Source organism: Falco rusticolus, chromosome Z (assembly GCF_015220075.1).
Source record: "Falco rusticolus isolate bFalRus1 chromosome Z, bFalRus1.pri, whole genome shotgun sequence".
NCBI classification, from domain to species: domain Eukaryota; kingdom Metazoa; phylum Chordata; class Aves; order Falconiformes; family Falconidae; genus Falco; species Falco rusticolus.
In genome coordinates this window covers 68,972,207-69,116,385 of record NC_051210.1, presented here as the reverse complement: position 1 = coordinate 69,116,385, position 144,179 = coordinate 68,972,207, and the positions used below count along the sequence as shown (strand labels likewise).

General features: G+C 40.8%; 3 protein-coding genes across 4 annotated transcripts; 2 read left to right on the top strand and 1 right to left on the bottom strand.

The window, feature by feature from the left end:
- Positions 1-23,740: 23,740 nt before the first annotated feature.
- OXCT1 (3-oxoacid CoA-transferase 1) lies at positions 23,741-109,666 on the bottom strand. The gene is made up of 17 exons (XM_037373736.1): positions 109,456-109,666; positions 106,498-106,606; positions 105,019-105,109; positions 92,753-92,888; positions 90,083-90,232; positions 88,044-88,150; positions 83,634-83,694; positions 64,168-64,275; positions 61,405-61,516; positions 60,828-60,922; positions 60,103-60,151; positions 58,486-58,558; positions 57,638-57,713; positions 40,247-40,336; positions 36,228-36,308; positions 34,198-34,299; positions 23,741-27,441 (listed from the first exon to the last, which is right to left on the bottom strand). The coding sequence occupies exons 1-17, from the start codon at positions 109,537-109,539 to the stop codon at positions 27,406-27,408; spliced, it is 1,560 nt and encodes a 519-aa protein (XP_037229633.1). The 5' UTR covers positions 109,540-109,666; the 3' UTR covers positions 23,741-27,405.
- A 13,608-nt stretch (positions 109,667-123,274) lies between these two features.
- On the top strand, positions 123,275-127,131 carry CZH5orf51 (chromosome Z C5orf51 homolog). The gene is made up of 6 exons (XM_037374214.1): positions 123,275-123,398; positions 123,930-124,030; positions 124,432-124,578; positions 124,964-125,095; positions 125,290-125,404; positions 126,702-127,131. The coding sequence occupies exons 1-6, from the start codon at positions 123,290-123,292 to the stop codon at positions 126,989-126,991; spliced, it is 894 nt and encodes a 297-aa protein (XP_037230111.1). The 5' UTR covers positions 123,275-123,289; the 3' UTR covers positions 126,992-127,131.
- FBXO4 (F-box protein 4) lies at positions 126,784-135,190 on the top strand. 2 transcript variants are annotated; one of them, XM_037374213.1, is made up of 7 exons: positions 126,784-126,894; positions 127,559-127,794; positions 129,437-129,657; positions 130,604-130,676; positions 131,180-131,358; positions 132,259-132,434; positions 133,493-135,190. In XM_037374213.1, exons 2-7 carry the CDS (start codon positions 127,580-127,582, stop codon positions 133,580-133,582), a joined length of 954 nt encoding a protein of 317 aa, XP_037230110.1. In that variant the 5' UTR covers positions 126,784-126,894; positions 127,559-127,579; the 3' UTR covers positions 133,583-135,190. The 2 variants fall into 2 exon arrangements, with proteins under 2 accessions (XP_037230110.1, XP_037230109.1); XM_037374212.1 differs by lacking the exon at positions 126,784-126,894 and adding an exon at positions 127,258-127,434.
- The last annotated feature ends 8,989 nt before the right edge of the window (positions 135,191-144,179 follow it).

The window sequence follows — 144,179 nt, the reverse complement described above, 5'->3', positions numbered from 1 at the left end:
GTTCACTAGAGTTTAATGCTCCTGCTGTAACCTGCTCCAACAGAGGAGGAAAGAGCTAGACAGTGAGGAACTGAAGAGCTATTGACTGACCAATACTTTTGATCACAGCCAAGCTTTTTCTCATCCTCCTACCATGCACAAGAAAAAAAAAAAAAAAAAAAAAGATTGATTGGGAGTGTGGAGGGGCTAGGTGGAGTTGCATGCTGGTCGTGCCATGTGGGAAGCTTCACAGCTTTCCTGCATGCAGAGAAGTCTTCCACGCAGAGTGGGCAAAACATATGCTGCAGCAGCACAAGCAGTAGCAAAATGGACATACTGCCTGATTTACATTTCTCTATCCTAGGCTGCATCCTAGGCCAGATTTGGCTCTCTGTCTATGGTGGTTTATATGTGAAATTTTCGGAAGAGAAATTCAAACAGTGAGTGCAGGATACAAAAAGAAAGAACCTGCTTCTTTAGGACTGGCCACCCTCTCAGATAATGTCACATCGCATTCTCACAGAAAACCTAAGTTCTCTGAAAATTCAATATTGTTTCAGTCCGTATACCATACTGTCAGAATGAGAGAATTTTTTTCTCAAAACTGCCGGATTTGTCCATTCAATGGCATTTGCCTCCATTTTAAGAATGTAACAGAAAAAGATAGCCAAAACCTGGCTTTTTCTGTCCTCAAGAACCGAGCTTCAGCAGTTAGTGCTACAAGTGCTGCTCCCAGCACTTCCTATGACTTGCCCTGGGAGAAGGCTCAACTCCACAGTCATGTCTCAGGCAAAGCCAATGCACCGCTAATGGTTAGACCAGAGGTCCTCAAACTACGGCCCGCGGGCTGGATACGGCCCCCCAGGGTCCTCAATCTCGCCCCAGTATTTACAGACCCCCCCTGCCCCCCTCCCGTCGGGGGTTCGGGGGAACCAAGCAGCCGCAGATGGCTGCCTGCCACTGCATCCGCACGCCGGCCCCCTGGTTAAACAGTTTGAGGACCCCTGGGTTAGACATGCTGCACAGTTAAACAGCTCTTTTGCAAACAATTCCCACTCTGTGAATGTTATATTTTGAGCTGCCATAGGCCCAGCTGATATAAGTTAATATTTTTAAAGAGAAAGTTAATTCTATGCAAAAAAAAATATCTTCATTTAAATAGAACTTCACGACTTCATGTATGAACACTGGAAAAAAGTGCACAGCAGATAGATAGATACTGGAGGGTAATTTTAGTCACAAAAATACATGTTTTGTGAAAACTCACCCTGGACTAAAAACCTTACAAAGCAGCATCTCTTGCTTTTCAGAACTATTTGCAGGGCAGTGGACAGTGCCGCTCATTACATAAAGGAATGCCAAGCTAGGGGGATTGTCATGATCACAAGATGCCAGGCAGTAAGTGTCAAGTGTAGAGAGACCCCAGGACATCCACCCATCTGCCAGGACATGCTGCAGGTCACAGTGCATCCCCCTCTGCAACAACTCCAAATCTACGATAACAAACTGAGATCCACCCAGAGAAAGAGGAGAAATCAGGGATATTACTCACACTCTACTGGCTCTCTAGTAATTGCAAATTGATGTGCTATTCCAAAAAACTTAAACCAAAAAAATCGTAGATGGACCAACAAAGCAAACCAGGATCAAGCTACCAGAGCAGACATGAGAAGCCCTCAGTTGTCCCTTCTGTCTAGACCAAGATTTGGTGATGGTTTTAAGCAGAGGAGGAACAAGCACGTGCACTGAGACTCCTTTAAAGTGAAACTCCAGCAGCAATGGGGTATGTGGCAGGGTGTGTGAACCAGGCTGGTGGCAACATGCATCTGGCTCACCAGTCACCACTACGGGGGGGAGGCCAAGGAGACATGTCCTTCACAGCACGTCAGAGAGCTGAAACACAAGGTGATGACAGTAAAAGCACGGTGTGAACAGAGGAGTCCAGTATCTCTTCAAAAACCTTTTGGATTAAGTTGTTGCACCCAAGGTCTCACAGCAGAAAACTCATCCCTTTTCTCCAGTAAGTCCTCCTTTCATTTGTTCTGCTCCTCGCATGGGGCCGTGAGGCTCCATCTTAAAAAAAAGCCCATGTCCCCCATTTCCCTGACCAAATGAGCTCTTCAGAACTTGCCTTTTCAGATACCCAGAAATTGTCTTCTAATTTACAGCATAAATTTATTCATGAAAAATATGTAGCTATTTGATCCTGAGCTAATATTATCCTTCAACTCAGAGAGCTCTTTCCTTAGCATTTATCACCCAACATATTTACTAAGAGATATTATATCCCCCCTAACCTTTGTTTGACCTGGCTAAATGAGCTAAGCTCATCAGAAGAAATGTTATAATTATTTTAAAACACCATTACCAGTTCTGCTAACAAAAGACAACAGGGAAACTACAAAGCAAGGGAGACTTCAGTAGTAACAAAACATGAAGGTACCTGCCTTAGAGACTTTAGCTGGAGACAGTCATTGATTTCCCAAAAAAATATTTCTGCATGAGGCACAGCAACACACAAGTTTCCTCCTACAGATCAGGATAACTCACTTTACAATGCCAAACCCACTCAGCAGCCAGCCAGCCTCCAGCTGGAGCAGCTCTTTAAACATCTTCTGGTCTTCACCAGTGCAGGTCTCAGGAGGACCCTCCAGGCACAGCACAGCTGGCAGGTGCATTAGCTGCTGTGGGAGCCAGAAGACTGGCTGTGCTGAGGAGTGGTCATTCCACAGGTTATTTACTGAATTTGTTTTCTACTGACATAGACTGTCAGACCTACTTGGTTCCATTTCCACTCAAGTCTTTTTTCAATCTTTTGTAAAGAAAAAACCCCTTCTCTTCTTTAACCAAGTTGTGAATTTAAGACATTTATGGTTTTACTTTGACATGTCAGAGGGTGAATGCCAGGTAAATTTGGCCCCATGTTGGGGAAGAGCCCTGTCACTAAACCAGAAGTGTTTAAGATGCCAAACACTCAGTCTCCAAGAAGCAATAGCAGAAAAAAGGTCTCTGATTTCAATGACAGTCTTCTCCCAGGAAGTCAGTGGCTGAACAGACACAAAGCTGTGACTGGGACATGGCACCACTCAGCCATGCCTGGAGAGGCCCTGGGAGGCCCCTTGAGAAGCTTGTCTCCTTGTCTGAATTAGAGTTTGCAGGGGTGAGGGGCACTTCATTAATACAAACCTACTCCAGCAAGAAGAATTAAGCAGCTGTTGAACCCTTTACCCACTCTGGCTCACTGTGCTTAAATCATGATGACTCTTACAGCATCTCTAAATGTCCAGGAATAGACTTGGAGATAGATATATGTTTATATATAAAAGATGATTCCATAAATGCTAGAGGAAACTGCTTCCATTTGTATAGAGGAAGAAAAGTGTTCTTCCCTTGCAGTGTAATAAAACTTCTAAAAGCTGTAGGAGATGATTTATCTTCATCTGAGGTTCATTTTCCCCAAATCATTACATTTTCATCCATGAGCAAAAACTTCCAAATAAGATACTACAGCTGATGGTTGTAAACCATATGGTTTACATCCTGCATGTGGCCTTATAGGTATTTGGTCCAGTCCTGGTGCATCTCAGGGAAGTTAGACAAGAGGACACAACTTGCAGCATCTGGCAGAAGCTGGAGCTGAGCAAATGGCACCAGATGACACCTGGGCTGTTGTGCAGGAGGTGCTGAGACACTTGAAACATGCAAGAGCCTGGGACATCTCTAGAGCTGCCTCATTTATTACCTGCCCCAGTGCCCACCCAAGCTGCATACCAGGAAAGGCAGATGGGGGGCAAGGAAAAAAAGTCTTGTGCACCGATGGATACGGGCTGCACTCATCTGCATGGCAAGTACTTTTCCCCATTGATCAGGCTGATTTAAGCCTGGTCTCTTCTAGCTTTCCAGAAAGTTGGCATTCCAAAATACCATATAAACACAATTCTTCTGGGTTTTAGTAACTGTAAAAGAGATGCAGAGGTGCTTAGGAATAACGCCCCTTCCAATGCTGCTGCAGCTGCTGGACACATCCTTGGTGCCAGCCACAGCTGAGGACACACAGCTGCTCTGAACACACAATGGAGAGCTTTACTGCATGGCATGGCACTGAGCAGTGTTCAAGGCAGGCTGTGGGGATGTGGCACCTGTCATCCTGGCATCAACTGCCTCCTTTGTTACAACTTCAAGGGACTCAGAAATTAAAACCACCTCATAGTTACTTTGTTACATGGCTGAAGCAGGTAGGGACAGCCTTAATGAGGGTAGATAATGCCACAAGAACAAAATCCTGACATAACATAATGTCTTCTGGTGGTACATAAATGTCAAGACACTCATGGAAGACAAGTGTTTCAGCGAAACAAATGCCTGTATTTTCATCATACTAAGTGATAGATGAAGATGCAAATGTCACCATATGGCTGAAGGGTGCTGTGCAGATGAGTGGAGGTGGCTCGCTTGCAGCATGCTGCCCGAGTTGCTGCGCACTGCCACTCCTGGGGAGCGGCCACCCCAGGCCTTTTGTGCTAGAGCTGCCCAGGAAGGCATGCCAGGAGCAGGCTTTGGTCACAGGTGTCATAAATCCTTATAAATAAATGGCAGTTCATTCCTCACTGGATTAATCCTGGCTCCATTTGATGTGGTGTCTGCCTTGCACAGAAAGCATCCTTAAGCAAGAGAATAACACAGCTCCTGGGAGAAAGAGATGGAGAAAAAGAGGCAGAAAGGACCCTTTTTCATAAGCCCTTCTCACACTGAGGATGTGGGCTGCAGGACACATTGACAGTACAAGCAATATGTAATAACAGCGTGTAAGCTGGACATAGGACTTCAGTTTGAAGATAGTATGACTTTAGATAAAATTAGCCTTTATGCTCCATTCAAATCAAATACTCTAATTTTACAGCCATTCTCAGAGGTCTCCAATACTACACACCACAGATGTAATACATTAAAAATGCAAACGGCAGGTGAACAATGTGCTAATACGTGCAGAACATAAATCGCTTTCTAAAATGGAATAACTCCTTTATTCTTTTGCCTAATTTTTACTGTGGGCTTTGATACTTTGCATTTCAGAGTTTTTAAACGCGGACTCAGGTTTCATCAGAATGCAAAGCTCCAACCACCGAACACTGCCAGCCCCCCAGTGCCCAGCATGGCCCCACGCAGCCTCCCAGCACCCTGCCACAAGGAAAGCAGCACAGAGCCCAGGCCTGAGCCCGCAGGACAGAGCACATGAATGCCACTGTGTGTGAAGTGGTTCACACACAACATTTACCATCTAGCTGCGGCTCGTTTTGCCTCCCCTTCCCCTCCTGCTAAACAGCAGCCCAACAGGAGTATGAAGGGCCAACCAAGATCTTGCAGTTGGAAGGTGTTGCAATTTTATACAGCTGCTGAATCTCTGAGGAAATATTTCCTACCCAGAGTGGGAAAAAAGGTATCTGCCTTTTCTTCAGCCGCCAAGGGATTTATCTGAGAGGTGCTGCAACAGAGGAATACCTTCCTGATGATGCCAAGAAAAATGTTGAGATAAAACCTGAAAACAGACTACGACCCCACATTATTCAAAAACAGTTCCTATGAAAAGCAGAGTTTTCATGAGCAGCCAGCTTAGGCAATAAATGAATGATTACAAACATCAGTTGATGGTTTTCATCTAAGAAATGTCAGATTAGACTGGAAAACACAGACTCTAGAAGAAATAAATCAAACCTTTCCTTACACATTAACGACATCCCTTCCTTCAGCAAAGGATTTTTCCCGCAGTGCCCCACACTGTGGAGAAACTGCAATATTTGAGTCTATTTTCAAAGTAGGTGATTTAAAAGCAGTATTACAGCAAGACAGAGCCAAATAGTTACATTTTTCTCCTCTAAAGGACCAGAGGTCAATCTTCCTTACTGTCAGCATTTTAGTCTTTAATGCCTTACTTTCTGAAGATTTTTTTTCTTTTTAAAGCAGACCTTTTAGACAGGATAGTCTGATTTTCCCTGTCTCAGTAGGTCTTCTGCAGCAAGCTCCCTCCTGCAGCACCTGCACATGAGCATGCCTGTGAGACGCAGAGAGAGAAGTGGTTATGAAAAGTTTCAAGCAGTCTGTGTGCAAAGGCACACACCCAGCTGGACAGGAATACCGCTCCAGTTTTGCCCACTTCCAAGAACCTGAGCTTATCTGCAGACAAACCCATCCCATCCGCAGCAGAAATGGGTTTGCCAGGCTGATCGTGTCCCAAAAAGAAGGGCAGGCCACATTCTGGGGATATGGCCATCACTCACTCAAGAGCACAGGAGGTTGTGGGAAACCAGTAAAGTCACTACAGAGTAAGCAAAGCCTGAAAGAACTGACCAACATGCTGGGTACAGAAGGGAGCAAAGGGGTTTGGTGGGGGTTTTGTTGGCTTGTTTTTGGTTGTGTTTTTTTTTTTAACTCTTATTTCTATTCTGTCTCACTTTGAGATTTTCTTCAGTTTTCAGAGTTTTTTACTTGAAATCTGGTGTCCAAAGCCTTTTGGTGCCCTTGGCAGCCGCGGCAAGGGAGAGGTGTTGCAGCTGCCCTCAGAGCTGCTGCTGGCTGGAAGCCCATCACAGCCACTCACCAGAGGGCAAGTGGGACCGGTCCATAGACCATTTCATTTTCACTCAAAGGAATATGAAGGAACTTAAGAAATGGGAAGAGTGCCAAAGCTCATAAAACCTCATAATTTGTAATATCACCGGCTGGGTGAGGTGGGAAGGCACCTCTGGACAATGTCTTGTCCAGCCTTTCTGCTCTAGCATGCCACCCAGAGCAGGTTGCTCAGAGTCAGGTTTTGAACCTCCCCAGGGATGGAGACTACACACCCTCTCTGAGCTGCCCAAGGCGTCAGGCATGTCATCACTATCACAAGTGTTTCAGTTTCACCTTTTCTAATACGTGGCAACATAAAAAGTAGTTTCTCTTTCTATGCTTATGCTTAGCACCGTATATATGTAATATATAGATTTTGCATACAAAATATAGCATATAAAAGTCAATTTCCACCAACCTTAGATGTGTCAAATCAAATATATTTCCCACTAAAGGAAGGCAAGAGTCATAAAAACATTTAGTTTGGAAAAGACCTTTAAGATCTTAGTGTCCAACTGTAAAAGATATGGATGAAAGAATACAGAGAACTGGAAAGTGCCTGCTGCAGTGTGCAATCCATGATTATTCCTCTTGCATGAAAGTACCTCCAGCAGCAGTCAGCCTCTGCGCCAGGCCCTGTGGCAAGCAGGACAGGCTCTGCAGTGCCCAAGCACATCACCGTTACCTGTTGAGATCCTACATGTAGATCTATCAGCACAAGCAGACTACACACAGCACATCTTGTCTTCTTAGGCTTGTCTCTTCCAAATATGAACCCCTCTGTTACTCAGTGAATTAGCTTACAATGAGACCTGAATGCCAGCAGACACTCCACATGGTACCAGCCAGTGAGGATCAGCTATTCCCTGCTGCATAGTGCCCTTCCACGCTGGGGATGAGCAGGACCAACCAAGCACTGTCCCACCCTGTTGCTCTTGCTGGCAGCATGCCTAGCGGCTGCAGCCTTGCTGGCATCCCCAGTAAAACTGCACCTGCAGTGGACCAAAGCCTGTCAGTCTCCCTGCAGCACCCAGCCATCCCTACCACACAGATCACCCGTAGGGAGAGCAACCAGCTGAGATTTCACAAGTTGTTGCAGCAGGGCTCCCCCAAACACTGGGAAAGGCATTTAACACTGCTCCTGGCAGGTGCCTGCTGCTGCGCAGCATCCTCACCAGTTCAGCCCAGTCCTCAGGAGCAGCTGCTCCCACAGAGCCATCTGGGAAGCCTGCAACTTACATGTCAAGTGCGGAGCCTGGGTATGGCCCTCACAGTGGGCTAACACCTGGGAAAGGCAAGGTCCTTGCTCCATGAGTTTAGGACAATCTTTGCTTCTCTTTTCCTTGACTGTTTCACCTGCAGAAGAAGGCGTGCTTGGAGGAAGAACTGCAGGGACCAGCTACTTTCTGCTGCCCTCCCTGGGGCCATTCCAACCCCACAGCCCTGCAGCACCCCATCAGTGTCATCACTACCCTTATATTATCTAATGCAGCTCATCTGCTTAGAATCCCCTTTGGTATTCAATTAACTCACTAATAGCACTGCCTAAACACCTGGAGCCCTCCTGTGAGCACTTTTAGGGTAATATCAGGGGAGAGCACAACCTTCCCAGTGTTTCACTGCTCACCAGCACATCCGTGCCACACCTGAGGTGTGTACAGGAGTGTGTGACTCCTGATGTAGAGAATTAAAGTTGCTGAGTTTTAGGTCTAAGTTAAAAGAAGGCTCTTTCATGTCTGACGTGGAGGACAGATGTCTTCTGCAAGGTCTGTGTATTAATAAATATCAGCTTCCCTGGGGCAGCTCCTGCTGTTTTGGCTTGCAAAACAGCCCCTTCCAGGGACTGAGGTGCAGAAGTTGGTGGGAAGCAGTAACATTTGGAATGGTTTGCTTCCGTCTTCACAGGACACTGAGGCTGGAGAGGCACAGGGCCTCCACACCAGATCCCAGCACACTTCAACCTCCAGGTGATGCCTTAACCCCTGCTGTGGTTTTATTTGCCGCCCCCCCCCCCCCCCCCCCCCCCCCCCCCCCCCGATCTTTCAGAGATCTTTTGATTTATTATTTTTACAAGGCAGGGAGGGACACAAAGAAGCAAAGTACATAGAAAGGAGTTATGCCCTGCCTTCAAATTCAGACAAGGCACAACCTAAACCTCAAATTATTCATGTACCTGCCCTGACGCCTGCTTCCCCGAGACACTCTATAGCATTCCTTTGCAGAAGGCTATTTGGATTTATTAAAGTAGCAGGAGCACCGGCCCAGTCTCTCCCACTCTAACACATCCAGCAACTACTGGCTGGCATCCAGAGCAGAGGTTGAGCTCCCCTAGGAACCAAAAATCACAGTTTCAGTTTCCACATTTGTACACTCAGTGCCACAACATTCTCTCTTTGTACAGACCTTGTGGATGAAATAGCCCATATTTCTGTGAAGAAAAACAGTATTTTTGTTCATACTGTATGCAGATATGCAACACACAGCCTTAGCTTGCTTCTCCTAGAAACATTTTTGAGTACACGAAGGGAGTGAAATTACAGGTAACCCTTCTGACTGCTGGCTTTTGTAAGCCAAAAACCAAGTAGCAGGAATCACTGATTACCCCAAAGGGAAACTAAATGGCAGGATGTAAAGAAGAGGGACTATAAATACATTACTTGGCCTTGTTGTTCACTGCATAGTGCATGGCTGGAGTAAATAAAGGGAAACTTTTTCTTGGAGCAAAAGGCAGTGAGAGGCAGCAGGTAAGTGCATCAGGGCTGTGCAGTAGGGGTGAAGTCTCCCTTAGCAAATATTCTGCAAGTAGTCAGTTACCTTTACTAGGTGTCTGAGAGGTTGTATCCCTGGGGGCAGGATTAGTGCCTAGCTCATCCTGTGCCTCAGAGCATCCTTACAACATCTCAGAGTCAAGCCTGGCATCTGGCATAATTTTCAGAAGTCCAGGGCTCCCGTAGCTATTAATGTGTTATATTTTAAAACAGTTCTGAGCATTCATTAGTGTTATGTTAACCTTTGTAGGCCAGGCAATAACATATATATGAAAGCTCCACCTATAATTGAGTTTCAGTAAGGTTTTTTATCCTTTTTTATCACACCACTTTTTTTCTTATTATATTGTGGCCACAGTAACACTGTTCAGAGGAGATTTATATTCCATAAAGCCTGTCATTAATTTCTCTACAGATTTGCGTGGTTTCTGGGAAGATTCTTGACACAGCCTTTTTTTTTAAAAAAAAAAAAACCAAAAAAAAACCAAAAAAAAAAACCAAATCACAAAACAAAAGGCAAACACTTGGTCAGCCAGGCAAAACCAGCAAATCTTAGTAACCCGGCAAAATTTTTTGTCATGCTGTTTCTCACTGCTATTTCCTATATTCTCTTAAACTACCTAAATCTGGATCACTGTACATTTGGATATCACCAGCTTTGGATACACAGAAAATACACCTTAAAGTCTAACAGAAAACAACTCTCCCAATTACTCAGACTAAATGGATCTCCCTCAGAAAATGAGAAAGAGCTGTTGTGGAGCCAGAAGGAAGAACAGGTGAAATTCAATGGCAAAAACTGGAAAGGAGTGAAGCCGACACAGCAAAATTAGCCCAGTATGTCAGGGGATCACTTTGTAGTAGGAAGGGACTAGTTAAAAAAAGTTATGAATATTACTTAGAAATTCAATTTGCTTCCATCAGTCATTGTTACAGCAGATACCATCCCACACATTACTGGTACCTGAGCTGAGATGGCAATTCTTTTGCTCGGGCTGTAGCATGTACCACTGCAGGACAGTGCCTGCCACTACAAGGTGCTGATAAGTGGTGCTGTACCCTGTTTACCTTCACATGAGAAACCAGGAGAGCAGGCACCCACTGTGTTTTGCAGAGCTTTACCCCAGGCACTACAGCCCTCTCCATGCTGCCCATCAGTGGGCACATCCCTCCCAAATTTCAGGTCTCTGTGAGTCCTAAGTCATGCTAACCTGATCTTCTGAAATTGCACCAAGCTTCCCCAGGCAATCATGGCTCTGCTCAAGGTAGTCACTGGTCCTGTGATAAAAAATTTCACTTTTCTCCAAACATCACCCACAAATGAGGTATTGACAGGCACCAGTGTCTGCTTGGCTGTGGACACGTCTACCCTCCATCCTGGTGAGGGTTTCCAACAAAACAAATCAGTCTGTTGCTGTAAGCAGGGAGGTTGGCTCATGCCAACCTTATCACTGATTAATGCGTGAAGAGATGGACAAACATGAGTTCAGTGATGAAATGGCTTATCTGGTGGATTCCAATAGTTTCCTCATGCCAGCCAGCAAAACGGTTGGCAGCATATCCCCTAGTCCTTTTCCATCAGTGTCAGGTGATGAGATTGCTCCCAGGAAGGAAAAACTTAAGAGGGAAAGTCAGGTGTGGAAGAAAAAGGGAAAAAAGCTGCCTGTGGGGTGTTTCCTGGTGAGTGGGGAGCTGATGCTTAGTGCAGTTAAGAAAAGCCCTGAGAAAGAGTTGAACAGGGAAGTGACATTTGCAGTAATGCCTGACAGCCACGTCCGAGGAGGTCATGGGTCCTGAGGCCACCAAGGGGCCAGCGGAGCTCTGCAGGCCATGGGGACACTGAGCCCAGGGCCCAGCCCTGCAGCGGCGGTGGGGGAGGGAGGTGTTCTGGGCTGCCGGGAGGTGCGCTGCAAAACCTTCATGGTGTGCGCAGGAGAGAAAACATCTCCTTAAACAAAGTTTGTGTAGGAACTGTCCTGCTCTAGGGGGTACATCAGGCAGTGACTGCGGGAGGGTTAGGGAGTCTCTGGGCGGGCTATCACACATTTCTAGCCATGGAAGTTCTGTGTGTGTGTGAGCTGGCATTCTTTTAACAAGGATTGGTTTCAAAAAGCCAAACCCCAGCCGAGGTGCTGTGAGAGCACATTAATCCGGGTATATCAAATTAGCTGAAATGGACTCCTCATCAAACTAAGCAAGGGGTGTTGTGGGTTTGGTGCAGAAGTTACAGAAGAAACTGGAGTTTGGGCAATGGGATGATGTTGACTCCTTCAAGTCTCCAAAAACTATCCTTGGTGTTTAAACCTGATTTTAGAGCGCTCAGCCAGGACCTCAACACTCTGAACACATCACTTTTGAAAACATTATGCTGATTGGGATGCACATTTGTAGGGAGGCCAGGCAAAGCACCGGTACCTCAGGACACGAGGGGCCAGGAACAGCGGGAAGCCTGAGCCGTGTGTCTGTGCCCTGCCTCAGCACACGGTCCAGAAAGCCCCTCTGCCCAAAACTAAGCTGTGCTTTTCAGCTTCAAAGCCTCAGCTAATGAATCATTATTTTAAAAAAGCATTTGTTCCCCTGCCTTTTGGGAGTTGATCAAAATCTCTCCAGCGCTGGGGAGGAAGAACTTCAGCATTTTCTGCTCCAGTGTCTGCAACTCTTTGTTACCCATCTTTACCCTCTGGTTTGCCCATGGAGAAAGCCTGCAAAAAGGTGACAGGAATTTGGCTGGGGAGAGGGCAGCTCAAAAACTGCTACCCAGCAGCACGGATCAAGTCATGGACTTCGTTCACTGGAAAGAAGCAACAACATACTTATTGCTATGAAACAGTGATTTAGCAAAATTCAGTGGTAAATGCAACCGTGCTTTAACAAGATTCAAAGACAGGGTAGACTTGATTATTTACTACACAGAGGACAAGGTCAGACAAAACTCTCAGGGAGACCCTCCTGTTGAGTCACAAGGTTCAAGAAAGGACCCCTTTGCATCCTGAACTCCTCCTCAGAGAGGAGTTTTGATGTGACTGGATCCAGCCGTAACCCCAGACTTGGTCAATGGTTTATGGCTAAAGGTTTATACGTGCACGATCAATCCTTTTTATCACTTAGCTTTCAAAGTTTAGTATCCTATTAATCACTTACTGAGAATCTGTTGTGATGAGGAATCTCTCAACTGTAGGAAGTACCTTGAGAGGCGTCCCTGCTCGAGGGGAGATCTCAGCATACAGCCCAGGACACTGGGGCTGTCCCCTTGGGGGACTAGGGGGCAATGGGCCCTGGGCTGTCCACCATCTATAAAGTAAGGTGTCTTATTTGCATACCAACAAGACATCTGGGTCACCATTCCAGACAGCCCGTGGGCACCATGTTGCCATCCGTCCCTCCCAAAGTCCAGAGCAAGCTGGACACAGCCATCACAGCCCCACTGGTGCTTATGGCTTGGGGGGTGGGGGGGTGGGAGGGGTGGCACCACCACATCCTGTCAGCCTGTGAAAACAAAAATTTCCAGAGAATACCTAGAAACTGCTTATTTTATTTCACAAATACATTGATAATAAATGTTTCGGTTTCAATGAAGAGGAACATTTTGATACTTTTTATTCTTAAGCAGCTTTTCATTTTGAAGTGTTTTAATTTTTATTGCACCTTATCAAAAATAGAAAATCTATTTCATTGAAACAAAAAAATGTTCTGAATGGTTGATTGGAAATTAATTGCTTTTTATCTCATTTTGTAAAGGAAACTTTGATGCTTTGGGCTTTCTTTTCATTTTACTGTGAAAACAAATAGCAACATATTGGACCTTTCCCAGGAAAAGGAATATTAAATTTTAACCAGATCTCGTTAAAAATCTCAATTGTTATATTCACAAGTAGATGAATTGCAGAGTTTTGTCTGTATCTGTATCTTTACAAACAATGATATTTTTACTCATTTTTTCTGGAGTTAACAAAGATTTGTGAGCCAAGGGAAGAGGCTGGGGAAGAGTCTAATTTGTTGCTTTTTAATGGTACAGATGTAAAACATTATCTACATCCCTATTTACAGCTAATAGCAAGATAACATACCCGAGAGACAAATCATAGGCTCTTTGAAGTGCTTGTTAGCTCAGAAACACAGCACCCCACAGCATTCAGCAAATAACAAAGGCTTGCAAGCTTGCAAAGGCATTGTTAAGTTTATTGCTAAAGAGTAAAGATGATGTGAATGGACACAGGACTATAAATAATATAATCTCATGAAAGGCCAGTGAGAGGAAAAATTGAAACTGGCACCCTTGTGGCACAGCCACAAAAGCAGACTGGGGTGAAGCCCCTGGGGAGGGTGATGGAGGAGGGTCCTGGACCAGCTGCTCTGAAAGGTGGTGGAAAGGTGCTCAGCCGCTCCAGTGACCCTCACGAAAAGGAAAAAAACCCAGCCTGAAGCCACAAAAGCAGACTGGGGTGAAGCCCCTGGGGAGGGTGATGGAGGAGGGTCCTGGACCAGCTGCTCTGAAAGGTGGTGGAAAGGTGCTCAGCCGCTCCAGTGACCCTCACGAAAAGGAAAAAAACCCAGCCTGAAATCCCATTTGTTTGCCTTCAGTACCCGTTCTCAGCCTTTTACCAGGGCTGCCGTTTCCCTAGTGAGTATGTCTTTGCTGCTGAAGCATGTGCTGGAGAGGCAGGAGATTCCAGGGTAGAGGAGTTCCAGGCATGGCTGGGGTGGGTCACTGCCCAAAATTAGGTGGTACAGCTTCAGCAGAGCTGAAGGCTTTTGGCTTTGATAAGGGGGGGGGGGGGGGGGGGGGGGGGGGGGGGGGCGGGGCGCGGGGGGGCAGAGGGGAAATCAGGAATTTTTTACATTTCCTGTTAAGAGGTGTCTCGGTCTGCCAGACCAGAGCACTTCCCTCTTGTGTTATCTTGTGGTGGAGGAGGTCCCTTCTCTGCATGAAATCCCCCTTTTCATGCTGGTCTTCCCTCTGGCCCTGCAATGGTCTATTGCAGCGTGGTAAGACCCAAGAATTAGTCACGTAATATCCTCATCCTCTTCCAGGGTTACTTGAGGACTTCCATCAGGAGCAGCCTGGGAAATTGTCTTGAACAACACTATCCTCTAAGTCCCTTTTGCCATAAGCATCAGATAAATGAGCCTGTTGTAGGGACATGGGTGAAAGCTGCACCATCCCTCATGGCTGCTCTCTTGGAGCAAGTTTACTCTTATCAAAAGAATGGCTGCATTGGAATAAACTGTTACTATGTCAGATTTACTGTCCCTGGGAGAGTTATTGTATAATTTATTATGAAAAGAGCATTTAATAGGGAGAATATACAGATGGTCAAACCTACTTTACACTCATTAACAGCTGAAGCTGCTCCAGAGAAGGGCAATGAAGCTGGTGAAGGATCCAGAGCACAAGTCTTCTGAGGGCTGGTGGAGGGAACTGGGGGTGTTTAGCCTGGAGGCTGAAGGGAGACCTTATGTCTTGGTTTCAGCTGGGATAGTCAGTTTTCTTCTTGGTGCAGTGCTGTATTTTGGATTTGGTGGGAGAACGATAACACACTGATGTCTTTAGCTGTTGCTGGGTGATGTTTGCACTAAATCAAGGACTTTTCAGTTCCCTGGGTCCTGCCAGCCAGAGGGCTGGAGGGGCACGGGAAATTGGGAGGGGATGCAGCCAGGACAGGTGACCCGAAGTAGCCAAAGAGGTATTCCATACCATATGACGTCAAGCTTGGTATATTAACCGGGGGAAGGAGGAAGGTGGGAACATCTGGCATTATGGCATTTGTCTTCCCAAGTAACTGTTACATGTGACATAAAACTGTTACGGCTTCTCTGGGGATGGCCAAACACCTGCCTGCCCATGGAAGCTGTGAATGAATTCCTTGTTTTGCTTTGCTTGTGGGCGCAGCTTTTGCTTTACCTATTAAATTGTTCTTATCCCAACCCTCAAATTTTACACTCCTTTCCAATTTTCCTCCCCGTCCCTCTGGGTGAGGGGCAGTGAGCGAGCGGCTGCATGGTGCCGGGTTGCCGGCTGGGGTTAAACCATGACACCTAATCACTCTCTATAACTACCTGACAGGAGGTTGTAGCGAGGTGGGGATCGGTCTCTTCTCCCAAGTAACAAGAGACAGGACAAGAAGAAATGGCCTCAAGCTGCACCAGGGGAGGTTTAGACTGGGTATTAGGAAAAATTTCTTCAAAGGGTTGTCAAGCACTGGAACTGGCTGCCCAGGGAAATGGCTGAGTCACCATCCCTGGTGGTATTTTAAAAACATGCAGATGTAGGGCTTAGGGACATGGCTTAGTGGTGGACTTGGTAGCATTAGGTTAACAGTCGGGCTCGATGATCTTAAGTGTCTTTTCCAGCCCAAATGATTTATGATTCTAGGATTGTATGAAGCAAAGGTCAAGTGACAGGATGAACTTTCAATGATGCTGTCAGATGGGAGGTAAAAAAATTAGGTTTTCTGGTAACAGGAGAACTATTACTACCGGCCAAAATTTCCTTTAAAACAAGTTTCACAAGACTTTTTCCAGCCACAAGTCTGGGCAATGAACAAACTGTTCTCCTGGCCTTGCACATATGTGAACCACTCCTCTCCAAAACTTTACCTGAATTTTAAAATGAGCTGGTTCTCCTGGATATTCTCACACATTCATTTGTTTTTTAATGTATCAAGATTCTCTGGGGACAATTCCAGAGTCTGATTAAAAGCCAGAGCCCCGACCAAGTGTATACAGAGCATCTTCAGCACAAGCCTGGGGCCCCAGCAGGTCCCTGCCTGAAGGCTCAGCTACCCTAAGGGCAGCAGTGGCCTCAGGCTCACATCAGTGCCTCTGGCCCTGGCATCACACACATTCCCCATTTTGTAATCAGAAATAACTACTTCCACCTGTCCAAAAATAATCCGTGGGAAGTAATCCGCATCTCCACTACTGAAACCAGATCTTGCCCTGCCAGCACTTCACATGCTCCACTAGTGCTAGAATTGGCCAAAATCCTAATTGGCATTCTTTATACTCTTTGGTTATCTAAAAAGCTCTGAGACTCTGAAAGTTGAGCATTTGCCTGCTGCCTCACTGTTCCATCATTTTAAGTGGCTTCAGCAGCAAACTACAGCATTTTCAGGAACTATGGCTCATAATATGATGTGCAGTCCCTTTTCCAGGACTGGTAACAAGACATTGACCTGGCCAAAGAGATTTAAAATTATCTTTAAACTGCATCATTTCTAGCCCCATGCCACTTAATATCACTGTAACATGTTTGACCATCATCTTCTCCCTCTTTATCTTGCACTTACACAGATGCATGCATGCCAAGGATCCCGAGACTGTCTTGTTAGCATCTGTGAAAGAAAAGGTAAAAATATAATATCTCTCATTCCAACAAAAAAAAATTGAATTTCTCTTTTTTCCCCACACAGGAAAACGGTGAAAAACAAATACTGTGTTTTTACATGACTGAGAGGGAAGGAAAACTGGGGGAGGGGGGGAAATGGCATGGGAGAGCAACTCTGCCTGTGCTTTCTGGAGATGGTTCTCAGCTGCAGGGAGTTTTTTTATTTTTTTTTTTTTTATGTACCAGGGTTAGCAAATAACTCTGCAATCTTACTTTGAACCACTCAAATAGAAGTAAAAGCCCTCTGCTTTGAATAACACTTCTGCCACAGCTCCGTTTCATGCTCAAAGACATCCATTATTTTGTGATGCCATAAAAATAGCAATGGCAGCAAAAAGGCTGGTTCCCTGCCACCAAGACCCAGCCAGCGGCAGCGACAAAAACCCTGGGGCCCACACCACCCCAGCAAACCAGGCTTTGGAGAGGAATTAATGCTCATTTTAGACCACCAATTTAATTCATCTAAGAGGACATAGCAGATTTCGTTCTCTGTGGTCCTGGGCTTTTGTGGCAGAAACCAGCTAAGAACTGATTTTTTCTTATGTCATTTCAGCCCATTTGGATATTACCCCTCTGTGGGTGAGGATATGCTGAGTGCACCATTTCCAGCCGTCTTTGCAGCCCCCCCATTGCTCACCGGGGTGATTGCACAGTGCCTGGGCACAGGGCACCAACCTCCTATTGCTGCCATAATACAGGTAACCACATTCCCCAGCAGAGATGATGATGCTGACCTATTCAGCAAACCCAGTTACCTTTTTTCATTTTCAACATTAAAGGTTCAATATAACTAGCGAGACTGAAGCTGTATCCAGTTTTATTGTTGAAAGCTTCACTGCAAATAGGGGTGGTGCAATTAGAGCTTGTTTCCTTCATCTGGCCCCCAGTTATTATGCAGATGAATGGCTGTTGCTGGCTTTGATTTGCCCAAGTCCTCTTAAACTGCAAAGCACTGTGTGAATATGTATGAAGTTTTGAATGCTAAGTGGCAAGAAAGTTATGGGAAAGCCCTTCTTCTGCACTCTTTCTTTACTAGATTTTTACAGAACTTCTCAAATTAAATATAGTTGTTAGATTGCATTATTATTAGATTATTTCTAGCTTTTAGTACAACCTGTCCCAGTACTTGAAAGCCACAGGCTTAAAACATTTACTGTGACTCAATGGTGAGATACAACACCTGGGAGCAGCAGTACTGGGATCCTTAGGCCACAATCTCACTGAATTGATACATATTTAGTAGTTAATGCTCAACTAGCTAAAACTGCACTGTGTAGTTTGTGGTAGTGGTAGTAAAACCACTGCCGCACATGACTGCCCCAGCTGGAGCATCACGCTGTGCATAGGGTTCTCTTGTACTAAGAACTGGTCTCCCTTTGGGGTAAAACTGTCAACTACTGCCAAAACTTGTCATGCTATAAGAACTGTACTGCATATGACAGCTTTCAGATGTGCCCCATCCAAGCCAGGGTTCAGTACTCAGCATCTCATGGAAAAGACGAAAAATCTCTGCAAAATAGGCTGAAGCACCTTTTCACACAGCTTCTGTGTGCTTTTCGCACAGCACTGATCAGACTTTGAGATGGGTGTTAACAGCATGGGGCAACTGTGACACCAGTAGTGGCATTGCACGGCATGTCCCAGCTCTCCCATCCCACTGTCAATTGCTCCGCCTTAAGGACCACTGTATGTCCTGCACACACTGCAAACAAATGCCCCTGCTGCTGGCAGGTCCTGTCTGGCCACACTCTGCTGGAGCCAAAAAGCCCTCTCAGGTCAGGACATCTGTCGCCTGCCTTCCTCTGGCCTTTGCCTCGACACCCATGCTCCCAGAGGTCCACAAGCATGCACTTAAAACTGATCGGATTTGAAGGTATGCTTGAAGTAAACATGTGCTTGCAGACATCACCCAAAAGAGGATCCCACCCAAACCGACAGCCAGGAGCAGTGACCTGTGGTGGGTGGGTCACTGCCCCAGGGCCAGCAGTGCCGCGGTGCAACATCTGGGCCTGTTTGCCCGCGTGCTCCCCATCTGCTGCACCCAGCTTATGTTTGCTGCTCCCTGGTCTCTCTGCCCCTTTCAGCTCCACCATGAAAATAACCTGCCACACAATTAAAATCCCCATAGAAACCAGCTCTCAGGCTGATGCATTCTCAGCGGGATTGTTTTGCAAAGGGTCAGAGCTGGTTTGGTAGAGACATACAGCAGCGGTGATTTGGATAATTACCAACTATGGCCTCTCCCACTTCTGAAGTGAAGCTATCAGTGACTGTTACACTTTCTTGGTTTACTCTGTGATGAGATATATATATATATAGATATAGATATATATATATAAAAAATACCTCTAGGTTTTTGTCCTTGCTAACATGCAGAGGTTTTTTTTCACATTGGATGAGTTTTGCAGCTCCACACCCAAACTCATCTGTGATGTTTTCTTTTTAACTATTGCCCCGGACAATGACTTTCCTGCATGACTGAAGGAAAGTACTTTGGAAATTAAAAATGGGACTTTGCGAGGTGCTAGTTTATTTTATATTGGTCTGCAGCCTCTTCTCACTGCAGCAGTTAACGTGTCCTAAAAATGCTGAATTGCTCTTAATGAGAACATAGATATGCTGTTGCAGACTAATTTCACCATCCTTCAGTTTTATAGCTAGCAGATTTATGTCATTGACGTTTTTTTTTCTTATCTTGCCTTTTTTTTCCCCAGACAGTAGGTTGCCTGAAGAAAAGAAGAACCTGAAAATGTCAGTATTAATTGATACAGAGGAGAGAATCAGCAAATACCAGCCTGTAAGCCTGAAGAAGAAAGAATTATCAGTAACAGGATGAGAAGCATATCTTCGTGGAACCAAGAGCTTCAGTAGCGGTTCTGCCACACAGGACAGTGACGTGTTTTTGTGCCGAGCCCTGCCATTTGGTCCGAAGAACTCCTGAGCTATCCTCAGCCAGGGCAGACAGGTGTGTTGGTACAGACCTGCCCCGCACTGCTCTGCAAGCACTGCCCATATGACAAGCATCTAACACCTGAGAAGAGCCACATAGCCACATCCAAGCTTGATGTCTTCCTCCTTGCCCCAGAAGCATGCTCAGGGCTTAGGCTAGCCACCCCCTGGACCTTCAGTAAGGTGTGGCCACTCCACAGGAGGCCATAAATTTCATTTATCAAACACAGGCATCCACATGATCTCCAAGTTGAGATGAAATGAAAAACAAAGAGAAGAACACACCACACCAAGTCTCTTTTTTTTTTTTTTTTTTTCTGGCGGGAGGTGCACGAGTAGCGGTGCATTAGAAACAGGCCGGCACACCCAATGTGCTGATGCTCAGCGGTAGCTCTCTTAACGCCGCTCCCCAGCACCATCTCTGCCTGTGCCCTCAGTCACAGCCACATTTTGGCTGAGAGCAGCCAGAGCAAGCAATGCCCTCCAGCAGCCATCCAGCCGAGCACAGAACACCAGCTCTGCTCTTCTGGTCTCAGTTCTCCCACTGTCACGGCTTGGCAGACATACGGGGACACACTGCTACACTTCTGCCTGCTTCCCTTCACCCCAGAATGTGCCCAGACAAGCAGGAAAACTGAAATTTGAGCAGTCTTCCTTGGGCAAAGGGAGCTGCTCTTGGGTGCTAGAAGGAGGAAAGCACAAGTGATGGGTTTTATTGGAGCAAATGCAAGATGGAACTAGACAGAAATGAATGGCAAGCCAGAGTGCCTGATTATAGCTTTAAAGATTGTATTTTTAGGGATATGCATTGGACAAGACAGCTTTGCCTATTTAGCCATACACAGCTCTCTTTATTCTCAAACAGATCTAAGATAAAAATGTTAATTGCTCATAGAGCCAGATTTTCCAAAGGGGAAGCACTGTTTCGCAGGATATAGGCATCAGATCCAGTTTATAGTCTTTACTCACTCACTGCCTAAACAGATGAGACTGAATTTGTCCTAGAATTAATGTATACTTTCTGTAGGTGATACCAATGTGCTTCTTCTGTGGCTTGGCTTTTTTTTTTTTTTTTTTTTTTTTTTGGTAGGGTGACATGTAAGTTTGCTTTTCACATTGCTTTTGGTCAGTTTATGCAGACTAATTCTTCTCTTGGCTGCAGGTTTTGTGCTTCTTGTAACACGTTTCCCTGCATTTACAAAACATTGCAATTCCCTTTTCTACCTACGTATTACGTACTTTCCAGCTGAGAGAACAAAAAGCTATATTCAGGAACTTACCCAAAAAATAAAAGCAATTCACATAGTGCCGTAAAATCAATGGTTTAGGTTAGGTCGCTTTAGAGGTCTCCTGGACCACAGCAGGATGCACTTCCAAGAGAACTTGATTAATTTGGGCAATCTAATCTTAAAAGGGAAAATCCCCCTCTGTACCCTTCTAAGGTGGCAGAGCACCACACTGCTTGACCTACCAGTTCCACAGGTGCCTTCACGTTTTTGTTCTGCACTTGCCCTGAAAAACACTGGGCTTAATGCAGGTAAGTGCCTACATGCAGGGAAAGAGAAAGGAGAGGAAGAGAGTTGCTTACAGTTTAAAGCCTGTATTAATAACATAAAAACCATTCTTCAAAAGAGAATTCAGGCCTTGCCGCTGCTGGGTGAATGACTCACATGCTAGGTGTTTCCTGCTCCTTCGTCTCTATTCATAGCCTCAAAGCCCTCGCAGTCCTTTCTGCAAAGTAAGCCAGTTTCCCCCCGATCCGTGCTCTTACCCAGCTCACCCTGCAGCGTGGCAGGTTAGGAGCTTTCCTGGGATAAGCAACATGTGCTTTGAATCTTGCTGGACAGAGTCAGGAACGGAACCTTCACTAACACTCGCTGAATTAATACAGGGAAAGAAGTATCACCACCATTTTTTTCAAATGAGCTGGGGCTGTGCCAGTCCTTCATTGAAAAGTGCACAAACCTACGCACTTGGTGAGACCCCGCAGCAGGTCAGGTGGATGGACACAAGCTTGAGAATCTCACACAGGCACGGGTTTTTGAGACAAATGTGATGATTCCCACAGCACCAAAGGCAGCACTGCCAGTGCCTGAAAGCATCGCAGCAGCTCACTCTAAGCATCTGTCACAGCTTTATACAAACTTAACAGTTTTCTGCTGGATTGCAAGCTCAGGGGACAGCTTTAAGACTGTGGAAATAGACGTTCTAGTTTTAGACTCTACTGGTCCCACAAATAATTAAGTAATGTTCTACTTGTTTTTGCAAGCCATTACATTAAAAAATATGACAAATAAAATCCAAGTACCATAGGAGGCAGATGGAGAACTCATTTTCCAAATAAGTACATAAATATGTGAACCAGGCACAGCAAGTTTTCACAACACAAACACAATAAGCTACTTCCACCCTTGCTGGAGCCTCAAAATCTGACGTTACATAAATACATTCAGTAAAGGAATTTCCCCCCACCCCCAAGGTGTCCCCTGAAGCTGTTCCATTAAAAACTGCACACGTGCTGCAGTGTCGATACGTCCAGAGCTAAGACACCTGGTCTATAGCAGCAGATGGATATGGGCAGAAGAGGGGCTCAGAATACTGCAGTGCATCAAAGAAACAACGGGACATTGTAAAATCAGTGTCGTGGTATAACCCCAGCCAGCAGCTAAGCCCCACACAGCCACTTGTTTGCTCCCCCTGCATTGGGACGGGGGAGAAAATCAGAAGCATAAAAGTGAGAGAACTCGTGGGTTGAAATAAAAACAGGTTAATGGGTAAAGCAAAAACTGCTCACACGAGCAAAGCAAAACAAGGAATTCATTCACTGCTTCCCATCGGCAGGCCGGTGTTCAGCCATCCCCGGGAAAGCGGGGCTCTGTCATGCCTAACGGTTACTTGGGAGGACGAGCGCCATTGCTCTGAATGTCCCCCTTTTCCTTCTTCTCCCCCCAGCTTTATATGCTGACCCTGACATCGTGCGGTCTGGAATACCCCCGTGGTCAGCTGGGGGCAGCTGTCCGGGCTGTGCCCCCTCCCAATACCCCTGTGCCCCCCCAGCCCCTCGCTGGTGGGGTGGGGTGAGAGGCAGAACAGGCCTTGGCTCGGGGTGAGCGCTGCGCAGCTGTAATGCAGACAGCCCCGCGTTACCAGCGCTGTTTCCAGCACAAATCCAAAACACAGCCCCACACCAGCTTCTGTGAAGGAAATCAACTCTGTCCCAGCCAAAACCAGCACAATAGCCAACAACAGAAGATATGCAAGATATGACAAAACTGTTGATATGCCTGTAACCAACTTTCTCCTGTTGTCAGAGGGAATCTTTACCTTCTACCATTGTATAAGTAAATTTTAGAGTCGCAAGACTGGTGTGATTTTGGCACTTACCTTGTACTCCCCTTCACAGGGGTGACAGAATGTTGGATTTTGACCAGGCATATAATTTACTGAAGTTTCATTTCAGAGAAAATCATCAAGGTTTTTTTCTGAGCCTAAACATTTTTCTGCACATTTATCAACCTGCTCTCCAAGGACACTGAAGATAAAATGATACTGTGACATATTTACGCATGACCTTATGGCATGGATGGAAGGATGACCCCAGTATCTACAGACAAGCATTTTCATCACTTTGCAATCATCTACTTTATCATTCACCAGGTGGTTAACGCAATTTGTTTTCATGTGTCATCTAGTACTATTTTCAGAATGCAGCCACACACTAACATGAATGATTAACATCTTAAATGCTGTAATTTCAAAAACAGTCTTAATCAAAAGGTAAAAACCAAGTAATTATGAAAATGAATGTGATAATTATGTTTGTGATTGACCCAACAGAGACATCAGTAAGAGAACATGGAGAATCCAGCTGTTAGCTGAGTTTTGAGCTTCATTATTTCCGTTTATCAAACCCCTCCACCTTCAGCCAAGACCTTGAGGGTTTTGCTTGTGCTGAGGTCTGACATGCTGGTGCAGACACAAGCTAATCTTTTACTGCTCCTAATGGCAGGACAGAACACCATGAAAAATGACAACAATAGAGGAAGCTCAAGATTTTTAATCTTTACTTTATTGATTCTTTTGCCAATACATAGAAGAACTTTGATGTTTAGTTTGCAGAGTTTACAGTACAACTACATATTCTATAATATTTCATATTTTTTTTTGCTTTTTTTTCAGGGAAAAAAATCAATAAAATTGAAGTGCAGTAAGTCCAATGTGGTAATATAGTAGAATCATCACCTTCTTCAGGACAAAGGGTATCAACTGTCCTTGTCTTGTGAAGTGCTGTCAGCAGGCGGTGTCTCAATAAACCTTCATGCATACCATCACCCACCACAGAGGAACGAGAAGCTCTCACCCCTGTAACACGATCCTAGCAAATACTGCTTAGAGTAAACTTTATCTATGAAAATACTTACGAGCGCTTTAATTTCTAATCTTACTTTACAAATCAATTAGAAAATGGAGCCACTGCTTTTAGCAATTAGCTTGTGCGGATACATGATGTTTTCATAACAATACCAGTATTCTACTGCAATATATTGTTCTCAAGATAGAAAAATTCAAGTGTGACATACAGATATTTGCACCACTGTTTTTTTATGGAGAGAGCTTGTTCTCCTTTCATCCCCAGTTTTCATCCCCAGTTTTCAGCACCATATTGGCTTTTGCTCTCTTGCATTAACACTGATACAAATAAGAGAAGACACAGAACTCAAATATCCAGCATATATGGCAGTCTTCAAGTACTCTTCCACACTCTTGATCAAGTCTGATCTCCAAGCTGAAGATAAAAGACAACCTGTTGCATGGACCTTAGCTAATTATTCCTCACAACATCCCCATGAGGTACGAAGGAAAACATCCTCATTTTCCAGCAACAGGAGACAAGGCAGAAAGCACAGATGAATTTTTTCAAGGCAGGAAGTGGAGAAATGGAAAAGCTGAAACTCAGGAGTTCGTGGCTCCTAATTCTTTGCTTCAGAAACCAAGGCGCGGAACTCCTAGACATCAGGTCATTAGTCTTTTCATAGCCATACATTAATAACAATGATGGTTTCTGTGCGTATGCCAGCAAAGCATAGTTCTATGGCAGAAGCAGCACACACCTGATCGCATGCACCCTCAGACACTCCTCCAGTACTTTATATATGCCAATAAATGTTTGCTGTAATTAACTAATCAGTCCTACAATTAATGTACTATAGGTAATTGCAACAGGTCAACATTTCATTTATAGATTTCTTTAAGACTTCCACAGCTATTTAAAGATTATTTTTTTCTCTGGATAAATTAATAGCAACTCCCTTTCTCTACTAAATAATAGTACTTATACTTCTTTAGAACCAGCATCCATTTTGAGTACTGTTTACAGGAGCTCTGAGTAGTGATGAGCAAGATACCTTCAGGGATCACATCCGTGCTCTCAAACATGCTCCAAAACAAAAAGTTTCATACTGAGTGAAAATAGAGTCAGTTTTTGCTATACAGAGACTTTTAATCTGCAAAACCTCTGTGAGCAGAACTTCAGTCCACCTCTACAGCAGTAGAAATAGCCAAACTTTAAGTAACTTGTTTGGAATGAGTGAATAACATAGGGAATACACCTAAACAGAGACAATAGGTTAAAACTAAAGCTTGATAAAATCTAACTTGTGCTAAACCTGTGCTAATATTCTGGACCACTCTGAGCAATGTTGTTTCAAGCCTTGCATGCAAATTACCTACCAGCCACTCACGTCTATATGTTTAATCAGGAAATTAGCACTGGTCTTTGTACAACACACTTTCTTCCCATGGGCTCAGCTTCAGGTCTTGCCTACACATTCAGGCTATACAACACCTTACCACCCATTAGCACCCATAACTTCAAGTCATAAAACTTAGTATTGTGGCAGTACTTTTGTACCTACATAAAGGTGCTTACAAAGGCATTTTGTTTATTCCTTTGTGGGAATAAGGATAACCTACTTGGTATTGAAAAGAGATTATCAAAGAATTGTTTAGAGTAAGGGCAACTAAACAAAATAATCTCTCTAATAAAAACAGCTTTACTGCTATCAAGTCCATGGGTGGATCAAGACCGATTTTATAACTGTCCCATGAAAGAGAAGCATTTCTTACTTTAGCATGGAAAAATGCAGTACAAAGGCTAGTACAGGAGCTAAATATTGTGGGATTTTCCTATCTGTTTCCCTAGAAATGTGTTACAGTGCTTCCACAACACACACTGACAATGACAGTGAATACCTCATCCACCTAGTACTAGAATGCCCTTCTACACCATATCCCAACACTGCTTATCACACACATGATAGGCATATAATTATAAATTTATTTGTGCGTATACAGTTTACATGTTTTTCAGTCACTTAATCTGCTCCTGTCCTGATATCAAACATTATGTCAGGAACTATTTTAACTGAAGTGTTTTACATGTTACTATTTATATGAATGACAGAAACCATTACACTTTAAATGCAGATTTCCAGTCAGTTCATGCTCTGTATAATAAAGACCTGCTGTGCTGATTTGGTATGTGAGATCCAATGCTGTCATATTACCCCCTTGCAAAAGTAACAGTCATTTTGTAATTAATAACAGGGAAAGGAAGATCTTTCTCAAACAGCAGAACCAGTATGAAAGAATAAATTTTCATTTTGATTGTCTCATGGCATTCATTCTAGTTATCATGAGTTTGGCTTAGTTTTTGCCAATGCCTTGATTGGCAAGTCATGCAAACTTACTGCTTCCAGCTTTAATGAGCTGCATTCCATTCAGAAGAAACTTCAAAGTGCCCACAACATTCTCTTCCCCTGTTTTCCTGTGTAACACTGGAAGGACAGACCTGACTCCAGGAACAATCTTAATTTGCCTTTGAATGAGGGCTGGGGAGAAGGATTCTACCTGGAGAATAAGAGTGGTTCACATGGGACAACGTGTAGCCACCAGTTGTCTGCATGGGGATGGAGACTTTTCGATTTCCCTCCTTCATACTAGTCCCATTCTAGTTTGTAGGATTTAAATATAAGGGGTCAGAGTTGGACATTGGGAGGTGTAGGCTTCTTAATGCCAGCTGACACACACCATGGAAATAGTAGATAGATACATTCAGGGCTAAGGACCCAGTTATTTCCACTGGTATATACAGTTCTGTCACAGACTCATTAAAAAGTTCAGGAAAAGGCAAGTAAGTCCATATTCCTGATGTCTCTCTACAACTCCAGAAAAAAACAACCTCCACACCTTTACAGAAGAATGGACATGATAAGTGCTATAGTTCCAGAGCAATGGAGTGACTGGTAAGTTTAATGACATCACAAAAAGCAGAGGAAATCATAAGTTTTGCATGATCATTTTCTGATTCTCTGTGAAAAATGTAGTATTTGGCAGAGACAATACAAGGCATTTTTTTTACAATATTCATTAACATTTTAGTACAACATTATTCAAAATTTAGGGAATAAATTCACCTTTTCAATTTCAATTGGTAATGTAATGAAGTTAAAATACAACTTAGGCTGATACTTAAACTCAGGCTGTAACTATCTGGAAACTACTTAAAGAGCCCTTACAAAAAAAAAAAAAAAAAAAGAAAAAAAGAAAAAAAAGAAACAAGTAGTAAAATTGCAAACCAGACATTGATTTCTCTTCACTGAGCTCCCATTTGGAAACAAGCCTTCTGGCAAATTAAGCCCAGTCTGTATTTCACGTTTAAATCTGCCTCATTGGTATTAGTTTTGGCGAAACCTAGCAAAAAGGAGGGAAAAAGCACAACAGTTAGCATAGAGATATGGCAGTACAACCCACCTTTCATTTCCACCTCTACCAGCTATGTGCCACTGAAGACTAGAGACACTGTCTTTATTTAAATTGACATATTTGAAGTATTTCAGAGATAAATTCTCCCGTAACTACATTTTCTGATGCAGGAATACAAAATATCCATGGCGCCAGTATCCAGCCTCTAAACTTCATTTATTTTGAACTGGGTTACTGATTTAGGAATGCAGATTAAACTTGGACAGCCGAACCTGTATTTGCCCCTGCTAACTGCATAGTCTTCTCAGATGGCTTCCAATGCCAGCAGAAACAAGAGCTGAACTCATGTGAAGCAGTTCCTCAATTATACAGCATACAGTAAGGCACATGAACATAGCTCAAAAATTGGCCATGGCTTAGTTAATGCACTGGCCCGTAGATGGTCACAGCTTGTGTACAGCGGGCCTGCACTTGCTGTGAACAGCAACAGGAGAGAGAGCTGCACATGGGCAACAGCCTCAGCCACCACCTTCTAATCCACTTGCATACATGCATCAATACACCGAATGATGCTGAGGCAACAAAACAAGTTTATATTCAATACATGATTGAATGGCCACTGCAGCATCAAAACAACCATGCCAAGGAATCTTAGATTGATTATTCCCCTTATTTGCTCAACAGCCAAGTTCATTCTGCATTTCCTCCCCACCCACCAGGAAATAGGATGCTGTCCGTCAATGCTAGGTCTGTGGAGAAGTAATCAATTGAGTTTTAGAACACACACATTAGTAGAAGATAAACAATCAAATGTATACACATACAATACACACACTGTACCTATAGTATATGTATACATTGGTTTGTTTGATGATGATATAATGCAATACTTCTGATTTTACCTATTTTTTTAGAATTTGCCTTCTTCCATTCACATTCATTTGATTTGTTTCATGATGATAGTTTAATACTTATAATTTTATCTTCTTTAAAAAAACAAACCTACTTTTTTCCATTCACATTCATGTTTGTGTGAGGATAAACTTATATATTCTATTGTTTTAATACCATAGTCATAAAAATCAATTAGTGATATTATAAAATATCCAGCAGACCAAAAGTAAAACACAGTAAGCCTAAATAGGAAACCAGATGAGGGAAGAAGGCATAAATGGGAACAATACAGAGAAGACTTTGAAGAGTAGCAATGGTTAACATTTGATTAAACCCCGGCTGCAGGTCTACACAAATACCTGGAGGAAAAGCTCTCCACAGAAGATCCAAGCCTCTTTAAATGTCTCCTGTTCCTAGCCCTATATAAATAGGTGCCCCAGGATGAAGATCAAAAGTAACTCATGTGATCTCACTTGTTCAGGCAGTTCCACAGATAATCTGGCTCCTAATTAATGTGTCCAACTGAAACCTGACGTACTGCATTGAAACACCACATACTGCATTCCTTCTGCCTCCTTATCCCTTCTTTTTCACTTAACAGTACTGAACAAGCTAACTTATGAAAAAGTGATAGAAAAGGGTCTTTCCAAGCGTTAAAGCCTCTTTCTCCAGAAATACAGGGCTGTATTTCCTGGACCAGTTAGATTTCCACATTACCCTTCCTCCAGCCACCATATATCACACAACCTTATGAGAACAGCCAACAAGGAAAGCTTAGCTCATGAAGAATGTGTTTACTGTATCAAATGCTAATGAAAGGTTTTCAGTGGATGGAAACTGTTCATTGATTTTTCAAAGTTGTGTGTGAAGTAGGATAATAAATAGATGTAATAGGTACAAGTGTAGAGGAGCTGGAGAAACTCCTTTAGTGCACCAGCATTCCTGGGCTAGCTCCAGAAATGTTTCAACATTTCTGACTCCAACTGCCTGTGTGCCTCACTTAATTTGGGCCCATATCTGCCTCACCCAGAGATGGTTCCATTGAATTAAGGGAAAAAGCTGGAGGATGAAGATAGCACCATTAAAATCTGTATGCTGCTAATGCCAAAGCGATTATTGTTTTTCTGCTGACGCAGATTTTGATGCCATCAAAACTTCATTTTGCATCTGAATGAGCATATTACATTAAATGTAATGTCTGAACATCTGATGCTAACAGCTGTCATTTGTGTGTACCACTATCTGCTTCTGAAAGGGTCTGGCCCCCATGAGTGCTAAGTGCCATAATGCCTACTGAAGATAAAAGAGGTGGTAAGAGCCCAGCACCGCTCAGAACTGGACCCAAGTACAACTCTTTGCTCTAAATAAAATGTGATTAAATAAGCAGAAAAATGCTAATATAACAAAAGGGTTAGTTTGTGCGTGGAAAACAAGGAGTAATCAAGTTTGAAATGCAGAAAGCTCCCTGAGTCCAGTGCTTTAAATCCCAGTAGAGTCAGTCAATTTAGTAACACCCCGTGCTAAAAGCACAGCATTTGGTAAGGGCTGAATGTGATTAATGAGGACTATTCTACACTACACAGCTGCAGAGTTGCTACTTTCTTAAATACTGCCTAAGCAATACATTCTTAATATTGTTACACTTAACAGGAAGAACAGCGTATCTTGGAACCTTCAAAATACTTTGCTAATGTTGAACAGGTAGGTGTACTGGGAGTTTGCCTGGGCAGTCATGTACGCAGCCTCTGAACTGGTAAGAGGACACATGGCCTCAGAGACCTCCTGCAATTCAAGCTTATTGAGCCTTTGATTTCCAACCCCAAACTAGTCTTTTCAGCTACACAAACAGCTCTATGCTTATTTCATTATGTCTTTTTTCATAGCAAGCAGTTCTTTTAAGGCCTGATTCTGAATGATAATGAGTTGTAGTAACTTCTAATGACCTTATCAGGTGTGTAAAAGCAAGTCACTGTTCAGAAATGTAAAAAAAGTCCCTCAAACAAACAATAACAACAACAAAAAGATGGACCAGTGTTAGCATATTTGTTAAAATAATAAAAGTTGCTTATCCCTTGTTAAGTCCTAATTATCTGAAAATGCAGATAAAAGCAAACCACAATTCCAACATCAGCTTTTGTACAAAATTGTTCCTGATGGGCCTTTTGCAGTGGGGTGAATGATCTGGAAAAACACAACATCCATCTAAGAATGGACTCGAACCTGCAAAAGCCTGTTTCCTCAAAGCAAAATGTAGTTCCAGAAAAGAAAACCATATCCTCTGTTATTTTGTACTCACTGGCTTGAACTTGGATAGTAAATTTCTTTTTAAACATACACTAGTCAATTGCTATTCAGCTACCTAACTTTTCCTTGGCAGATGCTTTTCTTAAACTCCAAGTTATCTTTTAAGATCATTTTGTAAGACAGCTTTTACATTAAGAAAAAAAAAAACAACCAGGGAGGATGGTGAATTTTTACCTAGACAAACTCACCCTGATTATTTTTATAATGGAATACATCTGTAAAAGTATGGTTCTCAGTTTGTTCTCTCATGGTCTCATCAATGTATATGCCAGTACAAACCCAAGCAGATTACCTTCCAAGGTGATCTATATGCTAGCTACAGCAATCTGATTTCAGCATGCAAGATAAGCCAACACTTTGTCTTCACAGCACAGTAAAATCAAGCATGAATTGTTTATTTCTTATATGATGCCAGTCTATAATGAAGATAGTTGACTCTAAATCATATTTTCTTTAACATTTTGTGGTTGCAAATGTCCTTCAGATGTTTTTCCAAATAATTAAAAATGCTGTGAAAATGGGACTGTACAGCCAGATGTGTCTCAAAGAAAGCTGTATCGGCTATAAAGTTCTCCTCTACAGAAAGGAGTTGCCTGCATGGGCAGAGACAGTTATCTATAAAGGAACAACCATCCTTTAAAATCTCACTTGTAATGAACCTAGAGAGATGTTTTATTTCAGAACATTCCATGCATCCACTGAAAAAAGCTGCTAGAGAAGGGTCAGTTTCTCAATTTCCATCAGTTCTGTTTCAAACTAGCGAAACATGATCCAAAAAACCTGCTTTTACTGTAGCAAAACAATATCGCTAAAGTTCCTGTCACCAATATAAACAGGAACAAGATGTCTCATTCAGTGAACATAAATAATCACAAGCACAACTGTTACATTTTCAAATAAGCCTGAGGCAGAGTCTTCAAATGTAGAAAAAAGGACCAAGGATGCTGCTTTCTGAACAAATGCCTATGGCAAGGCTCAAACCTCTATTTCCCAGACCACAAAACTAAGTGAAGGAGCTGTAGGTGTTTGCTGTATATGAAAATCGGGACATCAGGGGTCTAATATTACACAGCAGTGATCCAGTCTTGCTGTCACAGATGTCAACAGAAGCTTTGGTAAGGATTTCAATGAGGGGAGGACTGGGTCACTGTGGCCTGAAAACATTCTTTAGAAGAGTTAAAAAAAAAAGAGAAGGGAATAGCTAGTGCTCTTCCATGCCACAGCTTTAACAAATCATTGTGGTTCATGCTTTCCATCTGCAGAGCCCTAGAGATTTCAGGCACTTTTATAACTACCAATCAGTAGGTCAGACTGACCCTCTCACATACCTTGGCTGAGGTACATGCTTTGCAAGCAACCATTGCTTTGCAAGTATTTGCGCAAGCCACATGCTTTCAAGATAAGTATATGAAAGTGCATAAACAAAGCAGCATCTACATATTTCATGCCCACAGCTCCTTCAGTGCAGCTCATCATTTCATGCGTGGCCAAGCACCCATACAAGGCAGACTGCGTGAGAGTTTGCCTTCAGGAGAACTAGGAAATGGTGCCTGTGAAGTGTCCCTTCCTGATCCCAGTCAGACAGATCCCAAGGACCTAGATGGTGGATTGTTGCAATACCTCTCACCAATTGCTGACTTCAGGCTATCCTAAAGATTCAAAATCTATACCACTGTAACATTGACAGGAACGCACTAAGGGATGGTGGGTGTTGGTAATCCCTCCTTTGGCCCTAACAGACTTCCCCTGTGATATCCACCATGCTGCTGTGAAGTTTAACACCATAGCCCATAATTTTAAGCTTATCACTTCTTTCTCTGCATTCTTTCGTTGCTTCTGCTTTCATTGCCTTGAGCATAGGCTGCTGAATATTACTTTGGGTAACACACTCAGTTAAATACATATATATTAGTCACCTGAAGCAAAAAGAAACTGACTCTTTCCGAACAAGCAGATTTTGAACACCTAAGGACTGGTGTCTTCTCACAGCAAAAGTCCTTTACTGTAGTTTCAGTCTATTTAAATGCTATTTAAATATTGCACCTTCAAATTAATCATTAAGTTAATCCCCCAAATAAATATGCAAGAACAGACCAAAGTGACTGACTGCAATAGATACAAACCAACAATGTCATGTTTATGCTTTAATTTGGGATGCTAGCTGTTTGACAGGCTGATCAGCCAAAGATAAATTAGTCCTAACATTACCAAAGTTTTAAAAAATTGATTTTTTCAAAAATCATGGTCAGAAACTGAATGAATAATTTCTTTTGCACACAGAATTGCTGAAAATGGAAGGTTGCTTTCACTATGAATTAAAAAATAATAATGACTTCCATAAAATGTTACATGGAAAATTAGTAAGAGAGCAAAGTGATTTTGTAGCAGTTTGCTGCACATTGCAGCTGCTGGTCAGGCATCTTTAACCAAACAATTTTTCTCAGATAAAAAAAAAGTATTTTTAAAAGTGAACAGCACTTTATTTGAAATATTTAAAATTCCACAAGAAAAAGATATATTATCCTATTTAGTTACCAGAAACGCTCTCTGATGGACACAGGAAATTAATGAAATTCCACAGACTTATTGCTCAGAAAGTTTTATTTATTGCCAATAGTATACTCAAAGCCTTAATAACAAACTCTTTCACATAACAACTGCTCTGCAGTCTTTCAGTTATGTGTCCTAGCCCTGCCATGAAACTCTGCAAGGAGAAAGAGTATTGCACCTCATTACCAAATATTCCCCAACTACTTTTACAGCACAACGTGTAAACTGTCATACTCACTGCCCTCACCAAAGGAGAGCTGACCTACCCCAGAAGACTTCACAATACAAAAGAAAAAAATTTGTAATATGCATGTAGGAGAAGGCCATGAAGAAACTATATGTTATTAACCACACAGATCCAATCAGTTACAAGTGTGCTACCGCTTTCTATTAATATGCCAGTTTCATGTTAGCGTTAAGTGAGACTTAAGAATGAATGAATGTGAAGGTCAAAAGGCAGCGTTTTTCTGGATTAATGCACAGCGTAAGTTTCATTTGTACAAGGCAAAGGGAGAGAAAAAGCAAAGATATCTACAGTAGAACATTTAGTTGATTGGCACTACTAACACAGAGTGGACACATACAGTCACCCCTTTTGAGAAGACTTACAACCCCACCTAAAGACAGCATGAAAATTTAGCAACAGAGAGTTAGCTAAACTAACTTATACAGTGGAGAAATACATATTCATCCACCCCTCAGATATGAATCTGCTCCCCTCTTCAACGCATCATAAAAGTTCCCTTTCCACATTGTCCTTTTAGTCATTTCTCCATCTCTTCTGTTTTTCCTAGCTTCAAATATTTCCAATGTAATCATACTGGATTAGCCCTCAATTATCTTCCTATTTTCACTGTAAATCCCATAGGTAATCTACTGAACCCTTACCTACACGGAGGAAACTTACCCTGTTTGCAAGTCTTCGTGTGATGAGTATTTGTGGAGAATATTTGTTCTGACACCAGACTAACTATATTTGTTTGTAAAATGACTTACTGTGAAGTCACAGCCAGTGCTTTTCTTGATATCATCCACTGTTAGTCCTTCCCAGATTTCCACAAGGGTCAAACCCTTCTTCTTGTCCACATCAAACACAGCCTGCCAGGTTCAAAGAGCACACAATTAATTATTTATTATTGAAGCAGAAAACAAGGACCTAAGTAATAATATTGTAGAAAATGCAGTGCTGAGATAGGTAGAATTCCCTCAGTAACAAAAGATGCCATTACCAATTGGTTTCACTTTCCTAACTGACCAGTAAAAATTTCTGCCACATTTATTTGTACCTGAAAGAACCTAAAATATGAGATGTGTTAGTTTTGTAGGGAAAACATGCAACTGTTTTGAAATGCATGAAATGAGGACCATGCCTCCTGCCCCAATCTGGTGAGAACTGCGAGGCCCAAAGGAAAGGGCTCTAGACATTCTTTGCTGCAAGACAATGCACACCAAGATATCATGAAGGAAAATAGGAAAAGACAACATCTCCATCATTCTTCTATTATTTTTTTTTTATGGCAAAGAGCGGTTGATCACTTTCAACAGATTATAAGCTTCTCCAACAGCTATTGCACACCCAGTGTAAATTTTAGTCTTTTCAGGCGCTGAAAACGAAAGACAAGATTTCTTGTACTTTTAATAGAAAGCCTGAGAGGAAGTGGCTGAAGGAGCAAAAGCTGTTCTTTCTGATGTATTCGTAAGATGTGCTTTCCACTTCCAAGGCCCACAAGCTTACCAAATAGAAACGTCTGTAAAACATTGTGCACTTTAATGATGCACAGGTTGCATGCTAGTTGCCAGTGAAACAAAAGGCCTATAGTAATTTTCCTTAAAAAAACCAAATAAGGTCAGCAGCAAAAGACCAGCGAAGGTTGAACTTGAAAGGTAAGTGCAATTTTAAGCTCATTACAGAACCGTACTAAAATTCAGCTGTCCTCTGAGCATGTGAGACTGATTTAAGGGACTGAAAAATGATAGCTCATCTTGCTGGGCATAAGGAACATACACATTAGGAAGCTAGTGTAGAAACAGAATTTGCAACACTATCAAACTACTGTTGTACATTTGTGTCATCTCCTAATAAAGCAACCAGATCTAACAAGTGGTGGCACTTAAGAGAAATTTCTGTTTGTTGTTTATTTTCTATCAGTCCTTGTTGACTCTCATTTTTTTGTTCCTTATGTTTTGTATGTGGTCAGTTAATAAAAACCTGGAAAACCTTCCACGCTTTCATTTATTTTCACTTACTTTGTGGAGAAAAACCCCTTTAGATTCCAGTAGCAACAGATTACCACGAAAAAGCAAATTCTACATCAGCACCTTTGATGCATTCTTGGTACGATAGGTGGCTCAAAGAGGTACTACTCTAAGCTCTTACAAATGTAAACACTGATAACAGAAGGAGTATGGTTACAGCAAAAATCTCAGATCACTTCTCCCTTGTTGAAAAGATCCACTAATGTATTTTGAGCAGCAGTGGTATTAGATATTCACATGGACTTGCACTGGAGAATAAATTGCTTCACAAATGGAATCAAGTAATGACAAAAAAATTAAAGCCCTGCCACAGCTACAGGTTGTGTTTCTCTGAAAGGCTGTGTAGTACACATCAAGGAAGATGCCAATTGTCTGACATACACGTGGCTACACAAGCTGTTGCTCTGCTGGAAAAAACTATCTGTGATTACAGCTGCATTTGAGGATTTGCATTGCACATGGCAAATTTTCAGGAATACTATGGGAAAAATAAGGAGACACACACTTTGCATATTTCTCATGCATGGCACCTTTGTTCTGAATGTTTGAACTGTACGGTCCAGTATGCTAGATGTCAATGGTGAAAGCTTCAAAAGGAAAAATATGAGTGCCTAGACTGCTGGAACAACTCCAGGGGAATCCTTGCCTTCATTAGTAACAGATACTAAATATATTCTTCATTTTTACTAGACTTTTCTACTTTTACTGAGTGTCCCTTCTTAGGGGTAGAAGAGAAAAATACTGACAAGGATTCAAGGAAAGTACTTTACCTTCTCTGTAATGATGCGGTTTACACATTGTTTCCCAGTAAGTGGTAAATTGCACTTTTCCAAGATTTTATGGACATTGCCCTGTGTTTAACAATATACAGAAAAACATTAATTTTAAAAAATGACACAACTTATTCCAAATTCAAATATGTACATGAGAATCACAGCCGCAGCCATTCAGTGTTATTGAAATATTCACTGTACTCAGACCACTCTTTGAAATCACTTCTTTCACAGATTACATCTCTGGCAATTTGGGACTTAACTCCCACATATAAGGAGATGACTAATAAGAATTTCACTGTACCACTGAGTGCGCTCCTGAGTTTAGAAGCTCTGCATACTTCTGCTTAATAGTTTGTCTTTCCTGCTGCAATGTGGGGATAAGAGATACATGGGACCTCAATAATGACACATAAAGGACAAAAATTAGGAAAACACAATGCAGGCATGACATTTCTCTGTCTGATACTTCATCACAAACAGTAATGTGCAGGATCAGCCATACACACGGGCATCTCAAATCCCCAGGGCTTAAGCACATAGTCATGCTCTGAAAATAGTAAATCCAGTTTCTTTACCCACACTGAATTCCCATTCCCTCCACTGCTCCAGGAAAGCCCAAAAGCAGACTAGAGATGAGTGCAATATGCTCATCTTCAAGTGCTACACATCGTGCTCCATGTTTCAGTCATGTCTGAATCAAGTGCTTAAAACTAGTTTCCATTCTATTTTTCTGAATGGTGTAAACAACCTATTTCACAATATGGAACGATTACCAGCCATTAATTTACTATGTTTTGCAAAACATGTCAATGATGGTACGGTGTTAAGAACTTGACATTTATTTCTCTTAGGCAGTATTTAGCAGATTAGGCACGCATACACAGTGACTGTTCAGAGATTACATAACAACCTTACAGGCTATTGGTTTTCTTTATGGTTATAAAGAAAAAAGTAATTTAGCAAAAAATACATTAAGAAATACCATAATGAATTAGACCTAAGGTCAATTCGCCAAGTGTCTTACAGTGGCCCAAGCACATGGAGCAAAAATTGAGCCAATCTTCCACAGCTATGCCCTCCTGGTTCCTGACATGCTGTGATGTATAGATTTTCTGAGCTGCAGACTGCTTCTGGGCAATGCTGTTTAATTTTCACTGCTGAATTTAACCTCATAAAACAGTTTAGTCCCTTTCATATAGACTTAATTTTTTGAGCTCCTGCATCATCCTGCTGATCATGCACAACTTCATTACCTGGCTGTGAAAATTGTTTCGCATTGTTTTAAACATGCTAGTTGCTAATTTCAGTTGGCTACCCCTACTTCTTCTATAATGCCATTTTGCATCCACTTTCTGCATGCCCTTATTATTTAATGTATTTCTATGTTACTCTTCCTCAACAGCATTTCTTAAGCTGAAGAGTATTCCACAGAACTCACTTCATGTTTTGTCATATTTCTTCTGTACCTTTTGGTTTGCATTACATGTAAAAATTTAAGTAATTAAAAAGTAAATAATGTAAGGCAGAGTGTATTTGGTTTTATTTGTACTATACTGCATAACAGAGTTTAAAAAGAGGAAAATTCTTCGAGTATTTATTTAAGTGCCAAGACAGGTACTGGTTTCACCCTCGTAACTAAATGTAAAGTGTATTTTGCCCACACTGCAAGGACTCAGCCTACTGCTATGTTTAAAAACTCTAATGTGTACTGGAAGGGAAATGCACTTCTAAACTCTTAAAAAACTTATTTTCATGTTTAACAGGCTATTACTGTAATACAAAAAAAAAATTGAAAAGGATTAAAAGATCCTTCACAAGCATGACTCGGACAAAACTGACTGCAAGAACTACCTATTGCAGCAACTCTTGAACATCTGCGTTGAACGTACTGCATATATCCCATGCCTTCCACCGCATTTCCATCCCTCAAATCTTGACTGCTGTTGACTTACAGAATACTTTGGCATCTAATGATAGATTTCTTATTATTTATTTGGAGAATAAGATGACAAAAACGTCCCTATACTAAAAAGCCAGCAGACACAACAAACTGCCACTGTACATGCAGACGTTTTTTTCACTCAGTAACGCAATGGGCTTTGAGCCAGACAAAAGATTGCTCTTCTGATACATAGATACAGCTGCAGTAATTTTGTGAGAAAAACTTTGATGTAAAGAATTATAAAGCTGTGAATATAAAATAGGCTCTGTAAAAAGCAGTCACCCCAATAAAAGACTTCTGATTTTCAGAACTGGTCTCATGGGTGCTATATTTGCTTGTATATTTAGGAAAAAAAAAGAAAATAAACAAAGGGAAAACAAAAAAAAGACAGAATCTGAAAACTGTAACAGCAGCTTTTGATTTGCAAACATTGTATTTCCATATTTCATCATCTTCACTGTTGAGCAAACAAGAAGCAGCAGTATGAAGACCCCAGAAAGAGCCTAGGTAAGAGCAAGGAGTGCCAAGAATCCACTTCATTTTAAAATAAGAATAAAGTGAAAAAGCATGCACATGGTTTAGTTTTGCAGTGCCTTTTCACAAAAGCAGAAGAAATAATTTATGAAAGCCTGCAATTGGCTCTCTAGAAGTGCACATCAGGCATTCCACGTACGTAGGAGCCCAAGTTATGTACACATATGCCAAAATAAGTAACTCTAAGCCTGGACTGTTTGTAACAGTGAACCTATCTGTGTTTCTGTCTTTTTCAGGTTTCAGTACTCCTACCAACAAAAAACCAACATGCAAATAACTTCCAAAGACTGTAGTGAAAAAAGATTTTGGTAATTGTACTTTTAAGAGAAAAACTGGCATGAATAATTACAATGTGTGTGGACTCTGAGCCTTAATCAAATTCCACAGTAACTAGAAATTTAGCATAAATATTTATACAGATCACATTAATACCAGTACATGTCTGAGCAAATAGAGAATTACATATCCAGTTTTTGGGAGGCTGTGATAGGGATACAAGTCATATAGATGAATTTGCTTTTTACTTTCGTGTACTTATTTACACATATCTGAAAACTATTTGGTCAGACTCAGTGCTGTTACTGAAAATGTGCCCCTTGAGATCACAGTTTAGTATAAATTGTAAAACTACTATACCTTTTAACAATTCTTTTTTTGTGAAAATTAATTCTTGGAATCACATTTTAAAAATACACAACTGTCATATTTAGCTTTCATATTTATGTCTTTACTAGTTTACTATGCAAACTCCTTATGCTTGTTCTTACACATTCTGACAGTGATATTATCTTGAACAATATACATTAATTCTTATTGCAGACACACAACAAATTTGGACTAACAGAAATACAGAAATTAAACAAAAAGTTCCTTTTCAAACATTCAGTACAGTTCCCTGAAAACAGAGATTTTCATCCTTCAGTACATTTTTCTCATAGTTTGGACAGTCCCACTTTAGTAGTTTCAAATGACAAGTTTCCTATGACCTTCTGGGGGAGCCTTTATATCTACAAAGCTTCCATCACAAAGAAGTCTCTAGATTAACCTCTATCACATAATGATGGAAGGCAGCTTGCATCTCATTATGCCAAAAAGATGTGTCCTATCAACCTGTCAGTACCAATTTGACTGGCAACTTCAAAGGTAAATACCTTTCCATCATAACAAGTATTTAACCGTGGGGAACTTAATTTTTCAAATTATTCTTAGGTGAAGAATAAAACCTCTGGGGTAGCACCTACTGTAGCTCTGGCAATTGCCACTCTCATTAAATTTGCATGAAGTAACTAAAAAATGTGTGCTGCTTTTAAATATTGAGTTAATATTTCATTTTTTTTCCATGGTGACTGATTCACTTACTAGAGAAAAGGGACCATAGTAACCTAGCCCCCTTCTGGATCTCCATAATAACTAACAGCAAAACTGTCAAGTCCTCAAAGCAGCAGAATGAATGTAAGATGTCTTTTTTTTCTTTTTTTTTTTCTCTCTTTTGGTACAGCCCAAAGCACTTATTTAGAAAAAAGCGGCAGAGCCTTACCTTAGCTGAGTGCTCCATGGTAACAACCACTTTGGTCTGTGCACTGGATACCAGGTCCATGGCACCCCCCATTCCTTTCACCATCTTACCCTAAAATCAAATTTTTAATCAAAATTTTACATTTTTACTATTTGAAAAAATAAAAGAGAAAGATGCAGTATATTGGCTGCAATAACAGCACATGATATTCACTTTTTCCTGCATGTAAAGCGCATCTATTTCACTGCCACCATATCCAAACACTAACAGAGCTTTACCACAGCAAAAACAGCTGTCTCATTCTAGGCTTTATATGACGCAAATAGGAGAAAAACGATGAGTAGAACAAAGATCCACTGCTGTGGCTGGTGTCCTGGGATGTAACTTAAATCTCAGTAATATCATTGGCTCAATGGAAGGCCCGACACGGAGGAGTGATGAATTTACTTCCAATGGTCCTGACATTAATAAAGCAGTGTTCATTCTCCTGTGGTAGAAATGTCGTTATTTCCTCAAAAGAAATCTTTGCGTATGAAGTGTAGCAACAAGAGCATTCAAGAACTCTCCACCTGCCAGTTTGGAAAACCATGGCTCATTATCAATGTATCAGCACAGATTTTTTTGTTCTATTCCTGATGTCTGTCGATTTCATTTCAGAACATGGGCAAATAAATGAATGGGGATCAGTATTCACTTCTGTTTGTCCCTCCAACCAAGCAATGCTTTCTGCCTCTGTGCCTCATTCTTATCTTAAAGAGTGTCAGAATTGCACCTGTTATCACAGCAGCTGTATTATGGCTTGGTGTTCAGCTACCTCTGTTTGTACTTTCCATCATGCTACAGCATTCAACCCCTGCCTGCTTCCACCGTCTTAAACTGAATGCATCTGATCTTGGAAGGTAAGAGGTCCAGACCTGACACACTTCTGATAGAACTTTGTACTTACAGTGATTTCTATCAGTATAAGCAAAGCAGTCATTTTTGGAAAACAAGCACTAGACCCAAGAAAACAAACAAGGCAATAACCTCGTATACCACTCCAGAGATGTTGAGGAAGGCAGAAAGGAGAATGGAACATCAAGACACCTGCATGATAGGAGACTTTAGTAGGAAACATGAGGCAAGGAATTTCACAGACTGAAAAAAATTAATTTCTATGTCAACTGTTTTCTATTTGCTCTCTTTTGACTGGTTATAATCTGTAATTACAATAAATTACCAACAGTAATACAGTGTAAGCTGTTTTATATATAAAATCTAAAAGTGTATGGTTAAATGACCAGAAAACTTCCTAGTATAAAGCTTTTCTCTTATGCTTCCTTTTAGTAGCTATGTGATTCACTACCTTGCTAGTATCAGCACCTAGGGTCCAGAATATAAAACATACGGAAGAGACTTGTCTCATTAAGCTGCCAGACCAGCAACTCATTGGTCTCTTGATAGTTATGGTCTCTTGATCATAATGAAGGTATATACACACACACCCCAAAACTAATTGAGTTTTCTTACTGTTTGCACAGCAACGAACAAATCACATGTTCCTGTATCTATTATGAACAACCACTTTGGAATTTGTCTAGTCAGATCAGCATTGAATATTAATCACATTAATTAACAATACTACTAAATATTTATTTGCAAATACAAATCTGAAAGGGATGAGAAGGTTTTCCTCTGTCCTTAACTTTCTGGCACTGCTCAGATCATTCTCCATCCTATTTGGAAATACAGAGCTCTTACAGAGACTGCAGTGACTTCGCACCTGCCTGCCAGAGGCTCACTGACAAGATAATGCATAGTAGCTGAAGATGATGGATTATCTCCCCAGCAACTCCAAATTCATTTGCAGTGAGGATTATGCTATCAACACACCTGCCCTGACAATGCCATTAGTTCATTTTCCAGGCCTTTTAGTTATATTAACTAGTAAAGACCTATAACAACTAGGAAATATTTGAAGAAATAAGTGCCAATGAAGGACAATGACAACTCTACTGCTGGAGAAGCTGTCATGCAGGATTGAGAGAAAAGACTTCATCCCTTTGTGTATGCAGAAGCAGGGAAATGAAAGTTCAGTTGAAGAGGACTTAGAGACATTTAAATTGCTCTATCTGCTTCTTCTTTTTAGGCAAACATACTCATCATTGTCAGGTGCCTGGTAAAGCAAGTCAATCAAGCATTAACTCTAACTAGCCAAGTAATTACATGCTCTTATTCTGAGGAATAGCCAAAGCATAAGAGCCTTACATCACTCTCAGTGCATCTACCAAACTCCCACAACTTACACTTTCCCCAACACCATCCTGTTCGAGGGGACACCTGCATCCTAAATTAGAATTAAAATGCTTGAGACTAAAAGGTGATTCCCAAAAGACATTTTGTTCCTTTTTGCCTAGGACAAGTATGTTCTGATATTTATAAACACTGTACATTTACAAGCAATTTATATTTCTTTAAAATTTTAATAGCATATTTAATTGTATCTGACATAAGTCAGAGTGGTTTATTTAAATATTTTCCATGTAATATCTACTCTGTCATTAAAATAAACATTTTCTCCACCTGAAGACCACTTGCAATGGCCAACTCTGTTGTAAAATCTCAAAAAAACACTAGATTTGGTTTATAGTGCCAGATACTAGCTGAAGTGGGAACTATTCAATTCACCTCAATAAAACGTTAACTTGTATTTATTTTGATTTTGATTAAACAAGGCAAATTGCAGACAGTAAAACTGTCTGCATTTGGTTACTTGGTAAGGTATTTAAGCGTAATGACCTGTAAAAAGCTCAACTGTTTTAAAAAAATCATTAAAAAATAAAAAGTAGGTGCTTCAAACAACCAGCTGCTAAATTACGTGTACAGATTTCCTGGTCCTTCTTATCATGTTGGTAAGGTCCAGTGTTTGCATGCCCTCCCCCTCATTTATTTATTTAAGATTATTTTGGTTAGTTTCCAATTACATTGGTGCGGCTAGCTTAAGAAAACAGAAGGAAAGACAGTTCAGTGGTAGAGAGCACTGGTAATTTGAAGCACTATTTTAAAGCACATTTCATCAGCAAGAGCTTGAAGTGAGAAGAAAAGTTTTTTGAACTGGCCATGCGCTCCCTGGGTGGTCCAATGTTGGCAATACTTATACAGAGGGTTAGGCAGAGGACAGAAAATAGCTCAGTTTCTTCATAGCTTCTCAGTTGCCATAAAAGGTCCATATTGCAGGGAAGAATTCTGCTTTTCCCATAATTCTTCATCAGCAGTTCTTTCTAACTCAGTCCAAATAATCTTGGGATGCAAGAGGTGGAAATTAATGGATGTGATGGATTTGGGTTTTTTTTTTTTTTGTTAAGATACTCAGCCCTTCTGCTTCATCACAGCCATAAAGCCACACAAAATTAGCAAAATTTCTTATAATGCCTACTTATTGCAAAATGCATTATTTTGCTATTATGATGATGGGGCATCTTTAAGAAAGTATGAGGGAAGGGTACATATTTTCTCACCTGATGTCTTCATATCTGAACATCATTTGAGTGATCAAAATATAATATTAAAGAGACTGAGAAAGCAGTTTAGCCTAACAGTAATTCCTAAACAGGATCCTAAACCTTCCTGTTGGTTTGGTCACTTGTGGCATCCAAGACAGCCTGTGGTATTCCAGCAGAAGCTTATGAGTACTCCAAGATGAGTGAGACAGTCAAGATGTTTTTCAAGAGAAGGTGAAGTCTTTCCACAATGGTATCGCAAGTTAGAAAGATGCTATGGCAAGCAGGAAGCAATTCAGAAGAAAATCCAAACAGACTAAAAAGAGATGGCTGTGAGAAAAGAGAACTCGGCAGCCTTCAAACACTGTTAAGGTCTTGCACCCATGCTGGCATTTTACACCTTTCCTCTTCATTTCCAGGAGGAAGGACTTTCCTTCCGTAACTGAATTTTATAGCTACTCCCAACATCACAGGACAAAATGCATCTGAACTGATCTGGTTATGTTAAAAGAACATAATTTTTTTTGAGATAAATAGATATCACATCAACAGTACAGCAAAGCAGATGCTAAAAAAAGCAGAAAGAGTGAAAACTTCTAAGTGGTAAATGCAGAATGTGAAGGATTAGAATGCAGATGGAAATAAAAACTTGAATAATCCCATTTCAAATTGAATATCAAAGGACAGCCCAGGTGAAAATGTGTACCTGTTTGAAAAGGAACTGAGCTACTTCCCTGTTGACAGTCCTTGCCCATATTGCCAACTGCCCTAATATGGTATTAAATCAAGAGAAATTTCAGATTAAATACTTTTTCCTTCTATTAAATAAAAGAAAAAATATATATGCCTAACATTATGCTCAAAGTTAGTAAAACTACTATTTCAAAAACTCTTACAGAAAATAATGAATGCTTCTAGTTTAAACTACAGTCTTTACGCAGGCTCCCCATTCAATCAGAATTTTCAGGCATCCCCTTGGAAGACCTTGAACAAGCTAGCTAGGATGACAAGAGTAGAGGTTTTAAGAATGTCAGTATTGTCTCTGATGGCCACAGAAACAGATTAGGTGGCAGGTACAGAATCCATCACCAGTCTCAGCTTTCTTAGGAAAGGAAACTATTATATCAGGCCAGGGACAGCTACTAAAATTTAGAGTAACCAGAACAGTATGAACTCCACAGAGAAAAGCAGAAATGAAGGTAATGCAGTGGATGGATACAAGATACTTCTTTCACCACCATCAATATTGCTAACACTGCAGTTAAAAGAATGAACTTGGGACCACTGCAAAGCTTTCTGCTCTGTCCCTCTCTGCAGTGGTGCATATTCACTACTAACATACATCAGTCACACAGGTCTTCCTCTCTATATAGGTACTGTCTGTCTTCACAGACATTCAGCTTCAGGAGCACATTCAGCTTCAAATGACATGCACAGCACAAGCAGGAGGTCATCAAGAGCCATATATAGCTATTTAACAAAAATATCCCATCACTTGTTGTGGGATTAAATGTCGTTGGTTCACAGTTTTGGGGGAGTGCATATTAGCACAGACCTTAGCTTTGTACAAAAAGGATACTGACCAGAAGGTAGTATTAAAAAAATATGTACGCATAAATCTACTCTAAGTACATAAAATGTAGATGACAGTCCTTTGGCCATTGCTAAATCCTGCCCAATGTTTAAGGTACATTTACAGTTGTTTCTAAAATGAAAGCCACAACTCTTCCAGATTTCATTCTCAGTTTCTTCAGTGAGAAAGACTGAAGACTGTACCAAAAAAGAGGGATAAAGCTGAAGATTACAGTGTTCTGAAACACACTTCCTTGTGCTATTTTCCACTGATTTTATGTCCTTATATGGCACAATTACAGAATTATTGTAATTACACTGTCAACTATGACAGCTAGATTAGATTCTACTCTGAGAATATGACTGAATAAACATTACCATGAAATGCTGGGAAATCATTAATGGGATTTTTATCTCAGAGTTGATAATGCAACAACACAACAAAGAGTTAATACTGGCTAAATGCAACAAAGCTGAGCACGCCCTACATGCACAAAAGGGTGAAGATATGTTCAAAATAAAGATTTAGTTGTATGGTTAAGCCATACAGAAAATGACCTGATTTTCAAGAACACTAACAGATATCTCCTAACACACATGCACACATAATAAAAAGCAAAATTAAGAAGTATATTTGAAAAAATGGAATGCAAGTTCTTGAGTGACTGATACTTCTTGGCAAAATCTATTAATAACTCTTTCCTAAAATGTAGCATACACAAATATGTGCACTAACTATATTTCTAACGATATTTATATTTTCACTTTCTATAACCAGAAAATTAAGGCAGCATAAAATTGGTCAGATTTCATTCCTTAATTTTCTCATATAAAACTGATTTGAAGTAACTGTTGGCAATAGATTTGAGCGAATGAGTGAAATTGAAATGAATACATTGAGAAACTGCATCTCAGGAGCAACTCAAAACAGTCTGTAACATGCTTGCTTCACTGAAATGGATTTGCTTTACAGTGATGAATGCCATTTCATTGTAATGGGACAGTTTGGGACAGCCTTCCATTTACCTTTGCACACTATTTCCAAAACACAAAGGTTAGCATATAATAATTAAATATTACTGCCAACATAATACTAGTCTCACTTGAAAGTGATGGTTCCATATAATAGTCACAATTATTACCACTAACCTACAGATCAGGAGACTTTTGACATATGCTTGTATTTTCGAGACAGGCAGAACTTCTTCAGCTGCTGTCATTATATAGATGCCTAAAGCAGAGCTGCCATCTCCCACATTGAAAATTTAGGAGAGTATCAATAAAATACAAACAGTGAGCTCTTACATCCCTTCCATGCAGCCTGAAGAGAAATAAACACAAACAAAACTGATAGAAAAAGCCCTCAAAAAGGTGGAAGAAATACAGCTAACACAATACAGTCCCTTTCTCCTTTGAGGCTTCAAGACTTTTCCAATGGTGGTGATAACATGCTGCGAGGGCTCTGCAGGCTTCCAGGCATGTGTTTGTTGGGAAAGAAGCAGTAAGCTGATATACTACTGTGGGCTTCATTCCAAGACACATGATGTCTGCAAAAACCTAGCATCTCATCATATTAAAATAATATCCCATTGAAATGTAGATCTTCAAAGAGGCTTTAGGTAACTGCAGGTCCTGTCCTTCTCCTTTGTTCAGCTATTGCTGTATAAGCCCCACATGTCAGGCTTGAGAGATGGGCCCATGCAAACCTCACGAAGTTCAACAAGGCCAAGTGCAAGACCCTGCACCTGGGTCAGGGCAATCCCAAGCACAAATACAGGCTGGGCAGAGAATGGATTGGGAGCAGCCCTGAGCAGAAAGGCCTGAAGGTGTTGGTTAGTAAGAAGCTCAACATGACACAGCAATGTGCATTTGCAGCACAGAAAGCCAACTGTATCCTGGGCTGCATCAAAAAAACCATGGCCAGCAGGTCAAGGGAGGTGATTCTCCCCCTCTACTTGACTCTCATGAGACCTCACCTGGAGCACTGCATCCAGCTCTGGGGCCCCCAACACAAGGACACAGACCTGTTGGAGCAAGTCCAGAGGAGGACCATGAAAGATGGTCAGAGTCTGCCTGGAGCACCTGCCCCATGAAGACAGGCTGAGAGATTTGGGGTTGTTCAGCCTGGAGAAGAGAAGGCTCCAGGGACACTTTATAGCAGCCTTCCATACCTAACAGGGATCTACAGGAAAGCTGGAGAGCGGCTTTTTAGTAGGGCCTACAGTGACAGGACAAGGAGAAATGGCTTTAAACTGAAAGGAGGTAGATTTAAATTAGACATTAGGAAGAAATTCTTTACTGTGAGGGTGGTGAGGCCCAGAGAAGATGTGGATACCCCATCCCTGGCAGTGTTCAAGGCCAGGTTGGATGGGGCTTTGAGCAACCTGGTCTAGTGGAAGGTGGTTGGAAGCAAGTCTGGTGGAAGCAGGGAGGTTGGAACTAGATGACCTTTACAGGTCCCTTTGAACACAAACCATTCTATGATTCTGTGATTCTGTGTCCTAGACATCAGACAACTTGCCGTTACTATTAAGAGAAACACAGTCACTGAGCATATTAACCTGTGTGTTTTCTGTTCATACACAATTTAGCTAACTTGTAGTGCTTAATTGCACAGGTAATAGTTAAAATGTTTCTCAAAATTTCTGGCATTGTTCTACAACTTGAAACAAAACAGTGACAGTTTGATGCACTCAGTGCAACAGAAATATTAGAAGAAAGTTAGTAGACAGTGTGTTTGGATTCAAAATGAAAATAAGCCTTGTGCAAAGACACTACTACTCAAGCAAAGTGGCAAATAGCCTGCAACAGGGCTCCTTGGAGAAGACCTACAGTGTTCTCAGGCATTCAGGGATATGTGTCCTTTCTCTCATCATTAAAAATGGTAACTTCAAGTCAGAAAAGCTCTTGCTGTGGAGCTCTCTGCTCTCAGGTTTAGCACTACAAACAGTAATTAAAAACAAGAACAAAAAACCCTCCCACAGTCACACACTCAGCTGGCCTCTGACAGTTTACTTTCATTTATATGTTTCTACCAACGGCCATGCAGTTCACCTCATAGTGAAAGCGTTAAAAACCATGCAAAAGATGTACGTTGAAGCTCGGCAGAGAAACCACCAGTAATGTATAAAATTATACTCCTAGTGCTTTAGGTTATACTGACCTCTACAGATCATAAATTAAAATATTATTTTAAAAATTTGCATTGGGTTTCCTCATGTCTTCAGGTAATGCTTTTTGATAAGGCTTAGAATTTTTGTATAATTTTCTTTCAATTTATTTAATTATTAACACTTAAATCCTTTAGCTTTGGCTACTCCAGCTCAGAGCATTAAAAATTAAGGCTGCTGCTTCTAAAATTCAGTGATAATATATTTACATTTTCCAAAAACAATCCAGATCTATCTATGCAAACTGCATTACCCTGGACAATTTACATCACCCTCGTTCCCAGTCCCTTAACTGCATTACCTTAGCTACCAAAACATGAATTTTATACTCCAGCAGAAGAATATACAAGCTAATATTCTTGCTCAAAATTGTATTTTTTATATTATTTGTAGGGAATAGAGATGTTAATAATATCAGTCCCAGTATCATCCCTGAGGCTGCTGCTTCTTAAAAGAACTGCTAAGCATGAGGCTCTGAGCCTGGTGGTTTAGGAAATTGCCAGTTTCCTTGGCACCTTTGCATATAACTTGTCTGCCCTCGTGGACTTACACGTGACCAATTTACTTACGAGTCCTCAGTTGCCTTCTACGATGGGCACTATCCACCCTTCCTCAAGTTCTACCACTAGCCATATAGACTATGCCACTGAAGTCTAAGGCAAAGATGTTGAGTACCTCAGCAGAATCATAGATTCGTTTAGGTTGGGAAAGACCTTTAAGATCACCAAGTCCAACCATAAACCTAACATTGCCAAGTCCATGACTAAACCGTGTCCTTAAGTGCCACATCTACACATCTTTTTAATACCCTCAAGGATGGTGACTCAACCACTTCCTTGGGCAGCTTGCTCCAATGTTTCGCAACCCCTTCCATGAAGAGATTTTTCCTAATGTCCAGTCTCAACCTCCCCTGGCACAGCTTGAGGACATTTCTTCTTGTCCTACTTCTTGCTGCTTGGGAGAAGAGACTGACACACATGTTGCTGCAACCTCCTTTCAAGGTAGACAGCAGTAAGATCCCCTTTAAGCCTCCTCCTCTCCAGGCTGACCCCCCCCAGTTCCCCCAGCTGCTCCCCACCAGCCTTGTGCCCCAGCCCCGGCACCAGCCCCCTGCCCGTCTCTGGACACGCTGCAGCCCCTCTGTGTCCCCCTGGCAGTGAGGGGCCCAACCTGAACACAGGAGTCGAGGGGCGGCCTCGCCAGTGCCCAGTGCAGGGGGACAGCACTGCCCTGGCCCTGCTGGCCACGCTGTTCCCGGCACCAGCCAGGGTGCTGCTGGCCTCCTTGGCCACCTGGGCACACGGGGGGCTCATGCCCAGCCGGCTGCCGACCAGCCCCCCCAGGCCCTTTCCCCCCAGGCAGTTCCCAGCCCCCTGCCCCCAGCCCGCAGCGCTGCGGGGGCTGGTGTGACCCACGGGCAGGACCCGGCACTCAGCCTGGTTGAACCTCACACAACTGGCCTGGGCCCATCGCTCCAGCCTGCCCAGACGCCCCTGCAGAGCCTCCTGCCCTCCTGCAGATCAACGCTCCCCCCAGCTGGGGGTCACCTGTGAACTCACTGAGGGGACACTCCATCCCCTCGTACAGGTTGTCGATAAAGCTATTAAACAGAACCGGCCCCAGCACGGAGCCCTGCGGAACACCACTGGTGACCCCTCGCCAGCTGGATGTAACTCCATCCCCCACCACGCTCGGGGCTCGGCCAGCCAGCCAGCTTTATACCCGGCACAGAGTGCACCTGTCCAGGCCACGAGCAGCCAGTGTCTCCAGGAGAATGCTGTGGGAGATGGCGTCAGAGGCTCTGCTAAGGCCCAGGTAGGCAACATCCACAGCCTTTCCCTCATTCACTAGGTGGGTCATTTTCTTGTAGGAGACCAGGTTTGTCCAGCAGGACCTGCCTTTCACAAACCTGTGCTGGCTGGGCCTGATCCCCCAGTTGTCCTGCACGTGCTGTGTGATGGCACCCAGGATGATCTGCTCCATAACCTTCCCTGGCACCGAGGTCAGGCTGGAGGCCTGTAATTCCCCGGATCCTCCTTCCTGCCCTTCCTGTAGATGGGCATTACACTGGCTGACCTCCTGTCTTCTGGGACCTCCCCAGTTTGTCAGGAGTGCTGAGATATGATGGAGAGTGGCTTGGTGATCTCTTCTGTCAGATCTCTCAGTACCCTTAGGTGGATCCCATCCTGCCCCATAGACTGGTGCAGGTGTAAGCAGGGTAGAGATCAATAACTGTTCCCTCTTGGACTGTGGAGACGTCATTCTGCTCTTCCTCACCCCTGTCTTCCAGCTCAGGGGGCTGGTCTTACTGTTAAAGACTGAGGCAAAGAAGGCACTCAGTACCTCAACCTTTTCCTCATCCTTTGTCACCTTGTTTCCCCCAACATCCAACAGAGGATGGTAGATTCTCCTTAGGCCTCCTCTTGTTGTTAATGGATTTATAGAAACATTTTTTATCACCTTTTACAGCAGTAGCCAGACTAAATTCTAGCTGGGCTTTGGCCCATCTAATTTGCTCCCTGCATAACATCGTGACATCCCTGTAGTCCTCCTGAGTATGTTACCCTCTCATTAATGATATGCTTCATAGTTATACTATTCACCTTTAGTAAGTTTCCACCTACTGAAAAGTGATATCACAGACATTTCATCCGTTTTGCTCTTTCAGATTTACCAACTGCCAGCTGTAGGGCTCCTCCATTACTGGTTCAATGGTTCTTCAGTCATATCAGTTGTCACATTATTGGCTAGGGAATGTACAGAAATGCACGGTAAGAAGGCAGAGTCCCTGGTGTCACCAGGAGACATTTCAGAAGTTCTGGTGTTTTGTTTTGACCTATGCCCAGCCTCTGATCCATGTCACAATGGCAACAAGAGTCATGTAGCTTCTATTAGGAAGGCTGTAGAAAATAAACCAATACTTCATAGTAAGATGTAGCCACCAGAAGAGCAGCAGAAACTGTTCCATGAAGTGCTTCTATTCTGAGGGTCTCAAAAAGTCACTGGTAGAAGAACTACAAACAAATCACATACAGGCAGGGAGATGTGCAGTCAATCCCACAACCTCTAAAATCCCAAGTGAGACAATCTAAACTGCCACTGCAACCAGGACTGCTACGACAGTGCATGCTCATGCTGCTGCTCTGTAGATGCAGTGAAGCTGCTGGCTGGCAGAAATTTCTGACAGTAACTTGCGAAACACAGATAGGTCAGCTACTGTGTCCCTCGCTCATGAAGCAAAATGCGTCTCCATCCAGTAGCTCCCAGCAGCCGTGGGCTCCCATCTGCTCTGGCCTCTCTGCCCTACTGCATGGCTGTCTCCTCAGCGTTTCCATCTCTCTTAGCTACCTTAGCTCTCTGTTCCCAGGGGTTACTCAGAAGTTTCCCACCTCCTCCTCCTCTCCCTTCACAGAAACCCTTTTGTTAGTTAGAGAAATACCAAAGGAAGGAAGACAAAAAGCCATTAAGTATTAGTGCTTAATGGAATAAAATTACCAGTAAACACCAGTGTTGAGGAAATAACTTCTGCCTAAATGAACAGCACCGTTTATTGCATGTGCTTAAAATAGTCTTATCCTCTTCTTTCTTTACCCACAGGATTTTCCTCTCCATTAGAAAATAGCAGATAAGAGCAAAGGGCTGTAACTATTGCAATGAGCCTTCCTTAGCTCAGTTCCTAACAAGTGCAAGTAAATACACATATGCATGATCTAGACCTCAAGTGTTATCGAGCTCTTATGGAACAGAACGGACAGCTTCAAAATGGTGCTTAGCCAAAACACAAAACTTAGGAGTTATTACTTGCCTCTGAAATAATGGTGAATACCATAATTCCAAGAACCCAAAAGCTACAGTGTATAAGAAATACTTAAATCAATCCCAAACACACAGCTACATTTAAAACATTACAATGAAATACAGCTTAAAGTTTCCTTACACTAGTTTTCAGCAAAATCGATCTTTGTATCACCCTACACAAATCCTGTAACTAAAAAAAATGTATCTTGCTCATAATTCAACTTAACTGACAATAACATATCATCTTACAACAAATCAACTGCAACAAATAAGATATTTGACAACAAATATCTTAAGGGTGGGTGTCAAGAGAACACGGCCAGGCTCTTTTCAGTGGTGCCCAGTGACAGGACAAGGGCAACAGGCACAAACTGAGAACCAGGAAGTTCCACCTGAATATGAGGAGGAACTTCTCTACCTTGAGGATGACAGCACTGGACCAGGAGGTTGTGGAGTCTCTTCCTCTGGAGACATTCAAAACCCACCTGTATGTGATTCTGTGCAACCTACTGTAGGTGAACCTGCTTTAGCAGGTGATTGGACTAGATGATCTCCAGAGGTCCCTTCCAACCCCAACCATTCTGTGAGTCTGTGATCTTATTTACAAGAAAAATAGGAATTATACAGGAATTATTTACTTTTTAAAAAAAGAAAAAGCAAAAAAAAATGACATATCTATAGCCAAAACCAAGAAATAATTCGAAAAACAGAGGATGGTAGTTAATCCTTACAAAAAGTTCACAAAACATGGCCTTGGAGAAGGAGCAGACACCATAAATACTTCAAGCTAAGAAGTAACAACTTAAGCTCAAGAAGAACCAAATAGCTAATGACAGCAAACAGAAAATTACTTGAACTATGTGTGAACTATCCTAATTAGCATACTAAAAGATCCACCCTTGAGCCAAGAAAGCCCCCTACTAACAAAGTCCCCGCCCCCGCAGAACAGTGCTGTGAGAAAAAAAATAATGCTGTACTTTTAAAAGGAGATGAGGCCTGTAAGAACCAATCAAAATTGTTTACAATTAGTCATATTTAATTGTTCGAAGTCTATGTATACAATGTTTTGCTATGTGATGAGAGGTGGGCTAGCTTCATGGGTTTACTGCCTAGCACCCATCTCTGAGCAGACATGCAATAAACCGTTCTGTGAGTGGATAGGCTCTTGCACACTGGGTGAAGAACCCAGATTTGGGGTAACAGGAAAATCTGAATGCCACATGCTGGTTAATCCTATTTTAAAAGTCTGTACTATAGAATAAAATAACACATCAGTAAAGCAGATTAAGAATCACCTGATCACCTGACAAACATCTCAAAACAAAGTAACCAAAGGGAAATGACTGCTGAAATCAAGTATATTTACTCAGAAATACAAACTCACTGTAAAAGAAGTTTGCAGACAGCCAAAGGTTAATAAGCGTGGCAAATGACGATAGCAAAAAGACCCCTCATAGTGTAAGCTAGTAAAAAGGTACACCTCAAAGGTAACAAGACAAATAAAAGCTACCCAAAGTTGTATTTTGCACTTTCCTGTTTTGAAAACATACTTGTTATTCATGAATTTGGGGCCAAACAGAATGGAGAGACATCTTCATAAGCAAAATAAGCAATTTCAGATATGGAAAATAATGCCCTCGATTTGGATACAAAACTAACATCATCATCTTTTGAAGAAGATAAAGCACTGAAGGAAGGAATATAAAAGTCTGCACAGTTTTGAGAAAAATTTAGAATACAAGCTAAAGTTCAATGTTTCAAGAAACACATTTGTAAATGAATCTGCCTTATTAATGCAAAATACTGACTTTGTGTTTTGATAGTTCAGATCTTGAAAGACAAGCCACAAAACCCATCAGTAAATGAATTTCAACATCGTGATTGGAAAAATGAGTTTAAATTCTATATGGTAAATAGTATGATGAAAGAAAGTAAAAAGTGCACAAAGCTACTGGAAAAGCAACTATTACTTAGTTTACCCTGAAAGCACTGTGAATGCTGTACTTTTTGATCAGTCTAAATCTAGGACAAAAGCTAAAGTGGAGTTTTCAGAAGAAGTTTAGACTGCTAAATGTTTTGCTTCAACACAGGTGTTACTAGCAAGTTGAAAATATCACAAAAGTAATACTGATAGTCTCCACTTGTGACATATCTTTGGAAACTGGTGCTAACAGGAATCAAACAAGCTCTGGATAGTCAACTAAATACATTGGGAAAATATCCGTGGAAAATACCCTGATTTTGAAGTTTACCTGAATACAGCAAAAGTTGAATATTCACCATTTTCTCTAAAGATAACAGTGCGTGTACTCTGAACACATACTTAATTTCTGATTTAATACTTGAACATCAAAACATACTTTGTTGTATGAAATATAAATACATGTAGTTTATAAGTTCAGAAAATGCTTGTTAACCATGACCAAGTTTGTTAAACAGAAAAGACAAGCTATGAAAACCAACAAAAGTTGGCATGAGAAAATGGCAATACGTGTTGATTTTAACTGCAAGATTTAATTTAAAATGTCCTGCAACTCTATTTACAAATATTAGAATGAATAAACCCCCAAATACTGCTTGCTAAAAAGCTTTGGAACATAGCAGGCAAGTCTTAGGAAAAGCCAAAGGGAACAGAGCTCAAAACAAAAACAGAACTGGAAATACAGCACAATGGGCTTTTTTTTAAAAAAACAAATAAAAAAGTCACCCCATGTAAAATAAAACCAAGCAAGAAAAGAAGTGGTACATTGTTCCAGCTCATGATACTGCTTTTCAAGAATGAACGAACGCTCTAGTGAATAAATTTTAGATTCAGCACAGATGGAACTGCATGAAATTTTATATGCTGCGTTACCAATATGGTCAGTTGAAATTACTGGGATTTTTTTGGCATTAAAATCTACCCACTGATGATTCAGCAGTGCCTTTTTTCAAACATTTCAGCTTAATAAGCTATCACTAGACCTGCTTTTTTGCTGGTTTACCAGGAATACTTTAGAGCAGGAGTCTTTATCTATTATTTGTTTGCTTAGGTATTTTGAAGTATACACCTCTTACCACTTCAATTTACAAAAGCAATGACAAAGCAAACAAAGCAATTATTCCTACCTAAAATTCAGCCCACAGCCTTATATAGTGGCCACTTATATAAGCCACACTTACATAGTGACTTTCATTTTGCAAAAGTATAAAGAAAATGTCAGTCTAAGACAACCGAGATAAACAAAACCAGGATTTATCTGACAATCAAAATAAACATGTATAGATTAAAATAATCTTGCACTGAGCCTATAAGAAAATCTCTAAATACTATTTACAAAAAAAATATTTGAGCTTATACTAACAATTTACCTTTAAATATTTTTCTAATCTATCTTCAAAATTTTTACAGAAAATGTAATAATTCAGAATAATTTTTAAAAACCACTATGTAAGCAAGTAATTTCTACTTATATAAGACAACACAGCCACCACAAGTTAATGTGAAGAAAGTGCTTTCACAAAACCAGAGCTACTTCATCCAGTAAGAGTAGTTCTTAGACTGATATGAAGGAAAAAATACCCCACTCAGCTTGTCAGTGTCATATATCTGCAGTACTGGACTGAAAATGTAGACTACCTACCATTTATTTACATGAAACATGTGGCAAAAATAGTTTACTAAAAAGTTTGATTTAGCTATTTAAAATACATAATTTGAGTGACTTATCATACCTTTGACATACAGAGCAACAGATAAATCAGTGAACATCCATTTCAGTTACCCAAGGTTGCATGTCCTTGAAAATTTACACTATCATATTATTGCCTGGGCTCAAAGAGCAAACCTAGGGTTAAAAATGTAATTTGAATTATCCCTTGTATTTCAAAGTGTGTGGGGGTTCCTCTGCGGAGGCTGGTTTAATTATTTTGTGTTCTAGTGACAAGTTCTTTTAACTCAAGACAAAAAAAAGAAATTGGAATCGGACAATGCAAAGCTAACCAGTATCACCTAATGTACATCATATTGGACTCCTATGGTATGTCTGACCATCGGATCACGTTTAAAACAGAGTTCCATCAAAAGAAAAAACAGCAATAGGAAAGCACACATAGAATCCTAGAGAGATGTACTAACATCAGCCATTAATCTTCAGACTGTATTTTTCAGGATATTAATTGGATGACACTGCAAGCAGGAAAGAGTCTTGAAAAAGCTAGTACTTGTATCAGTGGGGTCTGAAAAGATCTAGCCAGCAGTGGCCTGTCCCAGTTCTGTGATGGTAAAACTGGGTTGTGCTGTGAGAACACCTAAGGAAGACTCTTCTTACGGATTTATCTCCTATGTGCCATACTCCAACCTAGCCATAACTCCTTCACATCCACCACAATCACACAGACACCTGGATTAGCCCTTGAGATAAATCCTTTCTCCCACATCTGCCTGTACAGACCCCGTCTTCGTCCCCTCTCACTGAAAGCAGCTTGTGCTCCAGCCACTGCTCCACGACTTGAGCACTCACAGGCCTGCTGGAGAAGTCACACAGACTTCTGGGCTCAACTAATGCTTCTCCAAGAGACAGGACATTCATTTTGGTTTCTTTCCTCCTCCACTCAGCTTTCAGTTTTCAAAGACTCTCCTGAGACCTTTAGCACTGCTCAGACAGAAATACGCCTCAATACCTTAAACGAGGATAAAAATAATTTCTAGAAATCTCTTATACAAACTGTATCAGAAAGTACCATATTGAAAGCTGTTGAAAATATCAACCTTGTAAACCATGTGAAAGATATGTACATTGTTCAATGTTAAAACATAAACTGTGTTCACAGAATGGCTTAATGTCATCAGCTGCTTAAATTACTTATATTTAAATTACTTATACTTTGCTTATTTTTCTACTGTTGAAACCCGTAGGACTATTCAAGTAAAGACAACAGTATGCTGCCTCCTAGATGTATGCAAAATGGCAATGCTGTGATTCTTTGACAGGACCACTGAGAAAAACAATACAGACTGTTTTCTAAGGTTTTATGATGAGCTACATGCTATTTCGAAGCTTTCTTCAAGTTCTTGCTCTAGGTACAACTACACAAGACTTGTCATCCTCAAGAAAAAGCATCAGCCCTCAGCAAAAAACCTGTGACATTTCCTTCCAAGAGGAACGAAAAAGGCTTATATAAATCATGTTTAGCTTTTCACAGTGTTTAGCACAAGCATAATTTTAAGGGGTGACTCCTGATTGCTTGGTGCAAGTGGTACGCAAGGAAGCCTGTTAACCTTAAATACTCTATTTAATGCTTTAAGCTTCACAATCCCTCTGCTTCATCCAATTTCTCCTTTGCCTGACCCCCAGCTACATTTACATTATGCTAAATATAGTGTACTGACAGTAGCACAAATGCCTACTTACGGGAATCATCCAGTTGGCCAGGTCACCGTACTTGGACACCTGCATAGCTCCAAGCATTGTCAAATCAACGTGACCTCTGGCAGCAGAAAGTGTGTAATTAGTATATCATGTTCAAGTAACAGCCCACAAATCTTAACAAGCTTTTTTTCACATTCTTATTTCATCAATATAAAAACCGTGGCATAACACAGAGGTAGCAATCATTTTGTCACACATTTAGTTGGTTTTTTTTCCCCTCTAGATGTAGCACTGATGCAAATTTTTCTGCCTGACCACCAAGCCTCTAAAAATATTATTACTTTTGTCTGGTTTTGGTTAATTGCATGCACAGTCAATCAGCTCTGAACTCATACTTTTAAGTGCACTCTTTCACATATTTACATGCACTCATCATCTTTTCAGAGCCATTAGGATTTAGTGTTTGTTTGCATCCAACCTCCTTCCCGAAAAAACAAACAAGAAACAGGTGCAGACAGTGAATTTCCATTAGGGAGGTGGAATGAGGATCACAGTTGCAAGCTGAGCAAAAACAATATACAGAGTGCAAGTACAGATTAGATACTTGGAAATGACCAAAAAGTAGTTTGTTAAAATATAGTTGTAAATGTGTTTATATATGGCCAGGTGATGGTTGACAGGAACATAACTACAGTACCTATTAGTTACACTGTTTTTCTATTTCCAATAGCTAGACCTAATCCTCTCTAAACCACCATAGATTAAATCCATGATCATTTTGCAGGTAGTTAAACGCTAACCACATTTCAAATAATTACTGATGACTTCAGTCACTGACTCAGTTTATTCTTTTCATGTTTCAAAAGATCACGGTTTGTGTTGTTACGTACCCTCTTATCATTGCAAATGATTCATCACTAGAGAAATAGGAAGAACCTGGAAGAACAGTGACTGTCTCCTTACCTGGAAAAAAGAAATAAGCTATAGTATGTATGTACTTTGTCTCTTTGACAAATGAAGTCACAGCTACTAACCAAGAAGTAATTTCTTTTTTAAAAAATTCCTCTGGATTATGTAGAACTATGGATCTGATTACACTTAGTATGTCACCTGTAAACCTAATCAATCATAATGAATTGTGAAGCACATCGGTACAGTTTTTAACAAGAGGATTGCCCACTCTTTGACCACCAGACAAGACATCAGTGACACTAAAGACGAAGAAATCTCTGTGGACTTCAGCTCTCTATTCACAGAGAAAGTGAGAGATAATTCTCTTTTGAAACAAAGACCGACCATCTTCAGGAGACAGGGAGGTTGCAAACAAGAGCAAGCAGACCAGACTGAATGGTCTAAAGTGATAGCCGTGTAGAATACAGAAAAATAAATGACAGATCTAATTTACTTCTGTTTTGTTGGAGTGCAGAAGAAAATGTACTTCTGTGTGTTGTACTGTTCTCTGCACAGTGGAATGCACAGGGAAGTGTCTTATTTTGACTCTGTCCAGAGCCCTCTCTTTCCTTTCCTTTCCTGCCAGCACTTTGAATCAGTCTAAGCAGCAACCTTGTGTACAGAGAGACTCTGGAAAGGTTTTTATTATAAGAAATAAGTCAAAGGTGAAATTCTAAACCAAGCATGGGAAACTTGAGAGAAAAAAAAAACCCAAAGACTTTAGCACCAGGATTGTGAAGAAAAAGTTAGTGTAACAACAAAGGGGAAGAAGAATGAGACAACATTATACAGATTCTAGAAAACAAGGAAAAAGACAATGAGATGAACTACAAGGGTGGGAAAAGGGAAGGAAACACTAGAAAAGTTAAAATAGAGACCCAAGTTACCTGCTTTAATTTACTGAGTTCACTTGGTGTCTATTATATGCCAAGACACTGTATGGAAATTAAATTTTGACACACAAAACAGTACAGGATTAAGGTCATACAAACGGTCTTGCAGTCAGATAACAAGAACTCACCATGCTAACATCCAGACTGGCTGAAACTACCTGAATTGTCTTACCCTATCAGGCACCCACCCAAGGCAGTGGGAGAGAGAACACAGCCTGCAAGCAGCAACAAGGAGCAAGAACCCTTGGATAAAGTGAAAGCTAAGTAGAAAGATGCAGGCTGAGGACCATAAACCTAAATTGTCAAACACCATTTTCTAGAAGACACAAGGTGAAAAGTAGCAGGAAAACAAATTCATGTTTGCATACAGGCTTCACAAAACAACCTCATTTCTGAAAAGGAAGATTTGACTCTTTATTGCCTGACCTGCAAGAGAGTTGCCTTCAGTAGCTACTAAAATGCATCAAAGCATAAGCTCTCAAACCAGAATTCTAAACATCTCCATTGGTCAAAAACAACCTTCACTTAAAAGAAGACAAACACATTAATATTTGTAAGTAAATGAAACAAAAGTCTGGGATCAAATACTGAATCGAAAGAAAATTTTTAAATTAACAATGAATAATCATTTTCAGTAAGTTAAATTTATTTAAAAGATTTTACCTGCATTAATCAGGTCTGGATCTACTTCATTTTCAAGTGGATAAGGACCCTGACAACAACATAGACATATGTCAGTTTTATATTAAAATATCTTTTGAGATACAATTAATAACTGCTATATTATTTCTAATGCTTTTTAGTGAAAACTGATCATCACAGACATGCATTTTTTTATCTGTAGCAGAGCAACATCCCTGATGATACAAGCCACAATCTAAATCAACTAACATCAGGACAGATGAGCATACTCTTAGAGGTTGTTAGAATTACTAAGCAATCACAAAGGGGGGGTTAGTCTGGTTTGGGGGTTGGGTTGGGTTTGGGTTTTCATTTTTTTGTTTTTAACCAAAGTGAAAGACATTTTTCAGAAAAAAGTATGTTGGTGCAACTTCATAAAGCCATACAACAATGAAAATACTATCCACTTTAAGATGTATTTAAAATTGTGTTTGTGAAGATTTAGAAGGTTTGGTCTTGCGAACTACTGAAGTTTCTGACTCCTTCCAGCAAAACATGTACTTAAGAACATACTTGAGAAAGTAGCTCTGTAATTCTGAAATAAGCATTTCCTTAAAAACTTCCTTGTGCTACAAGGGGAATTTTATGATCATGCAATGCGGCATACATTTCAATATGATTATAACCAAACTGGGGGTGGGAAGGGAATAAAACCTAGTCACTGCAAGGTAAGTACACTTCAATAAGTGACCACAATATATTCTTACCAAACCCAGGACTCCATTTTCACTCTGTAAGTGAACAGTTATGTCTGGACTGATGAAGTTACTGGCCAGCAGTGGAATTCCAATACCCAGATTAGCTGAAAAGAACCGATTAAGGCACAAACCAGTACATAGCTACTGCAAATTAGTAAATTTAAAAAAGTTATCAATGTACTATGGTTAGAACTGTTCTCTTCACAAACACTTTCATCTTTAGTTAGATGGCTCATAATTGTGATGACTTATTTTGCCATTTGGACTGTCTAATTGCATTCTGTCTAATGCCTTACACGATAAAAAATCCACAGTGTAAGTAGGTTTCATTTCCAGCCTACATAACTTTTTCAAGAAATTCTTCCAAAACATTCAACAGCTAACAAACTCTCCAGATATGTCTAAATAAAAATTCCAGGTACCCTATGTCCTAACATCCCATCTATATCAATAGTGTGTTAATAAAATGAGAGAACCCCAGGCTCCAGGAAAGACAATGAGTAATTGGTAATTGTCTTAAACAAACCAGCTGTGGTTGTTATTCTAGTAAGTCATCACTTTAATCTACAGCACAGCTGAAGGATACCATACATGCCATCCTCAAACTCTAAAGCAGCCCGTCTGATGATCCTCTCCCTCACGTTGTCTCCTTGTTTTTGTTTGGCTTTTGAGTCTTCAGGCTTTCTAATTGATAAGCGCTGCAAAAGAAGAAGTAATCTTAAGTAAAGATTAGAATCCAGATTCTTGCTTCTCAAGACGCAAGAGCCTGATTTATGATTGCACTGATGTACTTGGTCTAAGAGTAACGTTATTTACCCATCTTCTAAAAAGACACGACCTTTTATTGTATCAGTTCAAGCTTATCTAAGCCAATGGAGTCATCAAATAACTCCAATATTAGCCATAGAGCACAATGTTATTTCTTCGTATTACTAAGGCTGAGAGAGAGCACATAATACATAGACAACTGGTTAAGGCGGCATCAAGCATTACTGAGATTCATTACCCCAGAGATACCTAAGATTTGTAAAATGTCAGCCTAAAATACAAATACTGCTCTCTTTCTGCATTCACTTAATTCAGCTGTGCTGTTCTAGATCTACATGCATGAGACAGACAAATGCCAGTCATCTAAAGACATCTGGAGTTAAGCAATTAAGTTTTCAAATATAAATCTGTATATACTTGCACAAATCTGCCTGGAATTGTTTCCTGATATTTCTGGCTTTACATTGATGCTTTCTAAATCACATCTAGGTGAAAATGGTATGACACTCAAGAAGTTTATAAGACTTTTTCTGTAAATTACTGTTTACATAGATTATGCCCTTTGCACATCTCTCCCAAGTATGTAAGACTGCTCTGGGCAACACCATGTCCTGCACCACTACACATCTTCACATCCTCTCCTACTTCAGGCCATAATGGATGCATCAGGCAAAACTACCCTCTGTTCCTCTTCATCACCACAGAAGAATTTTGGCAGTGTCTTTTTTCCCCCATGTTGGGAATCACTATCCTTTTAGGCAGTCAGAAAGTCAGTAACAATCCTCTTGAGTTTTCCAGCAACTATCTTTTTATACCTTGGCTATTTTCCTTAGAATTGTTTCACTTGCTAGTTATGGAAAAGTAAGAACAATCACAGACAGTTTTTCTGCAGCAAACAGAAGGCTGGATAGAAAATAGGGCTTGCACTAGAGGGACCACATTTGAGCCAAATTAGGCAGGAACTGCCATTTAGGGCCAGTAAGAATTATGACAGGCTACCTTCTCTTTATTCCTCATCTCTCCTCTTGCCACTTATCATACTCGAGGCTTTCATACGTATAGCCACTTTTCATACATAATCTTTTTACGGAAGAGTAAATAAATCTGCCATTTCCTTCCTATACCTCCATTTCCTTCCTATACCTCTATTAATGAGAGGCGCCACAGAGAATTACAAAATTACACAAACAAAATCAATCTGTTACAACTTTTCTGTGCAGTTTATACTATCTTTCCTCACCACCCCACCCCTCACCCCCGGCTTCTCACTTCCTTTTTTTCTTAAGCATATAAGGGGACAGTTGACTAGGTAGGTGTATTCACTTATGCAGTCAAGACAATCAGGTCGACAGTCATCTCTTCATCCACTGACAAACTGCAATAAGAACAGTAGTTTAATAAATGCAAACCAGATTTCTCTCATGCAAGGTAAAAAGCCTTTCTGTGAGATATTGCATCCATTCAGAAGAAGGAAACAGGCCATTAACTGCAGTCTAACGCAACATGCCCAGAGAAAAGAAAAAAAAAAAAAAGTCTGACACATCTGTTTCCAGTCAAATACTCAACAACATGCAATATGCTTTTGCAGAATGAACAGATGGAGGGGCGAGAAAAAAAAGCTTTTTAATGTTAACATTCATGAAAGAGTTTATGTAGAGAAAAGGCCTTGTATGACTTCCTAGGACTTTCTGACTTGATTTTAGTACTAAAAGTTTAATTATTACAATTTCTTTCTGCACTTCTTTTTTTCAAGACTCTTTTTTCCCTGTGCAATGTATCTCCCCCTTCACCAGCTCTTCCGATGACATTTCGAATAATTCCCACCTCCAGAGTATGGAGACACAGAATAAATACAGAATTTTCAATTGCACTTTAAGAGCATTGTCATATCACCAAAATGAATACAGGGACATAGCTTGAGTGAGGCAAAGCCACAGAAGCAAAGAAGAGCAATTACATACTCACAATTTTCTTGAATGTTTTCAGTGATGGAGTATTATTGCTGCAATTTTTAATAGCTATTGCCATTTTTTATTCAGACCAGAAATACCACTGGGTAAAAACATTCCAGATTAAAGAAAAGGAAAGAAAGGTTCCAGGACCTTTGCAGTGTAATGTAATTCAATACATGACAGAAAAGGGGCTGAGATTGGCCCTATGTGCCCGTGTCAAAAGCTTTCCAGTAGAAAAGAAAGCATCTATTTGTCAAAGTCAGCTCTTAGTCTGACTGTTCTCCTTATTGTGTCTACAGAAGGTGAACTGAGAAGGAAGGAGAATGAAATAACATTTTCCATCAAATTTTCAACTGTGTTAAAACCATCCAGGACTTCAGGACGTTGCTCTAAATCATTCAAGGACCCATACCAGAAAGGCTGAGCTATAACAATGCCCAATCCACAGGTCTCATCCTAACTACTATCTACCTAAGCTGGTCTAAGCTCCAGCATTTAGCAAAACGCTGACAGGTCTTTCTCACACTATTTTCTCAGTGCTAAGACTTGGTGGCTAGAACAAAAAATCCTGTAAATTCTAAAATACACCCCAATCTGAAATACTTGTGACCAAGAGCTCAGCTACTTACTTCAATTCTCTTCTCAAACTTCTCTCCTTGTATCAGACGATCAACATAGATTTTGGGAACATGAATGTCTTCTGGGGCAAATGCTCCTATATCAACAATTTCTTCTACCTACAGAGAGAAAAGGCAAAGTGAAAATATTTAGGAAGAAATATTCAGTGAGATATTTTATTAACAAAGTCTCAAATATTAAATACACAATGGATCAAGTCCAGAAAACTAAGGAATGGAACAAAACAGACCCACTCTTTAAACCAGGCTATTTTAGATGCTTCCTCTTCTTCCATACATACATACAAGCTGGAAGTAGTTAACATTTTAAGAGCCCGATTTGTACAACTACCTTGAAGAAATCTATCACGTACAGTTACATCACAGTTGTTTGTACCTATAAATAATTGCCATCCAAACAGAAGGAAACAATGTGCTGGTAATGAAATGTCAGAGTACAAAGCATAAGCGTGAATTTTAAGGAAACTAACCCAGAAGCTGGCTTGAATTTTCTCCATAGTGTGCTCAAAAATAAATCAAAACATTTGAACCATAATAATTGACTGCAAGAAAGATGTGAAGATCTAGAATTCTCTACAGCTCGTGAAACAGATTCAGCACAAAATGGCACTGATCCACACACAGAACATTTGAAACATCACCTATTTGGAGCACCACAGACAACAGGGTTTTCCTTCCTTTTATGTCTGAGTTCAGGGTGGTCTAGCTGAAGACCCTGCTGTGGCCAGATGCCTGCAGTACAGACCCTCAGACATGTCCAGTGACTTCCCTGACAAGTCTCTGGTGCAGAGAGCACATCTTACTCTGCCACAAAACAGACATTACTGGTTAGGGCTGTACTTGCATTTGACCACAGAGAAAATGTATAATGTTAAAGCAACAGGTCAAAGAAAACATCTGAAACAACCTACTCAAAAAGAAATTAAGTAAATTTCCAAACTGCTTTATCACCAGAAACTAGTTAAACTTTCAGGAATGTCCCAAGTCTAAGAACCCCAAAAGAAGACCCAAGGTATGACATATCAGTAGGGGCACAGCATGTAGCAGCCACCACCAATGAAGCAAGATTAAAGAGATTAAAATTCAATTTGACATCCTACTGTTACTGCACAATGTGATCAATAATAAAGTCTAGAGTACATCCGCTAGACAATTACCTTCCTACTGTGCCTTGCAGTGTGACAATAAACAAACAAACAAATCCACCCTAAAAGCAGCAAAGAGAAAGGAAAGATTAACAAACCAAAGACCACGGGATCAGGTTCAGATAATCCCTAAAAAAAGCCCTGGGGTAAACAGACAGGAAGAGACAAGTTGTGAAATATCTAAGTCCAAGGTGGTAAGGAAGAGGCAGTAACAGCCACAGTGACACCAGCCTCAGTGTTCACGGACAGCAGAATCACACATCCAGAAAATCCTTATCCACAAGATAAGGAGACAGTCAAATCAGTATTTTAAAAGTTCAGACTACTGTATTCATGAAACAAGTGGTGCAATCACATCCATGCCCTGTCTCGCTTCAGTTTATTATTTAATACATCCGTTTTAGAATTCATAAAGAGACCACAGTCAAACACAGGGCAAAATGAAAAAAAATCCTGAAGCACACAGATGAATCACACTGCACTCAGTGCTGTAACTACTATCACAACATACTCAAAAGGGAAGAGGACGAGACAAAACTTTTCAATGAAGCCCAAGCAGAAATGATCGGCTACCAGCACAATTCCCAAATTCACCTTTTCTAATTAAATTAGTCTTCACTTTATGGGGTGGAAAATTAGGCCTAGGGAATACTAATTGCTACTGATTTGAACTTTCTCATTAAAGAACTACATTTACTTGCTGCAGGTATTATAGAATAAAAATCTTTGCTGGCACAATTCAACCAACTTCAACAGAATTATGCTGTCAGAAAACCCGACACACTATGCCTCCACACATAGTATACACAGAATAAATAATTTAACCAACAATAAACGGTTGGGGTTTGTTATTAGTCACCCCATTCCCTTAATTGGTTAGTATTTTGTGTCTTTGTAAACAGCAGTCAGCATGATTGCTTTTTTCTACAAGAACCACCAAAATAATTATTTATTATTTCAATGTACTATCCTAAATTAACATAACACAGATAAAATGTATTTTGTCCTACAGATTTCAAATGAGCCTAAGGGTCCCTGCAGACTGGAACTGTGGGTAGTCTGATGCTGGCTGAACACCAGGTGCCCACCAAAGCTGCTTTATCACTCCCCCCTCCTCAGCAGGGCAGGGGAGAGAAAACATAACAAAAAGCTTATGGGTCGAGAATAGGACAGGGAGAGATCACTCATCAACTACTGTCACGGACTCGATGTGGGGAAATTAGTTTCATTTATTACCATTCAAATTAGAGTAGGATAATGAGAACAAAACCCAAAACTTAAAAAAATGCCTTCCCCCCCATGGCTCCCTTCTTCCCAGGCTCAACTTCACACTACATTTCTCTACCTCCTCCCCCTGAGAAGCACAGGAGGATGGGGAACAGGGGTTGCGGTCAGTTCATCACATGTTGTCTCTGCTGCGCCTTCCTCCTCACACTCTGCCCCTGCTCCAGCCTGGGGCCCCTCCCATGGGAGACAGATCTCCATGAGCTTCTCCAGCGTGAGTCCTTCCCACAGGCTGCAGCAGCTGTTCATAAACTGCTCCAGCATGGGTCCCTTCCACGGTGTGCAGTCCTTCAGGAGCAGCCTGGGCTCCTCTCCCCACAAGTCCTGCCAGAAGCCTTTCCCAGCACAGGCTGCCCATGTGGTCACAGCCTCCTTCACACACCTCCCTGCTTCGGTGTGGGCTCCTCCACGGGCTGCAGGTAGATATGTGCTCCCCCTTAACCTCCACGGGCTGCTGGGGGACAGCCTGCCTCACCACGGGCTGCAGGAGAATCTGTGCTCTGGCACCCAGAGCAGCTCCTCCTACGCCTTCTGCATTGATCTTGGTGCCTGCAGAGTTGTTATTCTCCTATACTGTCACTCCTCTCTTTTGCTGCAATTTGTTGCACTTTTCCTGTGTATCCCCCTTCTTAAATACGCTATCCCAGACGCACTACCATCACCACTGATGGGCCCTGGCCTGTGGTGGGTCCATCCTGGAGCCAGTTGGCATGGGCTCTATCAGGCATAGGGGAAACTTCTAGCAGCTTCTCACAGAAGCTGCCCCTGCAGTCCCTTGCTACCAAAACCTTGCCACACAAACAGAATACAAGCTTTGTGTTCACAGGCAGCCCCCCGCTATTCTTACTTATGTTCCGCAATTTCCATGTTCTACCATTATGTTAATAAGCATCAAGTGTAATTAAAATGAAATATTAAAATATCTGTGTAGCAATAAAATGGATTTTTGAGAAGGGATGAAAAATTTGCATGTAATGTCTGCACGAATACATACAATCTAATTCTGCAAGTGAAATTAATCAGCACGTTTATAAGAAAAAGAAAGAATTCACACAGGGGAAGTACAAATGTCATCCAATTGCTCCAACTCTCTCTCCCAACTCTGCTACAGGGAACTAGATGATACTCCAGCTGAGATACTGTAGATGGGCTGCCAGCAGCCTCCATCAGTATTGCCAGCACTGATACCGCAGATGAAGGTGGGCCGGCAAGCGTGAAACTAGGAAATCTGATGACTAATCATCAACTTAACTTTCTGTGATCACTGCAAGACATAACCCAAGGATCTTTGTAGATAAGAACGATAATGCAAAAATAAATAGTTCCATAGCGGGGCATATTCACTTCCCTTTCAGGTTTCATATTCTTTTATCAGTCTTTTCTGTAACACATTCACAGCCTAAGCCTCAATGAGACATACAGGACAGCATTCATATTAATAATTAAAAGGATCTGTGCGAGTTTTCTTCCTGTTCTGCTGTCCATCTTCTCTATCCTTATGTTCTTTCTTCTCTCTACTTAACTTGCCTCAGGCTTATTTTGTCATGTACAGAAGAATCTCGCTAAACATAAAAAATCATTGTATGACATCCCACCCAAGAGACTTAAAGTCTGGCAAAGCGTAAAGAGGGAACTAATCAGGGCAGACCACCTCCTGCACTTTTCTAAATCAGCAAATCAAAATATTCTGGTACCATTTAGATTGCCTCGATCACCTGTTCATTTTAAATCTTAACTTCATCAATGTGCTAGAAGATAGAAAATGTTTACATCTTTGCTACACAGGTAAAGCTAAAGAGTAACTTCAAGAGACCATATGGGCCGAGTTCCCTCTTCTAGGAAGGGTCTGATGCATGATTCAAGAAATTCTTTCATTGTTTCAAGAGTTTCACAGTATTGGTTTTCCTCCTGGGTATAAAAGTTCTTGCAAATCTTGTCTGCTGACAATGGGAGCAGAATGAATAAATTCAATCATTTCTGAATACTGCTTTATCTGCAAGATAAACCCAGAACACGAAAGCTGTTCCCTGCTATGATTCACAAGAGCCTTCTGCTGTTCCTTTTGGTATCAGCACTCATAGAATCAATGGTCATTTGTTTCATTTCCTTCTGTAATTTACATCTACTTTTCCCTTCTTAAGTTTGATTTATTTTTGCTATTTTTGAAATTCAGCTACTCTTCTAGAGTTTTATCTCAGAATTTCTGAAGGCTTCCAGAGAGAGAAAGGGAACCTGGAAGGTTATAGACTTCCAGTAAGAAAAATAAAGTACTCTGGGTTTTGATCAAAAATTGGCAAGAACATTACAATGACAAAACTATTCCTGCCAAAACACTTGAAAATAAAAAGGCCTTTCCTTTGAGTATGCACCTTGTAACCTTTTTCTGCAGCTTAATTAGGTCCCTTATGATATGTGTTTTCAGCTGTTTTAGTTTTAAATCTCAGTTTTCATAAAACTGCGCTATAACCAGAAATGACAATATAATTCCTTATTATGGGGAAAAAAAATCCAAAATTTGCATGGGTGGGTGGGTGAAAGAGAAAAAAGGAGACTGGGGGGGAGAGAGAGAGCTTAACAAAACCTATGCATTTTTAAGTAGTTTTACACTGGCTTTATTAAATCTCTCTATCACTATCTTAATTATTCTAGTATACTTCAGTTCTTCAAACTGAAATGATAAAAATATCCAGCAGAACATAAGTAGAATAAAATATTAAAAATGGTCAACTGACCAAAACAACAGAAAAATGAAATAAAATCTAGCCCTTTAGATGCTCAAGACAAACTCATTAGTGTACTTCTACAGTTTACTACTGGAATATTCAGGATATCACTGTAAAATTCATTGTAACATTTATAAAAACATAAAAAAATCTAAAAAATTAAAAACCACAGTAAAGGTTATGAATAAAAATTGTGTCTTCACTCAAGATCACAGAAACTGTTATCAACCATTCCCCATCGTTAATGACAGACAAGAAAAAGAAGTCAGTCTTAATTTTAATTGTTTAGACCAAATTTTACAAAGAGCTTTGATACTGTAAAACAGTGGAATACACTCTGAAAACAGGTCATTGAAAATTAAGAAGACACTACTCAAACTTACTGGGCTATGGAAAAGAACAAAGTAAGTTAATATTTACTTAGTTCTGCCTGCATTCAGGGAGATGATACAGAGGGTTTTTTTACTCTAAAATCAGCCAGACTATGAAATTTCTACTCCTGCCAAACTCCTATTGTAATGAAAGGACAGTCAGTTGATAGTCACCCTGAAAAAGGGACATTTACAACTTTTAGAAGCTAACAGCTACCAAGTAGTCTCATAAAGGCACATCTTGGTCAGTAATTGTCACGTTATGCTCACATCAGACTTAGAATTAATGTCTTCATAAGCATACTGAGGGGCAGGGGAACAGTAAACGTCTGTAAAGTTCAGATTTATTAGAGTACCTTTAGTCTAATGAGATTAACCTGGGTCACATTAAAGGTCCATTTAGTCCAGTAACCCTTCTTCATGGCAAAGAACAAGAGCTTAAAAGAGCGTGGTGCTCCTGCTTCTATTCTCCCAGCTTCTAGCAATGTGCAGTTTAAGGATGTCCTCAGTCAGAGGCTGGACATAGGCAACTTTGCTTCATAGCTTCTGATGGACCATGGACTTGTCTAATAGTTTTCTTGGGACCTAAAGACTATTATTGTATTTCTACAATTCAACTCATATGAAAAACATTTCTCTTTATCTCTTGTAATTTCACTGTGTGCTTCCTTCTCTTTACAACATAGGAACAGGACACAGCTGTTCTTTATTTGCCAGTTCCATAAGAATGAAAATCCTATGGACAGTGAGGTGTGTTGCCAGTACGTCATATCTGATCCTTAGGGAAGCAAAGCTGACATAAATCTCCTAGGTTTGTCTCCAGGTTTTCTGTCACGTGGCTACAGATCCTCATAAATTAGGAGCCCCTGCTAGATTACACTCATTTCACCTTTGTTTTCTCTGTTCTAAATCTCCTCAATTACCTCCATTTCTGGTTGCCTCAGGCTTTATCTCTGCTCTCACATTTCTATGCACTTGCTGCCTGTTTCCTCCAACTGAGGCTTTCCATTCCTTGCATTCAACATCTCCCTCCACGCTGTGCTGCTGACAGCAAAGAAAAGACTGCACTAAATCACCTGCTTCAGGTACTCATGCATAGCAGTTCTGAGATAACTGCAAAAAAAGAGGAAGCACACTTAACTACAAAAGCTATCTATATGTAAAGCTGTGTGCATACATGAAAGAATATGAAAAATTTAACCAGCCTCTGAAAAAGTTCTAGCATATACATAGATCTACACTTCAGAAATTTTGAAGCTAGTCTCATTTTAACACAGCCAGGATAGATGATATGCTTAAGTTCCAGGAACATGCTCAAAGTCAGAAGATATTGAAATTTATCAAAAGAATAAACCTAAAAAAATAACACTCTCAAACCAATGTATTTTCCTTTATTTTTTCTTCTTGTAACTGGTCAGTTCTACCCAAAATAAAAATTCACTTATGCAGACTCACTTAAATTACAATAGAAGGATTTTATAAAAAAGTAGCTACTTCAACAATAAATGCCTGCTATCAACTGTGCCTATAAATATCTACTGTAAAAATGTTTTCTGCAATTATTAACTGAAGCATGCAGGGTCTTCCTCAAGATGTTTGCAAAGTAGATAATGAAGAAAAAAGCAAAGTCTGCTAACTATTACTGGTTACTGAAGTTACTCCATTAAATTGATGGAACTGCTTGTTCGATGATTTGCACAAGTAGATCTATATAATTCTGTATGCGTCAAGAAGCAGAAATGATAACATGATAGCTATTTCCTTGCATCCTTAATTAATTTCCATTTTACACTATTTTTCTACTGTAAAATTGCCTGAATTAAAAGCATGAGAGATTAAGATCCAGCAATCTACCAGTTCCAGTATTACCAACCAACCCAGCCTCCTGCTGCAGGCAAACCTAAGGAGTGATTCCTTCCTAAAGCCTTCTTAAAACTGGTTGTTTTGATATAAGTCATCAACGAAGTCATGCTGGTTGTGATCATGTTTTGTGACTTGTGCTTTCTTCATAAAATGAGTGATTACATAGTCCTCAGTGCTTATTTTTTACACTCAACTGGACGATAGTAGTGACAACAAAAATGGAAACATAATTATGCTCTTACCTTTTAATTATAAAGTATCCAATTTGTATTCAGTACCTAAGTTCTTAAAAAATGAAACTTAACCATCCACATGCAATACACATAAAATTGCCTTCTCAGATCTGGAAAAGGCAATTTTGGAAAATGTTTTTTATTAAATTATGAAATTATATTTCAATCAAATAATTAAAATAATAGGAAAGTAGTCAGAAGAAAACAAACAAAACCCTCACAATCTGGGAACATAATCTTCATTTGTTAAGAGGTGCTAGTGGCAGAAGAACCTGCTTAACCTGTAAAGCGTAGCTCTGCTGAATAAGGTAACTAGCCACATCCCAAATCCTTCCACTTCAGAACAGAACAGCTGCTACCAATATTAACTCTACTGAAATTATATATTTAACATTTTTGCCATCAAAACATTGCTTCAAATACATTATTCCTGTACTTCATTGCTTTTTTTCAAAATACATTCGATTGAAAGATTTTTAACTGATTAGAAGGTGTAAATAAATAACTGACATTTTTTATTAAAATTACTCACACATTACCAGGAATTATTGAAACCTAAAAAAAAAAAAAATCAGCTTTATTCTCAAAAAAAATATTTTATTTTCTTACTCATATCAGAGAAATGACAAATAAAAAGACATTGGAAGAGATCTCATCTCCTACACATTCAAAGAAATGTAACTTAAAGGTCAGGAGATAAATTTAAGCTTTACTTTCAAAAATGAGCAAAGAGGAATTTTAAGTACTGAAGGGAGAGGTAGAAAAGTAAAGAAAAATAATTAATTTAAAAAACAAAAACAATCAGCAATTTAATTGCACCATTCTTCGTATTTTCCAGACTATGTAAATCCAATTAATCCACCCTCAAATTCAAGGAATACCTCTAAGGATCAGGCCAGAGAATGGTAAGCAGGAGACATACAGGAAGGTCATTAGGATAAAACAATACATTAGCAGCTATTTTGTAACAAATTATGTTGCTGGTTCTCTCTGGTAAGAAAAAGAAACCCTGCATGTATGTCAATGAAGGCAACAAAAAGACACATCATCTCAAAATGACACTTTATATGCACACATGTACTAGTTACCCTCCTTATTCAGATGTTCATTATAGACAGTAGTAGTTCACAAACATTTCTGAAGACTACTTTAGGTGCTACCAGTTTATTTCTCAATGAGGGATCAGTGTGGTCCATTTCACTTTCAAAACCATAGGTGATATCCCAAAACTCCCAAATATTCAAGATTAATAAAACTTTTTCAAAGTATTAAGGAAGAAGGCAGTCAGAGTATTTTTCAAGGGAAGGACTGGAAGAAAGAACAACTGATGGTAGTATGTCATTCAGCTTAGACACTTTCAAAAGATTAATCAGAAACCACAAGAATGTCGGTATCAAGATACTGTAAGTTACAAACTTTAAGAAAATACAAAACTTTATTACATTTAATCATTATCTTCCTCAAAGCTACTTGCAAAGGAGAGCACTAGACATATACGGAAATAAAAAGCAAGAATGAAGTGCTTCACAGAACCAAAAATATTATTTGATATTGAAGCTGTCAGAAACATGTTCAATCAGTCCTTCACGCCATAAAAATAAGTTTTTGCTTACCATAGCCTAGCGAGAAAATTCTAATTTCTTTCCCTCTAGACCTCTAATCTCCTGATCATACCAAGTTTTCTATTCTGTCTCTGTATTTATTATCAGGAGGAATGAACACTGAAGTACATCAAGCCAATATCAATTGGCTTAAAATTCCCAAGAGAACACTTACACAACTTATTTGAACAGTTGTTTTATAAACTGTTTGGGGTTTTAACCATTTCCTCCCCACTCCCCTCAAAATAGAGATCATGAATGATATGTTTCTTTGCCATCTCTGATTCTTCTGAATTGCTGAAAGAAAAATTCAGCATTCTCAGAAACCTTCACATTCATTTAGCAATTTTTGTTCTTATGTCTCAAAGTCTAGATGATGTCTTGAGATGGGTGGTTGGGTTGCCAACATCATATAACTAATCTGGTTCTCTGCTTTCCCATAAGCCTCCTGGTAGATGTCTAGATTGGGTACATTTGGTTAGCATATGTTTAACCGTGCTGGAATCCATCACAAACAGCAATTCATTTCTACTTGCATGACGGCTCAATTTAGTGCCTTAAATCTAGAGTTTCTTAAAATCCCAAATTAGTTCTAATTTTGAAGGAATGAAACACATCTACCACCGCATTTCTGTAAAATCTAAGACTTTGTAAAAATATGTAAATGTAAAATGTAAAAAAAATTTAAAAATAACTTTTCTCAATGTATGAACACCAGGAGAAACTGAGTACACACATACCTCATGAAAATGAAGGGATAGTCTTCTTCAGTGTGCATGGTGGGGTCAGGAGTCTTTTCTAATTGCTGCTGGCAAAGGCAAACACAAAGCGCCTGCCTTACAGGAGGTAACTAAACACCACGGGATCAAGAATGTGCTGCTGTCCAAGCCAGAAAGCCTGCTTCTCAGCTGGTCTCATCCCAAGACATTACAAAAGCTACGAGGCTTTCCAAAATGAACAATTAAAAAAAGAAAAACCCAAACAGAAATACTGAACAGCATAAAGCAACAGAAATGAAGGTGCATAAGAACTCACCTAATTCACTCAAAAGAACAAGGTAGAACTGTGAGACATCAGTATAACTTCCATCAGCCTGGAACTCAAATAGGCAAAAATTCTGGCATAAAAATGCAAGTGTCTATTTTGAAGGTACTGTGGGAAAAAAAATTGAACCTAAAACTGATTTTATTGAGAAGTTTAGTTTACTCAAACTAATTGCTAGGTGTGTTTGCACCTTCCTTTGCAGCTCTTGATGCTCAGTGTTTGAGAAATTCAGCATTTTCAGAGCTTGGGGGGCACAAATCTCCTTACCACACTGCTTACACTGCCAGCTGGCTACATACCTCCCCCGTTTTGATCAGGAATACAGCCCAGCTCCCCTCTTTGCTTTTCCCTGCTTACTTTAACATAAAACGCCAAAAATAATACAATACATTTGACCTATTCCAAAGGTTAACAACAAAAAGAGACATGTGCCTGCTTTTCTAGAATAAAAAAACCCCAACTGTTTAAAATCACATCACTTATTTTAAGATCTGTTTAGCTATTGCTTTCTCCAGCTTAATCACAAGTGGCAAACAAAGGCACTTATTATTTAAGTCATGGGCATATCAATGGGAGTGCATTTCCGCACACTGGACTTTATGACTGCAAATTTTCTATAAAGCAATTTAACACAGTTTTGGAAAAAAACTGAATACCAAGTGACTTTCAAATGTACACCAGGGCGCTATTTGGGACACAGAAAAATAAAATTCATCTGCAGTCCTCATCCATTCTTCTACTGTCTTCTGCAGCCTGAAAAATCAGCATGATTTGAAGTCAAGACAGTCTTGGTATCTCAGTCCTTCTCCTTAAATCCTCACATTCTTCACTGAATAATTATGTTCTATAGCATTTGCAGGGAAGAATGTTGCAAGAGAAGACTAAAACCTGAGTTACTCATTCACACAATTACTCCAAAATTCTCACTGTAGCAAGTTACAAGGCTGCAGCTTTCCAAATCTCAATATTTTGACCACCTGAAAAAATGCATCTGCTCACATCAGTAGGCAATTACTCACATTGTAAACTATTTGTAAGATTTTCAATTTGAATGTCAAATCTTTCTTCTTTTGTACTGGAAATCTCCATCACAGATGTTAATAGCACAGAAAACAAATTATTGCTTTCAGATACATAAATAAAAGTATGTATGTATATAAATTCCTTGACTCATGTCTAAAACTCTCTGCACAATCCTTTCAGTTCTATAATCATGTATGATTTAAAAAGCAAAGACTGATAAATCACTGACTGATTAATGCATCTTACATACAAAGCAGGGCATAAGAATTGTCATTAATTTATCATACATGCAAAGAAAAGTTAAATATGTAGTATTTTAAATCCTATTAATTTTCAATTTCTCATGATATAGGACACGAGTACTGTTAATTAAATATACTTCAAATGCACACTACATCTGGCTTTCTACAAATTATTATGAAAAAAAAAAATATCTTCAGGAGCAAAAAGAGGCTTTCCATCGGTTTCCCCAGCACACTGACTTCCTGGCAATCTGCAGTATCTACTGATCAGCCATGGACTTGCTTTAGTTTGTTCTTTTTGAATGTCATATTTATTCTTAATTTATGTGAAAAGAATAAAAGGATTTTTTTTCATTAAAGATTGTGTTTACATCTGCAATGAACTTCCAAAGCTGAAAGCTGAGAAAGCTTATGATACTCATTCAATAAAGTATCAATTTAGAAAGGAATAAAACATAGAAGACATAAAAAAAAAGTTCAAATCTTGTAGCACAATGTTGTGTGTAGATAAAACCATCTGAACAGCAGTCAGCAAAAATTTGATCTGCTATGAATTGTAACCACTTAATGTTCACTAATCCAGCTAATTCTGAAGTGCTAAGTCCAAATCCACATAATTAGGTTATATATAAAATAAAAGCAACTGTAGGAAAAAACAAAACAAAACACCACCCCTGGTAGATAAATTAACTATTAAAGAAGTTTATTCCCATGAAAATCAGAAGCATGTTAAGTAAATGTAAGAACTACTACTTTATGAACTCCCTTCTAGCTCTGCCTATTCCAGGGCTTCTCAAATCCTAAGGTGGTTTGCATAACAGCTGTAAAAATGCTTTGGTTTTCTGTTCTTTTAATAAACACATGCACACACAGAGCAAGGAACCAAATACAAGGAAGGGAAATAAAAACCACAAAACAGCGTTCAGGCACCTGAGGGTAGGCTTCATTTTGGCAAACTAAAATTACTGTGGCAATGGCATGCAAACATGTCTAGGAGCTGGTTTTCCAAATCGGTAGTAGCAGCCCCTGGATTTCAATTCCAATCTTTCTCTCACTTGTTCCTCAGCCTTCTATGACTGGCATCATAACAGCCACCAAACTGCCTTTTATCATTGCTGGATTCTGAAGCAGAAAAGGCATTAAACACTTTAGCCTTTTTTGTACTCTGCATTGGTAGTTTTACTTTCCTCATTGAGCAGTGAAGTATCAACGTTCTTTGTCTCCTGGCCCACTATGTATGTACTCTTAGAAAGATTTCTTGCTACTTCCAAGCTTTCTTTATTTTATACTGGGCTGCAGATTTCTGAGTTTGCTCCTACATGCTTAAGCTTTTCTTGTTTGTTTGGGGTTTGTAATGCTTAGCGTCAGACATCTGATCTTGGTATCACTTTCTGTCGTTTTTATTTTCTGTGTTTGACATGGCAATGGTTGTGATCATGGTCAAGCTCCTACTGTTTTTCCAATGCTTTCTCCATGCCAGAGAAGCTCTCAACATAGTATTTCCCTAACTTCATTTCTTCCTAGCTATACCTCCCAGAAACCTTCATATACCAAGTCTTGAAGCTCACAAAATCAGTCTTCCTAAGAAGAATTCCTAATAATTTGATATTTTCCCTTCTATGCTTTCTAAGGACCACAAGCTTGCATTTCATAGTTACTCTCCCACAAGCATTCACTCAAATGTTCCAGCTAATGTTCCTTTGTGAAAGGATACTGTAATGTCTATACACTATAAATGAGTTATCTAAATTCTAATCCACAAGCATCTCTGATTGAGGATTTAGCCAAAACCTAGACATGCAAATCCAGTCATGCAGTCAAAAGCCCTGACTAGCCACCTAGATGTTTTAGATGCAAAGACCTCCATACTTACACTAATTATATATATTTTTGTATCTCAGGTATATATTTCTTATGTATTATATTAATATATTATGGCAACTTGAATTCTACTGTCACTTGTGCCAGAAGCTGCTGGTAAGGTGACAGGACTAAGCAGCTTAAATGTCCACCCTGTGCCAAATGGGATTTTCAAACAAAACACTCCCCAGCTGCAGATGCCTGGGACACCCCCTCAGCAATCATCCCCTTAAGTGCACACAGAATCATCACTGAGCAATTAAACAATATTGAAAAAGGCTATAGCAACAGAACAACTCAGTGGTTACAGCACTTGCACATTGGACCTCAATTCTGTATCCTTTCTGGCCTCAAATCCTGATCTGTGGTTTCCCAAAAACACAGACTTTGGTCTGCGCTCACCCCAAATCCAGAACTCCTTCCTGTAGCAGGGTTCAGTTTCGAGTTCCATGGCTGAGGGATCCAGGTAAGGGAAAAGGTTCTTTAAGATTCTTCTCCTACTTTAAAATAGTACTTACAGGCTTTATTAGCGTAAACTGTCACTGTGCAAAAACCTTGAAGAATTCATCAGAACAAAGCTAAGCATCTGAGGAAGGTTTTGGTGTCATTAAAGCACTTGCGGGAATACACAGCAAGAAAAAGGTGCATTTTCCAGTTTCGTCAATAAAACACAATGCCATGATTTAGCACAGATAACGGGATACAAACAGCTTATTTCAGTCTGCTTCTGTCCCTTAGTGCAGCGCAGTTCATTGTACCTGAGATAATGGCACTCACTGACGTGCTGTGTTGTTACCAGGCAACCAGAGATAAAATGCAGGGTTTAATGATTTTTATTTAATGCATTTTTATGAGGAAGTACACTTTTTTTTTCCTCCTCTGATATTATTTGAGGTGGAAATGCTGTTTACACAGGGAGATATATTTAGCCATCCTCTGCAGTCTGGGACAAGAAAATTATTCAAACTGGATATTCAAACCACCAGTCAATAAATATTTCTAAACATATTACTATTACCAATACCAAACACTTATATGATGGCTGAGATCTCAAACCACTTCACCAGGGCCAAGTATTCAGTAGGTTTCACAGCAAAGAATAACTATGGCAAGAAAACAGACAACAGCTTAGGGATGTTTGCAGCTGTTGTGGATGTTTATGTATTCCTCTGTGGCAGAGAGCAAGAACCCAAGCCTGTATCACCCTTCATCTCTCCCGTGCTGTGATGACACCCACACCCACCGAGGTTACAGCATGTTTTTTTCCTTTGGCTTTGGGTTGCCTCGAAAAAGAGGCTTCATCACCAAAAGCTGGGCCTCCTGGTGGGGCTCACAGGAACCTCTGCAGGAAGATGCACATCTTAGGAAGCATTCTAACACCACAGCCCTCGCCGTAGCAGTCTGGGCACACATCCAGGTGGCCTCCTGGCCGTAACTCTGAGCTGCTACACATTTCATTTCCCACCACGCAATTTGAAGGGTCTGTCGAGCAGCCTGCCAGCAGTGCCACCTGCTGAATTCAGCAAACATGTCCCTCATTCAACAGTGCTGGAAACGTTACCATGTATGTAAAACCACACAACCCCTCAAGTTCCTTCACGTGCCAAGCCATTCCCCTGCACCTTTATAAGGGCTAGTGCTCGTATATAACTTGTGACCACCTCCTCTTAGATCAGCTGATTTCCTGATTTTCCCATCTCTGCAACAGGAGCAGAAGAGTGTTTATAGATCTGAAAATCAACTGAAAGCCTCAGGCTCAGGTCCAAACAAAGCTACAGCTCTGACTACGTACTTAACTCCTCACTTCATCTTGCAGAAGCAGATGAACAGAGAACTTTAAAATGCTACACTGTAGAAAAACTAAAAAACAATTAAACTCCTGTATCATTTTGCTTTCTTGTATCAATAAAGCCAAACTAATTAATGCTGCCGATACTGGATTATTTAACATTTTTCTCTGCAAATGTTACCTTACAAGTAACAGGAATCATGATTCAGTTGAAAATTTCTTTTTGACAATTAATACTGATCATCTTTACATTAAAGTAGAAATTCCACTGGACTAAGCACAGTTGGATCTTTACAGACCATTTTTACATCTTTACAGATTTGTGCATCATCACACATCCTTATTATCAAGAATGTTAACAGGTTCTACTACCTATCTCTTACATAAACAGAAGAAATGCATGTAACAGTTCAAAATAGTTGTGCAGGTCAGCAAACACCACTTGCATTTCATTAGGAGTTTACAATCAATGTATTTCTGATCCCAAAGAGGGTACTGAATGCTACCTCTGACCATTTGCCTCATCAAAATAAACATGGCTGAGGGTCAGGTACTTCAATCTGAAGTTTGTTCTAGGGGAATTTTAAAAACCAATGTAACTCCACTGTGTGCCAGAGCTAACTGGTAACGGTACAGCCTGACTTCTACTTCCTCCTTCAGAAGCCTCTCTAACGCACAGCCAGCCTTGCTCCTCACAACACAGGAGAGTTTTTAAGCAAGCAGTAGCTATCAGTTTGCTAGGTGTCGGGGGGGGGGCGCGGGGGGGGGTGTCTCTACGTTTATCCTCCACATCCAGAATTCTGCCAAGTTCTTCCACCTCGTGAGTTGTTACAAAAATTGCCTGTCCATACTTCAGCTAAGAATGTAAAATGTCACACTGATGTAAACTAGAGAACAGCAGCTTTAATACATTAAAGAGAGAAAAAAAAAAAAAGTGTCCTTTACTGTGTATGCATGTCAGGAGATTTCACAGCACCCCAGGTTAACTTAGAAGGACAGGTTAACAAATGCAGCTGATTACCAGTGCACTTCCCACTTTCACCAAATTCACAGACACCTTGAGATTGGATTTCCAGCAGTTTATATTTCCCTTGTTATGGATCTTACTATGCCAAGTGCCATTACGTATTTTTATCAACAACCAAAAACTAAAATAAATCTGAGGAAAGAATGGTGAAATAATAACATCCTAAGAAAAAAGCGGCAGTTACCAGATACAACAGATAAACCAGGTCTATTCAAACATAACAAGTTTCCTAACAAAACACAGGGTTAGATATCTGTGATCAAGATATACCTGCCATACTTACAGAATGCATGTTGGAAAACACTGAATACACTTTCCTTGAAGTATGCCAGAAACGGATCAACAAGATTTAAGCAGTTAATGCTGTATGACCGCCCATATAATGGTCAGCAAAGAGTACAAGTATGCAAACAAGGAAGCAGGAGGACCAAAGACTAACTCTAACTCTTCATGTGACACTAGTGGTGGCAGTGTTAGTGTTGAACAACACTCCAGTTAGTCACATTTTTAAAGTGTCAGTAAAAAGAGAGAGGAGATGGACATAAAAAGGAGAGGAGAGCTGAAGAAAACTGTTTACAGCTAGAATCACTAAGACTTCAATCTGTTCATCATATCAATAGCACTGAAGAGTCACTCATTGGGAAGGAAATACCAGCTTCAGAAAGGTTTTAATCTAGCAGAAGAGAGTAAAAGCACTGGATAGAACCTAAAGCCAAACTAATTACAGTAAAAAAACATATTTATACCAGTAAGGGTGATTAACCACCAGAACAAGAGAAAACTGAAGGATGGGGTTTCCATCTCTTGTTTGCACCAAGGCAGGATAACTTTCTGATTAAATCTATCTATCCAAATTCAAGTTATTCTGTTATTGAATGTACTTACTGAGCTTAACAGTGACATAAGTGAGCAGCCTAGTACCCATTCTTCTAACATAAAGTTTAATAAATGAAGCTCTGTTCCTAAAAAAAGATTGCTTCTAAAAGACTGGATAAAACTAGATGCACACAAATAAGAAAAAAAAGGAAATAAAAACCTCATCAGAGTAGCTACAAGGAAAACCAGTTCTTTTTCTCTGTATTTATAGCATTCATTTTAAAGGTAAAATTTCAGCAACTCAAAAATCAGAAACAGAGGAATATGCGTCTGATTTTTCCTAGTTACCTGCCTCAGCTTGGTGCTTTGTGCTAGACAAGCAAATGGCAGCAGCCTAAGTCTGGCTGCATAACAGGTACAAAGCTACACATTCAAAATCAGGATGGGAACACCAGACTGAGAAACTACAGTCCTTCAAATCCTAATTAATCAATGCATGACCCTGAAGGCAGGTCTGACCTGTAGCTAGTTTGATGGAAAGGAACAGAGATGGCTTCAAATCTCTGCTTCTAGGACTGTCTGCTTAAGCTGAATGGTCAGTGGGTGAAAAACTGAAACAGAGCTGGGAACAGATACCAGAATTCAGAAATCCCTGCTGCCAGGACAAACGTTTTTCTTCTCCCTGTAAGTGGGTTTGAGAATTTCACCCTTCAACCTTGAACAGTGCTAAGGAGTCAGGCAAAACTTTTCAGTTGCCTCAGGTTCCCTAGTGATTAGCTCTAGACAGCTGCAGTCTGATAATGGTCAGTACTGAGGATGTACTAGATGCCATATTGAGATATCTCCTTCCGATTCCCTGAGTTTGAACTCTTTAAATCCAAACACAACATTCTGAATTCCACTTTGGAAGAAAGACACTTAAAAGTTAAGCCAATCAGGCATTGCATTTGGCTCAAAATATTTATCTGTCCTAGATCTCTGGTTGTGCCTCTTCACCCATTAATTTGTTCATAAAAAATAGATTTTCAAAGTAATATTAATGTGACATCTAGCAAAAAAGCTTGTCAGCTTTTAAATGGTATTGAAAATGCAACAAGACTCATGGTGGACACAGTTCTAAGCAGAGCTACTGAAGACTGTTAAGTGGAATTATAGCAAGAAGGATGTCACATAATTGCTGCTCACTGACAAGAAAATTCTACCCTATCACATGTGGATAGAAGAGCAGAAAGAGAGAAAGAGATGGAATGTAGGTGGAAGGCTTTGATCTACTTAAATACCCTAAATGCCAGACTGAATAAAGTATGAAGGGCAATAACTAGAAGGAAAGAGAATGATGAAGGATTCCTTATTTCATTTTTAAAGAGAAAAATATTTAAAACTTTTCTTGAAAAGCAACTCTGAAAATTTATGTACTAGTGCTGAATTGTCACTGTAAGTCATATGACAAATTCTAAGGTATTTTTTGCCATAGTTCTGTAAAACAAAAAGAAATAACTCAAGTTCCCAAATGTATTATCCAGGGATGTTTATAGAACAAGTAAATTTTCCAGCTAAGATTTTACAAAAAAAACCCCAAACAACCACCAAACAAAATAAAACAAAAACCCTGAAGAAATATAAGCCTCTACCATTTAGAATTTACTAGAAATAGTATAGAAGGGTTTGTCTTGATATTACTGTCAAACTTTATTTAGCTTTTATCAGGCATATTAAAAAAAAAAACAACTTACCAGATAGTGATGAAAAAAAATCTAACAGAGCAGCCTGTCTTTTAGATATTGCTATGCCTTAGCAACTCTCCAGTCACCAATACATTTCCAGAGTAGGCTGCTCCACACTTTAAACATTACCGTTTTAGACAACAAGGAAAAAGGACAAAAACAGTGGAAGAAACTTCTAGATCATCTAGTCCTCCTCTTTCTCAAGGCATAACTAAATGTCTGTATCCATTCTGGACTGGCATTTACATAATTCATTAGATTTTAGAGACTGCAACTATGATGGCTCCATGATTTGCCCAATCTGTGTTACTATGTACTTATCATTATTTTCAGGAAGTTTTGCATAAGGTCTTAGGTGAACCTTCTCAAGCACAGCCTAAGCCTACTATTTCTTCTTTCATAAACACATTGTTTTAATTAACAAATTGGAAGGCTGTTGTCATGTTTCCCTTCAAAGGCTGATCACGGCAAATATGAAGTCCTGGCCAGGATCAGATGAACAGTAATCAACTGAGGAACCATGGCGAACTAATCACTAAAACACAGTATAGTGTTAGGAGTAGGTAATCCAAGGAGACAGGCTAGATCACAGCCTCTAGTATGAAATCCCCTAGTGAGTCAAGGAATGGAGAACCCTGTCCCTGGAATACCATGTAAAACAAAGGGGTATGTTGACCACGGGTACAGGGCTTGTTATGTTTCAATTCCATACCTCTACCACAGTTGTCCTGGCAGCTTTGCACATAGGTTGGTTGAAGTTTCTTGCAGTTTTCCTGCAAAAGAAAATCAGTAAGTATTAAAAGCTGTAATAGTACGAAGAAAGACTTTTCAGAGATAAGCTACTGTATACACTGTACCTCTGTAATACAAACATCACAAATCTTTTCACCAAATAGCTATAGCACTAATAAAAAAGTAGGAGGGAGGAGAAAGTATTATGGAATTGTGTAAGATGCATATGAAATCAAATCATTTTGCGCTACATTAGAAAATATTTACAACAGCTCTTTTGACTTTTAATCAGCACATTCTTTAACTGAAAGTGGATATGCTACTGATACCTTCATTTATCAGAACAAAGAGCAGCAGCAAGCTGGGCTTTGTCCAATGCACCTTCCCATTATTTCACTGCACGAATGAAATTAATCTCCACAGGGAGCAAGCACAGGGCCTAACAACCTCTCAAGTCCCACACAGACCTTCATAATTCAGACTAAGATTTGGGATAGCACTTTGCACAGTAGTAAATTTAATCCAATTCACTTGATTTAAAAAAACGATGCCAGTTTTGGCACTCACTGCAAGACTCTGGCATTGATTCTAAGTATTCCCATGCAGTATTTCTGTAACAAGGAAGAAGAACCGTCAGGGAATAAAAGTAACATATAACATTTTCAACTGTGCTGGGACCTGCAGCAAGGTCCCAATAGGCACACACGGGAAAACAAGTGACCTGAGTGAGCCCCTTTCTGTGTTTTTCAGAAAGCAAACAAAACTGTGTGGCACAACATTTAAGAAAAAATATGTATATTTTATTGGGGTTCCACTAATAGCTTCTCAGCATTTTTCTCTTTTTAAAAGTAGAATTCTTGATTTTTTATCATCAAAATGCATGAAATTAGAGTTTAAAACAAGTCAAAACCCCCTTTCGCCTTCTGCAAAAGCATTTTTTTTTCTGACCGTCCTTATTTCCCGACACCTAACCCTTTCTCTCTCCTGTGATTACCTTACCCAGCACAATAGCCATGCTGAACTTCGGGATGCTGCTGCCACCTCATGGCTTTGGGGAGGTAGGGACTTGAAATGACCAAATCCTGGCACTACCGTGCAGTTTTAACAGGATTTCTAATGCAGAGACCTACAGAATCAAAGCTATACCCTAAGACACGTATCTTGGGGAAATCGTGTTTTATTGGTAATACACAGCAGCTTTGAAGCCTCTAATGGAGGCTACAGAAGGGACAATATCTTTCGTCTGTGTGTACCCTCTGTGGCTGTGTATACACAAAAGGGTGTAAGAAGAGGAAACCATCTGGGGAAAAAAAAAAAAAAAAGATACTTGAATTTATATTCTTCTCTTAGTGCATGAATACAATAGTAGCTAGCACTGATTTAGGCAGGACTATCTTAAACCAGGTGGAGTAGAAAATGAGAAGAAAAAGAGCACTACAAAAGCTGAATCAAAACAGCAAGGGAATGGACCCAAATGGGAGAAGGCAGATGTGGAAACAAAGAATTCAGTATTCCATCCCAAGCCATTATTTTCTGAGCCAAAGACTTGCTCAAGATCATAGTGGCTGGTCTGCCAGTAAATGAAACTGATACAAAGTTATTTTTACATAGAAGAAAAAGCTACAAGAAAACATTTCAATGTCAAATTGAGAAGAGTTAAGGGGATTGATTCTGACCCTATTTACAAAAGCTTGTGCAATTCAGAATGTTAGTAAAGTTGTTTCAGAAGCAGCAGCCTTTTACAAGATCAAAGGTCTTATTTCTAAAGAATCACCTGGAAAAAGAAAAAACAGAAACACTGTTTTCTAACACAGAAAAATGCTGAAGTTTTTGGGGTATAAAATCCAGAAACTAACTAGCCAAGTTGGCCTTTTCATTTTAAGATAGCTTTCTGGACATCCAGACTCAGCAACATCTAAAAAATCCATTGTTTCAGTGATGGATTCCTAAGCTGACCCAAAGGCATGAAAATGGCTTTTCTCCTAAAGGCAAAAAATAGCAAACTAGCTCATAGTAGACTAAACCAAAGAATGACATCCACTGCATACCTAATGGTGCAGATATGAGGGGACATCTCAAATATTAACTGAATTTACGTACTGCAGAACCACTTGAAGCATGAAGAAATAACCTGATGACTGTGACAGCAGGGGCCCTGACTCAGATTATTCCTTCAACATCTCTGTTCCTTTGTCAAGAGCGTACTTTCAACAGCACCAAACTACACCTCTGCTTGTAAAGTGGAACTATATGTTTGTAAAGTGGAAGTATTTAGTGGGCTAGAAGAACTCCAAAGCAGAATGGTACCACATGGAAAGGGAGGGGACCCAAAGGAGGGAGAACATCCACAAAAGCAATAGCACTGCCTGCTGTTGTCCCTAATGAGCAAAGCTCCAAGGGACATTAAGACCTGGAGACCCACCGTTCTGCTATGTAGAACTTGTACCTGCACCAGACTAACAAAGCAAAACACCCATATACACATCCTTTCAGCTAGCACAGGAACAAGGTGGGATTATTTCATTGTTTGAGGGGGTCTTGGATTATTTGTCTTTGTAATGGCACACTGTACCTAACAATTATTATCTGCTGGGCCAGACACAGCAGAATAGTCCACTCAGCATAAAGATGCCTAGAAGGAAAGCAGCCACAGCATACTGTATAGAACAAAAGAGCTAGGGGACATGAGGTATCACGTAGAAAACCCTGTTTAAAAAATTACTTTCTAAAGGAGCTTATGCCATTCCAAATCCCCAAGAAAACAGCATAATATCATGTATGAGACTAGACAAGAAAACTCACATTGCCCTATGGTCCAAATAAGTCTACCTGAAGTACATTAGATTTTAAAAAGACTCTTAAGCTTGACGGTGATTAATAGTTTGCAGACACTTACTCCATTCCTATTGGCTCCAGAGATACCAGCGAAAGCAGTGGCAGATGTGAGCAAACGGCACCTATGTCTATCTAGGTATAACTCAGCAAACACAAATAGAAGTCACATAATAAAGTATGGATGGGTCCCACTGGCAGTGAATACACACTCAGTATGTAGCACAATGTCAAAAATACATTTTCCTTTTCATCCTGTAGATCACAAACATTGCTGTAATACTCTATTACCATTTCCTCCTCTTTTGACTCCCACAGGCTACGAGATGCACCTATGTTCCTCTGTTCTAGGCCATCAGGTAATCTGTGTCTCATCCGAGAGCAGAATGGGTCACTGCTTATTATGAGCAAATTCTTTTAAGCTAGCAATAGTCTACATGGAATAAGATACTGGATGATGATGATTCCATCTTTGATCAGTTACACTTGAAAGGAGCCAAGATTTTTAGGTCTCCACTCCACATGGCAGTAGTATCCGCTATCAATTGTATTGTGTGAAAGTGGGAGACTTGAAGACTAAGGATGAGGAGGGAGAGGGAAGGTCATAGAGACCAACAGGACATAAACGGGGGTGGAAAAGGGAGAACGCAACTAGTGTGTTCCTGTGGAGAATGAAAGAATTTTTCAGAGATGAGTGTATATATCACTAGATAGATATGGGGTAAAAGCACAGACAGTAGGGGCTCAAGATCAAACAAAGAGAAGCCCAAAGTGGAAGACTGTTTCCTGTATTCCATGTCCCAGAGCCTAAGGAAAGCAGATCAGCAGCCATAAAATTCATGTACATGCACACAAGGAAGTTCAATTTTTAATTAGGAACCACCTTGTCTTGCCAGTGGCAAAACCAGGCTATCAAGAGTTCGGTAAAATAAAAAAGTCTTTCTTAATTTTCATGCAATTTGATTTAATATTACACCTTAAACATACTCAAACCTCTCCTAATTCAGTTCAGGACAAACCAGAGCACAAATACAGCAACACCCAGACTTTTCACTACTTAAATTGCTATGATGCCTTTCCTCACACCACTGAGATCAAAGTGACTTTAAACACACTTTTCTGGGGACAGAATCAAGTTTTTCCATTACTGACTGGCCAGGAGACTGACTCAGCTCCCTTCTCTTCCAACATACATGAGACTGCACTTTTTGGTTCAGCCTTCAATTGCACAAAGAAAAGGACGCAAACTAACATGAAAATTGAAACGAACAGAATGTCACTACATTTCTTCACAGTCACCACACTGCCTTTGGTCTGCTATGTCTCATTTTTGACTATTTATGTTTTACTTCACAGTTACGTTTGAATTCTCAAAAGTCATTAGAAAAAGTAATTATATTTTGTTTTTTATAGCAGTATAATTTGACAGTAGGGAAAGGCAATATGAAAGAAAGTGAAATCAGTCAAACATTTTTTTGACATCACAAGGAGACAGGATTCTCCTCTTTCATTATCTAAATAATTAAAGAATCTTTTCCCACTGGTAAACAAGTCATACCTGAAAATTATGTTTCCTGCACGATCAGCCTTCCAGGCCTTCACAAGAGCAAAATCTCCTGTAATTGACTTCTCCAGAATAAAGTGACGACCATCAAACTCTCGCACCTAGAGAGAATAGTTTAGTCTTCTTTTTGTACTGCAAAAAAAGTTTTATCTGAAAAACCACAGCCCAGCCATATAATAACAGAGAAACACGGAAAGGCTGTAAACCCCAGTTTTACTGTAGTGTCTCTGTTCAGTGACACAGAACAAGAATCAGATCCATATACCTGCTGCTCCATCTACTGGAATTAGACATGCCTCTTCCTGCGTATCTACCACCTAACCAAAAGCAGAACTGTTGTAAAAACTTATAATCACTGCCCACCACCAGAAACCCCAAATCTAAAATGAAGTGGATTTGAGACAGAGTACTCAAATCACATCTTCTGCCAGGCTGAATTTAATTTGATTTTACCTGCATTTATAATCAATATTTAAAATGGTACTGTGCCTGAAGCCAAACAGCTTCTGACAAACAGCTAGGATTTTAATTCTACATAGAAACATTAAACAGCATTTCTCTTAACAATGTAGAGGATTAGAATATACACAAATACTACTTGAGAACTATTTAAACTTTCTGAGAGGATTAGAAAGTATGACAAGTGTGTCAGAAGTCACTTTCTTGGTACTATAAAGATCTGAGCTTTTATAAAATTACACTTACATTCAAAAAGGGTTTGGAGAATGGATTTGATCAAAATATGCTAGTCGTGTTCTTAGCCCCCCAGAAGACTGAGGAAACTAAGAGCAACTTTTCCACAAATGTTAAAAGTAGAATAAAAATTTTAACAGTATTATAAGCTATTTAATAAAGAAAACATTCCTTCAAACAGTAACACATCATGGAGACATATTCAGTAAGAAAATCAAGGAAAAAAGGGATTAGGTTAATGATTACATACTGAAAATAGCCATGTATAAAATACATGAAAATGGCGGGGGGGGGGGGGGGGGGGGGGGTGCGGCAGGAAATTACCTTTACCCCAGAGGTGTTCTTGAAGAAGAATTTAAAGCAGTTTGCAGCTTAACTGAAACATACAGCATTAGCCCCATCCATTTCTTCCAAATTATGGCACTGAGGAATCTCCTTCCTTCTCCAAATTCTACATCCAATTTCAGTATGAAACCCTTCTTTCTCTCTTGGAAGCCACACTCTTTATTGCTTTGCAATTTCAAATACTCAGACTAAATTGCATTTCAACTGTTGGTAAATGCATTTCCTGAGAGTCTGTCAACTGAGCTCTTCCCTATTTAATAGGAAAACGTTCCATCTCTTCTAATGCTAAAACTTCACATACAGCTGCAGGGCTGCTTCCTCCATACCACAGTATTTAAAGAGCACCTGCCTCACTAATAGGAGGTTGTTCTCAATCCATACTGTGCACTACATTGGCCTGGTACAAGACTTTTTTGAATACACAGCACACCTCATCAAAGAACTGTCAAGCAAAGAGTAACTCAGGAAGGCAATTTTTCACTTGGACCAGTTCTTGATGCTAAGTCACCCTAAAGCTGTAAAAACTTTTCTAACACATCAGAGAGGAGAGAAGTAAGCAGTGGGAGCAAAACTAACATGTCTGGTACCACAGACATCCTATTAATTCAATATACTGTCGCAGCACTCTCCAAACTAGCCGGCTGCAATAAGGTCTTTTACCATGACATACCAGCATACTCTTCATGCCAGTCCCTCTGCTGCATTCTCCTTGCCTCTCCTCATCCAGGGCATGTGTTCTCTCTCTTGTCTCTTCCTTGGCTGCCCAACCCCTTAACAGAACCAGCCACAGCTGCACCTTATCTACATCGGCCAACTCGCAGCCCCTGAAGCCAGCCCACAGCTGTATATTATCAATGCTAATTAACCCAGCTTTATTCTTCTACAATATACAAAGGTTAAACTTGGCCAGGAGGTGCTTAAACTACTGTTTATGTTGAAATATGTAAGAAATTCAGTTTTCAAAGCAGAAGGCTTCCTAATAACAGATACCTTACCTCTCTTGGCTGGCTGGCAATGGCAATGGTGCCATCAGTGTTGTATTTGATAGGCGCTCCCCCTTCCTGCACCAGTGTCCCATAGCCAGTACTGGTGTAAAATGCTGGGATTCCTGCTCCTCCGGCTCTAATACGTTCAGCAAGTGTACCCTATGGGAAAACATATTTAAGAACTAGTCATTTGGGAGTATCAAATTAAACTTTGATGAATAGCTTGCATGAACTCATTTTTATATCCTGTCATTTGGAGCTTTTCCTTCTGAACTCAGCAGACCATCATATCTATTTCTTCCTCCCATTCTAGCTCTCCTTTGTGGGACTGGTACTCAGTATAGCAAGAATGCTTCACACATGGCCATAAATTGCTCAAGAACACACCATCACATAACTCCCAAGCCCCAGCACATTGTTGTGCCGCCTCTCCTTCAGCTTGTTTCCCAATTCATTACTCTGGGAAGAGTAGAGCTCTTTTTCTGTCTTCCACCTGGCTACATATGCTAGAAGCTTTTATATATATATATACATATATATATATATATATAAGCTTTTATAACGGTCCTACGTATTCATGTTTCATTCTCCAACATCTTAAGAAAAACTTCATACCGTACTCCAAGTTGAAACAGCCATGCATAGCATATCAAGAAAGGAGGAGGGAGTCCAGTGATCTGGGTTGCCCATGCCAAGAATACCAAGAAGCTGACATTACAGCTTTTCTACTCTACTGACCACCCCATCTGCAGTCTGCTCTGTGTCCAGCTGTACAAAGGATATTAACAGTCCAAATTCCCCACCAGCCTTAATTATGGACTTACGGCCAAAGACACATCTGCCTGCTTTTCATTAGTGTCCTTCCCAAATCTGTTTTGTATTTTTCTGGATTCAAAGCAAGACAAGATTTTCAAAATCAATTATTTAGCTTGACAGCCTTCAAAACATAGGTTGCATTCTTCCCAGTTACCCTGAAACAGTTACTTCTGGTAGGTTCGCAAAATGGTGGCAAAAGGCAGATGGAAACCATGCAATGATACAAAGTCCTGTGTTCCAATGAGCCCTAGCATTTCAAGATCTCATCACCATGACCTCTCCCTGACACAACAGTCCCCCATTTTGCCTAAACTTATGCCAAACTTGAAGTGCATTATCCAAAAGGCTATATTATGTTGACACAAATATTTCAAATCCCTGCATCTCCTAGCAAGTCATTAATTCACCTTACTGTTTACCGTTTCACACTGTAGACCCAGTATTTTCATGGTGGATCTATACAGCTAGTCTGTGTAGTCTACATAGCCAACTACTTGTTTAAGGAGTTCCAGGTCTTCTAGACGAAAGCACTGAACATTAAGTACAAAGAAGGAAAAAACAAATTTAAGATGTGCAGCTTTTGAAACATGAGGTGTCATAAGCGCCTGGTTATTTCCATGTTGGCCGGCTGGGTTTAAAAGGAGCTTTTCTGCCCATCTCTGGGCTTCTAAGAGACATTCCCATGACATGGAGCCCAGGACTCTTTTCTCCATAAAATCTTAAGACTCGTGCTTTTGCTAGAAACTTAAATGAATAGGTGTTTAAAGCACAAAGGCCATGTGTCACCTTTGGAAATGCCACACACCAACATGCTGTAGGTTTTAAAGCTGGAGCAGTAATTTCACAAAACTATATCTCAATAGAATGTCATCGATCTCACGATTTCAGGATCTCATTGCATTCAGGCTGTATTATTGACAGTGATAAAATAATTAAAAGTATGGTGTGAAAAAGTTAAGTTGTATATACTGGCTCATAACACTATGCAGAGACTAGTTTAATTAGGATTTAATGAGCAAGCCCAAAAGAGTTGTCCTGTTGTAAGTGGCAATCTTCTAATGTGATTCCCACCCACTAGATGGCACACTGCACATGCACAGCCCTAACAGCACATGCCAATAATTCCGCAAGGCCCTGACTTTTTTTCCCCTTACATGGGCCACAGTACTGAGCATACTTCATGTGTCTTTCCACAATCTACCAAAAATTAAACACTGTAGAATAAAATATACATATCTGTGTGCATATACGTATGTCTATACAGATATATAGATGTACACTTGATACTAATACTTCATCTGGAGCAGGGGAAGTGTGACGAGGAAGGAGCAGCAGACATAACAGCAGAGACAATGGCAGAGACAAGGCGTGACAAACTGACCACAATCCCCACTCCCCGTCCCGCTGTGGTGCTGAGGCAAAGAAAATGGGGAGTAAAGTTAAACCTGGGAAGAAGGGAGGGGTGTGGGGAGGTGGTTTTTTTAAGATTTAGTTTTATTGCTCATTATTCCACTCTGATTTGATTGGTAATAAACTAAACTCATTTTCCAAGTCGAGTCTGTTTTGCCCATGACGGTAGTCGGTGAGTGATCTGTCCCTGTCCTTACCTTGACCCAGAAGCCTTTGGTTACATCCCCCATCCTGCCCTGCTGAGGATGGGAGTGAGAGAGCAGCTTGGTGGGCACCTGGTGTCCAGACAGGGTCAACCCACCACAGATTACAAGTGCCATCTCTCTTTACTGCACATCTGCACACAGGCAAAACATCGGGATTGCAAAATCATTTTTGAAGAGCACTTACACATTATTCTGCTCAGTATTTTCGATGAAAAGAAATAACCAGCCTCCCAGAGACGCTCCTTACCTGAGGTGTAAGCTCAACTTCAAGCTCACCAGATAAATACTGGCGTTCAAATTCAGCATTCTCTCCAACATACGATGACACCATGCGTTTTATCTGCTTAGTCTGAAGCAGAAGACCAAGTCCAAAATTGTCAACACTGTGTAGAAAAAGCCAGACAATACTCAGCATTTATAACAGTTTTGTTGTATTCAAAGCATTTGATTAACCTTAATGACTTAACAAGATAGAACAAAGTTATATTTCCCCACTTTAGACATAAGGAATTGGGAGACAAAAATCAAATTCCAGCTTTAAAGTGTGAAAACATCAAAGCTACAAGTAAAATTTACAAGTCCAGTGCTCAGACTCACCTCCTCCAAGGCACTGAATACATCCCAAATTCCCTTTGAAAAACATTTCACATGTAACAGATACAAATACCAGCTTAAAAAGTAATTACTTTTTTTTATCATATTTGCTCTTTAAAAAGCCTTACTAATTAATAAAAAGTCTCACATGGCACAACCTGGCTTTGCGTGAACACAGACTTATTTTTTATTTAAACTCTTGCTCCCCAGGAAAAAAGTAAGGGATTGTTTAGCAGCTCAAGGAGAAAGGCATACTCATATTTATGGAGTTAGTTTGCATATAAGGTAAGAGAATATTTGGATTTAACTTTTCTTATTACAGTAAAAAATTCAGTTCTTAGTAATTGTCTACTCCAGCAAAAGATTTACTGCAGTCAAGATTTTCTTGTCTGTGTCATAATATCAGCTTAAACTGAATGCCAAAGCTAACATACATTTCTCTTGTGCCAGTGCTTCCACATTCTGATATCCTAAAGACATTACTGTCTATTAGTCTTTAGCATTTTTGCAATGTTTTTCACCCTGTATTGTCTACTGATAAGAATATATTTCAAGAGTTCCTGTGACCAAAGGGCTGTGTTAAAAAAAAGCTATTTCAATTTGAAAAAAACATAAGGCTAAAAAATAAAAATGGCAATAAATATAGATGTTATTACAAAGGCATGTTCCTTTCACATTTCCAACACATTATAGAGGATGTTGGCAGACTGGTACATGTACACGAAGCTTCTCCACATGTATGTTGGTGTCTGCAACATATCAGTGGAGAACTCAGATCTTCCACTCCCAGTACAGGAAAGATGCCATGATACAGAAGCACCTCACAAAAAGTGACGTGTATCTGCCACTAGTCGCCTCAATTCAGTACGACTTAATCTACACAATGGCTTGAGACTTCAGGATAAGGAATACTGAAAAATAGTAAAGGAATACTTTAAGAAATTACACCCAGTATTCAGCACGCTGTAATTAACATACCCATGTGCTTACAATATATGCATCCTATTGAAAACACCACCCCTGAAGAAGAGCTCCAAAAAGGTTGTTTGTAGTTTCAAATTCTATTAATTGCTTTAATGAAATACATCTCCTTCTTATACAAATCTCACCCTTCTGGTATTTTTACACCACCATGACTACAACATTGCTTCCTTCTCCAGGTACTGTCAGAAATTAACTATCTTTCCACTAGTGACCAGATGGAGAAAGGAATGCATCAGACTGCTTTCCCTCTATTCTCCCTCCTTATACCTTTCCCAAATTACCAGTAAGTATATCCCCTAATCCTGGCTTTATAAGCTACAGTGATGCGGGAAAAAATTAATGTAAAGGGGACCTGTATAAGTACTGTAATACAAATCTATACTCCTCATACAAAAAAAAATAATCTCAAAACCTATCTTTCTCAAAAAAGGCAAAAAAACCACCCCAACTTAAAAATCAAGATACAATGCTGAGTGAGCTGAGAGGTATTTGTTTTGCGCAATAAATCAGTGTAGATCAGAAGAAAGAATTCACTGAGCTACAACTAAACCTCAATTAATGTATGTTAGTACTCCACGACTTCAGGATCCATGTCAGACATCTCAGCTGTGACCTCGTAGCATCCTTTCAAAATGCCAGATTCAAAAATTTCACTATTATATAGTATTAATTTTCAAATATAAAAGTGGTAATGATGAACCCATTTTTACAACAGTATCCTCTTGCCTGCCCGCACCAACACCCCAGAGCATGTGCTGCAGTGCTGCGTGTGAAGGGAAAGGGGCTGAGCAGAGCAGTACCAGCACCAGCTCTTTACCTTCTACCACAACACTCACAACAGCTGCAAGGACAGATGTGCAGTCACAAATACTTCTCAACCGCATGCATAATGAGGACTATTTTAAGGTTAGGACTATTCTAAGAAGATACACACTTCTATGCATACTCAGGCGTTCTGCAAACTGCATGACAGGAAGTGAAACAAGCTTCTCTGACCTGGTTCTCTGAATTTGTTCTATGTTCTCTAGCTGTAAAGAACTTGGTGTATTATAAAAGCTTGCTCCACTCTCCAACTCTGACCTATTAAAAAAAAATAAAATCTAACTGATGCAATGTTAGAAGTGTTGCAGTGCCAAAGCCTTGAAAATGAGTGCTGCATGAAAACAAGCCATATTCCTAACTCCCCACAGAAAAAAAATCCAGCAGTGTAAAACTAAAAGAAATGGGAATAGAGTAGAAAGAAGAGTCTTGTGGGCAAAGAAATGGATTTTAAAAAAATGAATAAAAATATATATGCCTGAATTTCCTGTATAGGATTACTCAAAGCAGGATAATCCCTCTCACAAGAAAGCCATCGAACTGCAACCTCTCATCATAAATGGTAGCAAGGAAATGTAACAGACCAGCCAATATCTGAAGGCAGTTTACTGGGTTTGTAACTAGAGTACTGCGTACCAAAAGTACAGAAGTTGAAAAAACATGTATGGTGCCTTGTAGTGCAAGAACAACCAGGGGCAGTTTGAACTGCATTCAGATTTCCAGCTAAAATAACCCTTCTTCTGTCCACACACATCAGTTTTCATCTCCCACCAAAAACTCATTTTGGGCACTTCAGCCTATTTTACATTTCCTATGTTTTTTCTTATATTTGAATGTCCTAAGCAACATTTCACACAGCTGTGAAAACGCTGCTTTCACTCCTGTTCTCCCCACCCTTTGCAGGTTTAGGGAAATTACTTTCAATATAACATTCTTCATGGTTATTGTTAGTTATTTGTTCTCCCTTTCCAATTTTGTAGCTTTCTTGGTTGTGTTGTTTTAGTGCAAAAGTTTCCTTGAACTTTTCAGCTTAAATTATGTTTATGCTGAAAATGTTACCGCTAAAATATCTGTCTTGTGGGCAATGCCCTTCCTATCAAATAGTAACGATAAAAAGATACTTTACTGGGTTCATGGAAAGAATATATCTTGTATATCTATTTTAAAAGCTGGATTCCATCCTTTAAATATTTAAACAAGGTAAGTGCAATAAAAATGTGTTGTCCTAGATAGGAAGGAAAAAGGCGTGGTGGAAGTCAATGTAGTTATGTGTGTTGTCAGAAGAGTGAAAGTACACCTTAGTGCTAGACACAGAATTTGTTCTTTTGCCCTCAAAATTGTTAAAAGACTTCTACAAGTTTCATCATTCTGTATTAGCATGAAATCTGAATTAACAGATACAGGAAAAGAGATCTAACTTGGTACTCATCAAGAACATAGATGACCCAAATTCCCCATTCTACGGATGCAGACAAGAAAAATTAAGGAGGTCTGCTTGTTTAGCAATACATTCCTTCCTGTTGTTTTGTCCCTCTCAGACTTACAAAACCTTTCTGTGAAAAGTTTGTGTCTGCCCTTTTTAATTAAAAAAAAAATAGTATCAGCCAAAGATGACTCCCAGGCAGATCTAGTCAACATATCTCAAGTATACTGGAAGTAGTCAAAGGCAACAGGTTGATGTTGCGCTCCAGATAAACGGTAATTTGCAGCTCTGGGAGCTTCCTCTTTGGTGGCTCAAGCAAAACATTCTACAGCACACAGGGATGAAGAGATTACCAAAGTCTCCAAGCTGATAAAAGCTTCAAACACCAACAAGCCCTGCACAGCCTGATGAAGTAAGGAACAGAAATTTGCATTCTTATGCAGAAAAAAAGGAGACTTGGAACGTCACACTACTCTGGCAAGACACATAATATGGCTTTTGAGAGTTTTTTGAGTAAAAGGAGATAATTACACTCTGCTCTATCTCTGCCTTGTCAAGATGTTTATAGGTATTTAAGAAAAGTGAGGGTGGTCAGGATAGACTGGCTGCCCTTACTGGGAACACTGGAAGCTGATGGTGAGCTGCATTGACTAGCATGAGAGATTCATTCAACATCTCTTAAAAAGAAGTCTTCCTCTATACTTGTTGTTCAAAGATTCTCCAGGACCTGCACTGCATATTTCTGGGACATCCCACCAAGACCAGAAGTCACTGGTTATGAAAGATTAATATTTGAGTTTTGGAGAATTAAAACACATTGGCCAAAGAAGAGCTAACATGACGTCCTAGCCAATCTTTCTCCCCTTGTAATTTGGGGATTGGAAGGATGGGAGGCTAACTACATCACCCCTGAAGGCTATGGACTGAGAAAGAAAAGCATGTAGTAAGAACTCTGGAGTAAGACTCCACCTCAAGCAGAAGGCAGAGTCTTCTGCAACTTGCTGTTGCTGCAAAGAAGCACATTTATAGTTGGTGCTACTGCTAGATAATGTGTCTTGTAAAGACACTTGCCAGTTTCTGCAGATACATGAGCAGTCTCCCTAGGCATTCAGCAGGTCTCAGTGTTGCACAACTACGCATGAAACTTGTAACAGATGGACCTGTTCCAGAGCTAGAAGTCTTCCCGGCAAGAGGTTAGGAGTGGAGAGGGAAACAATTTCCTCTATCCTTCTCCACTTAAAAGAGGCTTCATCTCATCAACTTTTCAGTCCCCAAAAGGATCTGCCCCAAGTTACATGTAGTTACGTCTCCTGATAGGCCCACACTTTGTAGGGATGTCCAGATATGCTCCCCAACTAAAAGGAATGCATCAATCACTACCTTTTTGGCATGTCTTAGTAACACAGCCTTAAGCTTCTGGGGTCACAAGGATGCCTGACTATGGCACGAAAATTTACCAACATGAAAGAAGGTATGTGGCTGAAGACACCATCTGAGTCCTTAGTGATGTACATTCGTAAGTCCGCAAACATAATCATAGAGTATAATTCTAGCAGCACCAAAAAATGATCCTTTATAGCCTTTGTGCAGAAAATAAGTAGATGCCTAATAGATGGTGTTTGCCAGAAGACACCAAACAAAAGTGCAGGCACAAACAAGGGTAAAATAAATGTGGATAATCACCCATATAACAGTTCTTGATGACTCATCTTCCCCAGTCTTCTAGCTGGCTCTTAACAGTGAGACTATGTCCCACAATAATGCCCCATGTGTTACACTGGAAGATTACTAAGGAGCGAGCTCAGATGAAATTCTGTCTTTCCTCCTTTTCTGTCCTCCACTTCCAGCAGGATACATGGAATGAGGGCAACATGAGGAATGGGAGTCAACCAATGAAGAGAAAAACAGATTCAGCTCATAGGAAGGTAAATAAGACAGAGGTATAATGTTTATTTGACCTATTAATACTTGAGACACTGTCTTCGGCCACCTTTTCTCTTTCCTTTTTCCTAGGGTATTTTCTTATCTGTCCTAATGGTAACTGCTTAATGGAAAGCAGAAAAGAGACAGAAGCTCTATGAGGGAAGGTGACTGAGAAAAGAGGAGGAAAAGTATGGGGTGCTCACATATGTTAAGGCAGTCCTGGTCAGGAGAAGGAAGAGGTAGGACAGAAAACAGGGCAGTGGGTCACAGCCCCCAGAAACCACAGAAAGGTGCTGTCTCACCACCTTTTCACCCCACGGCAAAGGACGAAAGAAACTGCACTGAGTCTCCCCGAGCTCAGCAGCCTGAGACTTCTTCCACTTTGAGAGGAGAAAGAAAGAATACAAGGAAGCCCACAGCTGCCAGGAATCACAAAGCCCTACGTGCAGGTTGGCATGACTGAGCCTTAAACTGCCTCTGCTCCTTCTCTGCAGTGTTTGCACTGCACTCTTCTCCCTCTGCTGCTAAAGCTTTCTTGGGCAACCCTGTCCTCCCTGCTCCAATAACTTCATCTCAACAAACTTCAGCCTCACAGCAAAATGGCAGTATTCTATCGCTGTCATTCTCCTCCAGAAACGATGCTCCACTCCTGTAAGAATGAAGGTGCAATCATATAGGCCAAGCCCATCAAAAAGTTGCAAAGGCAGATAGTTTTTGAAAAGGACAAGTGCTGTACATTGCATGGTTACATCAGTAGCAAGGTCTCCTCTTTCCACGTTCCTATTTGCTATGAAATGGCATATTGTGGGGTTTTTAGAACAAATAAAACAATCCTATTCAGAACTTTTATAATTTACCATATTTTTCCTTCACAGTGAAGTTATACGGTATAGACTTCATCTGATAAATCATGAATGTGTCATACTTCAAAAGCCTCCTGGCTGAAAGCTAGGTTTAGCTTTTACTGTCACTTTTCTAAAACCAAGTTGACACAGTTCCTCGACCATGCAGAGTTCTATACCTATTTTGTCTTTCTTTGTAATTACAACCAGGAAGTTGTCACTACAGCTGATTTCTCAGTAGTTCCATGTAGTGCATAGTTTAGTACAATTTGCCCTGCCAAAATCCCAAATAACCTCCAACTAAAATTAGCAAGATGATCTGGTCAGATTTTCAGGGATTTGCAGTTCACACAGTGTCACCAATTTAACAGTGTAATAAGGCATGTGATTTTTTACTAAGATTTTTTTACTAAGAATGGAGATGAGTAAACTGCTTCAATTAATCAACTTAACACTGAAAATATCTTATATACCTTGCCTCATTATTTTGGCAGCTTGCCACGCATGAGATTTTACCTAATTCCGCTCTTCTCTCTTCCCCAAGAGAAATGAGTCATTGGTGACCTTGTATTTTACTTCTGAAAGTACATTTTGTTTGGGATGTTTAAACAATTCCTTATGCATATACAAAAACGACACACAATGTAAGATATTCTGAGCATTACCCTGATCACAACTCTGTGTAATACATGCTTTCTTCCCAGTCCCTTGTGAACTTCTTCAGTTACATTTTAGCTCTCAATCAAGGGATTGTCAAATTCATGCCATTAAAACCACTTGGCACCTTATAATACGTGAATAAACTTCTCACTTTTCCGCAAATTTGGCATGCAACTTCCACCTGACAGTAGCTTTTATATAAGAAATATAAAAATATAAAGCACATAACATATATGTATATATGAAAGTAATAAGGGCGGAATTAAGCCATAGGAGTTACATATGCAAGAAAAACAGGGAGTCTGTGGCAAAAATGGCAGACCCATTCTGGTTTTAACCGAAACATACAATTCAGAGCAGTAACTGAAAAATGAGATAACCTTAAACTTTATTGTATATAACATTTATCAATCCTGCCTTAAATTCAAAGTATTTAGTTGTTAAGAACACAAGAATATCTTTTGTGCTTTAAAACATGGGGTGCAGTAAGTTTACCATTGCATCTGATGCCATAGAGTAGCACCTTACGTGCAGACTTGGCAAATGCAAATAGCCCATTAGGAAAACCAGGATATTACTTTCAACAGAGCTAAGTAACAGTGCACTCATGCATCATGGCCAACAGTTCAAATGTTTATCTCAAAGCTATTTTCTCCTTACTAATGTGTAGCATTCTAACATCAAAGAACTTCAAAAAGAGCACAGAGACTAAAAGTTCAAAAAGCTGGTAATGCCTTTTAAGCAGTCAGTCTGAATCTATGATAATCTGACAGTATGCTGTCAATCTCCGTTCAGATGACCACTCAGGTGATTAGTAATTAAGGTATTAACTGTCACTGCTCAGTTTTTACTGTAAGCAAAACCCTACTGTTCAAGACTATCGCATTCAAAAAAATTGCATATTTAAGTCTCAAAAGCAGACAAAGCCCAGATGGAAGTAGCTTATTTGATACAAGTCAAACCACATGCACAGCTACCACAAGTAATGGACTTCATTTTTAGCAAGCATAAATTCAGCCTATTGAGGTGGCAAGAGATAGAATGAAAATGTTGATCTCAGGTGTTATTATAGCCAAAATCAGTTATCCATTTCATTACCCAAAATTAATTAAAAATAGTAAGTTGGTGCCCATTTCTTAACCTTTCATTTTAAATATTTGGCTATGCTGACAACAACATAGTTTTTGTTGCAACACAGATCTTGAAACCATAGGTCTGACAGCCTGCGTTAGGGAAGTCTTACCATAAGCTAACCTGAAACATCCAAGTCTACTGTAATTTGAAATCAGTAAGCAACAAGATACCACAAAGTCACAAGCAGATGAAAAAACAGCTATGCAGAGATACTGTATACTAATCACAACTATTTGAGAATTTACTGAATCAAGGTTTAAAATAAGGACCTCCTGATGTATATGGAACAAACCAAATATAAACAATAAGGCAGCAAAAATTTAATAAAATGGATTTTAGTAGCTTAATGAGATAGAATCCTCTAAATATAAAGGGCTTATAATAACATAGCCTAAAGGACGCATTTGAAATACAAACAACACAAATATAAGTTACAAGGGAAGGTGTCAGAGGTTGTATTTTAGCAGCACATCCTCCCACCATGATATCTTTCACTTATCTCCCTGGTTCACAAGCTCCAGTTACCCCTGCAGCAAATAGTGCAAATACCAGAGATACTGGATATTTGTACTGCTTCCCTTTCAAACACTTTGCCTTGTTTGGCTTGGCAAAAGAGTAACTACTCTTAAAGGTGCCATTTCACTAGCTAGGACATAGTACGTGCAGTAGCATAATGCACAGTGACAGTAAATTTAGCAGGATGATGTTTCTAACCAGGGTGCCTAAGAGCACCCCAGACACTACTGTACAACCTGTCCTTGGCAAGCCCTTCAAAGGTCAAAACAAGGACTTAACCTGCCAGCAACTACATGATTTGAACAAGGATTTGCAGAAGGAATCTCCTCCGTATTACACTGCAGAACAGAAAAGTGCTGTGTGAACTTGTGAACATCCTACTCCTTTAAAGCTGTTCCTTGACACTGCCAAGCATTTCTAGGCTTTGCTGAACCTTCTTGCCAGCTAAAAGAGAGTTGGGAAGAGGGCTTCAGGACTTCCTAATTACTGCTTCCTCCTAGATATAAGTGAAGCACTGTCTCCACTGCTGCTATTTTAGTTATAAACAGATAGCTCTGTAACACATTTTGTGGTTCACGTGTACTGAAAGACATGTGACTTAATCCATGTGGCTGCACTGTTCTCCCGAGTAGGCTGGCTGCCTAAGTACTTGGCTCCTTCCCTGCACCAATTTTACAGGTTGCCTGCTAACCCACTGCAGGATGAGAAAACCTAACCACAACCAATTACCTCCTGTTCGCTGGAAGAGCTGGAGAAAACAGCTGCAGTCAGGAAGATGAAACACAGCAGGTCATTGATTGCAACACAAACACTGCAGCAGCACCAAAGCAAAACACCCTGAATCCTGAGGCATCTTGGAAAGCGGCAAATTATTCATCCCACAAAGCACCTGACATGTCAAGATTACAGAAACAATTCACCTTTTTGCTGCAGGGTATAGGATTGCTGTGCTACTTTAGTTTTAAAATCCATTTCTTAGTATTGCAATACTTGATAGTATCACAATACTTTTTGCATGGTATTAGAAGATGCTTAAATGGTAACAATCACTGTAATGAGTTTGTTAATGACAACATCTGTACTTCAACCTAGCTCCTTACACCCTACCAAACTATAGCAGCTACATTCCATGTAATAGTAATACAATAAATAAAATCAAAATATGAGATTATATTATTAATTTCATTTCAAAATAATTATACTGTTCAACATGAGAGCAAAAGCAGGATTTTGCAAACCAGATTTTATGAAAAGCCTAGATGCCCTTGGGCATTTTCAAATCATCACACTGTTCTGTGAGAAGCTTACTGGACTTCCATGAATGTTCATGGAAAATTAGTTTCAATAAAAAAGAATTAAATTTTGCTTTCCTGCCAGAAACCAAATGTTTCATATCCAAAGAATTTTCAGGGAAGTTGGCAATATTTCAAGCAAAATTAACTCTTAACCTGTAACACCACCAACTACATGTAGAATACAATACAAAATGTTATCTCCTCCATTCTGTTCCACAACGCTGCTCTCTTCACTCTTCCTCACATTCAAACCCTCACCTCCCTCCCAGGAACATTTGTACAATCTCTCTACATATATGTGTGTCATTCAGAAATAAGAGTATGAGGAAAGTAAATGATCTCTAAGTGATTGGTCTCTCCACTCAAAATTATTTCTGTCTTTTTCTCTCTCCTTTTTATTATCCAGCAGAAATTGTTTCCCACAAGAGTCTAAGGAGCTTGCATTTGACTGCGTATGTCAAATACAAATAAAAATCATATCTGTTATCCAATGAATGGGCAATGGCAAGCATGAAGCACTGGAAAAAAATGAAGGTCAACATACTGTGAACTTCAGTCTCAGAAGCCTTATATATATATATATATATATATATATACACATATGTAAACTAAACCTGTGTGGTTTTAGTAGCATTTTGGTTTTAACTTACACTAAATACAGCCGGGTTAAAAACAAAACAGACTGGGAGCTGTAATGATGCAGCTGAAAACAGCACAAAGCATTATTAGGTAAATCCCATTTAATTCACTTCTTTGGCAAGGCTGAAGGAATTGAAGCAGCAAGGTTTGACATCTATTTTCATTTTGTATGAAGAACAAAGTTCTTTATACACAATCAACCTTCCTGACTCACATAAACTTCTCTTTTATTCTAATGTAGGTACAGAAGAAAAGTCTGCTAGTGACTGTCCCCTCTGCCCCGCACAGCTCTCGTTCTGAAATTGGATAAAGGTTGAGCTTCTGCAGGACAGATGGGAGACTTCCAACCCATGGAAAGGGCTCATAATTGTAAATGTTAATGATGTTCTGTGAAAACAATACAAAATTCTCATTATTATTTCACGACAAATACAGCATTCAAAAGTAAAAATTCACAGAAAATGTGATAACACAGATACTATCATGTGCTGAAAGTAAGCAACATTATCTAAAAAAACCCACAAACAAACAAAAAAGAACAAACTGGAAAGAATGCTCACACTATCTTCCTGAAAAACTGGGCTGTATAACCTCAGTACATCCAGCTATGAGAAGACTCCTCTTTCACATGACAGTAGAGTTGAGAATAAGCTCCCTAATCAAAGAAGATTTGCTAAAGTAAAATGCCACAAGGAGACATCAGTCTTCCAATATTCTTTAAATCTACATGAACTAGATTACACTGGAATTATTATGTTGCTGAAGGTGACATTTAATAGGATAAGTCACAAGGTTAGGGCCACCTGTAGATGCTAGTCATCCAACAACACTACAAGGAACAGAACACCAGTCTTATTGACCAGGCTACCTTCAAATACAAGTTATTATATCCTGCATGTAAGTATTTTTATTTAATGTCATTTCTATTTTATCAATGCACTTCTATTTTATCAATTCAATTTTTATCAATGCACAACAGAAATGGCTGTGGTTATTCCTCTATATGATGATCGTTAGGTATTGTGGAGTCTACTGCAATTAATAGCTTGTGTAAAAATTAGCCCTAATGAGAAGTTGAGAAATTATATAATATTATAATACTAATTATAATAATTATAATAATGAAAGAATTATCCTCACTGCCAACCCCACATGAATTTCTTAACGGGTAAACACTTTAAAAAGTAAATAAAAAATTTCAAGACCCATTAAAAAGGCTCTCCATTCTTTCATCATAAAAATTCTCCACTGTTGTGTGGTCTGGGGTTTGGGGTTTTTTTTCCAAGTAACAGAATTACAGCAAGATGGTCAGAAAGCACCAAACTGCAGTTTAAAAAAAAATAATCCCTATTTTAAACTTCACACACACGCAATAAAACCACTGATACTACATTTAAAGCATCTAACTCAGAATTTTCAGTTACAGTCAACCAGTTAAATATATATAAATATGCATAACTGCAACTGTTTACACCAGTGACAACTACTCCCGGACAAAGCTGAGTATACGTAGAGTACCATACTTTCTGGGCTTATTCCAAAAATTAGACTTTCAAACAAAGCTGTGTGGTTAATATGAAAACTCTTACTATGAAAAGTAAGACTTTTTCATATATATCAGCCTTTTCACATGAACAGAGTATTTAGTCCGTACTTATTAAACCACCAACATATAAATACCTACCCTGCATTATTACTGACTGCCGTTATTTCCTTCACTCCAGTCTTCAGTAAACCCCCGATGAGGTTTTCAGGAATCCCACACAATCCAAAACCTACATAAAATAAAAGAAAATTTAATATGTAACAAGTGTTTGAAAGAACATAGATTAATCAGAAGTCTGAGAACATGCACTGTTTAATCAAAAATCTTTTCTGAGTAGAACAAGTTCCTTAGTTGGCTAAATAAACCAACACTTCTGGAAGGAGATGTACCCTAGTACTGGAATCTCCCAGTCACTAGATGCTTCCCAGTTTGAATGAAAGCCACTTAGCCATCAGGGGTCTGTTCACACACAAATGGCCTTTGGAGAAGAGCTCCAGGACCTTGGCTCTACTGATGTGTGTCCTAATCACTGTGCTCCTTATTCCTCCTTCTACCACACTAACCTTCAGTTTCTTGCTGCTCACAACAATGTCAAACAGGAGAAGCAAGTTCTCCCATACAGCCTAGCCCATAGTAAGATGATAAAAATCTGGGAATCTTAATGCTCTCGGGAAGATGTGTAACTAGAAGCCCGGTAACCCAGATCTCCACCGAGGCTGAGGTGCCTCACACTCCTACATATTATGCAAGAACTCAGTATGCCTAAGATGAAATACCATGCCACATTCAAGGCAGCTAAGTCTCAGGCCAGGCTCTAACTGTACAACTACTACTGTTTCCTTCCCAGCCACTTAGCTTCAGACATTTTGTTCCACCAAAAAAAAAAAATAAATACAATCATTCTTCCTAGAAGGTATTTTACCTCATTATACATATCCAGTGAGGTTTCCCATGCTTTACATTACATTCCTTACTTCTTCATTACAAAAATCACTCACAACATACTAAATAGAGGCATAACTTTTCTTTCAGTAGATTCAATGACATGAAATTGTGAAAATCATCTAGAATATTCAAAAGCTTGAGTCACAGTGAAAGCCAGTATGACACAACTTCTTAACTTCTGGAAACACCACTATAACTCTTTAGTGTAACGTAGATAAGTATTACCTACACTTCCTACAGCCAGAAACAGATTAGGCGATTTGTTCAAGGTCACAGAGACCCAGTGACTACGCAGGTAACAGAATACAAAGAATGCTGCAATCAGAATAATCCATCACATTTTACTTCTTCACCATCTGAAATATCAGTGCTAACTTGAAAAAGACCAAGTGGATTTTCTGCATTCAAACTGTCACAAGTAAGCCTAACACTTCACTAGTGGGGAAAAAATACTCATTATTTTTCTGAGGCTTTTTTCCTGCCCTAGAAACAAACCGGGATTTTCTCCCTGAAGGAGTCTGCCCCTCATTAGCAGGGTAGGAAATCACTTATTTAATATACCCACACAAGCATATGGATTCACTAATTAATATTAAAAGCAACACAGTAAAATGATAAGAAGTATCTCATTAATAGAATGTGATTGCATCCATAAAGAATTTAAATATTTACCACCAACAAGTATAGTTGCCCCATTGGGTATATCTTTTACAGCTTCAACAGGATCAGTGTAAAATTTGCTGTTGTGATGAGAGCTGGTAGAAAAATAGCATCCAGAAATCTGGAACAACATTAAAAGAAACAAACGAATGAATAAAAAGCATTACACAGTAACTTTATAATGAAGACCAACCCTCTGGCTAGATAAGGGCAGAAATATATATATAAAAAAATAATCACTAATGTAAACACTAAACATTGCTGGTGAGGGAATGGTTCAAATCTCCAAAACAAAGACTCTGTTGTCTGTCTATCCCCCACATCACCCATATTTTATGACATTCATATGTATTAAGAAGGCTCTAGGCTTTATATGAGTTGCATCAATTTGACAATATCCAAACAGTTTTTAAATTTCCGAATTCTATCCTAAACTGTTGACAAATTGTGACTTACTGTGAACAGATTCAGAAATGCAATTCCTCAGCATGAGTTAGAGCAACCCAAAGGCTGCTCTAACCTATATATTGCTACTTGTAGCTTCAAAGATATCCAGACAGTAAACATAACCAGAAATTACTGAAGCAGAGAGCCAAAACCACCACAGAATTTGACTGGAGGCCAAGGAACAACATGAAGTACAGCACTACGCTGGCAGTACAGTAAGCACGGGCTCCCTTGAATGGAGTGAACATTCCCCCAGATTCCTAACACAGTCTTAGAGTCCTTCGTGTTGTTGAAGAACAGCCCAGAATCAGGGAGCCTCCAACAAACAGATGAAATAGGGAGGGCAAGAGGGTAATCAATACAGTTCCCACACTCAAAATGAAATATCACAGTGCAAAGCCATTGCACAGTCACCATCATAACTCATCTATTATATTCTTAGGTCACAGTTACCTTTTTTTTGTTTATTTTTTCCCCTTCTTGAAGTATTTCCCACTAATACTACCATGCAATAATAGTAATCAAGTACTGTCAATGCACCAGGAGCAACTGACATTTAAGTCACGACATGGACACAGTCTCCATAAATTGACAGGATTTGGAAGTCAAAATACTACCTATGGTGTTTCCATTTCTAATTTGGTAACAGAAGTGAGAAATTTTAAAGTGGGAAAGAGGGAGAAGAATGAATAAATAAATAATAAATAAGTTAATCTACACATGTTTTAAAGACAATAGCCTAATTCTTCCCTAAAAAAAGTTGCCTTTTTTTTTTTTTTTTGGCCTTTATTGCCTTTTACTACCAGGGCAATAATTTTTAGCTCACTCTCAAGATAACACAAACTGCCTTCTTTATATAATTAAGGCTGCAAGAGTTTATACTGAATATTAAGAAAAACTTTCTGAATGAAGGCTTATCTCCTCCCCAATGGGAACACTGATGTTCCCCTGCTTTGATGGGCTCAAAAAAAAGAAAAAAAAAAATCAGTACCTGGGTCATAAGGAACAGTGAGTGCCAGGTGAGAACAGGTAAAAGACCCTTCCCCATGCTCAATTATACCACGACCGTTTCTTCCAGAAACATTTTTTCATCATTATAGTAAGACTGCCAAGAGTGTCCCTTCTGGGCACACTTGGTAGGCAAGCAACAAAATGACTACAGAGTGCTGGCAGGCTTGGGAGCCCTCGTACAACAGGGCTGCAAGCAGGCATGAGGGCCAGGGCCAGAGAGAAGCCAGGCCACTGCCATGTCCCTGTACCCACACACAGGGAAATAAATATTTTAGAGACCACACAGTGCCTTTTCTTTAATCTCCCCGACTACCTGCAACAGTGGGGAACAACAGAGCAGCAGGTACATACACACGCATTCCCAGGTTGGATGCCTCTGATGGGGGGTATCTGCCCTTCTACACCAAATACATTCTCCTCAGTCCCTTTCCCACCCACTCTGCCTTTTAAGCCATGGGCTTTCAGGGAGCAGAGGTGCCAGGGATCACCCACACTCCTCTGCACACCGGGGCAGCAAGCTAAGACCTCAGGAGCTGGCAGCCCAGGCTTAAGAGAGAAGGAACAGGAGGACAGCTAGCTCCTAGGATAATCATCAAAATTGAAGTAAATCTTACAGAAGAGCAAAATGCAACTTAACATAACAAAGACTAAAAGAGCTATGATTATTTGGCCATAAGGACACCAGAAAGAGTAAACGTGGGCATGAACAGGAGAGCAGATGAGCTGTTTCAACTAAAACAAGAAAAGCCACAGAAGCAATTCTGGCTGAAGAGATGAAAAATTAAGTTAGCTCTGGTTACACGTGGGCTGGAAACCCACTGAACAGCCACGTTTGGCAGAAGCTTCGCCCCACGAAGAGCAAAGCAAGCGAGCCAGCTGCACAGCCAACACACGTCGGCCGACAGCCCTACAGGGAGCTGTGCTCACCACCCCGGCCCTCCCTGCGACACCTTGCAGCCCACCCCCCGGGCAGGCCGACGCGGTGACACCAAGATGGAAATACACCGTAACACACCGCAATCGCGCTGCGACTTCAAACGCGGGGGAAATAAAACAGCCCACCACATTACACCCCACAGCCAAACCTCCAGGCCGGTCCCCCAAGCTCACGGCATCCCGACCCGCCGCCGGGGCCGGGCCTACCCCGGGGCCACGCTCTGCCTTCCCCCCGCCGCCCGCCTTCCGCAGCGCCCGCGGGCCTCCGGCGGGCCGAAGCCCTCCCGTTCGCAGAAGACAAAAGCCCATCACTTGCCGCGGGGCCACAACACCCTCCCGGGGCTGCGGGCCCCGCGCGCCTCGCCCCCCCGCCGGAGGCGTCCACCCCCAGCGGCGGCGGCCCCTCCGCGGCCGGTACCCAGCCAAGGTCACCGCCGCAGGGGCGGGCGGCGGCGAAGGCCCGGCGGGCAGGGGGCCGCGGAGGGGGCGCGGCCCGCCGGCGGAGCCCGGCCGCTACAGGGGCAGCGCGGGCGAGCGGCGGCCCGGCGCTCCGGCTGCCCCCGCCCCTCGCCCTACCTGAGCCCCGGCGCCCCGCGCCCGCGCGGCGGGACGGAGGATCCGGAGGCTGAGCGGCGGCAGGAGGAATTTGTACGCCGCCATCTTCGCGCTGCGCGGCTCCCGAGGAGGGCGGCGGCGGGGCGGCGGGCCGGGCCGAGGCGGTGGCTGCCGCTGTCCAACGCCGGGCGCGGGAAGCGGGAGCGGGCGGGACGGCGGGGCGCGCGGGCGGGGGCGGGCGAGGGGCTCGGCCCCGACGGCCACTGACGTCGGTCGCGGCCGAGGCGGGGCCGCCGGAGGGACGAGGGGCCGCCCACTGAGGGGAGCCGGCCCGCTCCCCGACACCGGCGGCGCCCCCCGGGCGGCGGCCCAGGCCGGGCGGCGGGAGAGCTGTCCAGCCGCCCCGCGGCTGCCGAGCGCAGGGAGACAGGCCCGGGCGCTGTCCCACGGCGGCAGGGCCGGGCCGGGGGAAGCTGCCCGCGCTCCCGGAGGCTCGGGGGGGCCGAAGCAGCCCGTGCTCCAGCCCTCTGACAGCCCTTTTGCTCTTAGGAACCCTCAGGCCCACGGGCAACAGGCGTGGGCAAACCCACCGCTGCTGCGGTCACTTCAGCTGTAAAGGGCGGGGGGTCCCTGCGTTCCTCCTGACGCTCCACTGCTTCCACAGACGGACAACTCCGATGCACCATCACAGACAGGCATCTCCCCGTGAAGTCAAGGTGGCTTGAATACAATCCTGTCCTATCCTTACAATCCTGTCCTTTGTGACCAAGGACTAACAGCACAGGAGCTACAGGAAGGACAGGGGCTTTGAGTGGGGAAGTTTCCAGTGTGCAGCCCTCGGGGTGAGCCCGCTCTGGTAAGCACATGTTCCCTGCAGGGTGCTTGGATGCCATGTTTGGGTGGGAAAATGTTACTAGAATAGATGTATACTTGTTTAAGCAGCCACGTGATGTGAACTGCTGGCATTGCTGCTGCTGCTGCTACAAGGAAAATTCAAAACATGCCTCTGCTGTTACTTACACTTTCTAAAAATACCCCAAATGATCAGTGCATGCCCTAACGATGCCCAATGGAACAGAAGGATTCACAGAAAAATGTGATAAGCTGTTTACATGCAGGAAATGAGAAATTCCCCTCATGCACATGACAGAAGGTCACACTTGCAAGTCCTGCTGCTCCTCGTCTTGCTTCCAGGCTGTCTCCAGGGCAGCTACTGGCCTCACTGTATGTAGCCATTGTGGTATGAATACACAGCAGGATAATTTACAACGAGGAAGCTACGGTTTTAAGAGCATGCTGCCAGTCTCCAAAGCATTTGTGCACACTCAATTTTATTCAGAGCGCTGGTCCGTGGCCCCTGCCATGCTGGCCTTTTTTGCACTTTAAAAGCTGGTGGGACCTGCTGTTACAGTTCACATAACAGACAAACCTTGCAGACGCCAGTGAAGCATGGTGGAGACACCGCTGGTGTCAGGAAGGTTTCAGGTTTGGTTTTTTTTTACCCCCCTAGGTATTCACCCGTATTTGGCTAGAGAGTTAAGTGTGGGGCATTTCCAGGTGTAAGAAGCTACAAATGACAGGGGCTTAGTGAGGTGAAAAAGTAACAGCACAGCTTGTAGTCTTCCAGGGCTAGGCATCAGCAGAGAAGTTTAACCTTTCTTTCAGTTCCATTTGAATTTGGCATGAAAATTCAGTTATTGAGGCATGAAAATCACATATGGAGCCAGAATAAAAGGGAAAGCTCATTAAACTTTGCAGCAGCTGTAACACACACAGAACACCTAAACTTACCTCCAACATGTTAATAGGCCCCAGTTTTGAAATGAGCGGTTGGTGCTTAAAATACTGAAGTATTTTTCATCTTAATCATTTAAGACCACTTGAAACTCATCTTTGGATAAAGTAGAATTAACCTGATTCCCTTGACACGGGATGGAAAGCCAAAGAAAATTGAAAGATTATTGTATAGCATCTACATCTTCCTGCAAGAATGGAGTACTACAGGGAACACAGATGAAGGAAGGATATAAAACTTAGAAAGCAGACCTAAAGGCATTAGATAACTAGAAATATACTCCAGCTGAGAACATAAAGATAAGGACAAGCTCCTGTGGTATACATTCAATGATTTTAAGATCAACTCAAAGTGTTTACAGGAAATGTGTTTACCTAGGGAAAGGCAAAAGGGCTGCCATCTGCATCACCAGTGGTTACACTAGTAAGCTATGTGAACGTCAATATTCAACTTATTAACAAGGTTCCTGTGAAAGGAAGGTCATTACAAAGAAAAACAGGTATTTACAGGTCTAGTGAAAACTATATATCTTAGAAATCAGCAGGGATTTGGCAAACAAAAGTTCATACATAAGTAAATATAAATACCAAAGGCAAAATTAAATTGGAAAACAACAACCAAAAAAGCCAACAGAAAGTCATCTTCTAGATAGTTATGGAAATGTAAAGCAGATGAGAGAACAACAGAGCCAAGATTTTTAAAGGAAACAACCTGTGGAGCTGTTGAGGAATCCCTTTGCTGACTAGCCCTGGCAACATATTCTCTTCGCAGTCCTAAGCTTAAAATCAAAGGGGATATCAAAATATGAAAGCAACCTGAAGCTACATAATAAGGAAGAATCAACAACCCTTTGACAAGAATGGTTCTTTATCCTTAAAGGACCTCTTCAGCAGGCAATAGAAAGTCCACAAATATTTTTGTTACAATGAGTATCATAGCAGAACACAGGAGCTCACCTAATTAAGAAAATAAAAAAAAAAACAACTCAATTGGTTAAGGAGGTTGATATCATGGGAAAAAAAATCTCAGGGGATTTTGTTTGTCTCATGCTAGTCCAGTAACGTCTCATTTTTGAGGCAGAATGCCCTGCTTTCATAAAAGCAATACAGAAGTTTCTTTATCATGTCAGACTATCGTATCATTATTACAAGCAACCTTGAAGAACTTAGTAGAAGTCACTGAATATTTTATACTTGGTCAAAAATGGAAAATTCAAGTTACCACAGTAAGTTACTCACTTACTAACCTTGACAGCACTGAGAAACAGCCACTGAAATACCAGCAGTTAAGTCAATTGTTGAGTGGTTGCTTCAGTTCGGTACTACTAAAAATAGAAAACTATAAACTTTCTGACCACTGTAACTGCTGCACCTCAATTCAAAACCACAGTACTTACAAGGTATAATTATACAATACTTAAAACTAAGGTGTCATTTTTGTTTAAATAGAACCACAAAGTCTGTTACTCACATGATCCTTGGCACTTCTATTCACGTTCATATATTGCATGTATAGTAACTGTTATCAACACTGTCTAAATTAGTTTAGTGTAATAACCTTCAACAGTGACAGTCTGTACATCTACTAGTTCTGGAGAAAGGATAAGTGAGTTACCATTCCTTTACAGCAGGACAGAGGGAAAACCAAAATACCTATTCAGCAAGTATTTGCAGATACCAGCTACACAAGTTCCTTATGTTTGTGTCTTGCTATTTATAGAGGCTGGTTTAAATTCTTATTCAGAAAAACCTACTAATCTCCTGCTCCTCCTTTTTGCCAGGATTCTTTTGCTGCCAGGTGACAGAACAGGGAAGTCTTCTACCCTCCACCGCCCACCCCCATCCAAGCTGAAAGAACTGGGTTATTTTACACTCCACACTGATAGTGTTGTAAAAGAGTAAAAGTAAACATAACAAAAGGGGCTATAGAAACAATAAACAGGAATCCTGAGCAGCTGTCACACATTGCAAGTCAGTTCATGTTTGGTAGCACTACTGTAACAGGTTTTTCCAGGTTCTGTAATGCAACGTTACATTAATAAGCTGCACAGGGTACTTTCAAACAAACCTCACAGCAACAGAATGTACTTTACACTCAGAACCTAGGAGGACTTTGCAAAACTACTAGCAAATAAATCTTTTTTTCTTGTATTTGATACACAACTTACAAAAACAAATATAGAGCCTTAAGATGATAATGCAGAACTTTGTTTGCAGACATTGTACACAGTAAATGGATCACACCCACCCACCCCTACCTCACTGCAGCTAGTGCACAGCAGGACTACCAGGCAGCCACCAGAGCTGGAAATGAAGAAAAGCAACACCCACCTGGTGCACAAGTTTTGCCTGTAACTGGTTTCCTCTTTGAAACTTGGACTTTGCCATCCATTTCAGGGGTGTGGAGCTTTATTGGCAAGCACCACTTCTTGGCTACAAGAGTCTAACATGCAAACTCACGCATGCAATTCAAGTCCTTTTAATTATTTTATCATCCACAGCAGCCAGTTCCCTGTGTGCACTACAAAACCAAGTGCAAATCTATTCTCATCTGAATTGTTTTGCCAAATTCTTCTAGTCCATCCAGCTGCTGGAGGAACAGCTGTCTGGAGTTCAGAACAGCTTCCCTCCTACAGTGGGCAGCTCATCAGTGGCTTGGTTAATATTCTCAATGGTCCAAAACTTACATATCTAATAGGAAAAGCAGACAGTCATTTCCTGTGACATTTCATTTCTCAGTCACAATGAAACGAACAGAATTAGTAAGGAAGGTAACTTGACTTTCACATGGGATATATAGCAAAATCTGACTCTGTTAGAGTTAAATTTTTTATAAAATTTTTTATAAGGTGATTTAAAATGAATGCCTACCATTCATTCCATCTTTTTAAAAGGCCTCTTAGAATCAGTTAGTCTTAGAATACTGGGTTTCCTTCAGCTGTCTCCTGGGTTTTGTAAGGTATATTTTTCTGATTTTAAACCCAGTTCTACAAATGCACACTCAAATGGAGCTTGGAAGCCTGCTAAGCCTAAGCAGCAGGTTCCCTGCATTTACAAGCGCACAGCTGCTTGTTGCAAAGCTCTTGGCCTCTTGCTCTCAATTTCACCAGCTCCAAACATCTAATCAAAGATCCAGATGGTTTGTTTCAGGGGCCAGTTTGAAGCCATACCCTAACAGTTCACTGAAGACTTCCATACTCTGCTTTTGGGGTTCTGCAGAATTTCAGGAAACACAGTAATTTCAGATTGCCATCACTACCATGAAACATCCCAGGTATAAACTGGACTACACCGAGCGCACTGGTGACACCCTCCTGAACTCTCAAACAGAAAGGACTTCAAGGTGTTTTAACACTTGTCCTCTCCCAGCGTCAGTGCCTGTCCTCACTTTAAGACTAGCAGGCCCCAATGAGGCGTTATTTCTGCAGGAAGTTTGGCATAGCATAAATACCCATAGTAATCAGACAGGCTGGGTTGAAAGTAATTACTATAGGAACGACAGAAAGATTCTCAGACTCCCATATAATTTTAAACCACCTTTAGAATGTATAATTCACATGGCTAGATTATTTATCAGAGTGATAAACACGATGAAGGTTGTAATTCATTTAAACTGTTAATAAATTCAAGCAAGCACTTCCAGAATTTTACTTAGCTTTCAAGTTATCCACAACAGGAAGCATAAAATCTGTCAACAATCTTGGATTTGCTGTTTACCTCACAGGGTAAAACCTTGATTATCACCACCATGATTTGCTTCTCCAGCAGTTGTGCACCATAGGAGAGGAACTGCCTGTGACAAGAATAGTTCTTCAAAATCAGTATACTACATTTATTTTCTTATGTCTTTGAAAGATAGGGTATTTGGTTGAACATATATGTTCAAGAGGGTACTCTTGGCAGTCACACTCCCAGGTAGCAGACTTCCAGCAAGCCAACCAGAACACTGCAGACACCTCACATCCTACTCCACACAATATACAAGAAATGTGAACTTCTTGCCCTAGCAAGGACAGCACATGCACTTGCATGGTTGAACATTCAGCTGTAGTACAGGAAAAGCGGTGGGAAGTCTTTTAACACAGATGAGCTTCCCAGTCATGTTCATCTGAAAGATAAAATTACATGAGCACAACTTGAAAGGCATCATCATAAAGAGTAGGAAGAATCATAGAATCATAGAAGAAGGGGCAAGAGAGCAGAGCAGCTGTTTAAACTAGTACTCTTCCAAGTGAAACACTTGCCAAACTAAGGCATGACACCTCTGTCTTGCATTCTCAAGTACTTGTTGCTTCTTATCCATCCCATGATCCCTTCAGTAATGTGCGGTTTATTTCTTGAGCAAAACCCCAGAAGAACTGGAAAAGCTTTAATGCTAAGTGCTACATAGATTACTACAATATCCCGATTAGTAGAATTAATTTTGCTATGATCTAAGGGAATTACCTGCATAAAACCTCTTATAGTGGCACAAAACCTCACTAAAAGCTAGGTGAAAGTTCTCTGAGGGTTTGTTACACACTGCAGTTTCAGAAGCTAGTTACAGTCTCAGCTCACAGCCATCCAGATCAGCTTGATGATCTAACTGCAGACTAGGTCTGTGGAAAAAATGGGCAGCATTCAGTCAGGTAAGTGAGCTGATGTCTCACACCAAACCATCACATGACTCTAGGATTAATACAATTAAAAATGGGAACATGCAGTTAAGGTCATGAGTCTGGTAACTTGTTTGACCAAATGACATTACTTCTGCATTGGCCACAAGTCAACTGTAATAGTTGTACCCTAATAGTACATACCTAATAGTAATACCCTAAATTACATACACATCTATAACAGTTGGAGGCTAGGGTGAAGATGGCTGTAACTAAGTTATCCCAGACAGACACATACAGCAGCCCAAAAATTAGATGTTGCAGGCACAAGCATTCTTCTGGATGAAGGTGTCCACAGGTTTCCTTGCCTGTTGCAAGCAAACTGTTTCATGGTTTTTTTTAAAAGAAACTAGTTCAGCTCTCCCTTAAGCTGCAAGAAGCAGTTTCTATTTGTCAGTCTCTAATGCTCCCTTATTCTAGGGAGGTCACTTTTCAAGAGAGAAGTTCCAACAGAAAGATCAGTGCATGCCACTTCTACTACTCAAAAATCAAACTGCTAAATCATTTCGTATATTCAGAACCTATTTAAATGCAAAACTAGTACCATGTTGTCCCAATTGCAGGTTACCACATTATAAGAAAGCAGCTGGTTTATATTTTCTTAGGGCACCACCTGAACTATACACAGAGTAGAAAGCAGGTAGAACAAACAACAGTCATGCAAGGTTAGGCAAACAAAAATGTGACACATCTACAATGTCTGCTAATACTTGGCACTCACATGTCTCTCCAGAATCAATGTATTTTGCATCTATTGAAACAAAGATAAAATCACATTACAGTTCATCCTTATACTCTGATTTCACCTCTGGCATCAACAGTAGAAATATCAAATGCTCTGACTAGGTGTCGTAGTTTAACCCTAGCTGGTAATGAAGTGCCACGCAGCTCACATAATGCTGGTAATTAAGTGCTCACTCACTGCCCCGTCACCCAGAAGCATGGAGGAGGAGAATCAGAGAGGAATGTAAAGTCTGAGGATCGGGATAAAAAGTTTAACAACTGAGACAAAATAAAACCAAAAGCAAAATAAAAATAATAAGAACAGTTGTCATGAAAAGGAGGGAGAAGGGGAGAGGAATGAAATCCAGAGGAAGGGAGGACAGAAAACAAGGGATGCACAACACAGCTGCTCACCACCCGCTGACCGATACCCAGCCAGCCCCTGAGCAATGATCAGCTGGCCTCAGAACCCAACGCCACCCCCTCAGTTTATATACCAAGCATGATGCCCCATGGTATGGAATACCTCTTTGGCTAGTTCAGGTCAGCTCTGCTAGCTGTATACACTCCCAGTTTCTGGTGCCCCTCCAGCCTTGTCACTGGCAGAGCCTGAGAAACTGAAAACTCCTTGACTTAGTGTAAACATTACTAAAATTACTAACATTATTAAAAACATTGGTGTGCTATCTACGTTGTTCTCACATCAGACCCAAAACACAGCATTGCACCAGCTACTAAGAAGAAAGCTAACTCTTTCCCATCTGAAACCGGGACACCAGGTGGGCCACAAAACAGACTGGGAAGCTGGCCCATCCATTCAGTTCACCTCTTCGCTCACTAAATCTCATCAGCTGATGCAAAATGAAACAAGATGGACCTGAGGCAAACGTCAAACATTTTGAGCAAACTTCTATTAGTCAAACCCACAGAAGACAGATATGACTAAATGTCATTAATACAAATAAGTAAAAAGAGCAAGTACAGCAAGTATCTTGGATTAATTTTTATTAAGTGCTCCTTAGTTACTAGAGGTACCCCATAACAACGAATCCTCATCTCTTAAGACATTTAAATCACCATAATGCCCACCACACACACAGAAATTCTGATCAAATCCTGAATTCACGCTAACACTTCATAAAATGGAATCTGTCCCTAATTTCTGTAGTTTTGCTTTCATACACTATCAGTTTGTAATTTTCTCAAACAAAAAAACAACAGAGAGAAGTTGCTTCTCATCCTTACTAGCAAAAATGTACCATTACTACTTAATATTTTGCAAATATATCCCTAATTTAAGTAATTTACGAGAGAAAAATACATTTGTGAAATCTGTTGTACAGCTGAATAAGCCTATCTTATCTTTCCTAAGTCGACTCACATCTGTTCAGTTATAATTACTGCATTAAATTCAAAGACAGCTGCCTAACACTTAAAGTACCTATAAAAATTTATGAGGATCACACATTATTCATGCTTGCAAAATAAGGGCATAAATTTATTCCTGAAATCATAGTAATTCAGTGTTGTTCTAAGATGCTGTACAAACAGTACTATAATTTCTTGCAGATTCTGCAGGCCTTGAAGCATGCTGCTATAAACTCAAATTAGCCATGTACATCTGTATTAATATCCATTATGTCTTCCCTGTTCGTTTCAAAGACAAATTTTGACCACAGACTCTACCTGTTAGGAATCTGCTAGATAAGGAATAATGTCTGACATCTTTTGAGTCTTGTTTGAGCAGGTCTAATTTAGTCTTTCCATCTTTCTCTTTCCGTTCAATTTTTCCATTACTAACTACTTCCACCTCCACACATACTCTTTTTTTCCTGGTTTTTTTTTTTTTTTTAAACTTCTTTTTTAAACATTAAGATCCAGTTCAAACCAAAGCAAGCTGTAAGTAACCCAGTAATCATCACTAGGCTTAGTGACCTCTGGTCAGAGGACCAATTTGCTGAAAGGAAAGCCTCTTTTCTTCCATCTTTCTTTCTAGAGATCAAAACAGCACACAGTTGGAATGCTGAGGGGTGCCTTCATCGCAGCCTACACCTTCCTCACCAGGGACAGCAGAAAGAAAGCTGCTGATCTCCCCTCTCTGGTGACCAGCAACAGGACATGAGGAAATGGAATGAAGCTGTCAGGGGAAGTTCAGGTTGGACATTAGGGAAAGGTTCTTCACTCAGAGGGTGATCAGTCACTGGAACCAGCTCCCAGGGAAATGGTCAGGACACCAAGGCCATCAGAGTTCAAGGAGCACCCAGAAAAGGGTCTTAGTCATATGGTTCATTTTCAGGTAGCCCTGTGAGGAGGGAGTTGGACTCAATGATCCTGATCGGTCCCTTCCAACTTGAGATATTCTGTGATTCTATGAACATACAGAGTTCACTTGAACCCAACAAAATTTCTCTCTTGGCTGTTTTCTCCAAGAATTAGTAGGAGTTCACTATCACCCCACTTAGGTGCCATAGTTCAAGAAAATTTGCAGGACCTGCACAACTTAAAAGCTCTCGAAGCTGCTAATAATGATAGAAGCATATCAATCATTGCTGTGCAAAGCTCCTTTCTCTAGACAATTCTATATTTTCAATTAAAGCTAAAAATATTTTCCTAGTTTGAATAATACTAAATATACAGAGGAACAACACCCTTGTGTTTCAGTATTGTTTCTTTAACTTTCAGAAATATAAGATATCACAGAACTTCTCAAGAAAGGTAGATTATTTATATCCAAGACATGAGTTGTTCTAATATGTTCAATGTTTTCAGGTATTCAGAGATGTCAGGCTAGCCCAGTTTCAGTTATGGACATCAGGATGATTATTAAGTGGATACCACATAGGTACAACTAGTCTGTCCTCTAGCAGCATGCATATTTACCCACACAGATCTCAGGACGAAAAGAGTATGTAGTCTGGAAGAAAAGAAGCAGCAGAATTTACTGTACATCTTTTACATTCACACCATATACACATACATGCACATACACACAGAGACATATTTATTTATAAACCCAAAATAACAGGAGAACAGTTGTGGCAATGCCATATTCTTGGCTCTGAAGGAGAAAATCATAACAGCTTTCCATCTTCCATCAAATGCAACTGTTTACACACCACACTTTTCCTGTTGTGCTTCCACCAATTTAGGAACACAGCCTGTCTCTAAACAGCCAACACCTTATGACTTCCCTTATTAGCAACAGTAGCCTTAAAAAGACAAAATGCTAGGTACTGAAAGCTCAGAAATCCCACACAAATCCCTTTACCTGAGATCATTTTACCATACTATAACTATTCCCTAAAGTAACTCTATGGAGTGAAGTGGGGTTTTGTTTCAACAAAATTTATGTTAAGTGTCACCCAGCAAAAGTGTTTCTTGTTTAACATGGAAAATTTTCAGAAAAATACTGAATGCAACTATATCTTTGTATAAAAAAAATAAATCTGACAATTGAAATTTTAAGGTTTCCTAGCCCTGTAAAGAAGTGAGAGGTAGCAAACCCCAAACCAGGCCATTCTCTTTCAAATATCTGGCAGGGATTTTATCTAAATAGGTTGTATTGGGTCTGGCTGAGCCCCACAGCAGACCCCCCAGTGCCGTGCTTGCACTGGTAGCCAGAAAGGCGGTGATAACACACTGCTGTTTTGGCTGCTGCTGAGCAGCGCTGGCACAGCACCCAGCTGCCTGCCCGACCTCCCCCTGCCCCTCTCACCAGTAGGCTGGGGGTGGGCAAGGTCTTGGGAGGGGACACAGCCAGGACAGCTGCCCCAAAGTGACCAAAGGGATATTCCGTCCCATATGGCATCTGCTGAGATATAAAAGCCAAGAGAAAGAAGGAGGAGGTGGGTGTATTTGTTATTTACAACATTTGTTTTCCAAAGCAAACTGCTACATGTACCGAAGCCCTGCTTCTCATGAAGTGGACAAACGTTGCCTGCTTGATGGGAAGTAGAAAATGACATATTCTGCTGTTGCTTCGTTGAACTGCTTTTATCTTGATGCACAAGTGTTTTTTCCATCATACTTTCTCCCTGCCCTGCTCTGCTGAAGAGGGGAGCAATAGAACAGCTTGGTGGGCACCTGGCATCCAGCCAAGGTCAATCCACCACACCGGTTCTAAGCAAAAAGAAAGTATAAGGCAGACTGAGGTCACCGTTCTCTCAAATAATGAGGACAGCCAGCCTTTCAGCAGTCTTCAGGCAAAAGCACTTTGCATGGTGCAGGAAGAAGGTGAACACAGTAGCTCCATAAACTACAAAATGCAGCTTTGGGGGTTTAGTGCCTCAGGGAATACACCTTGAGGAAGGGATGGACACAGGGCTGTTCAGAGGCCACTCCAGCCAGGAGCGAGGCAGAGCCCATGGGCAGGCAAGCCCTTGCCCGCTGCAGCAAGGAGGCAGCACCGCACCCTGGTGCAGCCCAGCTTCTGTGCCAGGTTCTGCAGTCCCTCAGGTGTTTGCCCAGAAGTCCTGTCACCCCTGTTCCTTGCAGGCCAGTTCCCAACAGGGAGTATGTAGGGTGTAAGATAAGAAAAGCACTTGAAAGCCACAAGATATGTCTTCTGCTCCCTCACACATTTCATGGTAAAATCAGGTTGTGGTGGGGGGAAATAAATAAATAAACAAACTCACTAAAATCTTCCAGGTCCTCTTTTCCTCACAGAAGTGGTCATCATCCCTTTTTAAAACTTTTGTAGCAGCTTCTATTTTACCAGCTTGGTATTAACAGAAACACACCTCTTCCATCTCAGCCACTGATGAGAAAGGTCAAAACCAGATTTCACAGTATATATGAAGACAGTGTGGATAATAATTTCTGGGAAAAAGTCATTGCATACACATCTAGCTTTTCAAAACAGATACAACTAAAGCAAGCTACAGCAGTGCCTGAAGCACAAGAAGAATAAAAGATACCACTGCCTTTATCAAATGAGTCAGCACACAACCATTTTGGGTTTTGTTTTGTTTTGGGTTTTCTTTTTCTTTTTTTATTATTCTTTTACAAGAGTTCCTGAAAACTGAATGACATCTCCTTCACTATTAAGGGCTGACCCACCTGCCCACTTTACTAGTTATGAAGAAAGCAACTAAGAAAGCAACACAGAATCATAGCTGTGTATCGAAGCAGAGAAGTAAAGGCAGGACAAAACAAGCAAAGGAACTTATCAACAGGCAGGCATTCTTCAGTCCCAAAACTGACAATATGAGAAGTGTTGTATTTAGCTTAAAACATGAAGCACCACCTCCTCTCTCTCTCCCAGGTATGATATGGTTAACTACCATAATACATTTGGTATTGTTAACATAGCTGTTCCTTAGATGAAAAATTGTATCTGGCTATGGACTATGCAGGAAAAAAGAACAATATATATACAACCAAAACCCTAGGAGATTTCTTCTAGAAATAAAACCACTTCTGTAAGCAAACACAATTTTGCCTTTTAGGTTTTACTTTTTTATTTAATCTGTTTGGCAACCCTTTCACAAGACAACACAGGCAGCAGCAAAAACATCTATGTCTGTAAGCAGACAGCTTTTCTCTTCCTGAAGTACCTCAGTAAATGGCAACTTTTTTTTTTTTTTTTTTAAAAAAGTACTTCGGTGGAATACAGACACTAACAGAATGAACACTTGAAAAGGGGAAAATGTCTTTAGTCATTTATTCCTTTAAAATATTCAAGCTAACGAAGTCCAGATGTGTGAACTCATGACACGTTACTTCAATGGACACTGAGATATTAGCTTTTTCCAGGCAGGTAAAGAGATGGAGAAAGCTAAAGAAGCGATATAGAGGAATACAGAATTCTTGTAACTACACAACATAAAATATTTGACGATTTACTGTGGGGTAGTAGCAAGACTGTTAAAAATAAAACTTACTGCTTTCTCTTCATCACATGGAAGCTATTTAGTGATTCTGAAGGTCATGAAGGGTGCTATTTAAAGCTGGACAAAAACTTGGAGCAAAAGTCTCACACCTCTTAACCACGCGTATGCAGTTTCAAGGTTTTAACTGCACTTTCACAGTTGTGCCTCTACGTGTTAAGTGATCTGATACTAAATCTAACTAAAAGACCACCAATAAATATGTATTTATTGATATAAAATATGGGGTTCATCTTGAAAAGCCTTGCTGCCTTCCAGTATTGGTTTCCATTCACTTATGGGCAAGACCTGTACAGCAGAGAGGCTGCAGGGCATCGTATGATGGGGGCAACACAGGGACACGCCAAGGACTCTCGCTGGGGACCCTGGCAGACCTGCGGAAGCCATAGACGCCTGCTACACAACAGCTTTAATCCCTCATAAAAATTAAACCGAAGTTTCACCGCCTGTCCGCTCTGCCTGGGGCAGCACCGGGGGGGCTGAGGTACCGGGGGGGGCTGAGGTGCCGCGGGCCCCTCGCTGCCTCGGCCCGCAGGCACAGCCCGGCCGGCAGGTGGCGGCAGCGGCGCCACCAGGGACCCGCCCCGCCCCGCGCGCCCCGCCCCGCGCGCCCCGCCGGCAGCCGGCCGCCCCCCGGCCCGCCCCGGCCAGGCGCGGTCCCCCAGCGCCCGCCGCCCTGTCGCTGCTGCGCCTGCGCGCCGCTCGGCCCAGCGCCCTGCGCCGGGGGCCGGCCCGCCCTCACGGCTGCCCCGTCGCTGGCGGCGATGGCGGCGGCGGGGCGCGCTGAGGCGGGGGATGGTGGGGCGGGGGGACGCGGTGCCCGGGGGCCCGGTGCCCGCGCTGCGGCTGCGGATGGCGGCGCTGGGCCGGCGGCTGGCGGCGCGCGGCCGAGCGGGCGGCGACGGTGAGAGGCCGTGGGAGGGAGGGGACGGGGCTGGGCTCAGCCCGGCGTTGCGGCGGGCCCGCTCCGCCCTCTGCCGCCGCCGGGCTGAGCCGCGTCCCGCCGCGCTGCGGGGCGGGCCCGGGGCCGCGGGGGTCGCTGCCGAGGGCCGAGCTTCGCCTTGCCCCGGAGGGAGCCCCGCCTCGGAGCGGCGCCGCCGCCGGCCCGGGCCTCCCGCGGGCGCCTTGCGGGGCCGGGCGGCCGGGGCCCGCAGCCCGAGCCCGCGCGTAAGCGGGTGGTGCCGCTGCCGGGGGTGTCTGCCAGGGGCGTGTGCGGGGCGGGCTTTGGAACAGCAGCCCGTGGCCGTGGGTGCCCCCGGTTCGCCGTGAGAGGTGCGGTGTAAGGACGGTGGGCCTGGGTAAATGCCGCGATATTCAGCTCCTGTTGTAGGTGCCGACAGGTGGATAAAACGATACGGAGTGGGGAGGGAGAGCGCGCCAGGCTCGGGTGGATGGTGCTTTTCCATGCTAAGGAAGCCTTGTGTTTTCCCGTCAGATACCTTCTTAGCAAAGGGCTCTGCGACTCTGGGCAAGCTGGAGGACCTCTGTAACGAAGGGAGAGAACGTCCTTCCATGCTTTTGCAGCTCTATACACAGGTAGTACATTTAAAGTGTTGAAGAACTCGCTTCCAAGAATCTGTGCCAGACTGAGGGTACGGGAGAGGGTTGGCTGTAGGAAGGAGGATGTAACGGAAAGGTATCTGTTACCTGATGTGTGCAGTGAGCAGCTGCAGGCAGCTGGGGCTTGTCTGGATTAGAAGATGACTTGGGATGGACAATGATTATTCTGGTGCTGTAAAGACAGAAACGGTTTTGAGTGCACATTCAGTGTCAACAATCTTAGAGTACTTCGGCTTGCAGCTTTTGTAAACTAAATGTTAAAAATGATTGTAAAATTGTTCAGTTTTATAAACCGTAACAAGTTTGTGTGTTACTGCACACCACCATCTGATTGTTTTGCTGGTAGCATTTTTACATTGTGTATCTTGTTTTTGTAGGCTGTCTTAGATATTACGTATTTTGAGGAAAACCAGCTTGTGGATGAAGATTTTCCAGAGGAATCTTCCTTGCAAAAAGTTAAAGAACTTACTTGTATTCTCTCAGAACCAGAAGACCTAGTGTGGGAATGCAACATAAATGAAGAAGTGAGTGCTAATGTTATTCAGCCAGAGAATTAATTATTCACTATTTTAAAATAAAAAAAAATCTGTGATAGTACTAGTTGTATTTTTGATGGGCAGGATTTAAGATCTGAAAAAAATTCAAGTCTTATTTGTATTTAAGTAGTGATTCTTGAAAATACTTTTTCAAAGAACTTGTGTGCTCAGAATTTTTCATGCTACCGTTTCATGATTCCATGTGCTTTTGGCAGTTTAAATCCAAACTATTAGGCTTGTGTCTGTGACCTGCTGTTAAGTACAGTCTCTAAAGTTAGAGACTTGCTATAACGCTGTTTGCATTTGTGTGTGTTTGAGTAGTTCCATTTTTCGTCTACATTTGGGTTAGCCCAGTTGTTGGCTTTTATTTCAGCCCATCAGCATCCTTGGTGCAGAGCTGTTAGAATGTCTTTACTGGAGAAAAGGAGCCCTGCTTTACATGTATTGTCATACAGCAAAAGAAAGGCATGAATGGCTACGAGAAAACATTGCCATATTTAAAAAGGTAAAAGAAATTTGAAAGTTCTGTGAGTGTGTGAATGCAGTTTTAAAGTTTGACTCCTTTTAATTTGAAAAATATGGCTTCCCCCCCACCTTTTTTAAATAGGGTTTTGGGAGATTCATATCAAGAAGTATTTCTGGCTATCATTGAAATTAATCAGAACTTTTTTTTTTTTGTTGTTTTTTAACTGTACTCAGTGTCTTAATGATGGAGTTCATTACTTGGTGAAGATGCTTAGCTTTAGATGCCCTCTTCAGCTAAATGACGATGTCTCACTTCAAGATAAAGACACAGCTAGATTACTCGGTGAAGGTAAAAATAAAAAGCCAAAACTCCAAAAAACCCACAACCCGCTCTTCCTAATAACTGCTGCACTTTATGAAATGCTTTATTGCGTATTTTTGTTGTTGGACTTCATTTGCGTTTAAAAACTGTCACTTTTTAGAACATCAACAACAAGGTGGGACAGATGAGTAGTCAGCGGTGTCTTCCTCTCCCCCCCCTCCCCCCCTTCTGTTTGGTTCATGGATTTCAAGAGATGGCAGTGCTCATTTCTTCTGGTTTTTTTGACTGCGCAGGAGGAAAGTGAGCTGTGGCAATGGGTATTTTGTGCATGTGTGTTTTACAACCATCCAGTTGTCGATTGACAAATGTTGAAAGCATAAATATGACTACAGAGAGTGCTTACCTGTTCCTGTGTTGGTATTCCTATTTAGGTCTAGGAGAACACAGATACGAACACAGAATTACTGACTTCACACAGGCAGAAGATACATGTAGAGTTGGTTAGATGTGGCAAACTTTTATTCTGTCTCCACTTCATGTAGCTTTATGTAAGTTGCATTACTATAGTATATTTACATGAGGATCTGAGGCTGCGTCAGTGTCGTGCAGGTAGGGTGATGCAGCAGAAGGAGATTTGTAAGATTAAACACCTGTGCTGTGGACAGGATGTCCACGTTGTACGCAAAACTAGCTGTACTCTGCCTGTGGGGCGATGGAGCACTTTGCTTAATTTCAGCTGACAGTGGCATTGCTCCAATTCAGCTCCACAATACAAAGCCAAGTTCAGTAACTGATTTGTAGATTTATTTGCAGGGATTTTTTTTTTTTTTTTTTGGTGACTGTGAACACGTCTGTGGCTTTCCATTCGAATACTGAAGCTGCTGCTGGTTAACCTGAGTTAATATGATGCTTAAACAGCGTCTTCTTATAGTCTTAAATTGTGGGAGACACAGAAGTAGCCTAAAATAAATGTGTGTAATTATGCCTGTGCTTAATGGATTGTAAAGAAATACTGAAATTTTCTAAGATAAACAGGCAAACACAGTTGTCAGAGTAATACTTATATGGCAGTCTTAAAGATTTTAGTGTTACGGAGGTACAAAATGGAGAGTCTAATGAGCATGGCCTTGATCCACATTCTCTTTGGGGCACTGTTAGTCCTCTGGTTAAAATTTTAGGTTTTTGGTGTACCTGTTTAATAGCTTTATACTGCCTGTTTGGATTTTTTTCCAGCGTTACTAAAAAAAAAAATACTTGAATTTAACAAGCTGTGTACTTGCTTATAACAGAGCAATAAAGCACTTGATGTAAATTATTTTTGCAGGTATATTTAGTGACACTCACTTACTGGCGATGATGTACAGTGGAGAAATGTGCTACTGGGGACTACAACACTGTGGAGAAGGGTTGCAGGAAGCCCTTGAGACAATAGATTCCGTCTCTAACAGGGACCTGGGCCGCACATCACAGAGCGAGTTGCTGTGTTTCCGAGAAACAGGCAAAAAGATGTTAACGAAGTATGTGGCTGTATGTGAGGGACCTTTAAAAGGCCAAGGCTGGAACACAACAATTGCAAAGCAAATGTTGCAGTACTTTGCCAAATCCCACAACTAAAATACACTCCTTTGGCTGTGCTGAAGGAAAGCGGGTGTCCGAGGAGAGCATGCTTAGAGGGAGGCAGTCTCTGCTGCAGTGTCTGACCGTTCTTATCCAAATGTATACTTCCGTGGCATTAAAAACGTGCATTGAAAGAACTCCTGGAACAGCGGTCCAAAGTCTCAGCCGGTATTTCCAATGAAGTGGCGCAGGCGGATCGCTGCCTGTCTCCGCCCCGGCGCCGGCGCACTAGGTCTGGGGGGGCGGTGGCAGGGCTCGGTGCCATGGCGGCTGGCGGAGCGGAGGAGCGGGGAGGTTTGGAAGCCGCTGTGCGGGGTGGTTTGCGTGTCCTCCGGGAGCGATGGATGCGGGGGACCCGCGAACGCGGCGGTACCGCCGCGTTCGCGGGTCCCCCGCATCCATCGCTCCCGGAGGAGGTGAGCGCCCTGCAGATGCTGCCGGTGAGTGGGGTGAGGGGGAGGGCGGGGGAGGGTCGGGGAAGGGTCGGGGAGCCTGGCATCCCGCCTCTGGCATCGCCACTGACCCAGCTCCTGGGTTCTTAAACCGCTGCTTGTCGGTTTTCAGATAAACGTGCAGCTGAACATCATGTCCTTCCTCTCGCCCCATGATTTGTGCCATTTGGGTAGCACGAGTCGTTACTGGAGGGCGGCTGTGCGAGATCCATTGTTGTGGAGGTATTTTCTTCTGAGGGATCTCCCCTTTTGGACATCTGTTGATTGGAAATCGCTCCCAGATGTGGAGATTTTTAATAAAGCTTTTTCAGAGGTCAGCGATAAAGCACTGTATGATTACATGGCAGTGTAAGTATCTCGGTATTCTTTTCCATAACTTCCAGTCTTTCTACAGCAGTATTATTCAGCCCACAGGCATGTCCTATATTACAGTGGTAAAGCTGTGCTGTAAGCCACCACTTAAATTTCGATGTGTCTGGAAACCGTTGTTTATTTTGGAGATACGTTTTCCTGGGTTTGGACAGTTTCGTCAGCTCTTTCAGTTTGGAATTCAACAAGAATGTAAAATGTAAAAAAAGTCAAAGCTAATGTTACAGAAATATTTAAGCTTTTTGTGTAACTGCATGTCTAATATGCCACAGAAATACAGCAATCTCAGAAGCTGTGCTTACTGTTACCTTGATAAAAATGTGTTTTTCATGCTCAGTGCAATGACAATGATTTCTTATTTTAATAAAAGTACTGTGTCTTCAGAGTACAGCAAATGGAATGAATCTGTTTTTTTCATCTTACCTGGAAGACCTAGGAAAAAAAGTTTCTGTTTTGCAAGTGCACAGACTAACAAGCAGTATTGCTTTAGCATGGGTTGTCAAAGACCGTAAGACGGAGACTGTGGTTTCAGCTGGCGTGGTTGAAAAGCATGGCAACACACATAATGTGTTTTATGACTGAGAAAAAATCTTAAGACAGGCAGATAATTTTGTGTTGCTTTTTTTTTTTTAAAACTTCATTCAATTCTCTTAAATTAATTTGCAGTATTTTTTTTTTTTTAATTTGCAGTTAAATTTTCCAAAGGTGGTTTCATGAAACTTGTTTCATGATAGGTTTACTAACTTCTGCCATCTTTGTGACCTTCATCCCCACTTTACAGATGGGAAAGACACACCCAGAATTTGAGTATCTACTGATTTTGGACATTGGACTTAAGTCTCTTTAGGCCTGAATACTTCAGAACATCACCTGTTTTAAACCACTTGTCACTGGTCTCCATCATGTCTGTGAGCACTTACTGGTTTTGCTGATCTCTTGGTTTGGGTGTAGAGGAGCACATATTTAATGTTTCCTTGAAATGTTTTGTCCAGCAGTCACCTACCATGACAACAGAAGCAAAAACTGAAGTCGCTTTTCTAGGATGTCTTTCACTTCTATGACTTAATTCTTTCCCTTTATTACCAAAGTCTTTTCAAAGCCTTCCAGCTTTTGCATCAAATGAACACATAAGCTGGCAGGTAACACCTGCCTCCTTTTACAACATGCGTTCTCTGCGCCTGCAGTGGAAACTGTCCTTTTCAGGTGGTTACATGTTTCAATAAACACAAAAGTGATCTAATTAAAGTTTGAAATACACTTTTTTTTTATTTATTTTTTCTGTTGTATGTGACTCATCAGCTTTGACGTTATTTTACCAATACTGCATGTTTGGCGAGGGTGAGAAAATTTGTAATTTTATTTTACTTTATTTTTTAAAGTAAACTAAAAGATCCATAGGTAAGTGTACTAAGGTCTAAAAGGTCAGTATTTAGACTTTGAAAGGACTGATGCCTTTACCTGCTTTGTACTGGTGCTTGAAACCATCAATTTGGTTTGACCTGTGCTTGAGTTGTACTGGTAACGAAGTGTGACAACTGTGGGACCTAGATCAATTTATGTTGTTTGATTGATACGTCTTTTGTATTTTGTTTTAATTTCTAGTTGCGTCTATTTTACACAGATATAAAAAAAGCTGTCCTCAGAGTAGAAGAAGTCTGAAATCAAACCGTCCCCGGTATGGGGCTGTGACTTCCTTTTTGCAATCACTGGTCACCCAAGCAGAACCTCGCTTTGCTATGTTCGGGCCAGGTTTGGAAGAGCTGGACGACTCTTTAGTGCAAAACATGATGACGTGCCCAGAAATTCTGCTAGTAGCTGGACTTCCACAAAGACAAATTCATGGTATTCCTGGTTTTGTTTTTTTGCTTTTTTATTTCATAAACAGGTACAATGCAAAAGGCATCGGGGGAGAAGAGGGGTGCTTTTTTCTCCTCTTAAACTCAGTAGCATAACGGTTAAAAAAACCCGACACTTTCTCCTTTTCTATTCATCAGAAGGATAAATGCAGTGAACATTTGGAATAAAATAGCTGGAATGGTTTTATGATTAGATTTGCACAACATCAGATGGACCATTTTGCTCCTTGTGCTTACGTTTTGATAGGAAATTACATGTCATGCCTGCTGTTGTGATGGATAAGTGCAGGCAGAACTTTCTCTAGATAGTGCTTGCAGTATATGGTTAAAAAACACACTTTTTTTATACAGAAAGTCAAGACTGACCCTATGTATGATTCAGTCTTGTGGTGTCAAGTGGTGTAAATTTAATTTAGGATAGTTATAGGAACAGATGAAGGATTTTTTTCAATGTTTAAAAACGTAGTTTGGGACATCTGTAATTTCACTTCAGTCCAAACCAGAGACAAAAATTTATTACTTCTTAACTGATGTTTATTTCAGCACAGCAGAACTGCAATAATGGAATTGTATTTATAGAAAATACGATTTCTTAGTGTTACTTTTTTTCTCTTACGTTCTTTTTGATGCAGCTTGTCATAGAGACTAGAGCCTTTCTGTGCCAATTTATGCTAATAAATGGAAGTCTAGCTCCTCTCTGATACAGGTTATTCTAGGTTCAAGTCTACGTATCAGAAACATGGAAGCATGTCCTTGTTTTCTTTTAATACTGTTGAAATTATTTTAATTAAATTAATAGCTTGTTCAAGCAGAGCATGTATAAAACTTCTTTGTAAAACGGAAAATATGCTACCTCTAATAGCAATGGGGTACTTAGTTGTATTCAGTTACCAAATAGTTGTAATCTCATATATTCTTTTTTTTCTCCGTAGGAATTGGGTCAGGAGTCAGTTTTCAGTTCAATAATCAAAAATTCAATATTTTGACATTGTATTCAACCACTAGGTAAGATTTGTTCTCCACAAAAAAAAAAAAAAAAGTACAGTTTCTTGGTTATTTCATGCTTTTCCTCATGTTTTTGTCATGTGATTTTTATGCGTGCATTCACATGCATGGATATCTTATAAACCGAAGCTTCAGGTGCATATCTTTTTCTTTCTTTCTCCAACTGCTAAATTTTCACGTGGAAGTAATAAACCTTTTCCAAACCTTATACATAGCAAATGTGTACGACAAATACGTAACAGGTGTTTCTGTTCCTCTTGATACCTTGTTTGATTCCCTTTTGAAACTCATCCTGGGGTGTATTTTCAGTATGCATCTTGCAGATTGCTAACCATCTGTATATGTACACTAGAAAAAGGGGGAGTTGGAGGCGTTGGGGAGAAATGGAAATGTTTTGCTGGCTCAAACCATTTTTCTGTCCCTTTCCTGTACTGCCTAGACTCAAAATTGCTTTTTTGCGTTCTCAATTAACCTGATTACTGAAACACTGAAATATCTTGCAGTGTGGAAAGGAGGAGAGCAAGGGCAGAGCAAGCTGTTGCTGTGAATAAGATGTTCTACCAAGAGAACAGCATAGTAGGGAATCAGCAAGCCGTGCACTACAGTGTAATAGCTCAAGTGAAAAAGGTGTGCGAAGTAGTTGATGGATTCATTTATGTTGCTAATGCAGAAGCCCATAAAAGTAAGGCATTTCTCTTGTTTCTCTTGATTTTATTTCTTCATATTCTGCGAATGATTGGAATGTCATAAAAGGTTGCAAAGAATATACAGTACATCAAAATTTATGTTCTTAGTCTTACAAAATCTGCTTCATTGGTGCTGTTTCTGTGTGGTTTATCCAGTTGAAGAGGTCCCCTATCCTAGACAGTCTCCCTCATCTCCCTGTGAGGGGTTATGGCCCTTTCTTTTGTTTATGGAGGATGCTGATGTGGTTGGTGTCTAAGCTACATGTGGAAAATTACCTGAATTAAGAACAAAGCTGAAAGAAAAAGCCCTGAGCATGGGTAGGAGAAGCGGCCTGAAATGCATTGGTAGTGGTGTGATAGCCTGGAAGCAGACCCTTCACCAGGAAAACTGCAGTAAAAGATGTGATTAGTCCAAATCAGGATAGTCCTGTAAGAGGATAATCCAAACACCTATTGTGGTAATTGTCTTTACGTTGATCAACTTTAAATGGAGGGAAAGGGCTAGCTCTGAAAAGAAGGAAATGTTAACAGGAATATTAAGGAATATACTAAAGAGAAAAGTCTCTGTTCAAGTAGAGGAGGGCTGCTGACCATACAGTGTGTATTTGTTAATGGCTTGTTGCAGTTTTGATGTCTGTGAGGTACTTGGAAAACATTCTCATGTTAAGGACTGGAGTAGGCTGCAATAGAATCTATGGAGATCTTTAAATGGTGTCTAAGTGTGACATGAATTAGGATGATCCAGCCTTGTGATAACTAGATAATTTGTCCTTATCCCTTCTAGCTCCCTGTTCCCTCACCTCTGAAATTGTAAATATTTGAAAAGTCGAAAAAAACCCAGTAACTCCTTGGGATTTGATATACTTGATACTCATATATTAAAAATTGTTTCTTAGAGAATGATCGTCAAGAGGAACTGGCTCGTATTCTGGCAATGATTGATCCCGCCCTTGGGCCTCCGAACAGACCTCTGCTAGTGTTGTCTTGTGTCTCTCACACTGGTGTGAAAAGAATTCCCTGTGTTTATATGGCACATCAGTTGCAACTAAATCTGCTATGTCAGCCCTGGATGGTACTTGGTTTTAAACCTTTTATTTTCTGTTTCTCTGTGGCTTAAATTTAAGTTAGGCTTATGGTAGTTCCTGAACTGTACCTAGCTAAGCAAGTGTGCAGCTTTCAATACTGGTATGTGAACTCTCCACTTAAGTGAAGAATTTAGTTTCTTTGGTCCACTTAAGATGAAGCATTAGCCTATCTGAATATAGGAGAGCTAAGTAGCTTGCCCAGAAACTTCAGATGGAGCCAGAATGTGAGAGAGGACAAAATGCTGGTCTTGAAGGAAGTAAGAAAGCCTCAGTTAATTTCAGTCTAAATTTCCTGAGTCACAGCCCAGGGCCTTGGACACAAGGTAGATTTTTCTGTCATTTTCAGGAGACCGTTAATTGTCTTGTTAATACTTCACTTGACGTGATGTATTGAGTTTTTGACAAATCATTTTTTTACCTAGCACATGAGGTCCAGAGCCTGTTCTTTTATGCTTGTCAAGCACAGTATACATCAGTATGGCTCAGCCACACATAACTAATTTTTGGTGACACTGTGTAGCCAAAGAATAGTACTTAATCAGAAAAACCAAAATCCTGATTTAATTCCTTTGTTTTCACAGGGAGGATGTTTACAGGCTTTTTAAAAATATACCATTATAGTAGCCACTTTATAATACCTCACAAAATCTAAGAATTAATAACATGCATTAAATTCTAAAGCTAGCAGTATTTTTGCTTTAAGAGTTATGAGAAGAATTGTCAAGTAGATTTTATCTGTAAAGTAAGTATACTGTTCCAGAATAGCTGATGAAATGATTGAGTTTAAATTCATCTTGATACCAAGAATGCAAGGCTTTCCTAATGGCTCTTGTAATTAATTTTGTAAAAGGTAGTTTTTTCTTTTTGTACCTTACTCTTAACAAACCTTTTTTTGTCTAAGGGACCTTTAAAATAGTGATTAAAATTTAGATTTCCTATGGGTGTTTCTGACTTTAAGGATAGACATGGAGTGATGTTAAAGTGCTCTTAGATGCTATTATCTGTTATCTCTAATACATCAGCTTTCTTTTTTTTATTTTTACAGGTGCAGGACACTGTAGCTGCAACTTTAGCTGGATTGCTAAATGGAATTGAGTGGCTCCTGGAAGAAGCAAGTTGTAAAAATGCACAGTAGTGGAACTGTGCATTATTTTACTGTATAGAGACTGGTGTTTTGCAGTTGAGATGAAGTGGGAATCTTTTCCTGACAGTGTTGTCAGAAAGGAGATGTAAAAGGCAGACCTGCACGTATTTCACTACATGTACTTCGATAATTAATCTTCTTCCAACTGTAGTCCTGAAATGGAAGTACAAGTAGGATTGCCTGGATTGCAGCAGCTGAAGAAGTTATTTTGGGGAGCAATCTGGGTGTTTTAATTTTTTTCTTTCTTTAAAGCTGGGGCCTTGAGGGTGCAATCTTTTCTAACTATATCTGATAATCTATTTTCTGTAAATACACCTAACACTAGGTTCATTCACCAGCGTGGCCGTATGGCACACATCACACATTTAGTAAACATATTCAGTGGAGATCTTGACAGCGATGGTTCCCAACCAAAGAAAATACACTGTATGTAGTATAGTAGCAAGTTGACAAGAAGACAGTATCTCTTTCAAAATAGTAAATTCCTCTGTATTTTTTCCAGAAGCAATGCTTGGACAAGAAATAGTACCTGTGGGAGAACTGTTGACCCAGACCAAAATTCTTAGAAGGCAACAAACTACCATGTATGAATTGGTTGTTTCTTGTTTGTGATCTTGTTTATTAACTGACCACAGAAGACTTCAGCATCTTCCTGCATTCTGTTGCAGTGAAATTATTCGCTTGAACTGGACATACCTCTGATGTCATGAATAAATATTAAATGGAATTGTTAGTACTTCAGGAAATTTATGGAATCCAGAAGACCTATCAGTTACTCAAATAGTTGTGGCCCTATGCAGATGTGAAGTATACTTGCCTTGAAATTTTCTACACAGTTGCACATGTTTTTATAAAAAGGGAAACTGCATTTTACAGCTGGAATTGCATTTTCCATATTGATGCCATTTGAGATAGTCCTTGTCTTCCACCTTTTTAATATTTTTTTAATTATGGATGAATGTTCAGAAACTACTTGGATTTCTTGCCTATGCATGTATTTGTTTTGTTCAGGTGGGTTTTTTTTTGTTTTTTCCTTTCTGTTTCTTCATGGAATTACAACTTTTTTTTGGTACCTAGATATATCGCTACATAGTGTACATTCGTCTGTAATTGCCCTCAAGTATGTGTGTGGTGCTCAACCCAGCTGTGTTGGGAATATTGAGAAGTTTTTTATTTTTTAAGGAGCCAGAACAGACACAGGAAGTGTTACGTGTTTTGTTTTTTAATCTCCATGCACAATTAACTCAGCTTTCTAGGTGTTTTTATACACCTTCTAATCAGGACATACAGATTTTCAAGGGAGAATCCATGGGAAGCTGTCCTATGAGAATTCTGTGTTTTATCCTTTTCTTAATAGGATATGTGTGCTTTGGCCTTCAAAATAGAGAAGACACTAAAGTTTTATGAGAATTTTGGGAAAATTCCACACTTTGTGACTGGATGTATGTGACTTTCCTGCATGTCATAATTCCGTGATGTTCTACCTGTAGAGGGCTGAATGCAGAAACCTGTTGCTATGTTAGCTACTACAAAGACTTTTTTTCAATGCAAGATCTTTGTTCTGCTTTCTTCTTAAGGAATAAATTATTTTTTACAGAACGATATTGACAGTCTTTCTGTGTGTGTTGAGCCTCCCTCGTGTGTGCGCACATGCATGCACACATACGTCTGCAGTCATGCTGTCATAACAGATAAACCATCATTGTCATTAGTCATTAACAATGTTATTGTATGTTATCTAATTAACAGATACTAATTCACTGTCATTTTAAAAGGTCAAGATAATGTAGGGAATATAATTTTTCTTAACCTGAAGAACATCACTTATATTAATTTAAAAATAGGATAACTTAGAGAATTAAGAATGACAAGCTTTAAGGATGCAGCCTAGGAAAAAAGCAGTGGGAATTACAAGTCTGTGCAGTTCCAGAGCTCTGGCATCATAGGAATTGCAGAGCTAGTGGTGGAGTAGCTTGAATGATTCAGTACTGCTTTGGAGCAGCAGGGAAGATGAGCATGTGTGCTGTGCAGAGGAACACCTTAGATGCACAGAGGTGTGCTGTGGAAGACATGACCAGCCTGTTGAGAATTCATAGGCCAAATAGCTGCAGAGGTGCACTGTGGATTTCATTTAGCATTAGCTTTTAAATTTCACCTAAAACACATCTTACTATTTATATTTCTGAGTCTGCTGAGTTTAGGTGGTAAGTCAGTTAAGCTCGGGACTGAAATTGTTACAAATCCAAAACTGGAATGTCACTAAAATATATTGTAAAGCTCCTTAATATAAACCCCCTCAAAACAAAATTACTTTGTTTTGTATTTATCACAGTAAATGCAACTGATGGGTTTGTGAGAAATAAAACCATGAGGGTCTGTATCCCAGAGATCTTGCTGTGCTTGGGATAAAGGGTTCTAACAGTGCTAGAAAGAAAATCACTTTCCTGCCCACTGGGGCAGGATGTTTATCTAAATAATGGTCACAAAAGAAAAGTAAAAGGTTAAAATGACAAAACGTGATTTATAAGAAAACTCAATTACTGCGGCTTTGCCTGAGCAGAAAATGTCTGTGGGGTTGCTAATTTTCAAGTCTTTGAAACTTCGAATAACAAAAATGCCTGCTGCCAGCCCCAGAGCAGTACGTGAGGGTACCTGGCAAGCTCGCAGGACAGAGGCAGCAGCTCACTGAGAGCCGCTGTAAGTTGCTCGGAGTCTCACAGGTCCTAGTGGAGTGCCCGTGGGTGGCCATGGAGGCTCCAAGCAGGAGGGCAGTGGGGACACTTTGCTTGCCTGCAGCTGCAGAGGGGAATTGTGGCTCGCTGTGTCCCACTGGATGGCACTGCTGAACCACATCAGCCGCTGATGCTGTCCAGGAAGCACACCTACAACGGCCAACATTGATTCAGGCAGTCAGTTTTACTCCCCACTCAGATATGGCAGCAAGCAGATAGAGAAAACCCCATGAGAAAATCAACATGTTTTTTAACGGCTTACGGACAGGCGATATGCTGCCTCTTCTTTTAATCTGGTGGGTATCAAATAGCAATTTGTGTGGTAGGATGCGTATAGCAGCTGAAGAGAATAGCTGGAGTTGCTGTCAGGAGGGTGTATGGAAGTAATCACTGGTATCATCGCAAGGTGGTTGATGCTTTAGTCTGTGATTTAGTTTGTCTTTTGTGCCATTTTAACACTAGTGGATTTGGATAAATTATTTTCCTTATGTACAGGAATAAATAAATAATATTCTTAGGCCAGTTACAGGAGGTGATATTAATAGGTACTCCAGGCAGGCTGGACATTATTCAAGAAGGAAGTCTTAAAGGCACAGGAACAGGCCATCCCCATGTGCCAAAAGACAAGCTGGTGGGAGAGAAGACCAGCCTGGCTGAGCAGAGCTTTGGCTGGAACTCAGGGGGAAAAAGCAGAGTTTTCCACCTTTGGAAGAAGGGGCAGGCAACCCTGGAGGGCTATAGCAGTGTCGTGAGGTTATGCAGGGGGAAGGTGGAGAGGAGAAAGCCCAGCTAGAACTTAGGCTGGCCACTGCTGTAAAAGATGACAAAAATGTTTTACAAATACATGAGAAACAGAAGGAGGGCCAAGGATAATCTGCATTCTTCATGGGATGCGGGGGGGAACGCTGCCACAAAGGATGAGGAAAAGGCTGAGGTGCTTAATGCTTTCTTGCCTCAGTCTTTCACAGCAAGCCCAGCTTCCCTCTGGGTACTGAGCCCCTGAGCTGGAAGACAGGGTGAGGAGGAGCAGAATGGAGTCCCCACAGTCCAGGAGGAAACGGTCAGTGACCTGCAGCTCCACTGAGACACGCACCAGTCTGTGGGGCTGGATGGGATCCACCCGAGGGCACTGAGGGAGCTGGTGAAGGAGCTCGCCAGCTGCTCACCGTCATGTATCAACAGTCCTGGTTAACTGGGGAGGCTCCAGAAGACGGGAGGTCAGCCAGCATGATGCCCATCTACAAGAAGGGCAGGAAGGAGGATCCAGGCAGCTACAGGCCTGTCAGCCTGACCTCGGTGCCAGGGAAGGTTATGGAGCAGATCATCCTGGGTGCCAACACACAGCACGTGCAGGACAACTGGGGGATCAGGCCCAGCCAGCATGGCGTTATGAAAGGCAGGTCCTGCTTGATGAACCTCATTGCCTTCTATGACAAGATGACCCGCCTAGTGGATGAGGGAAAGACTGTGGATGTTGCCTACCTGGACCTTATTAAAGCCTTTGACACCATCTCCCACAGCATTCTCCTGGAGACACTGGCTGCTCGTGGCTTGGGTGGGTGTGCTGTGTGCTGGGTAAAAGGCTGCTTAGATGGCCAAGCCTAAATGATTGTGGTGAATGGAGTTAAATCTGGTTAGTGACTGGTCACCAGTGGTGTTCCCCAGGGCTCAATACTGGGGCCAGTTCTCTTTAATATCTTTATGAGTTATCTGGATGAGGACATCAAGTGCACCCTCACTAAGTTGGCAGATGACACCAAGTTTGGGGGGACTGTTGAGCTGCTGGAGGGTAGGAAGGCTCTGCAGACGGATCTGGACAGGCTGGACTGATGGGCCAAGGCGAACTGCATGAGGTTCAAGAAGGAGAAGTGCCAGGTCCTGCACTTGGGTCACAACAGCCCTATGCAATGCTACAGGCTGGGGGAAAGCTGCCTGGCAGAAAAGGAGCTGGGGCTGCTGGTTGATGGTTGAGCTATCATGATGCCTGATTAGACAGAGCAAATGAGAAAACTGTTGATCTGGATGGAGGGGTATATATAAGAACCAGTGATACTAGATTATCTCCCATGCCAGCTTGCTTCCTCTCCAGCTTTTCATTCGCTATGTCTACTGTTCCCAGCAGAGATGTCACAGCTCGTCCAGGGTCAGGCAAAAGCCCTGTTTATTTGTGTTGTGTAACTGCTTGCAGGTACCCGTCTGGGCATTAGTGGCCAAGGTCCCTGAGTAAGTGCTTCAGCCTTTTAACCATAGTAGGGGGTCTGTGCTGGATTTTCTCTGGTTTGTGTCTCACATGTTGCAGGCTTAAAACTGGATACCCTGCTCCAGATTCAGAGCCACAAGCCCTGGGCAGAGAGGAATAAACCCTTGTCCTCGATGTAATCCCGTATGTGGTTAGCCTTTGTCACTGCACGGGCACCTTGCTGAATCCAGGTTCACTGTTCCACCAGGAGCTCAGGTCCCTTTTTCAGAGCTGCTCCCAAACCAGTCAGTCCCTGACAAACACTAATGTACACAGTGTTCCCTCCCAGATGCAGGACTTTGCATTTGCCTTTGCTCAACTTCCGTAGGTTTTTGAAGCACCTGTTGGCTCACCAAATGCACACTTGCAGTGTTTCTGGCTGTCCTTGCACAAAAAGCCTAGTATCTCTGGGAACACTGGCCCTGCACATGACAGCATACGGAATCATTCACCTGGTGGGAGACAAAAGAGTCATTCAATTTTCTCCTGAAGGCTAAAATCAATCAAGCCATGTGTTCCATCAAAAATGTTGAACAATACTAGTTTTCAAGCCTCAAAATAAATTGCTCCATAGTTTGGCAAACTGGTGGGAGACAAGACCTATGAGTATGAAAGACAGATATTATACCAAAAGTACATTTCACCAAGCCCTGAAAAGTGCTGCATTCTGAAATGATCCTGGTGATCACACAGAAATACCTACTGTTTTCATTAAATTATTTAATACTACTCTCTTCAAAGCAATAACAGTAAAATAAACTCCTCTGTTCTCGGGAATGATGATCAAGGAACTGAGATAGGTAGAGAGTGACTGAGGGACTGATGGCTGTATTTCTTAATCGATAGTGTTCTTTTGTTAAAGGGATATCATTTTGGTGTAGCATTTTTCAAATCTTCTCCACAGACTTGAATTATGAAGGCAATGCCACAGCCTGATGTCAGGGGAGATGTTCCACAAATGTGAACATATAATGGCTACTCTCCAAGAACAAAATTAAGCCTTTTTCTCTACTTTGAATCAAAGCCAGTTTGTCTTTTCTGAAAGTTTTTTATACAAGTTTTCCTAAACACATGAATCTAGAAACAACAGTTGCTTAGAACTCTCCTGTAAAACTGATAGTATTCACAGCCAATTACCTTTGAAATTCAACTGGCTTCATCTTGAATTTTGTGGAGATTAAAACCAATGTCCATGCCTTTAATTCATATGAAAGCAATAGTTTAAATTTGACATTCGTGTGTGCTATACGTTAAAATCTGTGGAATTATTTATTTTAAATTTTGTGATAAAACTGAATCACAAGAATTTAAGTAAAAGAGTTACTTGTGAATTCTTTTTTAAGAATATGACCTTTATTTATCCCATGTCCAGCCTTGCACAGTATAGCATAAGGATGCATTGATACAGCTGCACATTATGCTTCCTTTAAAAAGCACAAGCCATTTGCAAAAAACCAAATGCAAATTATGAGTTTAACTAACAAAAATATTGGAAGAATCTTATGTTTTCCAGAATTAGACTCCAATTTTGTAAGAACATAAATTAGAGAACACAGAGAAAGGAATCTAATTACCTATTTAATATAAACAAAAGGGGCAACTTGGAATATAATCAATATGTGGTTGAATTGTGCACTTGAATTCAAGCATCCTTCAGTCTTTTGTTGTAAAGAATTGCTGCTGAGACTTTATCAATATCCTTGCTTTCAGCTGATGGACTTGAACTGCTGCTTTTGGACTCACTGAAATAAAAAAAAACTTCTACTAAGTATTTATGTTTCTAACTTGCTTTTCACCACAGGAAATGAGCTGGTGTACTGACACACAATGAGACATTTTTCCCTTAGCAGTTCTCCAATCACTTGTTCCAGTCACAAGTAGCCAGTAATTTGGAAATGAACTGAAAATTAAGTAAGTTAAAAGAAGTATTGGTGTAAAGATTTTCAGAAGTGTCTTGGTATGCCTGAGTGAAACAGTCTGAGGGGCCTATCCTAAAAAAAAGTATTGAAAACTGCTGCCACAGTAACAAAGATTCATGGTAGGCTACCAAAATCACTAATAACGGAAAATTCTGACTGACATCCCAAACCCCAATATTGGAACTTCCACAGTACCCATTGTGGGTGTCCCTAGTTCCATCTGAGTCAGCCTCTCAAGTCTCATACGTTAAGCACGAAGCTCACTGTCAGCTCCTACCTTTCTTTTCCCCAGGGGTACATTCCGTGAGTCTCTGGTCTGTAAGCAGCACAACACAGCGGTTTCCTTCCTGCTCTGTTATTCTGTGCACTAAATTAATTTTGTTGGCCTGTCCTGTGATTTGCCGAGCAGATGATTCTGAAATCAGGCGTGGAAGAAAATGCAGAACTGTGCTTCAACTGGAGTCTGTGGCCCACGTGACATTCTGCACTCAGAGGTGCAGCTGTATGCTGTGAACCCTCTCCTAATCTTAATCACATCCCAGATGTATAAATTTATCCCGTATTTGAGCACATAGAATTGCATACACTGGGAAAAAGGAAGGTCTTTGAATATTTGAGCCACATCCACAGAATTTCAATAGTTATGGCACAATATGAGATGAAATTCCTGAAGCCTGATTCTGTATTCCTAGTGAAAATGCTGCTTGGATATTTCTGTTCATTTATATGTTGCTAGTTTGATTTCTTTTTGTGCACATCAAAGTGCGATGGAGATATCTGGATACTGAAATATCAGTGTTGTCACACCATTCCCTGCAATGGCAGAAACGTCAGGTTTCTCCTGAGAGGTGCTCGCAACATACCCAGAGATTGTCAGGTTGCATATTCATCTGAGTGCATGCAGAAGTTGGCACGACAGCTAGGACACCAGTCCTCAGAATAGGTACCTTTTTCCTGATGCCTCTGTGAAATTCTAAACAGGCTGTCTACATTTGAAATTTGTCTCCAATTGGAAAGTGAATTCAGAAAAAAACTTGCTGTTCTTGAACAGCTGCATGTAGGACCACTGTTATTCAAAAATAAAGGGAACCTTGTTCATTCATAGTGGGATAATAGGACGTACTTCTGTCCTGGAAAGAAAGCATCAGCACACTGGATTTATACACAAGGATAAAATGTCATAAACCAGTTCCAGAGTAACTTCACAGAAGGTAAGCCTTAAATGACAACGTCCTGTAAGATAAACGAATATTGCATTTCCAAAATGCAAATGCAGTGACTTTAACCTTTGAATTCAGTCTTTCTATTTCCTCCTGGAACATTGTTTGACACACTGTGATCACAAGGGCTCTGTGAAACACACATCCTGGCCTCATTAAGCTATGGGCCATGCTTGCACTGTATTTGTATTGCAGCACATTTCAAAGAGAGGCACCCCAGTGCTGTCTGCACCTTAACAGCCCTGTATGGTTGCTTAATGTCAAAAGTCCATTGTGAGCTGTACGTTTGTGGACCCAGGTCCAGAAGGCACAGCTCATACAGTCCATCCAGGGTGACAGCAAGCCAGAAGGAGAAATGTGCGCTTCTCTCCTCTGAGGTGCCCGTGCACTGAACCCCACCTAAAACATAAAACTTAGTCCCAGTCACAGTGAGCTGGAACCACCTCCTAAATAGAGCATGGATATAGCCTGAAATATTCACTGAAATCAAGCTCCTGCTGGCTCAAGTTAAGACAATTGGGACCCTCTAACTCACTGCTGTAGATCAAGGAATCGCTAAATAGCCCCCTCTGTTATTTATCACAAAGAACTCTAAAGGTAAGTTTTAATCTTGCAACTATATAAGGGTATTTAAGTAGGGTGTTGTTGAGATTATCTAAAGTTCCAGGGTCCCTATACAGACAGAAAGAGAGAGAGAGGTGCGTATCCCCAGAGATCATTTTGGAGATCTCATGTTACTTGACCACGTTGCAACATCACCGCTCCTAAAGAATTTGGTTTATGATATGTAATGCTTTTTTTGTTTTATCTCTTTGATACAGCCTGAAAGTCTTGGATAAAAACAGTGATTGAGTCTCTCCCAGCTAATACTCTGCTTTTGCCTGGATACTGGCAGTATTGTGTCTTGCTCCTTGTTATCAATCATACACAGAGGTCACAGTGCTGTTCCCTCTGGGAAATTACTCCATTGTTTGCAGAATAATAAGAGCTTCCTGTACAGATTGTTTATTTTAAATTTTAGGACATCAGAGTACTATTTCTGCCGTAAGTGTAACAGGGTCAGTGCTATTACTCCTTTAATATGCTTAATATGCTCTAGAACCTGACTACATATTCAGATCCTTCAAGTGCCACATATGTGGCAAGGGTCATCAGTCAACAGCACTCACATGCCTGAAATTTAGCATGTGAGTCTTTGCAAAATTAGTATCTTGCTTTTTCTTTAGAAATTCTGAAGGATAGAATCATAAAGTCATACAATCATTGAGGCTGGAAAAGACTTTTGAGATCATCAGGTTCAACCATTAACCCAGGACTGCCAAGTCCACCACTAAACCATGTCACTAAACACTACATCTAAGCGTTTCTTAAACACCTCCAGGGACAGTGATTCCACCACCTCCCTGGGCAGCCTGTTCCAATGCTTAATCACCCTTTCAGGGAAGAAATTTTTCCCAGTATCTAATCTAAGCCTCACCTGGCACAACTTGAGGACATTTCCTCTTGTCCTGTCTCTTGTTATCTGGAAGAAGAGACCACCCCCCCCTGCCTGCAACCTCCTGTCAGGCAGTTGTAGAGAGCAGTAAGATCCCCTCTGAGTCTCCTCTCCAGGCTAAACAACCCCAGTTCCTTCAGCTGCTCCTCAGAAGGCTTGAGCTCCAGACTCTTCACCAGCCTCGTTGTCCTTCTCTGGACATACTCTAGCACCACTACGTCCCTCTTGAATGAGGGACCCAAAACTGAAGAGGTCATTTGAAGTGTGGCCTCACCAGTGCCCAGTACAGGGGAACAATCACTTCCCCTGTCCTGCTGGCCACGCTCTTTCAAGTATAATAATCTATTAGATTTGTTTCAAAATCAGTTGAAGTATTCTAATTAAACTGGGTTTGAAGCTCTAGGTTTATTTGATTGGATGGATGTCTTGGGTGATTTCATTGTCAGAAGCTGAGGACTGCAATTTATTTAGTCTTGTGCTTGCCAGTTCCCCTCTGTATAGAGCAAGAATCACCCTTTACTTACTTTGGCATTGCTGCAGTGATTTTCCCTCATTTAGCAACATGCTGCAAGCCTATGGTTCAGTTGGTTACTGGCATAACTTAAACAGTCTACAGTGTAATGAAGAAACTCTCTAACCAGGAGAGGCTAGAAGAACTCGGTTTCATAATTAAACAAAAGTGAATTAACAGTATAATTTTCTGTCAACAGAAGAGACACCAAACAATATCAGTGAGAGAAAACACCTCTCTCACTGAAGTCACTACTTTACTTTGATTCAAGTGCCAAATGCATTTTTATTGATCTGTGCATGAACCCCTTTTCTAGAAGACCCCATCATTCTCCTCTTCCTTTCTTTCAACCTTGCTTGCAAAGGCTTTGACCAGAATGGACGGAAGTGCATCTCCTTGTGTTCTCCGTATCTTCAGCATATGTACCATTCCAATACTCAACGTCCGTGCATTGCACCTGACCTGAAAACTC

Excerpts from the sequence above, each read along its gene's own strand:
- OXCT1 (XM_037373736.1), bottom strand. The coding sequence starts at position 109,539 with ATGGCGGCGTACAAATTCCTCCTGCCGCCGCTCAGCCTCCGGATCCTC. Across the intron at positions 88,151-90,082 it reads TTGCCAGCCAGCCAAGAGAG|GTGCGAGAGTTTGATGGTCG; the intron begins GTAAGGTATCTG and ends TATTCTCTCTAG. Across the intron at positions 34,300-36,227 it reads ACCGCATCATTACAGAGAAG|GCTGTGTTTGATGTGGACAA; the intron begins GTAAAGTACTTT and ends TGAACCTGGCAG.
- CZH5orf51 (XM_037374214.1), top strand. The coding sequence starts at position 123,290 with ATGGTGGGGCGGGGGGACGCGGTGCCCGGGGGCCCGGTGCCCGCGCTG. Across the intron at positions 123,399-123,929 it reads CGGCCGAGCGGGCGGCGACG|ATACCTTCTTAGCAAAGGGC; the intron begins GTGAGAGGCCGT and ends TTTTCCCGTCAG. Across the intron at positions 124,579-124,963 it reads AATGCAACATAAATGAAGAA|CCCATCAGCATCCTTGGTGC; the intron begins GTGAGTGCTAAT and ends CTTTTATTTCAG.
- FBXO4 (XM_037374212.1), top strand. The coding sequence starts at position 127,258 with ATGGCGGCTGGCGGAGCGGAGGAGCGGGGAGGTTTGGAAGCCGCTGTG. Across the intron at positions 129,658-130,603 it reads TCCACAAAGACAAATTCATG|GAATTGGGTCAGGAGTCAGT; the intron begins GTATTCCTGGTT and ends TTTTCTCCGTAG. Across the intron at positions 131,359-132,258 it reads TAATGCAGAAGCCCATAAAA|AGAATGATCGTCAAGAGGAA; the intron begins GTAAGGCATTTC and ends ATTGTTTCTTAG.